General features: G+C 39.7%; 3 protein-coding genes and 1 long non-coding RNA gene across 13 annotated transcripts; 2 read left to right on the top strand and 2 right to left on the bottom strand.

Annotated features, from left to right (window-relative positions):
* Positions 1 to 929: 929 nt before the first annotated feature.
* Positions 930 to 46,143, bottom strand: PRTFDC1 (phosphoribosyl transferase domain containing 1). 5 transcript variants are annotated; one of them, XM_051802514.1, is made up of 9 exons: positions 45,713 to 46,141; positions 42,015 to 42,121; positions 38,643 to 38,826; positions 22,453 to 22,518; positions 6,874 to 6,891; positions 5,379 to 5,461; positions 4,922 to 4,968; positions 2,873 to 2,949; positions 931 to 2,224 (listed from the first exon to the last, which is right to left on the bottom strand). In XM_051802514.1, exons 1-9 carry the CDS (start codon positions 45,905 to 45,907, stop codon positions 2,177 to 2,179), a joined length of 825 nt encoding a protein of 274 aa, XP_051658474.1. In that variant the 5' UTR covers positions 45,908 to 46,141; the 3' UTR covers positions 931 to 2,176. The 5 variants fall into 5 exon arrangements, with proteins under 5 accessions (XP_051658475.1, XP_051658474.1, XP_051658476.1 ...); XM_051802515.1 differs by lacking the exon at positions 6,874 to 6,891 and having other exon boundaries at positions 930 to 2,224; positions 45,713 to 46,142; XM_051802516.1 differs by lacking the exon at positions 22,453 to 22,518 and having other exon boundaries at positions 45,713 to 46,142.
* An 8,853-nt stretch (positions 46,144 to 54,996) lies between these two features.
* On the bottom strand, positions 54,997 to 66,685 carry ENKUR (enkurin, TRPC channel interacting protein). 2 transcript variants are annotated; one of them, XM_051802519.1, is made up of 5 exons: positions 66,573 to 66,685; positions 62,216 to 62,361; positions 60,840 to 61,060; positions 58,891 to 59,037; positions 54,997 to 55,375 (listed from the first exon to the last, which is right to left on the bottom strand). In XM_051802519.1, exons 1-5 carry the CDS (start codon positions 66,668 to 66,670, stop codon positions 55,202 to 55,204), a joined length of 786 nt encoding a protein of 261 aa, XP_051658479.1. In that variant the 5' UTR covers positions 66,671 to 66,685; the 3' UTR covers positions 54,997 to 55,201. The 2 variants fall into 2 exon arrangements, with proteins under 2 accessions (XP_051658479.1, XP_051658480.1); XM_051802520.1 differs by lacking the exon at positions 66,573 to 66,685 and adding an exon at positions 66,427 to 66,545.
* Positions 66,686 to 66,730: 45 nt separating this feature from the next.
* On the top strand, positions 66,731 to 72,159 carry THNSL1 (threonine synthase like 1). Of its 4 annotated transcripts, none has more exons than XM_051802411.1 (3): positions 66,731 to 66,824; positions 68,414 to 68,501; positions 68,942 to 72,159. In XM_051802411.1, the coding sequence occupies exon 3, from the start codon at positions 68,999 to 69,001 to the stop codon at positions 71,219 to 71,221; it is 2,223 nt and encodes a 740-aa protein (XP_051658371.1). In that variant the 5' UTR covers positions 66,731 to 66,824; positions 68,414 to 68,501; positions 68,942 to 68,998; the 3' UTR covers positions 71,222 to 72,159. The 4 variants fall into 4 exon arrangements, with proteins under 4 accessions (XP_051658371.1, XP_051658373.1, XP_051658374.1 ...); XM_051802413.1 differs by having other exon boundaries at positions 68,945 to 72,159; XM_051802414.1 differs by having other exon boundaries at positions 66,748 to 66,824; positions 68,409 to 68,501; positions 68,945 to 72,159.
* Positions 72,160 to 81,017: 8,858 nt separating this feature from the next.
* Positions 81,018 to 89,927, top strand: LOC127477726 (uncharacterized). 2 transcript variants are annotated; one of them, XR_007907008.1, is made up of 4 exons: positions 81,018 to 84,100; positions 84,505 to 84,570; positions 85,782 to 85,948; positions 86,953 to 89,927. It is a non-coding gene; the product is annotated as an uncharacterized LOC127477726 (long non-coding RNA). The 2 variants fall into 2 exon arrangements; XR_007907007.1 differs by lacking the exon at positions 81,018 to 84,100 and having other exon boundaries at positions 84,119 to 84,570.
* The last annotated feature ends 37,205 nt before the right edge of the window (positions 89,928 to 127,132 follow it).

Here is a 127,132-nt window from a genome sequence, read left to right on the forward strand (position 1 = left end):
CAAAGAGTAATGTCGATGGCAGCTGAGACACCTGGACATGTTCAGACATATGAAGGTACAAAATTGAAATATCACATTAGAATAGAAAACTCCCTTTATTCACAGTAGAACTGCACATGCAAATTCACTAGTGAAATCTGTATGGTGCTTTTTCACAATGTTAAAAATATGATGACAGGAAGAAATGGTATTAATTTGAAGAAACATTCCAGTTCTTGTATTTTCTAGAAATCTGATCTTTTCTATTAATTATGTAGATTTTAATAATATCAGTCTTCCAATTAAACAATTTTAACACTGTCTGACTTATGTGCATCTAAAGTACTTCATATTTTCACAAAGTACTTCATATTTTCACACTAATTTTACACAAATTCACTTCCTACATTTTTGTGGTTATTGTTGCTGAAGACTGATCATTGTAGCAAGGCAAACTGGATTGTGACATTTTAAGAAGAGAGGAAAAAGAGGCAATAACCTAATGCATGTCCTGGACTAAACCTAAGCATGTCAGTTTACACAATGTGCCATTACTAAAAAATCCATAGAAGTCAGAAACATTAAAAAAAACTTTAACACTCTCATAAAAGAAAAAGAGATGATACTCTTCAGCAGCTTCTTCCAGGGGCTGTATGGGTATGCATTCTTCTCTAAAACAGAAGAAAGTTACTCTAAGGGAAAGCTTTTCAACAGAATTCTTCTATAATATAGGTTAAAGGAGTAGGTAAGAGAGGGCTAAAGCATTTCTCTAGCAATCACAATAATTCTTTGATCTTTTTTGTTCCTTTAACATCATGGATTTTATCAAATAACAATAGGTTATGAGTCACAGGATACATACATAAGGTATGTTTATATTACCAGTTAAATGCATATTTTTTAAAAGTTTTATGGGATGTGTGAAATATACTGAAACGGAAAAAAAAAACAACTGTGCAATGTAACAAGTGTTCTTAATGTTTCTTTATTAGTTTATAGCAGCTAATAACAATCTGCCTCTCACATTTCAGAGCAAAGCTACTGATACACAGCCCCTTATTTGCATTGGTTTCCCTCAGGAAGTTAAGAACAGTTACATTCAATATGGAATTACACATCTTGCAGTTAATGTAGTGTGTAAATTCACAAACTTCTTCAAACATGATGTATAAAGAAAGGAAGGAATCCCTAGAGTCTACAGCACTCATGCATTACCTGGTTTTCTATGTTTTCCTCTACATTTATTTTCTTTTTTTTCTATACAAGTCTTCTCCAGCATTGTCAGATCTCTATTCTCGAAGACAACAAAAGGTTACAAAAAGTCTCAACTTGGACATGCTACAAAAATCAAATCATAACTGAATAACTGTCTGACTAGAAGTAAACTTCTGCGCTTAATGAGGTTTAATTAAGAATTAAACCTCAGAGGATACTGTTAATTTTTATACTTGTTTGCGTCCTATAGGAGCAAGGGATACCACGCAGAAATTCAAACCTGCCTGGCATTGCTTTGTCTTGATTAAATTTCAGCACATTAAACAGGTTAGATCCATGGCTACATGACATACCAGAACCAGATATCTTCCAATTTCAGATCAACAGTGTATTGCAAGGGTTCATTTTGACCTACACTCTAATTCAGTGCATTCTGAGAGCTACAACTTTGTTTGGAAGAGGCATTAATGAACCACAACACAACAGAGCTTCAGCTGAAACTTCTGAATTGTGGAATTAAATCAAAATAATGCTTTCAATTTAGCAGCAGCATATCGGACCAAGACTAAAGGGATGATGAAGTCAGTAATATCCTCTAAAATAATCTTCATGGACAGAATGGCACTGTTGAACTATGTTATGCAATGCCATGAAGTACGTGAATTGTGACGGGTGGAATGATGGAGTGAACAAAAAGATGCATTCACAATGAGACCTGAGGCAGACAAGTTATTAGTCAAAAGGCATCTTATGTGATAATTTTAATACTTAAAAAAGGTAGTAACTTTAAAAGCCCTATACTTCACAGCTTAGATAAGAGCTCTCACTTCTGTAAATATTAATCAGTATCTCTAGAGTAAACCCCTTATTATACTGAGTTGAAAGACACACGAGTCGGTTGAATCCCTCTTCTGGGAGATGCTTGAGGGAGTGTAGTCAAATTCCTGCTTCACTCAAATATTCAGGTGTGGATGTCACTGCTTCAGACTCTGTATTTCGCTTTGCCATGATCGTTGATAACACATATATGCTGAAAAAAATAGAACAGTGATTGCAAAAGCATAGTTGGTTACATTATTGATTATAAATTAATTCTTCAGAAATACTTTGGCTTGGCCAATCTAGTGATCTTACAATTACTCTTTCCAGAGATCTGGAAATGAATTCTGATTTCACTTTCTAGCTACAGCAAGTTTTTCCACTTGGAATTCCCAGCTTTGAGGTCCCTCGTGGGAGTACCACAAGAAGCAAAGGCAAGGTTTGCACCTTTGTTCCATCCTCACCTCTCTGAGAAAAGGGGCAGGCAACACAGCATTCAGACAACCCGTCTGACCTGGGGCTGTTTCACTTCTACAGCTGTCTCTGCACATACTGGGAATGGTGGACCTGAGAAGTCCTAGGCTCACCTAAGATGGAATTATAGCAGAGGTATGACTTCTGCTCTTAGGGGGAAGAGATGGGAAGGAACTTTCTCAGTGCTGAGCAGGGACTCCTTTGTATTATTTGAGGCTTTGCAGGGAATTCTGCACTTACTCAAAGGATCCCAAATCCCAACCACGTCAAAGACATACCTCCTCAGAGCTGAAAGGAGGAGGTAAATGATGGGGTATTTATGGGAATAAATATGGGAAAAGTAAACCAGTGACTTTTTAAACAACTTTTTTTATAAGAAACTTACGTTTAGATCTCTGAAGTGCTCGTTGTAGTCTAAGGCATAACCTACCACAAATAAATCTGGAATTTCAAATCCGTAATCTGTGTTGAGACAAATAACAAACACCATCAATACAAGATCAGTGGCAATTATAAGCCCTTAATTCATGTGTTGGTTCTCAATGAGCAAACTCTACATATATGTAGTCACTTGAGGTTATGCTACTTTTGACTCTGAGACATCAAGGTCAGCAGCAGCCCCATAACCAGTTCCCAGTCATAGACTATTTGTGACAGGGATGTGCATAGTCAGGGGAGAGTAGGAGAGTTGTGCACAATTATCACTGGCACATTGTGGAAGGAAGCAAGAATCAGAGCTGGAAAATTCTGCTTGTGTTTGGAAGCTCTGTTGGTATATGTGTGTGATGGCAACTGTCCAGTATCACAGTAATGACACAAAAATGTATGATTTTAAACCAGAAGTAACTTTCAGAGATCTAGATATTGTTCTGCTGAGAATAGCAAAAACTATTTTGTGTATTATGCTACCAAAACATTTCAAATGCTTCTTAAATTAAAGCCCCAACCTTATGAAGATTCATGAACATGGTCAACAAAGTAAATGTATGCAGTGTAGATGAATTATACATGTCATACATCTGAAGCTAAGCACAGGCATGCATCTTTTTAACTGTGAAGGTCTGTGCAGTATCAGCACTATATACAACAAGTTAGACTCTTTCCAAATTGTTCACTAAGTAGCTAGAGAAAAACCCAATCTTAGAGACACAAAAATAGGTCCGCACAAAAAATTTTACAGCTATTCAAGTAAGGAATTTATTCAGTTGGGAAAAAATGGGGGTAATAGACACTTTGGAATTGTAAATTTGGGTGAGGAAATGAGACAGCACTATCAGTGATTTACAAAAAGATCTCTGATGCTTAATAAAATTCATCACAGTTTGAATAAACAAGGATCAAACCTGTTTCATTTTACAAGTTAAGTTAATACATGCTACCCTTCATGAAGTAATTTTATTGCATTTTTATATGTTTATCATCAGTGAATCCAGTCAAATATATACTTTAATTTACTGAATTAAATTCTGAATGTTAAAAATACCACTCCACTGTATAAAAAGTTGTACAACAAAATGTTTGGGTCATAGTTCGTACTACTGGGCCAGAACTTCAGGGCTATGCTCAACATTTAAGTAACTTTTGCTTCATGAAGTTTCCCTCTCTCCCACATCCCAATTCAAGACCCTTCATGCTGCCTCCTGGTACTCACCTGCCTACTCTCCTTTTACCCTCCTCTCCAACTCAGCTGACCAGAGCCTTCTTCAGTAGTAAATACTGGTTGGTCTCTTCTAGATGTCTCTATTCCTTCTGTATTTAGCCACATACCTCTTATTACATCATTTATTCTAAATAAGTCTAAAATTACAATAGGTTGGTATAGCTCCATTTATGCTTTCATCATAGTATAGTATAAGGACCAGTAATTCAGAGAGAAGTGGTGCTGGTATGACACGAACAGAGCAGCAGGAGGAAGTTTAAAAAGCCCAGTTTATCTTTTGCTTTTTGAGGGGTGGGATTTAATTATAATAACAGTAGTTAACCTTTAAAAAAATACTTTTCAAAAAATTAATTAGAAGTGTTACTCTGATTAAAAAAATGTAAAACTTGCAAATACCTATATAATAAAACATCTTTCATGTTCAGATGGAATCCTGCAGCTCCTCCAAAGAGATGCAATGAAGAAGGAAAAAGAAGAAATGCACGTTCTCTTCTATATAGTTTGTCAGAGACAGACGATAAAACACTCGCCTTTCATGGATAAAATAAAACCCTTCTAAATTTCCCTATAAAGTTAGTACTCCACAGAAAACATAAGGAGGCTAGGCTTTCCAAACCACAATTATACAAATCCTTCCATTGAATCCTGTAGTCCCATTGACAACTGATACTTTTCAATGCTTCTAGCAGTCCACAGAATGATATGAAAGGTAAGCGATAAGAGGAGTGGTAACTTCTTTTACTGTCATGTGCAGATTTTTACAACAACACTTACAATCTGGTCTGTACCCATCAGGCCGAGATGTTCTTTTCACCAACAAACTGTAATTAAAAATAAAATAAACTGTTTAAATCTAGATATGTCACTGAATAACATGCATAAAAACTCTTGCCTTTATCAAAAAACTTCTGAGCCATGTGAATCCCTGCTCTCGTTCTGCCTCCCTTCCTGACAACGTCCTGAGGGCAGGGAAGAGGTGGGTGTGTTCCCCTTCCAAGTCCATCAGTGCCAGCCTTGAAATGGCTAGAGGGTCATTGTCACTGCAGAACAATACAAAAGCATTTCCTCTCCTTTCCTCCACCCTCCCCTTAGTGACTCAAGCAGCTCCTCTGCACAGCTCCCCATGCAAGAGTGCAGCAGCGAATTAAAGCAGGATCTCAGAATGGGAACCTCCACTGAAAACAGGTTGGACTAGACTAATTAATTACTATTTTGTGATTGTTCTACTCACCTTGCCACTTTAATCATTTTTGGCTTGTATTTTTCTATAGTATTAAGCAGAACCTTCATGGTCCTTCCAGTTCCAACAATATCCTTAAAAATATGAAAAATAGAGCAAGTAAAACACAAAGAAAAGCTGAAAAGAGGAAATCTGGACAATGACTGAGCAGTTCCACCTTCTTATTTTGTGGAGATGATTTATTTTTCCCAGTGCATTGTAAGCCACATCCAAAAAAGGTTATAACTGACCTTACACTCCTCGAAGCAAGCACTTTCTATTCATAAAATAATCAGTTCAAGGACTGTCCACTTCCTCTTGAAAACAGCTATGTTGCAAGTATTTGGGATGTAACATGGGACTGGAGATGACTTTACTGGGGGCTGTAAGGATGCAGGGACTAGACTTTTCATATTAAGATCACAGTATGTCAACATGTCTCCATGTCAGGACTAAATCTACCCTATTTGTTGTTCTCTTAGTCCAGTACAAATGTGGTTTCTCCAGAGCTGCCGTACCCAACATCATCTCAATGAGATCAGTAGGTACCTGGCTACAAAACCGACCAGGACATGGAGAGCAGCTGTTGTTCCTGAGCTCTGTGGGTGTGGATTTTTCATTATCAACGCCTTGCCTCTGCTCCCCAGCTGTCTAATAGCATTAACAAAATTTTCTTTGGACATTTTTAATTTCTGTTACAGTAGCTAGAATTAACAAATATAGAGCTCCTGTCAGCTGTTCAGGTAACCAGCCATCCCTGTGGCTGATGACTTTTTTCCCACCCTTTGCTAAGAGAAGACATTCCAACATTATACAGTTCCTTCATTACACTCTCCAGCTTACATCCCACAGACTGGGTCTGAAATGCCAGGCAGATCCTGATCTGCTCTCTAACTGTACCAGTTGCTTATTCAACATTTTCAAAGAGAATCCCTTATATTAATTTGAAGCACCAATGAGGTGATACATTCTTTCCTCTACAACTGAACACTGTTGTTGACCCACAACAGCTCTGTGATGGGCAGTTCCCCAGGGGACACTGCTGGATGGAGAGTTGGATGCAGGAGCTGGGGATGGGACTGACACTCCCAACCAGCCTGTGAACAACCCTGAAGCTGTAAAGCATGTTCAGGGTTACTATTTCAAAGTCATGCACCTGAGAAGTGCAGGGCATCACTGCAGTTGATTCATTGTCCTCCAAGGAACAGAACAACTTGCAGAATATGAGCAGATGAAACCACAGAAAGAACAAATCAAATGATGCAGAAACAAAGACTTCTGGGTATCACAAGGCCGAGCACTAATTAGAGTGACAGCAATGCAGTTTGATCCCTCATGCAATTGCAAAAAGACTGAGAGGCCATTAAGCAAATCAACCCCTCTCCCTCTTCACCACCTCCCAGCTAAAGAAGTGTAACCACAGACAGGCTTTAGAAACTGAACACCCTGACATGACTCGACTGTGTGACTCTATCTAAGTAAAATATGACATAAGCACCAAGCTTACCTCCACAATTAGAACATTCTGGAAGAAACAAACAAGAAGTAATACAATTACACAATATTCACATACTAAAAGAAACAAATACTTGAAAAAGTGAAATGAAGACAGATTCATGTGCATATGTACAACACAGCAGGACACAAGGAGTTTCCTGTTTCATTTTTGTGCCCTGAAAAAGAGCCAGCCATAAGAGCAAGCCCTGCAGTCAGGGGCTACAACTTAATTCAGCTCTGTCTAGATTATCCTCTTTGTCCAAGAACGAATGTAGCTTTGGAAAATAAAATTAGATGGAAGAAATCCAAATGGAATGAGCTTCACTTCATTCCAGTGTCTCTAGCCATGTACTACAGTGTACCCTACAGTTCACTAAAATATTATTTCCAATGTTAATATGAGACTACAGCAATAATATTCTTTCTCTGAAATAGATGCTCTTCCTCCCTCCACCCACGCCCCAGCAACCTCACAGTAAAGGATTACAGGCTAGGTTGCACCACCCAATCTCACGCTGGGAAGCACCCTCTTTCTCTTCAAATACTGCTGCTGAAATTAGTATTATTTGAAGAGAAGGGGAGTGATCCAGCCAAGAGCAGTGATGTCAGGCTTTATGACAGCGTCATCACACAGGCTAATCTTTTTGATGAAATGGTTCATCACTGTTCCAGGAATCATAGTATCTAAGGAGACTTCTATTCTTCTATTAAAAGCAGTAATAAGACGCAATGTCCTTATTAGAAGAAATAAAAATGTATTTATTAGTAAGCATTATCATAGGCATGTTCAAAAGTTCTTACAATCTTGCATTAAGCTCTACTGTCTGAAGTGAAACCTGCAGTAGCAAGAAGAAAGTTATTTCACAAATACCTTTATCTATCTATCAATGTATACATCTTACACACGTGTTCACGCTCTATGTTCTGCAAAACCTCAAGACCAGTTTCGTATCCATGCGGTATTCACCAGACTAGCTTACACTCTGCTTCCTTTCTATCAACCTTGTTGGCTTTGCTACACCCATAACGTGGAGACTGTCTAACTTCCTTTTCCATCATAGAATCCCAAGGTTGAGAGTTCTGAGAAAGACTCAAACGCATGGAGGAGTGTGTGAAGGGAGCATGCTGACAAACAGCACACCTTTGACACTTTCATTAATTGATATGTAAATAATTTTTAACCTTCAAAAGAGAAATTATTAATATAGATTATCCATATTTATATTCACACTGCAGCTCCTCCTAACACTCACAGTGCTTGGTAGGGAGACACAGCATGCTTCATGCATCAACCACTGCAGAAACATGTTACCACACACTATTATACCTGGATGCTTCTGAAATGGTAAAACACATGGTAAAGGTGTGGAGGGAACTCCCAGTAGTGGTTGAGCAGATGTCAGCAATGGAGATATCACTAAAGAAAGCCACTAATTTAGACTGAGCTCTGCTGGAATGTGTATTAATCTTGGAGGGTGGCTCCTTTTTGGTGTTTTCATAACAGGTTTCACTGGTGGTTATCCTGCTTGGCACTCCTGACTTTCAACCTCTCAGCTGCTGACACAAACAACTCTGTATCTGAAACACCTAGTCCTGTGGAGGTAAAAAGTCAAAGGCCTCTTAACAACAAAAGTCCAAAGATGCCCTGCCTCTAGAAACTCCTTCAAGAAAGAAGTATGTCAGTCGTTTAGATAAGATGAAGAGACCAAAAACATGTTCAGGAGAAGCTTATGACAGGTGTGCAGGAACACATTTTCTTGAAGGAAGCCATTTGGATCCAAAAATGGTTTGGCTCTCATCTGGCTTCCTGGATGAAGTCATAACTAGGAAAAACAGTTCCAAAGACTAGATCAGGACACCTGGGTTTGGGGCATAAGCAAATCACCTGATTCAGTCAGTGGACACCTGAAGATTACATGTGGCAGTAATGGTCTAACCATCCCCAGGGAATCTGAGCAGCTGGTGGTGATATATGTAAATATTTATGTGTTTATATACACACACACACACACACACACACATATATGATATATATGATACAGGGAGAGAGCAGAAGAGTTGATAAGGAAAGAATCTCACCAGAACTAAAGATGGAAATGAACTCCTTCAGTACCAGGAAAGCAGTTCAGGATGACTGTGAGTTGCAAGGTAAGAGAGGCTGACCTTCCCTCAGCCTGACATCCTGACTCATTCTGTGCATCTCTTACTGCTCTTCACACTGCTGGCAAGAACTTTACTCCCAACAGAAAAGCACAGACCTTCTAGTGACAAGACCTATCCAGTAGCTATGGCACGAAATGGGACCCCAAATTTGACACAGCAGAGGGCTGCACAGTCCTGCCTTAGCAGTGTCAGGCTGCTCACTCCCGGAGCGAAGGGGAGCCACGAGCTCAGGGCAGTAACACAGCTGGCACTGCAGGGCCCTCACCAGCCCAGGCTCAGCCCACGGAGCCCCAGCGAGGAGAGCAGGCAGACCTGAGACTTGTTCAACCAAGAGTGGATATCATCAGGTGAGTTCATGGTGATGAGGCAGATGTGAGGCCAAGCTGGGATGTCAATCCCTGTTGGGATCAGGTCCAGTGAGAGTAACCATGATGAAACACAGCCCACTGAACTGCAGGCAGGTCCACAGCGATGAGACAAGTTTGATGAAGTCAGTCTACAAGTCAGAGTCTGGATCAATGTTTGCAGTAACATACAGGCATGGCTGCAGCTGAGCTGAAGGTCGACACCAACACAGCAGAGCTCAGGTCTGGTCCAGGGCTGAGCTGAACTGCGGATCCTGTGCCCACAGGTGTGGGTGGGGGCCCCAAGAGACACAGGTCATGGCCATTAAAGGCCTATTAGTGCACACGAGGCTGTGACAGACTGAAAGAAAAGCACAGTCCTGAGACATTTCATCGATTGACAAATGGGTTTCTTTGCTACCACTGTTGCTTCAGCTATTCTGTCAAGATCAGAAATAAGGATTCTCTTGATTGCTTGCAAGTGGTAATGACAAAATTGGACAGAATGAAGGGACAACAGCCTCCCTGGCCATGGAATTGGGATTAACCAATGGGGAGAAGCAGACCTTACTATTTAACTTGTGAGAAAAAAAAAATCATGGGGCTGAAGAGACCGTGAAAGTCATCAAGACTATTCTGTTGGTCCAAAGAATCAACTTTAAACTATCCCTCACAGATATCTGATTTACCTGTTCTAGAACATGATGAGGACTTCAGATCTTCCCCAGGCAATGTGTCTCAATGCCTCATTATCTAAGAACAAACGTACAGTTAGAAAACTTCTATTGATATTTGGCCTGAACTTGTTTTGCAGTGGACATAGAAAAAGCTTTATTTTCTTCTCTTTTTTTTTCTTCTATATTTGGAGAAAGACGTATTTCCCCAGTTTCATCTTCTTCAGATTAAATAACCCCTATTTATTCAACATCTTCTCACAAGTTATATTTCCTAGCTTTCTGATCACTCTTTTGTTCTCCTCTGGAACCTATCCAACTCGTCAGAATCCTTCTCCAGTTGTGGTGTCCCAAACCAGAAAGAAGCCTTTTCCAGTGCCGAGAGGAATAAAAGAACCATTTTGTATGCTTTACAAATAATCTTCCTTTCTATATATTCCAGTACAACAGTTACATCCTTTATAAAGATACACTGGTGTCTCATGTGCAACTTGTGATCCACCTATTGTCTCCAGTTCAGAACTGCTGCTGAGTCAGTCCTCCCTCACTTGCGTTTATGCAAAACATTACTTCTGTACAAACACAGAAGTTAGTGTTCATCTTTATTGTCATTACATGTCATTCTTTCAACCAAATTCTTAAAATAATTGCTTAAGATCTTAATATCTTGTAGTATTTTTCCAGGTAGTATTTTTCCAGGTAGTATGACTAGCAGCAAATGCTAATTCCATCTTTCAGTCAGGAACTAAATATTATACAGTCCCTGGAGAACATGCTTTAATGCACCTAGTCAGACAGTGAAGCATAATTAACTGTTTCTTAAGAACAGCTTTCCAAGCAGTTATACATCCATCTAATAGAAATTTAATCTTGTCTACGTTTCCTTATCACAAATGACTCATATGAAGGAAAGAGGATTAATGTGGATCCAGACATGCCTGAAGGGTTTGTCTGGCCACAAGAGTGATAGTCACCTGCACGTGACTTCAGCTGAAGTGTAAGATCTTGTATTTATTGCCTAACTTGAGAAGGAAGGATTTTGGTGGACCCTGAAATTGTCTGACCAACATTCCATTATTCCTGCCTCTTCTCCATAGAGTTAAGGAGTCCAATTGTTACAAATTATATACATTGGGAAATTTGGTCCTTTGAAAATACCAGTTGTCTGGGCCAGAAAACACAGATTTTTTTTTTTTATTAAGCACATTCTCATTACTTCCAAAAAACACCAATGAGGATTTTCAGTGCTATAGAGAAATCCTGTATGTAAGGACTTTGTAGTGGAAAAGCCACCACAAAACATTTAGATATGAAAACATTTTGTAACTACAAATAAGCAGGCATCCTAACTGTTCAGAGTGATACTTTAATCTCTGTTTTGATTATGCAGAGTTACTGAGTCTAAAGTCATCATACTTTTCAGTCATTAACTGCTGCTTATGACTGAAGGCATTCAAAGTGGTTTGCCATCCTCTGGTATCAGAAACCATCTCCCACAAAACAATGTGATGTTCTGGGAAACTGTATGGCTGCCTATCCCCTACCCTTCTACTGTTGAAGCAGGCTACTGATAGAATATTCCAGAAAAGCGATAGCATAGCAGAGCAGCAGAGGAACAAACTACAAACTGCAGAGAAATGTTCTGATACACAGTAACCAAGACTAGATAGTGGTGATGTCTACCTAAAACTGGTTGAAACACATTAGCTTATCCTTGATCAGATGAACAGCAGAGGATAAAAGAAGAATGCAATAGATACAACAGATCAGTACATCATCAGGAATGTCACCATCATGCTAAATGTAGAGCTGGCTGCATCCAGCATCTCCTGTGAAAGGTCAGTTACTTGAAAGACCTTATTCAGCTTCACTGAGAAATCCACCTGTGAGCTGGTGCACAGGAGACCAGTAAAACTCATCAGCTTGTGGTGCTACAGCAGTAAATGATAACTGGACAAATTATAGGAATCTAAAGGATGCTGAAGAAAAGACCTTTTCTCAAGTATTTGTGTTTGAAGCTCCTGTACCACATAGACTGAGACTTTTGTCCTTTCAGATATACCCGAGACAACTGCAAAGAAGGAAACCACATGAAAATAAAAGCAATCTGGTATTCTGGATTCTGTCTACTTTTGAAACTCAGAGAACAGGAAACAGGAACATTTACTGACATTTTGATTAGACCGAAGATGGCTTAATTTCTGAGTAGAGCCATTTGCACCAATACAATCTCTGAAGCACATCCAGAAATCTAAAAATGGTGCTCATATATCTTACACTGAGACACAGTACAGGTAGTTTTTTAAAATATGTCCTGGAAAGATTTCACATATAGTCCAAATAAAGAAGGGATGCTGGCTCAACTCTCAGAGAATGAAACACCTTCCTATCAAGCCACTGCAAAAGAATCATCAGCTTCCATTGTCAATGGATCAGAGGGAGGCTGGGAGCTGATAGATATGGATGACTGTGAATCATTCTGTGTTTACAGCTGTTTCTACCAGGTAGCTGGCAGGATATAGGTTGGTGCAATATAGGGTCATAGAATATCTCAAGCTGGAAGGGACTTGTAAGGATCAAGTCCAATTCCTGGCTCTTTGCAGGACTATCTAAAATTAAACCATATGACTAAGATCATTGACCAGATGCTTCTTGAGACCCTGATCCCTTCCCTGGGGAGCCTGTTTCAGTGGCCAGCCATCCTTTCAGTGAAGAACCTTTTCCTAATGTCCAACCTGAACCTCCCCAGTTATGGCTTCATTCCATTTCCTCATGTCCTATTGTGGGTCACCAGAGAGAGATCAGCACCTTCCCTGTCCAGTGCCCCCCTTGAGGAAGTTGTAGGCTCCCATGAGGGCACCACTCAGCCTTCTCTTCTCCAGGTTGAACGGACTAAGTGACCTCAGCTTCTCCTCGTAAGTATTGCCCTTGAGGCCTCCCACTAACTTGGTTGCCCTCCTCTGGACACTGAGAGTCTGAGGCCCTTCTTGCATGAAGGTGCCCCAAACTGCACACAGTGCTTGAGGTGAGGCTGCCCCAGTGCAGAGCAGAGCGGGACAATCCCATCCCTTGGCTGGCTGGTGATGCTTTGCCTGATGCCCCCAGGACAAGGTTGGCCCTCCTGGCAGCCAGGGCACTGCTGACTCATACTCAACTTGCCATGGATCAGGACCTCCAGGTCTCTTTCCATGGGACTGCTCTCGAGCCTCTCATCCCCCGGTCTGTACGTACAAAGAGGATTACCCTGCACCAGGTGGAAAATCTGGCACTTGCTCTTGTTAAATTTCATATGGTTGGTTTTTGCCCAGCTTTCCAGCCTATCCAGATCTCCCTATAAGGCCCCTCTATCCTTGAGGGAGTCCACAGCCCCTCCTGGATTAGCGTCCTTGGCCAACTTTCTTAAGGTACCCTCCATTTCAGAGTCCAGATCACTTATAAAAACATTACAGTGGCCCTAAAATTGTACTCTGTGGTTTTGAATGCAAGGAGTGCTGTGAAGTTTAAAATTCTCCAGTTTTGAGTGATCAGGGCACACAACTTGCAACTCTGCACATGAACATTTACACTGAGCAGAAATAATAATTGTGGTGTGAACTGGATCTACACAAAAATAAAATGCGTGCTTTCATATTCTTTTCTAGACAGTAGTAAAGATGGTTCATAGCAGCATGTCTTGGGACATCTTGAAAAAGTAGAGGGGGTTTGACACTACTAGTACTATGTAAAATGAAAATAATTTCTAATCCCTGCATTGCATGTGAATTTGTCTCTCATGCTAAAGAGACATATTTTCACTCTTATAATAAACCTCAATATCTCTTTGAATTTTAAAAGTTTTAATAATGGACTGGAAACCTGTAAAAATTGAAAATCTTTAGTTTACTGTCTTTTAAAGCCACACAAGCTTATACACAGCAAGGAAGTAGGTTGTTTTTACAGTACATGTAAGAAAACCCCTGACTTGTAATAAGCTGAAAAATACTCGGGCACTGAGTCAATACATTTCTATTGTTTATCTTCCCACAGGTCAGTAATAAATGGAATAATGTCAGCTAACAAGACCAAGCAGAATAATGAGAGCATGTATGCCTCCTGCCTGACAGTATTAAGTTCTATGGAAACTATTTTTCACCTTCCTGAAAAAAAGAATAACATTTTTTGTCCTAGATTTTGATTTTATGTTCCGTTCAGAAGACTAATTTGGAAGGAAAAATTGCTATGAAATAGCAGTACTTTGAAGTTAGCACTGAATAAGGGTTTGAGGGAAAAGCTGTCTTTGAATTAATATAAAATGTAACATTTTAACAAGGTAAAATGCTAAGTCGCAAATTTAGAAAGGGGCAGTATTTCCTTGAAAGCTGAAACTACACTTAAGTAATCAAACAAACAACTGTACTTAATGCAATACTACAGCTAAGAGGACAAACTCAGCCCTCACATGTATAACAAGACAATCAGGTAGGGTATTTTCTCCTTAAATGTTTCAGCATAAAATCAGTAGAATATCGTGCACACACTTTTTTTTTTTTTTAAGAACAGAAAGAGCTTAAGACCGAGAAAAGAAGAATGATTTGAGACCTGAAAAAACTACCTTACAGTGAAGTAAGGTTTGTAGCAGGAAGTAATAGCTTTTATTTAATTAACAGCCCATTTCCCAGTGGGAGAACATTTTTCACAAAAGAACTTTGACCTTTCAGCCCACAGCCTCAGAGAGACCACAAAATACCTTCAACAGCTGAGCCTGGGAACAAAAATTCAGAACTGCTGTATGCACTTGAAATCATGGACTGAATAAAATACTGGCTTTACAGCACATTATAATCCTCCACTGCAGCTGCCCTCCAACTCATTTATCAGTGTTCCACAGCTGATAATTTGCTCTCTTATTTTAGCTCAGAGGAATTCTTAACATTTTTATCTGCCCCTCTAGTCAGAGGGCAGGTGATTAAGTAGGGCAATCACTTTTCTTATCTCAAATTGTCTGATTACCACATTAGCTTAAAACCAAGAATTTCTCCCAATCTGTACTTAGCTTGAAGTTTGCTGATTTTGTTCAGACCAACAGAAGGATCTGTGTGCTTGAACTTTTGTTTCTTCCAACTGTATCTACTGCCTACTTTTCGTTTCCCGTTTTTAATTCCGCCTTCAAACCTTGTCTCATTTACATCCTACAGTACACTAGTACTGTACAGCAGGCTCTCAATGTATTAGTTTATCTAAAAGAAGCTTAAGTAATGAATGTGTGATAGGCAAATATGCAAACATATGGCAATATAAATTTGATAATGGCAAGCTGCTTAATCCAGTAGGCAAAGGTATTAAAAAAGGCAACAGCAAAAGATAAAAAACTGATTCAAATTCAGAAAAGAAAATTAGGTTCACCATTTCAACAGTGATGACAGTTGACTATCGCTAAAACATGCCTGATGTAGGGAGACTTCTCCATCAAGTCTGTAAATCAAAACTATTGGTAGTTCAAAAGAGACAATGTAGGTACAGTGAAGAAATGATCATTTCGGACCCTTCATTCTAATCACCCAGAAGTTCCAATAAAGTGCTTTTGGACCCTAGGATAAAGGAATCTCTTAAACAAAGCTCTGTTTGTGATCAGGCCAAATAACTGTACTGGGAAGTAAAAAAAAAAAAAAAAAAGAAAAAGAAAAAAAATTAACCTTAATGTGGCAAGACTGGCAGAAATTTTTAAGGAAGCAATTCAAAAAGACAGTTGTACCTAAGTCTTCTAAAGCTCACTGAAGGTAAGCAGGTAGCAATCTCAAAAAAAGAACTTTTTCGTGTGCTACTTAAATTTGAAACTCCTTTCTGGAGTGGGACTAAAGGTGTAACAGGAGGTACAAAGATTTGACACAAATGTGGATAACAGTTCTAGCACTGGGTGTATTCAAAATGAACCTGGATTTTGTAAGCTTCTATTCTTGCTGTGTTTCATACCTCCTTTCCCTAATAAAATTTCAGTTGTCTGCTGCAGAAGGCATGATACAAGCCTAGAGAGACCTTTCATCCTATCATCTGGTATGGTGATAATGCTGATCTTAAAAGTGGAGAAAATATATGGAAATTTGGACTGATGGAAATACTTTTATCGTCAAGTTCCCATTGATAGCTTGAGTTCATTCCTCTCTCCTTCTTGGATAGAACTATTCTTAAACTATTTGAGGGTACTTGTAACATATTGTTAGTTATACCAGCTTATAAAATATATATGAATACACAGTTGCTGGAAAAGGTGAGTTCTTTTATGCATCCAGTTTCATGAATGAAGGCATACTTGTAAAAAAAACCAAACCAAAACCACCACCACCCCCCCGCAAAAGATACATCTCCTTTTTACCTATGTCTATTTCTTTTATTTTTTTAGGGGGATGAGGCAGAAGGCTTCAGTACAGTGTATTTTCATTCCCTTGAGTTCAATTTCCATTCAGAAGTCTGCATTTTCAGTTAGATTACTTCTAAAGAAACCTTGTCATGTGTACTGCATATCAGCAGAAACACATAAATTGATGTGATTCTTCAAACTGAATTTTTAATGGATTATCAGTTTACTCATCACACCTGCAGCACTTGCTTTCTTAGCATTGTATTTGGCAAACCTCAGGTACTACTGGTTAAAGACATTTTATGACAACTTAAGCTAAGCTTGAAGCAGCAGTACCACAAAGCTCAAGAATGCTCATCAAACAAAGGTTAAACAATTGAGTTTCAGTGAAGAGGTCCAAAGGGAGCTATAAGAAATCATTTTATGGTATGCACACAGTAATGAAATCCACATATATTAACACTTCATCACAATGTTAGAAAATAATAAGAAAGACTTTTGAGAAATGAGACATCTGAATAGGAACTTTTTACGGGGTTCTAGAAAGGGTCATGTATGTCTGATTTTAATCTTTTAATCTTTTTCTAGAAAGGGTCATGTATGCCTGATTTTAATCTTTTCTGCTAGGCTTATCCACATCTTATGCCATTTCTTAAAGAACAGATATGGTATGTCAAAAATATTATTTTTTTGACACTTGGTTTTGCTTAGTGTCTGCTGCTGATGGCAGCAACTTGGTTGGTGTGTTGAGTCCACATATACAGACTCCAGCTACTTAAATTCTGTAAAACTGGTTCAGAATCTCGAAGAGTTAACAGAGTGGGGGACATAATGGAGGGCCTGATGCTTTGTTCTTAGAGAGCTTTGTGTCAAATGCTGTGCACACTCGTGTTCTGCCTGCAGCCATGCTCACAGCACTCCTTCTGTTGTGCATAAGTAGAACAAACTACCATAATTAATTTAAAGGTAATGCAGGAATGAATCACTGCCTTCATTTTCTGACTTGAAGGAAAAAATGCAATCTTCTGGACATGTGGAATTTGATGAGGATTTTCTGGGCAGAGGTGAAACAGAATTATGAACACGTATGATGTAGAAGCAGGTAGACAGTGGCTGAGCAGAGCCCATGTGAAAAATGGGATGGGAATGCTGGGAAGTCTTTTTTATACTTTTTCCTCCTCCAGAACAACAACAAAAGAAAATAATGATGAGCAGTAGAACAGATTACCTAAGAAGGAAGTGCAAAGAAATGTGTCTTTTGCTTTGGAAAAAGCAGATAAGGATGGCAACTGTCAGAAGAATAGACAGTATCAAATCTAATTAAGAAAAAATGCAGAACAACAGAAGTGACTAAAGATGGCAGTTCAGCAGAGGTGGAATGCTTCAAGACACATAAAATCAACTTCTGAAAAGATGAAAAAGGCAAGGCTGCATGTCTGATAGGAATACAGTAAGATGTTGAGGTGAGTGGGGGACATGATTATTGCAGAAGTATATAGTGGATTTTGTATACATTTACTGTCATAGAAACTGTCTCTCAGGTACATAATGTTCTAAATAATGCCATTATTTTTTCTGCAAATTTATGGGCATTATTCTGGAAAGGAATACAAATAGGAAGAGAAATCTCTACATTAGTTAAGACAGTGAATACTGAAGGAGAGAAAAATAAGTATAGAACCAAGAGAATTCTGAGAAACAAACTTGGAACAGTAAGTATGATATGTATTTTAATCTAGAGAATAAAACATTGTGTTACACAGCTGCCACACATGTTTTACTAAATACTGAAGTGCTAACATATTTAGGAGAATGCTAGAGAAACAGCTCTCAGAACTGTTGCTAGAGCCTATGACATGCAGAGAAAATGGTTCAGTAAAGTATGAAAGAAATGAGAGGCATAAGAAAAGAAAGTGAGATTGCATTATGTTCCTGGAACATGCTCTCAAATGAGAAGTGGAGTAAGAAAATGGTAGACAGTGGATAAATTGATTTAGGTGAGGCATATAGAGGAAGTCTGGAGATTTTATAGCACAAACCCTGCCAGAAGGAAGTGAGGAGTGCTGCATGGAGGATATCTTCTTCCTAGTGAAACTTCTTTTTAGTACAAGCTGACCAGTCATTTCAGGAAACCATCAGAGTGGTGATGGAGTGTTTAAACAAACACAATGAAGTGCAAAGAGAATACAGACATTTACTTTCTTTTTTCTTGATTGCTATTTATTACCTTCTACACTTCTCCAAAAATGTCAAACCACTGGCTATAAACAAGATTATGAACAAGAGGAATTCATAAAGAACATAAGCACTGACAGATGGAATATCAGAAATTCCCTGGCTCCAAAATTGTATTATATGAACTGTATAACTACTTTGTTTTAATTCAAGTTCTGATTAACCTAACAAATAATAATAATTAATTTTGTTCACATTTTATGTTATGCAAAAATAGTGACAATAACAAAAATATATGGATCTAATTTTGACATCAAATACATTATACAACTGTAAGAACTATTTAATTGCAAAATGATATAAACTCTAAATTTATGATTTTGCCTAACTTCTCTGTTGCAAGGAGACAAGTCAAAGTGGTATATAAGCTTTTTTGAAAGGTAACAGGACATATTTTACCTATGGAGTGATATACAGAATGATTCCTGTCAGTGATGACTTTGAATGACAGAACGTGCTCCAAAGCTCTTCAGACAAAAATATACACACATAAAAGTATAAAAGATAAATGGCAATGACACTCAAAACTCAGGTACAGCTGAATCTCCTGAAGTTTCTAGATGCTTTAAAATCTACTGTAAGTGTCACAAATACTTGAAAATATGTTAGGAATTTTTATAGTATTACACAATATAATTACAGTTTTGATAGGAAACAGGGTTATATTATTTGTTCTTTCACCACATCTTCATAAATTTTCATTGCCATCTTGCTTTGAAACAATTTTCTGGACAGTAATTATTTATCTCCCGTTTTCAAAATTTATTCATCTCCCCTTTTCAAAATTTATTCGTCTTTACAAACATTAATGATAAATTTTACCCAAATGAGCATTTCAGCTTTAAAGTAATTGAAAATTAAGGAGCTACTTAACTATGAAATCAAGTACTGAGAATTTTATGTTCATCACCTACATCATTAAAGGAGAGATTTTTAAATTATATTTTTTTCTGCATAGAAATGGTTACAAAGCATTAGAATGTTAAGCTATATCAGGACTCATTCTTCAAGTACCTTTATTAATGATTCATGCCATGGAAACTTCATTCTTGCCTCTGTGACCTTCTTTACAGAAGAATAATTTCAAACGGGATGATTTTCTTTAAGTAACAGTTTTAGCAGTTTGGGTCTGTGTGCTCTCTTCTATAATATTTCTCTTTTTCATGGTTTGCGTCATTATATATTTTTCCCAGGTTTATAATGTTTTTATAAACAAAAGCATATTGTAGAGAAGTACAGAGGAGATATTCTTCCTTCTGAAGAGCCATTATCCCTATCAGCCTCTTTTTAATTAGCTTTTAAAATTCTCTGCTTTTTTTAAGCTTTCTCAGAAAAAAACATTGTTATATACCAGCATGTTCACTCAGTAATCTTTTTTCCCAATAATTAGTAAAGCATGAATGTACCTTAGTTGTTCACTAAGATCATAGGCTAGCTGAAGTTCCAGGTATTATTACTTAATGAAGGGTACTTTAAGATCAAAATCTCAGAATCTTTTGACTGTAGGTTCCAAAATCGTCTACATTCATTCATGCTTTTGAACTTTACAGAAACTTAATGGAACTTACAATATTCCAAACTCATGCTGGTTTTTCTGAAAACACCTTCCATGATAGCAAATTAATGGAACTTAACCTGGTATATGACTTTTTCAATATAATTACAATATTTTCTTAATAAGTACTCCAAGCAGGCAGAAGCAGCACCCAGCTCACTCAATAGCAGGGAATTTGAATTCTATCAGTAAGTTTTTAACAAATTCACTCAGTGACTTTGGATGGTTCCTAAAGCCAGCAGATTTAAAAGCCAGCAGCTAAAGAGAGGCATTAAAAACACTTTAAGGAAAGATTTCCATGGCCTGTAGGAGGCTCTGAATCAGCCCACAAATGGCTGATTAGTAAAATGTGCTGAATACTTACACTAACTGCTGAAGTCAGCAACAGATGGAGGAGTTGGCATCCGTGCACGTAAGGCCACTCCTTCACAAATCCAACTTTAGACATGAAAGCATGAACATGTGAGCCTAAGCTTTGCATTCCAACTTTCCGATCAGTAAAACGAGTCCCAAGGAAACCCCATTCTCCCGTGTGATAGTGGAAGTGCTATTTCACTATTCACACATCGGCTGTGTCACAGACAGCCACGCTTACAAACCAGTGCCAGATGTGCCCTTTCAGCAAGTCTGCCTCCCTGGCAGTCCCAGCTCCCCCTTCCTGCTCTGCTTCAGCCTCCACACTCAGCTTCCAGCACTGGGCTCCCTTCCTGATCAGCAACCACCTTTGTTCCCCAACCAGCCCCTTCACACCTACCCAGCCTCCTTACCCAGCAATCTTAAACTATGCTGCTGTTCAGTCTTCTCCCCAAGTATTTTTTAGCCTCCCAACAGCCGAATTTTGTGTCCCATTCCATACCTGGGAACAGGAGAGCCATGCCAATGAGAAAAAGGTTCCCAGGATTTTCATTTTAGGAAAACGATTTACCTAATTTTGGACAAGAGCAGAACTAAATGGGATGAAACTTTGTTTCTCTCTCATGCACATGTGGACATACACAAATACACAAAAGTCCTGAAAAAAATAATGTCTTGCCCCAGAATTCAAATTACACTAGAAGTATTATGGATGGAAGAAATATTAATAACTGAAGCCATTAATCAGGAAAATTTGGGATTGGAAGGTGGGGAAGGGCAGCTGGGCCTGGAAGTTTAGAAAGCATTTGGACTACCTGAGTAAGAGAATTGTTAAGATGAATAGGTGCATTGCCAGTTCTGTAGGGAAACATATGCAAAATCATCACAGAAAAACAGGTAACTCCAGTGTTTGAATACTAGAAAGCAGCAAATTAATTCATATTTTCCAAGAACATGGTTAATGCTTTAGTGGTAATTTGGAAACAACACCCAGCAGGAGTATTTAGAAGTGTAAATTGAGTACACATGTATCACTAAAATATCCTGAGTCTAACAGCATTTTTTTCATTTAAGTTCTAATTGCATCAAAACCTATTTAATATTAATGAAAAAATTTAAAGTTTTTCTCTTCTTCTTCTTGTTTGCTACAGTACAACAAAATAAATGAGTTTGCTAGTGCTACATTTGAGTGCTTTGAAGAAACTGATATTATCTAGTACCAGCTAATAAAACAGTAACTGCACATACAGTATAAATAACAAGATAAGTATTATGTTGCCGTAATGCATAAGTAAAGACTCCATTTTCTGACCATTTTCCACACAGACCATTTGCCTAATGAAATCAGCCTTCCTTCCTCTTCAAAGTGCTGCTTTGTATTGCCACAGTTGGATGAAAATAGCCTTTTCACTGCCTGAAACCACTCTCTCTCATTACCACAACAGTCAAGCACAGTGCAGATTCAGTCATACAGCCAGCCTGATGTTGAAATAAAAAAATCCCATTTGACTCTCTGAGTGAAAGGTTCCACAATGGAATTTTGTGCACTAGGTAAAATGGTATTAAACCCATACGATGCATTCAACGGGGATATTCAATGTGCAGTTTGCTTGCGTGCACCCACTGAAGGCAACAAGGCTCCAAGACACAAACAAGCTCAGGGGAAACATTAAAGCACAAATTTAGCCCACAATCTCACTGGTGGTAAGTGTATAACTATTGGGGACTCCCTACATTAAGATGGAGGGGCTACATTCTGATCTTTTGGGGCATCTGCAATCTGAAACCAGTGGCATCACGGCAATTTAATACAGACTAATAAATACCTTTGATTCTAATATTAGTATCTGACAGTCCATGTGCAAAATTACAGACTTTCTCAAGTGTTTTTATGAATTTATTTTCTTTCTTAAATTTAAAATTAACAAACCTTCCCAGTCAGCTTTGAAAGATCATCTCCACCCATGATCTGCATATCTTGCATAGACTGATCATTCTGAAAGAAGAAAGATCAAACTTTGAAATTGGTTACAACTGTATAAAATAACAATACAAACATGTTAACTTTTTTCTTCAATCTTTCACAGTCTTGGTTACTTATATTTTCTAATGCTTGTTAATATTGGTGTACAACAAAACCACACTCTCACTTAGTCCTGTGGCTTCTATCATCTCCTGGTTGTATTCAAGCTAATATCAAGCTCTAGGGTTTAATGAATTAGAAAAAGTTGCATTTTTCTCTTTAAAATAATGGTCCCTTGCTTGCTATTTCTCAACATGTTAAGTGTTGTGTAACATATTTGTCCCTTTCACAACGGGAAGACAGGAGCATCTCAACACTTGACCAAACACCTGTAAGCACATTCTCTTTTTGAAACAGTCTTTAGAAACACATGCAAAATGTGCTTACATCTATCACTCACAGAGAGAACTCAGCTATTTTTGAAGGAATTAATTCTATTTTTTTCAAGGGAAAAAAGTTTTGCAAAATTTATCACTTGTTATTAAAAATAGTTTCAGTGTGCCTTATAGTTTCCAGGGCTTTGTTTTTGCAACTGACTCAAAGATAAAATTCTTGAAATCAAGTACATAAAATAGAATGCTACTAATCAGGTTGAACTACATGCAACAGAATAATATGCTTTGATTTGCCTATTAAAAAAGAAATTCTTAAAAAAACAGTAAAAATTCTTTTTTGATAGATTTGTTTTACAGACATTTCTAGTTGAAATTCATTCTGATGGGAAATTCTCAACCAGCTCTAGGTCAAATTCATTATCAGCAGAACACAAAGTTAATATCACATAAGGGAGACACACAGAAGCCCTACCTTTAAGGGAAGACAGAAGAGGCCCTAAAGAAGATGGCAAATTAAAAAATATACAGTCGTGGCCAGGCTATATGAACTTTTCAGAAAAAGCAAAAGCAAAAGTAAGTATAGTTAATGTGGGGGTTTTGCCAAATTGGTGCATGTGCTAATCTAATCTCCCTACCCATAGAAAGACCACGTTAGTCCAATTTCAATAATAGCTGCAGTACCACAATGTGACACTGTAGTTTATTGGTAAGACCACGAAGCTTCATCATTACACAATGATGTAAGCACAATACTTGAATACTTTGCCTTTATTTCATAAATCCAGTGCTCTGCAGTCAAATGTTTTTCCACAGATAAAGAGTGGGACATCAGGACTTTTAAGGCAGGTGAGGATCTACTGGACTAAGGGGTTTATAGCTCTTCTTCTTCCCCTCAAGAAACAGGATGAGCAGAGACAGCACCCTGGCACTGCCGTGCAGCACAGTCACACTGCAGGAAACCACACCTGCCCACACTCACAGCCCAGGTGGCAAAAATCCAGGGACTTCCAAGGCATCTTTGCAGCCACTGGATCAGAAGCAACCTGACAACCCCAGGAACAATTCGTAGTCCCCATGGGAATGGATTGCCTAAATTAATACAGCCTTCCTGAGTAGCTGAAAGTAAAGGTTGTAGAATTGCCCAGAACTGCACTGCAGTCCCACCAGAAGTCTCTCCCGCTTTTACTCAGATTCCACTCTCCAAAAACCTCTCACACCACAGCTTTGTAAAAGGTCCTAAGCAGTCACTGCCTTAAAAGACAGTTTTTAGACCTGCCTTCACTTTTTCTGCACCGGATCTGGGAGCTTTAGATAAATTTCAAGCTGCTCTGATCCGTTTCCTGGGAAACAGAGCTAGAGCAGCAATGAAGGTTACATCCCATACATTTTCTAATATAAATTTCAATATTTCTTTTACTTCCGTAAAGAAAAACGGAAAAAAACCACCCCCAAACAACAACAAAGCAATGAACTGATGGCTTCAGAAGATTATTTTAAAACTAAACAAAAAGTGTAGATTGAGAAGATTTAAAGTTCAGGCTTAAAAGCACAAGTTCTATGTTGTAAAGCAAGACAGGTCACTCTTCAAAAGTCAGGGATGTATTCAAGTCAAGACTATTATAAGACTATAAAAAGCAGATTGTTTCTAATATCTACCACAGCATGTGTAACCAAGGCACTGACAAAATATTTTTTCATTTCCAAATGAGAAAGTGTGGAATTTCATTACAACCAGCACACAAGAATTACTGAAGAGGCAGTTTGCCCCTAGTTGCTAGTTGAAAAAGAGAGAGGGAAAAAAAAGATAACAGTGAGGTGCAATGATTAATGAATTTATTTATTTTTAACTAAAAAAAAATATCTCTTTCAGCAGTTGTCACAGCAGCACTGTTTCCTCTGCACTTGGTATTTCTGGCTTCAGCTGAAAGGAAGATGCTGAAAAAGCATCTTCATTGCTGGCAAGCAGCTAAGCAAACACAAAAGCCATTGAGAGCAGGGGGATCACAGCATCCCATCAACCTCAGCGTTCACACATTGGCTGTCGTGACACAACTGCACAAAATAATGAAAATCCTCAGCTGAGTATTCACTGTGCCTAAAAACATACAGTTTTCTATATGGTTTCTATATGGTTTTTTTCTATATGCAGCTCAGAACCCTCCAACCAAGGTGTTTTCAAAAATTTAAAGAAATTCCTTGCATCACACTGTAGGCAATTCTCTTGCCAAAAAAAAAAACAAAACAGATAATTAATTTTAATGCCATTTGTAACTATCTGCATTCATCACTTAACTCATGTTGTAAAATACATACCTGTCAAACAGCAAGACTCAACACCACAGTGTCACATTACCATGATCATAATGTTCACATAGATAATTTGCACATTATGGTTGCCATAGGAACCTCCCAGTGCATTTTTCTGAGTTCTCAGTTTATAATCTCAAAATAACACTGCACTAAATGTTAAGTATAAAGTACAATGTATGTCAGGAAAGAAAAAAAACCTGTTTCATTCAGTACCAATTACTGTCAATTCAGAACTGTTTGTTTAATTTTCATGGTCTCAAGTCATTCAGAGCTTCTTTTTTCTTTAGGAATTGTTCCAAATGATTGAGTCTTTACAATTTCTTATAAATGCAGAAATATGAATTGAAGCTTCACTTTCTGTCACCCAGGGTTCCTCAAAACTTGCTTTCTAACATCCCTAAACCCTATCAATTAATTTTTTTTTGTGTTAAATGTTTGACACTAAATATATTGTCCCAGATAGAGATAGATCTAAATCACACTATGTTTTGGTTCATGCAGCACAAAATTTATTGCAGCTGTTTCTGACAAGACATGATGCATTGTATTGCATCCCTACACCTCATCCCAAGCTGTATTTAATCCTACATTTCTGATTTTTTTCTGTGCTTAATAAATCTGTATTTTCCAGGATAAATCTCAATTTCTTTGGTTGTATTTGCTGTGTTGTGCTTTTTCACCTGTTCATCTTTGTTTTATAATTTTATTTCATTCAGACCTTGTCCATATACATCTTCAGATCCTATGAATACTTGATGAATGAAAGCAAGAATGTTATTTCCACCTCCATTTTTCATGGCATACAAGGTAAAACCTTTGCTTTCTATGTAGATTCAAAGTATAGATATTTAAATTCCATCTATACTAAGTCATGTCTTTTGAACTGGGTGGGGCACAGGATTATTACATCTCTTATACATCTCCTGAGATCAACACTTGGACATAGTTCAAGTTACAAGTGAAATGAGTTGGGTGGTCTCAGGAAAATTCATTATAAACAGCATTGCTCATCTGAAAATTGCACCAAACTGTGAACATCTGTTACTCTTCTAAAGAAACAGAATCTGGAGTACATTAATACTGGGCCCACTGAAACAAAGATTCTTTAATCATGGCAAAAAAGTAGCTCTAACAGAACAGTTTAAATGCATAACTAAATTATGAATTATGGACACAAGGTTATTATTATGTATCTAATTACTACAGTCCGCAAAGTTTGTATGGAATTTCTTTAAAAAATGTGGTTACCTTTTTCTCTGAGAATTCATCAGGGAAGCTCATAACAAAGAAAGATGTGATCATCAGGCCTGCTCTGCTTTGCTTTCTACCCCTTGGGTGATACTGCAAATCCCCCAACCTGAGGATTCACATGAGGAAAGCTCTTTCACTTGGCACCATCATCCCATCTCCTACAAATGAGTTTTCCAGGAAGGTTACTTAAAAGCATCATATACTTGAATTAATACTATTTTGGGTTTCTTCTCTACAGAACAACAACAAAGAACAAGAGACCTCAAGGGTGCAGAACACGAGCTGTCAGTTTTCATGCCAGACAACTGGAAGGACTATCCAGGCTTAAGTAGCAACATTCAGAGGGCAACTCGTAAGTACTGTTAAGCTGGAGACTTGTGCAAATGTGTGGGAATGATATAGATCACTTCCCAGTAAAGACTGGAAAGTTTGCCTTCCCTTCCCCAGAATCACATGTATACCAAAGGGCAGACTGCAACCTCCAGGGTACACCCACATTCAAAATAGTCAAGTGCCAGGTCACTGATATGTTTTTCAGAGGTGCTTTGAACACCTTGCAAACAATCCAACAATGCTGAGCCAACTGGAAGTCAAATACAGTAAACTGGCATACACCCACTGCCAGGACATCCCCTTTCCCACAGGGACAGTAATGGCACATTTGCACTGAAGCACTGACAGCTTTGTGTATCTCTGTCAGCTTTAAAGATGCCTTCCTGAGCTGACCACACCACTGACTGTGCTGCACTGAGACAGCCCTACTGCTATTGCCAGGACAACCTACGACAGCAGATTTTAAACTGGTGTAGGTGTACATCTATCAGAGTTCTAGTTGCCACCATGTAAGACATACTTTACTTCTCTAGGGTTAGATCTACAATATAACTAATTTAAATATTCACTTATATTTTATTATTTTTCTTCCTTCTTGTTATTCCTTAACTAAAAGCTCCATCACTCAGGTTTCAAAGTGCTTCAAATGCAGCCTAGTCTATCCAGTTCCTGGGAAGGCCAGAGTTCTGCAATGAGGAAGTTGGCTTTGGACAGAGAAAGGCAAACAGTGAACTTACTGACAGCAAGGTACTCCTTATCAGCTGACTTGCAGGAACACCTGGGTATGTTTCTTCCCTACTGTAAAAGCAAGGCAGGTCATTCAGCTTAAACAATTCTCTAGGCAACAATGAGTTATTAAACTGAATAAATGGGATTGTTTGCAATCATCTGTTCAGACATTCAGTAATTTCTTGTGTACTAGGACTCCTGCATGCCTCCTCTGTATTTAATTCAAAGAAGGTAAGGTATCTTAAAAAAGGGCCAAACTGTCATAAATTGAAGCAGAATTCAAACCAGGTAACCTGGCTAATAAGGATTATAGACAATAAATTATTTTGTATTTTTATTTCTGGTTTAGCAATTCAGTTTTATGTAATTGCTTGGTATTGATTAAATGTGTTATTTTGTTTAAGAATAATGCAGTAAGATTGCAGCACCACATATAACCACATGGCACCAACAGCACCTGTAAGCTTGAACTGAAATCAAGAACATATGATACCAATTGTTTTGAACTGTACATATATCAGAAACACAATGTATCCTAAAAACTCAGGTTAATTTCCACAGAATGTAGTCTGAGATTTCCTTGTACTCTAACTTACTTTTATTCTGTAAAATAATCTTTAAAACATAGAAACAAAATCTGTGTATGTTCCAGGATGAGAAGAGGTACTAACAGTTTCACAGGGCTCTTCAGTCGTGTGAGGCAAAGTTCAGATCACATAATTTGTCTCCAGAGATGGGAGGCAAATAAACTTAAAACTTACAGATAAAAGAAAAATTTAGCAAGCATACCCTCCAGAATTGCCATAATCCTACTCAGGTACTCCTTTTGGACTGCCAGGAGGCATTGCTAAGAGTGTCCACATTTTGTGATAATAATGTAATATAAGCCCTCTTGGAATAGGAGATCTGGTTTGCTTTTCTTCCTCAGCTCCATAAGCCAAAGGGTGTAGGGAAAATCTTCCTCCTGTTACTATTCCCTGGTAATGCAAAAATCATAAAGGTCATCATGCATGCTATAGCCAACTATACCGGACCCAGCTGGGGAAACATCAGTTTGGATGCAAGTCCACAATAACTGGAGTATGTCTTTTACCCAATTATTGTTTAACATTAAGTGTACAAGCATTACTGCAGGGGAACTAGAAGTCATATTTCCCAGCTTCAACAGAGGGTCTCAGCATGCCAGCTGGGACACTACTAGATCCATATGTACTCTTACCCCAATTTTTTAACTGTGTTGTAAATTAATGATTAAAGTAAATGAACACTGTGAAAAATCATATAGTGAATTTGTAGCTCTGTACTGAAGCCCCATCCCCTCGGGCATTCTGCAAGCACAAGAGAAACAGCTTTCTCTAGACTAAGCATGAAGTACTAACCTTCTGACCCTGACTATCATTAGTTCCTAGGATTTGGTGATAAAAGGGAGATAGGAGAAGAACTTTGAAATTTGTCAAATAGCCACAGGCTGAGAAAACAGATAGGTGTAAGCAAATTCACAGAAGATGAGACTGATAAAAACCTCAAATGCTTAGTCCTTTCCAGCAATCTGGAGTCTAGTGTGTCATTGAACCTCACAACTCAGTAGCACTCTCCTTCATAACACTGTGTTTAGTCCCTTGGCTAGTGACAACTGGGAAACTTTTAATAGCACACATACTCTTTGTGAATTTTCTTGAAAGGTTATGTTATAGTATCTCTTCTTTATTTAAATATTCTAATTTCTGTCTATCAAATGAGGAGGGAAAAAAATTTTGTATCTCTCATGCAGATAAGCACTGCAGTAATAGAGGAGTTCCTGTTATTGCCATATTCCTTTAAAGTAACCTTTTTGGTTCATGCCTTACAGCCTCCTGGGGTGTGGCACTGCAGGAACATCACACATGCTACGATCTGTTTTAAGAAACAGCATTTAAGAGATGCCAGTAAAGGAGAGTCATGGAATTCCTTGAGAAAATTAGAACCCTCTGGCTTCTTTTAATTAATTTTGCCCCATTTCAGAACTTAATATAAAAAACCCACATACTAAATGGTATTACCAGCATCTAAATAAGTAATCAAGGTGCTATTTTTCCAATGCATAAAAATGTCACAGTACTTTCAAATGTATCAGATCTTACTTGAACAACAGGATTAGCAACCATTATGTTCTGGACCTCTCTTATATGTAAGATCCTATCTCCCCGTTACTGTAAAAGTCTGTGAAGCAGACTGAAAATACAGACTATAGTCTCTCCTAATGAGGACATAAAGTATTGCTGAAAATACCATAATTTAGTAGTAGCTTGTGTATTTTTGGTAGAACATGAAACAAAGTATTTTACTGAAACTAAACTTCGATTTTTTAGGCTTTGTAACAAACCACTGCTTTACAACAAATCCAGGGGAACTTTAGAATTTAATTCTTTGAAAAGATGACCTCTTGGATGCCATTAATGAAATCCCTTGATGCTTTGAATCTGTTCTAAAACTGACCGATTTTAAAAACATTCACAGTCTTAAATGTTAAGATGTTCCAGGAATCTGGGCTGCTTAAAAATACCAAAGATTTAAGCTCACCAAAAAGAATATTAAAAGCCTTAAGAAAAATGAACTTCTTCAGATCTAAAACTCCATTTATACACAGTAGCTATACCCTATGTAATATATTGTAATCCAAGACATTTATTTCAAATTGGAAGACATTTTTTCAAAAGAAAACATTACAGCTTGTTAGAAAAATGTGACCCTTGGGGAGCAAAATTTCTCAAAGAAGATTAGAAAATACCTCTGTGGAGTTTGCATTAGATCTGAAGTCCAGAAGGAGAGTGCGGCAACACAGGAAAACCAATTTTTTTTCAGTTAGAAAAAAATAATTCCACAGATAAAAATCATGTATCAGTATAAAGGAAGGTAATACCTAAGCAGGAAACAATAGAAAAAAAATTAAAAGTATTTTGACAAGGCAGGTAGTTACTTGCTTTAATATGCCTCACAAATGCCTTAAAACAATATTATGATATTGCTGGAGACCTGTAGGACAGCTCAGTACCACTGTGCCTTCACTGCCACATCTGTTCTCGTTCTGTCCCCATGGCAATCAGGCCACTTCCTACTCAGTTCTCCCCCGGCTGAGTTGTTTGGTTCCCCCAAATCTTTTATATGTGAGTCACTGAGACACTTACTCATACTTACAAAAAAAATTACTAAGAATTCAGATGGTGCTAACATATTTAAGTGATGTGTAGGTGTGTTATCTGATGCATACAGTTACAGAGATCATCCCTCTATGAGTTTTACATTACAGATAAACTTGATAAACTGACTGTATGATAGGTTTATTATGACCTTTCCTGAACTGTGCCCACAAATTAACACCTACTTACATTATTAGTAACACTCCAAGCCCCTAAGCAGTGTCCAACAGGAAAAGACTGTATGTTTTAATTAAAATAATTTAAATCAGAAAGACTTTCTTCCTCCTTATACTCAAGACAGCCTTGAGTGAGTGATGAATTAAAGCTCTCATATCTCACAACTTTGCCATCACGTTAAATGGAAGCTGTAGGTGCCTCGGAAGGAGAGCATATGCCTCCAGACCTAAGAAGTTTCACCACACTGATTTTTTAAGTTCACATTTTATTCCATATAGTATGGCCTTCTTCAGTTTATCTTAGAACACCATGAAAACTAGGTTGTTTCACAAAAATAACTAGGATTGAAACAGCCACGCTCCTGACACCTTTCAGAAGTATGTCTCAGATAAAGAAGAGGGTGAGTCTGAGGCTCGCGTACTTGGTAGCAAGGATCCCTTGGCTATGGACAGACTTCTTTTTCCAGCAAGAGCTGTGCTGAGTAAAGAAGTTACTGCCCACAGGCTGTCCCCAGCCCCTCCCTCTGGCAGGGGCTGCTGGCAGGCTGAGAGGCATGTGTGCATCTGGGTCACTAAAAATGAATCCAGCAAGCTCAAGCCGTTCAGATAGAAAGTCTCTCATAACTGGTCTCATCCAGGTTGAAACAGGTTAGGAAGTGCTCAGAACACCAGCTGAGCTGGCAAGTTGGGAGGGCACTGTTGGGAGGGCACTGCAGTCCCTGAGGAATGAACTGGAAATGGTAATTGTTCCAGCTGATGCAATCAGAGAAGAGACCCATCTGCAGTGTCTCAGTTTTTACACCAAGCCCTGAACCATCTGTACCTGATGTAGATTAATCTGGCAGGAGAGTTTATGAGAGTTTACTCTCAAACTGCCTAAACTATGCTGCTACTCTAATAACACCACGCACACTTCAACCCATGAGACTGCCATTCTCCTCATATTTTTGTAAATTTCTTTAAAGAGTTCATCAGCTTGCTACAAGAATAAGCTTTTGGGACAACCTCCACCACTAACACATTTTCAGCTATTTCTCTGAAAAGCTTTAGTGTCTCTGAGGCTAATATTTTGCAGTAAGACACTGCTGCATGTAGAAGTGGGGTTTTTTTGTTTCTTTCTTGAAAAACATTCTATTTTTAAACAAGTCTTACCACTTGGAAAATGAACATTTGGACACAGTTTGGAGAACTGTCAACTGTAGCATCTCCAAACATTCAAATCACAAAAAATATGGTCTGTTTCCACTGTTCCTCACCTTCTTAACCATCACAGGTCTTACTAAGTTTCAGAAAATAACTGAAGCATCAGACATACAGAAATACATCAATATCTGCTTAAGACTCTGGAGTATCTTTGGCTTGGAGCTGTAAAGGACCTTTTACTCACTCATTTTAGTAGGTTTGAGTATTTCCCAGAGCTTTCCTTCAAAAATATACTACTACTTTAGGATGAAAATTCCATTTTATCCATTCATAAACATGGAAAGTACACAAAGAAAAAATCCCTTTGGCAATTCTAGGAACAGATTTCTAGTCCCAAATCTCTTATCTTTAGCTTGCCCATAAGACACTTCTCTGGCAGCACCACTGACAATCTCAGAACAGCAACAACTTCAAGGTCTAGATCCTTTACACTGGTAGCTTCTGTGGACTAAGTTAATGTCATATTTTTGCTGCCCATTAGCATCTAAAAGTATATTGTTTTGCAAAATTCTCTGTACAGTTATTCACTGTCTACAGTGCTGACTGCAAGACATGCATCTGAAAAGCGTTAAGAGTATGTTTTAGGTTTTAAATGTCTAGTACATTTACAGCCTCGTTCCAAATCAAATAAATAATAAATTATTCGTTTCCAAATTAAACCACATTTTGCCTACACTGAAGTTATTTATCTGCATGTCAAATTGATAATTCACACATAATTTGGAGTTCAGTCCCATGAAATTATTGCAGAATTTGGCTTTAAAGTCGACAGGAATTAATTCAACCAGATAGGCTCCAATTTGTAAGTCTTCCATGCTACTCAGCACCAAGATGATGATCTGGTCATCAGCTAAACTGTGTACATGATGCAAAATAAAGGGAACTCACAACTTGCCAAGAGAAAACCTGTACGCAGAAAACTAATGAGGATTCTCTTTCATCTCAGGATGTACATTTTTCTCAGGAGATGATAAACTGTGTTTTCATGACACAGAAATGGGAATAAACAATCATTGTAACACTGATGTAGAGTCTGGGTATAGACATGAATCACTAAATGCAAGCAGGACACTTAGCTGTTTCTTTTGCGTTGTTAAATTAATAAAACCATTTTGAGGTTACTTTTTAGGGTCAGGATTTCAACATATTGTTTTCAGATGAAAAGTTCATACAGGTCTTAAAAAAATCAAGTTTCATACAGTAAAATTATGCTGAATAAGAACAGGTTATTATGCAATGTAGGAATGTACATTTTACACCACTCTCTGATTATAGTCTGATGCCTCATGCTGTTGTGCCTTTTAGGAATTAAGTATTTAGTAATGGTGTATGAGAAGGAAACCTATACGGCAGAAAAATAAATTTACCAAGCTTTCAACTTACTCATTATAAAATCCCTGTTTCCTTACTCCTACAGTAGAGAGATTAAGCAAAACTATTTACTGACATGGTTTCGTATAGCAAAAACATTCAGATTTCAACTAAACAATGCTTGTTTTGTTGCTTGTTTTCAGATTTTTGCAGCACTAATGGTCCTGTTTATGCCAAGACTAATAACCAACAGTTATAAATATGTTTCGAAGGACTGGAGGCTGAAGAGGAAACAGATCATATAAATGGATTTGTTTGTGAGCAGAATTCAATGCAACCATTGTGCATGGATTACAATTCAGAGGTCATATATTTACATTTTTTTTTATTAATTATGTTCTGGAAACCATAAATAATGTACTTATTTTAAAGAATTACACGAATTGACCAAATCCACATAATCCTCTAGAAGTTTCCTCCAAGTGACTAGCAAGCAACATTCATTTAAGTTCATACATATTTGGGGCATCTACCACCTCTCTGGGCAACCTGTTCCAGTGCCTTACCAAATTCATCATAAAAAGTTATTCTTTATATCTAGTTTAAACCTACCCTCTTTCAGTTTAAAGCCATTCTCTCTTGTCCTATCATTCCATGCCCACGTAAATGTCCCTCTCCACCTTTCTTGTAGGGCCCTTAGGTACTGGAAGACTGCTCCAAGGTCTCCCCAGAGCTGTGATCATCTTCATAGCCCTCCTCTGGATTTCCTCCAACAGATCCATGTCTTTCCTGTACTAAGGACTCCAGAGTTGGATGCAGTACTCCAGATGGGGTCCCAAAGTTATTCAAAAGAACAGAGTTTGTTATAACAATGTTATTTCAAAATAACAGAGATGGCTGGTCTTCTGCTACTTAAGTCCGCATGTATAACCAAAGACATCACAAAAGACTTCAGGAAAAGTATCAGTCTCATTCCCACTTCACCTCTCCATGGTTTTCAGTGAAAAAAGGTTATGCTACAAAGATTCACTTGCCCTTCCCCAAGATGTGAGCTTTACTATCACACTTACTTTATAAAATACAGTAATTAAGAGAATTTGATAGATATCTATGGATAACAATATGGGAATACTAAACATTTCACAAGAACAGGGAGCAATGCATGGTCTGCCTGTATGTCCTCTCTTCCACCAGTCCCCACCACCAGTTTCAACAACAACTCTTACAGTGATTCTTTCAATTTTTCGCTTCCATCATCTGTCCACTAAAGAAGCTTTAATTCACATGCATTTACTTACTCTTCTTTTGAGAGGTTGCTGAGAACTTCTCAAAAAGTCTACAGACTCTGTGTACTTCCTCTACTCCTTCACCTGATTTTTTCAGTTCCATCTCAAAACTGAGGTTTGACTTAAAGATCATATTTGGCATAGCCAAGGAACAGGATTAAGTGATATTGTTGCATCTCTTTGTAGGGGATTAGACTTGATAAGCCAGAATATCCTCCTCTGTCTCAAGCTGTAATTCAACCTTTACCTTTATCAACCTGTCCTAAATTGTCTCTTCCACACTGAGCAAAGAGAAGCTCTAATTATTGTTTATGAACAGGCTACTCTTCTGCTACAGTTCTCATAGTATCACAAATGTATTACAGAATTTCTGGATCCGTGTTTCTTACCTCTCCTGCTGGTGTCATATTCCCCTTAGATGACATTCCCAAACTCAACTTCTTCCTCTACTACTTTTCATCCTTGACTTCAACCTACCATGCTTCTGAAAATAATTTTTACTTCTTCTACCAATCTGAAACCCTCACTCCTTTTTAACTTCAGAACTCTGATTCCCCATGGAGGAACAATCACTGAGAAAAAATTCATTATGGTGAAAATTGAATATTGTAAATTTTATTTTTTATCCAGTTTTAAACTCAAAAATCTCTACAGTCAATTCCACTGCTCCTTGATATCTAAAAAGCTGCCAAATTCTATCAGTTCTTACGTCAGTGTTTCGGGAACACAACAGTTTCCCCTAAAACTTGGCATGCATCTTTCCATACATTCACCATATTTCACATGAGGACTATTCTAGTGCTTTTTTGTCTACTCACTATACTTCTTCCCTCACTGCTCTTGAGTTCATTCAAAACATGGTATGTTTTCTCTTCTCTGCCTCTTAAAACTCAGAACTGCTGCTCCTCATTCCATTTCCCATTACTGGATTTTATTTTCCTCTACATCTACTTCCTGAATCTTATCCTTAAGTCTACATGATGCTTCCTATCTGCTTACTTCTGAAGCCATATTTTCCAACTCCCACTTTGGTGCTTTCTTCTAATCTGCCTCTTGTAAAATACAGGAAAGTTTCTCACAAAAACGTTCAGGCACATATGACAATGTGCCTGACATATGACATATGCAATACTTTGCAAACCAGATAAGACCATCCTGGTTATGGAAGTACAACAAGTCACTCATTAATATCCAGAGAATCTAAAGGTACCTTGCTTGCCTTTTTTTTTTTTAATCAATTCATTTGCATGAAGAAGTCTAACAAAGAAGATACATGTCCAGGTTTCAGCTGCTTAATAAGAAAGCAGATCCTAACATACTAATTAAGTATAAATGCTAAAGTCTAAATTCTGGAATATTTTGACAAGTTTGAAAAACAAAGAGCCATATAAAGCTGGTCATATTTACAATCTCCTTTTCCTGTAATCATGTCTGTATGCAAAACATCAAAGTACAATATTTTTCACTGACACTTTGTAATTAAGATGTACTTTCACTGATGCCAAGATCTGACTTTGGGTCACAATTACAGCCCATTTTTGCTATATGATTAAACCAAGAAATCCCACTTTAAATTACAACCCCTAAAAATTAACTAACCTTTCAGTATTGAAGTTGGAATGAGACAATTTAAAAATCCCATGAATTTGAGCTGAAATTAGTTGCTGGATTTAAACAGCTGGAGGGGGGAAGGAAGACATATCTGAAGGAAGTATATTGAGAGTAGCAGGACTCCCTTTAGGAAAGAAACAGAGAACAGTTAGTAAAAGGAAGCAGGATAAATAATGTGAGAAGAACAGTGTCTATAAAATGAAAAAGGGATAAAAAGAGAGAGCAGTAATAAGTCTTACTAGAAAGTGGAACAGAAAAGGCAAAAGGAAGAAAAGGAGTGGAACTGGTGATGCTCCAAGTCTTCAAGCAGAGTCTTACCTCCAAAATTGTAATTATTGCCTCTGATTAAAGTGTAAAACACTGTGAGAGATATGTTAATACAGAACAAACTAACATAGGAGATTTGGGAGTTTCATATAAGGCTGGGATAAAGAGTCACTCAGACTAGTTACAGGGAGTTCCTCCAGTGTTCTGATCCCAGCTACGTTGACAAGGGAACATTCTCTAAAATCTGCAATTGCACAGGACACAACAATAACTCAAGATGCAAAGGATGGCAGGTAGTGGTACCAGTACTTTACTCAGCATTACATTTCTGCATATCTCATGGAACAAATCTACCAATCCTATTGTCATTTCAGACTTATACTGCAGTATCAATCAGCTTCTCAAGATCAGACACACATCAAGCACTGTTCCAAGCACTAAATTAGGAACATTTCAGACTCTAAATACATGACACCTGCTTGGAAGCATGTATAAGAAAAAAGGGTTTATTTTCTAAACACTAGATGCAAGCAATATTTCTGGGGAAGGCACTACCTTTCTGACAAAGCATGAGACTAAGATCTGAAACATGCACAGCCACTAAGTGCTAGGATCATCTAGGACTCAATATTGATAATATCATCCTTGCATAACAAAATTTGTATGCAGTTTAAGCTTGATATAACATACTTTTATTTCTTAAGCTAAAGATGTGAAGATTTCCACACTTCTGCAGTATACATCTCATGCCACTCATTGGTTATGAGTTAGTATGGTGAATAAGATTTGATTTGTCACCAAGGAAAGAAATTTTAAAAGCTGGGTATCTTCATACTGCAAAAGAGATAACCCTATAGGAAAAGGACAAGCATTATCTATATGCCAGATGCAAAATAAAGCCCCATTTAAGTACTTCCACATATTTGACAAGGAGTATTCCTGAAGTGCTATCATAATTACAAAAAAAAATTGATTATAATTTCCATGTCCCATTATGTGAGACAAACGTTATAATTTACTTTATTAATTAGTTCTGTAATACTGCTGAATACCTAGAAAATATATAATATTAGTATCGCACATGCTCTCCATAGACCTAACTAATTCTTGAAAGAGGAGCCCCGGGACCAAAGCCCAACCAAATGGCTAGAAAAGGCTCTCATTCACTTTTCTTCCATAAGGGAAAAAATTCAGACTGGATATGTGAAAGTTAGGAAAAGTTTATGGTCACCAGTGTCAGAGCAAAATGCCAACCAATGAACCTCTGCCTGTGGAAAGGATGTAGAGTTATTGTGGGAACTGGTGGACTCAGCAACTTGGATTTCTGCAAGACACTGTATTATCACTGCACTTATTTAGTGTACTTCCTCAGACATTTCTAGGACAACTTGCTTCTAGCAATGCTCCCTCACTATGGAATGTGCACTACAAGGTAGAATATAAATTTATAGCTTATAACAATAAGAAATGTGTAATTACAGGTTCTAAAAAAAAGGCTGGTCATCTCAGTATCATATCTTCACTGACACAAATGAATTATTGCATAATTTCCTCTGAAGATAACAGGAGGTCTTGATGCTTACTTCAACACTGGATTTGATTCAATGGCTTGTTTCATCTTCTTATAGAACACTATCATCATCTGCTGGTATATTTTGCTACTATGTAAACTGCATGTTATGAAGATGAAAGCATTTCATTTACTTAGCATTAAACATTTAGAAGAAGACATAGATTTATCATCTTGCAGTTATGCCAAACTATGTGGGGGTGGAAAATGAAGTAACATGAAATTAACTTGACAGAACAGCTGAGGATTCTGAGAACAAACAACATGCTGACATTTAACATGAAGGAAATTTGAATAATTTTCTGTCCAGAAGTAAAGACAGACTAAACAAAACAATCCAGCCCATATCCTCATTCATACTGTCCATAAAGCATAAGGGATTTGAACAAATATTTTTAAAGAAAACCTCACAAGTTTTTCAAACAAAAACATTTTTCACATAGTTTTTCTTATAACTGAAAGGGGGGATCTCAGATACAAAAGTCCACTATTTATTATTACCTTCTACCACAATCTACATAAAAAAGGTGTTGACTTACGTGGTAACTTTTCAGGCGAACAAAATCGACTTTCATGGAGATGAACCTTTCTGAATTTCTGCTAAGATTTTTAATGTGCTCCACAAGATCAGCACAGAACTTGTAGCCACCTTTGAGGACACAGAGAACCACAATATCATTGTCTCCAATGTCTTGCACAATATCTTTGGCCAGTCGTTCTGTCCTGGGCCAAAAAAAAAAATTATGGATAAAATAACATTAGATGCAGATGCTCTAAGTTCATGGTAGGCTTTCCATGTGTTTACAAACACTACAGTGAGTATAAAGCTTGACTGACACTCTGTTTCAGTGTCTTGACTTCACAGAATCACAGAATCATTTAGGTTGGAAAAGACTTCCAAAATTATCGAATTCAACCTTTGATCACCACCTTGTCCACTAGACCATGGCACTAAGTGCCACATCCAGTTGTTCTGTGAACACCTCTAGGGATGGTGACTCCACCATCTTCCCGGGCAGTCCATTCCAATGCTTGGCTGGGTTTGGATCCAGCTCACAGAAGGCAGTCAGAGAGCGATGGGTGCATGATGCAAAGCATGTGAATCAAACTGGTTAACCTTAAATGCACAAATTCCCCGGCTAAACAAAAGGGAGCAACCCACCTCAGCATAGGTCAGACTCATAAGCATTTCAGAGACTTTGGAGAAAAGAATGTGAGTTGGCCTTCCATTTTACCTCACAGGAAACATCAGTATAAAATATTCCTGAACAATCCCCTCACTTGTTATGTTAGTTGCTGCACAAGAACAACAAATTAAGCGAAAGACAGAGAAGAAAATTATTGGAAATATTTCACACTGATTGGCTTTGGAAGATGCTACCTCCACAATTTTAACAAATATATACACAAATACTAGAAAGCAATAGAGCATCAATCAAAAGCTTATAAAGAGTGTACATTATCACTATTTCATAGGATCACTACTTCATCCAACAAAAATGAAGAGTGCAAAGAGCTTCAGCGACTTGTTCAAGGTCACACACGTGCAAATAATTGAGCTTATGCTCCAATGAACTCGGAACTGCAGGGTTCCCAAACCTGTCTTCTCTGACAATTCTGCATTGCAAACACAATTTGGCAGATGATTGGAAATAAAAGATGCTCATTTCTGCCATAAAATGCTACATACATTTTCAAGATAAAAATAATAAATATGAATCTTACTAATAAGTATAAATAATAAATATTCACCCTAAGTAGCTTTGCTTTCTAAAGAACATCAAAGATGGCACTTCTAGACGTAAAACAGAGTACCAGGTAATTTCTAGATGTAAAGCAGGTATCAACAGAAAACTTAATGTCATTTGAAGTTTTGAGGAAAAACAGCTTAATGCACTATATTTCATAAACACTTAGGCTGGAAAATTCTTTGATAGCTCTCTAAATTAGATTAGCAGTTTCAATAAGAGTGAACTTCTTGACAGGAAGAAATTTATTAAATACTCCTAAAATTTATCCCATGTCTTTCATTATTACATTTTTAAGGTTTTGTTGATTTTTTCTTTCTCCACTGACTCTAATACGGAAATCAATTTGCCACTACATAAATGCATTGATTGAACTTTAGTGAAATCTATGCATGTACTGGAATAGAATAAGCTCTAAATTGAAGATAAAATACTAGTTATGAGCAAAGCTGTTACTTCATTTTCACATCTTTGTATTTGTAATGCTCTAGTAAATTCCATATAGCAGTAATTAGTAAGTTTTTGAGAAATAGAAGATATCATTACATCATCTTGTTTGATCTCAAATATATAATTACTTTTATTGTTGTAAGAATGAGAATTAGTAAAAGACTTTCACTTACTTTACTGAAGATTAACAGTCTTTTATCATCTTTTATCAAGTCTGAGAATCATGTGGAAAACCTCTCCTTAAGAAGAAACATTTCTCTGATGATTTTCATTTTTTATATTGTTCCTCAGATTGTTTGAGGAGATGAAATTTCCAAGTATTCCAAAGTTCACTTTGTATTTTAAAAGTGTATGAACTCCAGCACAGACAAAAATGTATTACTTTCAATTTCTAAATAAAAATATAGACCTTTTAAACTTATATTTAATAGCTACCAACTGACAAGAGAGTTTTTTCAAGGGCTGAACCTTCTTCCTACATGAAAATCTTGCCTGATCACAGTATATTCAGTTCTGTGTCCTTTTCCATTAGAATAGAATTAGCCTTTTTTTGCTGGAGTAAGAAGTGGAGCTAATTCTCCTGGAGTACAAAAACAACACTGGACTTCAATGCTTACTTCAAAGAAATTTACATTTAATTCTATGAGAGCTGAAGTTGCAACATATTTATTTTAAAAAAAGAGGAATTAAAATTCAGTTGACTTGAACCAAAAAAGATTAGAAATTCAACACAATGGTAACTGAACAGGCAATTAAAGAAAGCTTGTGTTCAAAAACAAATACAGGAGTAATAGCCATTCCTTATGATGGATGTTTACAATCTTCTTTCAAGGAATTCCAACTCCTTGTATTTGCAACCAGCTGCTGAAATGTGGCAGGTAGAAAGCTGCAGGCTGAAAATGTCCCATGAAATTCCATTTAGATATTCCCAATAAATACACTGCTGAAAATTACCATTACCATTTCCATTTTGTAACCTTTTCATAAGTTTTTTAACAGCACACCAAAATAGTAACTGAGCATGAGCACTGAGCTGACCTACCACAAATATCAAAGCACATTAAAATGCCTACACTGAGTGCACATGGGAACTGCCACAAAGTAAGGAATGAGGGATGATCAAACTTTCCCACTGACACACTCCAAACTTGACATCTGGACCCAAACAGTCCACAACACTTTTTAGTTATGGTGGATGGCAGAAGTCAATGTGCAGTCAGGAACCATCAGGTTAATTTGCATTAACAATTCGTGCCAGGGAGTTGCCAAAGTTGCACATAATGGAATGTAGTTTTTTCTCCTTTTTCTGTTTTTTAATTAAAAACACAGGATGGTTAGAGTGCAAGTGGGACATTCAGATATATATATATGCAAAGATTTTACTTGCCCTTTCACCTTCAGTTCAGCTGTCTTTTCACCTACATCCAAAGTCCATTTCTCTATATGATAAGAGTCTCTTTCTCTGTGGGACCCCCCGTCTCGTTCAATGCCCAAATCAGAAGTTAGGTGAAAGAAATTAGACAGGGAGTTGCAAAGGCAACTACAACCTTCAAACATTTTTTTACTTTTCAAATTAAATAGTTTTATAAATGCCAATATAGTATTTTAGAACAAATGTTACACATGCACTGTCTGTGGATGACAGCCCTTATAAGAAAAAGAATAATATTACTGACCAAAGAATTTATTTAGTAACATTCAAACTACACATACCTGTCAACAATAATGCCATGAGGTATGAGCACATATTCCAGATCTCCATAGTAGTGCTGAGGATAAGTGAACAAATCCAGACTGTATCCGGGCCAATTGTCTGAAATCTGAATATCAAATAGTACTGTTAAGGACACTTCATGGTGTCTGACATGATGTAACTGATATAAAATAAGCATTCTAGTACACTCTATTGGCTGAATTAATCATATGCCATATTTTCTTCCAGTTACAATTTACTATTTTGCTTTTCCTATTAATTATTTTGTTTCTCCCTATATCTCAGAAATCAAATGCTACAGTTTTTTCCCCACAGAATGTGAGAAATGTCACCTGAAATTACAAACAACTAGATAGAAAAAGGAAACATTTGATACTAAATTAGTGGCAAGAATGACTTTCTTACTACTTCAAACTCAGAATGCAAATATAAGATTGACAGTAAGAAGGGATTCTCCAGTGGGAGATTCAGATAGTGGGATCAAAAGTCATAAAATCCTACATTTTAATTGTACATTTCTAGTTTAGAGTTATTTAAAAGTCATACATGAATAAAGAAATAAGCATTATACAGATGAAACAACACATAGGGAGAATAAATTACGTGGTTTGTGGATGATATCTGTACAAATCAGTGGAAGACTGTACTTCTTGCCAGAGGTGAGGTCCTCAATTGATAAGTCATCAAAGATAAGTGATTACAAAATGTTTGCATCTCACCTCACTATCAGCTAGTCTTTAAATCCATACATTTACAGAAAAGAATATTTTACAGATTTAATATACATTGGTTTCATTGGTATCAGAACACAACAATTAGGAGATCTCACAGCATACAATGCCAGTAGAGATTAGGAAAGGCAAAACTCAGCCAACAGATGAAGGCTTCAGAAAGTGGTGAAAATGCAAAGTCACCAGCACAAAAACTAAACAAACTCCAACCATTTTCCCAATTCCTTGTAAATGACAAGACCTGCAGGTTCACAAGATTATCTTGAAATCATTACAAAGCTTTGCTTCAATATGGTTCAGGATAAAAAGTGACATCTACTAGGTTTTCTCTACAATCATATGCCTTAAGTCACATATTGTCTTTCTACAGCTTGGCTGCATGAATCTTGAGTAAAAGGAAAAATGGTGACAAACTTGCCTTTTGCAAAGTGCATGTCTTAATGGTATTTTTGCTACATACAGCCTTTAAAGGACCATCACTGAAACTAACCTCTGCTTATCATTTTATATAGTAGAGCAATAAGCTGTTTCTCACAAATATTTGGCTCACACAGTATATTTGATGTTGAGCTATTCTTGGACTCAGACACAGCCCTGCCTTATGCTGTACGGAAAGTGTTCTGTCTCAGGGAGTTTGGTTTCCCTGGGGACTTTTTTTGCATATTCATTGACAGCTACAGACACCTCGACTGTCGTGTTTTCTTAACTCTACCCAACAATTTCTGTATCAAAAAAAGTTATTCATTGGCAGCTACTGCTGAACGCTTGCCCACAAAAGGGCATGACTGGGAGATCACTGGAATCAATGAAAGCTTTTCCCCTGACTTGTACAAGCCTTGAAACTATACAAAAGAAAAAAAGTTACTTAGTTGTGTTCCCCATTTCCATAGAAACAGGAGATTATAAATATCCTCCTTGGCGAGGTTTTTAAATAGAGGGAAATCTTGCTCCAAAAACACTGCTGCAGAAATGCTGGGAAGCCCATTTTCCCCTCTACTTTTTCAGTACATAGGGATGGCTGAAACTTTTTAAGCTTTTTGTCGCCATGAAATGCCTGGAATGGTTTTGTTCATAAGCATTTTAATGTAAACTGAAACAATTTCAGATAACTTTAAATTGCCTAAGTATTATAAACACCCACCACAAAGCCCTGTCAGTGTTGCTTACTTCTGCATTCTCGTCCAATTGCATGTGTTTAGTGTGATGCAGAACACCAAACTAAATGGATGGAAATTGCTTCAGAATTCATACAAACCAATAGCTTTTACTTAGGTTACAATAAATTCTTTAATAAACAGGATCAGGATGAAATTTTGATTCTCCCATTTATCCTTCTGGTTCTCTTGCATAGAATAAACTGTATAACTTTTCAATACTATAGTTCTCACAAGTTCTTGCTGGTATTTGACAAATAAGATGAAATTCACATGTACTTTCAAATTAACTATTTTTTTTGATATAATAAGCCTATTTCATATTCTTCTTTCTTTTAAATGGGCTTTTACCAACAACAAGGCTTAGAAATTCTCATTTACCCTAAAGCTATTCACTGTGCTATGCTACAGGACAAGTTTCAAGTAATTGTAAATTCTTAAGACTATTCTGTCTGTGAATTAAAAAAAAGGGGAAATTTAATAGCTGAATTTAATAGCTAAACATGAAAACATATTAAAAATATAGATTGAACTCAACCTCTATTTAGTTCTGGCTTTAGCCCTTGAAAATATGAAGGAAACAACTCTAATTGTTTCATAAAAAGACTATTCAACTGGATAAGTAAATATATGTACTAAATCTATTGGAATACTTGCATGTAAAAAAAGTCGTATAGTGAAAGAAAGACCAACTTTTAAAGTTCAGGCTTGGTATGTTCAAATAGCATAGCAGATATTATTCAGTGGGTCTTTTTAAAGTGGATGTGAATGGATACAAGAAGGAATACAACTACATGGCAATACCCAGAAGTGTTCCCTTGAGGTGTAAGAGATAAGCTGGAGATACTCAATTGCAACAGCTTTGGAAGAACACCACTAATTTGCTGTCTGGTAAAGTGAGTACAGGTGATGTTTGAGCACTTCAAAGTGAGCATCAAGCAAAGTCCAGTTGTTGTAACTTAAATGATACAGGACTGGCCTTACTGTTGATCGGGGGGTTGAGCAGAAGAAATTAAATCAGTATCTTTGCAATATCCTCATGTTGCTTTGCTGATAAACACAATCATCCGCTTTAAGAATTTATTACAGGTGTCAGGAGAGGTGGTTGGTGTGTGGCAGTTTCAGACAGAGCTCAAACATGGAGAGGCTGGTCCTTAGGACTGTCTCTCAGGATGGACGGGACAGTGGCATGGACACATTGTGACACGGCTCTGGACCACGATCTGGGCAGCTGTCCTTTTAATTTCCTGCTAAAATCCCAATGCCACAATAAAATAAGAACATACCTAAGGTGGTGGCAGTGATGGCATTTCCTCCACGGGAGAATCTGGTTTGTCCCTCAGAATAAGGGGCACATTCATTCATTTTTTGCATCACTGATCCATCCCCACAGGCACTCCAAACACACTGCCAAAGTTCGGGCTATTTCCTATCCCAGCCTGCATTCAGGGAGCCCACAAATCCCCAGAGGCGCCTGAGCGTTCCGGTGGGAGCCAGGCACCTCGGGATCCCTGAGGATCCTCATCTCCGTTACTCGAGGAACCCGGTGAAGCACAGCCACGGCCACAGGAGCCGCTCGCGGTGATCCAGGACCGCATTCCACGGGGGCAGAAGCCACGAGCGCGGCGCAGCCCGGGCAGCCGAACACGGCCGTGCCCCTCCGGCAGCCGCAGCGGGGCCGGGGACTGCGGGAGTGGAGCTGGGTGAGGGGACGCGGCACAAGCAGGGGAAGGGAAGGGAAAGGAAGGGAAGCGCCGGGGGGACCGCGCAGGGCGGGGGCGAGGGCCGGGCCGGGCCCGGCTCCGCATTTACCACAACGCCGCGGCCTCCAGCGCCGCTCCCGCCCGGCCCCGCCATGTTCGTGCGCGCCGCCCGCCCGAGGGGCTGCGGGGCGGGGCCGCGGGAGCGCGGGTGGAGCGGAGCGGGAGCGGGAGCGGGGTCGGGGGCGGGAGCAGGTACAGGTGTAGGAGCGGAGAGTGAAGTGGAGCGGCTTGGGCAGGGCTGCATAAGAGGCCTGGGCTGGATAAGTGGGCGAGATTAAGCTGGTGTGGTTTAAACGGCCGTTTTAACAGGATTTTGATTATACTCTAGGGGAGGGAAAATGGGATGCCGGAAAGCAAATTTCCGGCAGTTCGATAATCACGCTTTCCATCCTCGCTGTGTGCTGAGATGCTGCTCCTTCCCCGCCGCTCTGTGCGTGCCGGAGCAGGCTGTGTCTTCCCGGTGCCTCCAGCCCACCCCCGCGGTGCCTGTGCTGTCTGTGGAGTGGGAGGAAAACACAGCAGGAACTAGGAACAACACAGCTTTCTGCCACCCCCCTTCCAATGCTGCTACAGTTATTATTAATATTTTGCTTTCACAGCCTCACAGATGAGAAGGAGCCTGTCTCTTTCTTCTCGCTTCTTTCTTCTTCTTCTGTCAAATATACAGCAAGAATTCTGCCATTCCTATACTAGAAATTATTAAAGGAAGTAAAAGTTGCTTTTAGGGGAGACTTGGGCATAATTAAACATGCCTAGGGGTATCTGAGGGACTCTTACCAACCAAGTAGGAAGACATTTCCATTTGGTACATTACTGTTCTACACTGTGATCATTGGCACTTGTAGGTCTCAGATGAATCCAAGGAACACTATGGGCACATCTACCCTCGGAGTTTGGTGTCCGAGATGGACTGGTTTTAAAGTGAATCCTTTCAGAGCACTTGCATTAGAACTGATAGGGCAATTAATAACTTAGGAATCTGGTGTTAAGAAGTCTTCTTTAAATTAATCACTGATTAATATCCGGCTAAGTACTAAAGCAATTGAAGGTTATCTTGTGATCAGTCCTTTCTTATATGAAGCCAAGTCTGTTTGCTTTTTGATGAATTAAGGAACTATTCTTGGAAGAACTATTGCTACAGTAGACAACACGCCTGAAAGAACAGAAGACCAGGTTTTGCAAAGTGACAGGGACCCCCTCCAGAATACACCTGCCTCAGAAGTGATGCCTGTGTATGAAGATTGAGGTGTGCTGGAAAAAAATAGTTCCTGTTCACAGTGCTTTAAAATAAACTTAATAAAAAGCAGTGAATTTGAACAGCATATAGAGACTTGTATAAATTTACATAAAGTAAATAAAAATATGTTTGTAAAATACATAGGAAATTTTCATAATGGACAAAATCCCTAAATAGATTTGCTTTTCAGTTACACATCAACATTTCATACAATTATTGAGAAAGTTCAATGTTTCATCTGAACTTTGGAATTAGATGTACCCACAATCACTTTTCAGTATTTGAAGATTCCTCTTCCTTGGAGGTGGGCAAGAACCCCTCCTGAAGCCTTCATTTGCCCAAAGGTAATGCAGTCTGATTCACTTACCACCATATTACTGAAAAAACTCTTGCATTAACAACACAGAGCTGGGCTCTGTAGATCTGAAGCTATTTGGATTACAGCTAGAAACATAGATCAATTCTGCCACTGCTGTTTGAGTACTGGTTTCTCCTACTTTTGGACTATTTGGGTTACTATTACAGAGTTTTCTGTATTTTTAAAATATTCTTTATCAGATCACTGCAATACAAGAGATTGTTCTAACTACACTACAGACAGAAGCTAAATGCTTTGAAAAACGTCGACATGAACAAGACAGTAAAAAAAAATTCCTCTGGCATTGTGCTGAAAAACTTAAGCAGGAAATGTTTGTTCTTCCCATCAAGGTTGAATGACTGCATTTTGTCAAGTCTTCATTTTGGTATTCTTCTCTTCCAGCAATTCTACAGGGCTTGCTTAAGAAGTGTAATGAAGTGTTGTAAATAATAGTAAGTAAATAGATAAATTTAGCTGGAGTACAGTCTGAAGGGTGGTGCTGCTATCAGCAGCCACCCGCCCAATCCACAAAGCTACTCTTCGCCATGTAACATTTTTTCATTGGCATAAAATGTAATAATTTTTTTTATCTTTTCTGCAAATGAGACAAATTCATGGATCTGTGAACTCACAGAATTAATAGGAACTAGAATTAATGAGTTTCTTTGTGCGTGACAGAAATGAGGCTGCTAAGGATTTTGCTATGGAGTTATGTGTACTTACTGAATGTTTACATTGGGTTTTTTACAGTATGAACTGTTGTAGAATGAATGAATTTACAGTAAATTTTCAAAACTTTTTTTAATTATGGCCAAAATATGATTATTGAAAACATGTTATTAGGGCCTTAAGTGTGAAAAAGCCTGTAAACATTCTGAAGAATGTTCTTATTATCTTTGTTTAGCTATTTGTTTATAAACTAAAATAGGAGGAAAAGAATAAACATTTCTAGACATGCAACCATGGGAAATGATCAAAGGGTAAAAGAACAAAGAAAATAAGGGTAGATGGTACTAACAAGTAGGTCTGGGTAGGTCTGGACACATGGAAGAAGTGCACACAGAGAAGCAGAGCAGGTTTAAGCCTTATATGCAAATCCCTTGTGAATGTGTTTATATCTTAGGCTTTTACAGAAAAAACTTTATAATTTCAATTACACATCTGTTCCTGTCTTAGCTTGTTACTGATAAAATTAGGACATGTCCCCCCTTTCACAACTCTAATGTAAAGAAATACTGAAAATAGAAGGTCAGGGGCAGGAATATATCAAGAAAGTAATATCAAGAAAAACATTATCATGGAGTTACCTGTAAGCAACCTTTGCAACTTCATTATGTATTCTCCTCACAAAGAGCTATAACAAACATTTGACAACTCGGTTTAATATGTAAACACCAAAACTAGACAAGAAAGGCATGAAAATCCAGAATATTTCAAGAAGTATGGCTTACCAATTGGCTTCAAGAGGTAGAAGCTTGCCAATTAGGGGATGAAGGAAGAGCTCTGATTCTGGTTCTGCCTGTTGCTGCAGCTGTTATGTGAACAGCAGAACTGTAAACAGTCTTATCAAGCATAAACCTGCATTTCTTGGTGGTTACAAGTTAAGTGACAACAACCCCTCCCCTCAGTTGTGGCAGAGAAAGACATTTTTTGATAAAATCGTCACTGAAGAGATTATAAAAAACAAAAGTCTAGCATATACAGTACTTTTAAGGCATGTTGAAAGCAATTCTGAATTGTTTTCACATCCATTTTTAATATATTCCAGAATTCTAAGTTCTTATGCATTACCTGAGGTAGTTACCCAGTCCATAGAGTGGCTGCTGGAGGCCCTGAAGTCAGCAGAACATATTTGATAGACAGCATTACAGACATCTGGGAGAACATGAAGCACTATTTCAAAACATTTTCCTACATTCAGAAACATAGGGAGGCTGTAGGAAAAACTGTCCCATTAGCAGGGCTAGGTAGCATCCTATGATGTGCAGCAGTATGGATGCTATACTTGCTCTGTGTGACTACTGTACTACAGCAGGTGACAGAGTGGCACTGCGAGCTGGAATCTGGCTCCTGTCCGCCTTCAATGTCAACAGAATTGCCTCCATTTTAGGGGAACTGGAAGGTTCAGCTTTGAAACAGTTGCAGCATCTAAGATCCACAAGGGAAGCTTGGATCATTTAGCTGTCAGAGTTAACCTGCACTGAGTCTGAGACTGACTTAGGCTTTGAGAATAAACTATGGTAACTTCAATACCAAGAAAATGGCTAAAAGCTGCCATTCAAGATGTTAGTCTGTTTTTTAAATTTTTATGCTCTTTAAATCACTGTTAGGCACTGCTCGACAGAACTCTGAGCTCTGACTGATTTAGTCTATGATAAACATCTTTAATACAAAACTACATTTTTGTTTGTTATTAATCTCACTGTGCCAAACTAGAGCAGCGAGACCTCCACTTTGCAATTTCCTGTCTCCTGAAGATACTCTTCCTGCTTTTCAGGTTCATATTATTAATATAGAGTTCTTTATAGCTGAAAGAAATGCAAACAGAAATTTCCTCCTGTCCTTTAATACTAGAATAAACTTTATATTCCTCATAATATTATGGAAGTATCTCCCCTAGCTAGCTATTTACAGATATTGACATTTGAATGATAAAGCATTATTTTCAAGGAATGCTGCTCACGTCATATCCTATGACAAATTCATCATGCATGATCATGAAAGCTAGTCAGGGAATTTTAACTATATAGACAGTCACACCAGTGTAATGAATTTAACTGTTAGCGATTGCTTTCTTTTTAAAGGAGGTTGTTCACTTGGCTTCATCTCTCCTTTTTCTGTTTTTATTAATTAAAACAAATTTGGGAAAGTCTGCCAAACAAAAGAATTCTGTGTGTCTTAAACAACTAAACAAGTAGCAGTTTAAGGGCTTTTTTCCCAGAATAGCTCAGTCATCTTTGATGTAATTTTGTATCCTTCACAGCTTGCCTAGAGTAAACAGTGCAGTCACAAAAACAGTCTGGTCCTGCAAGTTCTCCTGTGGTGTAGGGCAGTGAATGTTCATGGCTGGCCAGGCAACAGTTCTCTTGCTGCACAGAATGGCCTGCTCCCTGAGGGTGCTGGAATGCTGGATTTAGAGCATTTGCTAATTTTATTGTTTGTGTAAAAAATCATTCCTCCTGAGCAAACAGCAAATGTGGTTGTTTCTCCCTTGTGCAGTGCTTGGGGCCACATGTTGAACACTACTGGAGTTTCTTCCTTCAAAGAGAGAATTACTACATTGCCTCCTCAGCTTTAATATGGACCTCAAAGCAATATGGAAACAGTTCTAGAAGTACTTGTCCATCTTTAGAGCAGCTCTGGGAATTAGAGGATTGAGTCACCTGAATTTTCCATATGGGGGCTTTCACCTAGCAAGAGTAAATTAAACATCAATTTCAATAATTCTCAGTAACCAACAGCATTCAAACTCCTACATAGTGCTGTCTTGGCTTAAAGCATACTTCTAATTTTAGTCACACATATCCTGTATTTAAAACAGATGGGCTCAAATTGCAGAAGTCAGGAACCCCAAAAATGAGAAATGCAGTATTAATGGTTACCAGTGAAAAAGCCAGGTATGTCATTTACCATTGCATTTCAAAAACATTCTATGACAAAGGCATGAATAAATCATATTGCTCCAGGGAATAAGTTAAGTGCTTTAAATCTTCCTTCAGCTCCTACTTTCCAGTTGCTGAAACAAATGAGATGAGGGTTCTTGGAAAACAGATCCTTTTAGTAAACAACTTGAATCTGTTCCCTTTGTTTCATGGTCTTAATTCATCCCCAGATGATCATATTTATTATTACTATTATTATAAGCACACAGGAGCTCTACTTACAGACAAAAATATTATTGTGTCAGACACTAAGCAAAGAGAGAAAGAGATGATCCACATGACAGATAACTTACAATCTAAGCCTAAGACAAGAAAGAAAGGGCTACAGTGCCAGGGGAGTTCAAGGAAACTGCACAGGTCAGTGAGATAAACCCTAATCTCAGCTCACCAGCAGTTTAGCTGTTGTTAAATTCTGGTGGGAAATATTGCAAAGGACATTTGAGGAAAGATTTGAAGACAGAATTATTCCAGTGTGTGCATGCTTGCGTGAATTTCTCCATGCTGTGGAGTCAATGTGGAGGGAGGCGTGGAATAATGAATTAACACCACAGGCTAGTACTGTGACTGAACAGAAGTTCATTCTCGTAGCAGCATCAACAAGTCCAGCTGACATGCACATAGCCTGCTATTTGGCTATGTCTGCTTGTCTACAATCATTTGTTGGAGGTACAGTCTAGAAAAAAATTGGTTTCCATAACTTAGTGAAATGCCAGTCACATGTACATCACCACCCTTTAAACAGTAAATAAGAAAACACAAACAAGAAACAACTCACCTTGCATTTATACCATAATGCCACCGCTTAGCCTGGAGGGTAAAACACCTGAATTTACTCACATTTTATTTACATAACTTTGCATGACAAAAAGGAGCTGGAGGAAGATTGACACAGAATGAAAAAAAATACAATTTAGGCATTCAGTGGTCAAGTATTCATCACCACGTCAGATGTCCTTCATGGCAGAAATGGTTGCTCCTCCTTGGTCAGGCTCAATACACCTCTAGTTACTGGGGTGGACAATGCCAATCAGCTGCAGGGCTCAGCAGCTGCCTTCCTCAACTATGGGAAGTGTCAGACAACCTTAATAACAGGGTTTGCCACCTGTATCTCCTGTAATTATATTATTAATATTATAAGCATCCTAAAGCCGAGGATGAAAGTATTTACTAGGGCTAGCATTTATCTAGGACTATCATTAATCTGCATATATGTGAAATTTTCTTATCCAAAAGATGCCTACCTTCATTAGGGCTGAAATTGTTAGATATGACATTTTCCCTAAAGTGTACGCCAGTGAAAGGCCTAGATTTTTAGCTTTATGGCAGAGAAATCACAGCAGGAGTTTGTGGTACCAGTTTTCCACAAAGTGTACAAAGGGCCAGAACGTGCCCTCCTACAATAAAACCCACCTACAGAGACCAAGGAAAATGAATTCAGTGAGGCATTTCTCCCATATTATTTTTTTCCCCCAGAATTTTGTCCTTTCTGTTTTACGAGGGGAATGAGGTTATCCCTCTGAAAGGAAGATTCTGAGGAACTGTCCCAGACTTAGTCCCCAGGAATGCATGCAGAGCCCAGGAAGCCACCATGCCTTGAGACCAGCCACATGGAGCCCATATGCTCCTGCCAGACCTGATGCTTGCTTGAGGCCGCTCTATCGAAGCCATACAATCAGGAACTCCCTCTGTTTGTGATGATGCCATATCTGATCCCTTCCTTCCTGAATATAAATAGTTTCATTCTCGAGAACAGCCAGTGAGATATTTATCATAATTTCATGTTTTTATTTTTAGAAATTAGATACACAGTTTTGTCATGCACAACTTCCAACAGGAAATATTTTCAGCTTGTGGCAATGTAACTCTTACTGACCAATAGAGCATTCATGGCCTGTTTTGCATGTTTTTTGATGATTATCCAATATAAGACAGACAATTTAAAATTACCAGTTTGATAATTATGAAGGACTAGAAGCATTTCCTCTCATTACTTCACTGATTATCAGTAATTAACTACTGAATTTAGAGAATGTTCCAACTGGTAATGCTACTTCTTAGCCTATGGACAGACAGACTTGTTTCTGTTAATATTTAATAGCTTTTATGAAGGAACAATTCTATCAGAACAACTGAGTTTATTCACCTTCTTCATTTTGTTGTACCAATGGTACATACTAGTTGATTCATGAACATTACACTTTCAATTATTGGCATTTCCTTAACATATAAATACAGAGTTACATTATTTGGATTCTGTGAATTTATTTTATCAAACTTCCCAGAGGGAGCCAGAGGGTAGGGATGTTGTCCTTCTGTGTGTATTTTCAATGGTTTTCATTATAATATATTTTTGTCCATAATCAGAAGTGTTGGAAGGTCATATGGAATACACATCAAAAGGAGTTATAGCCTATCCATAGGGTGACAGAAGCTATTCACATGTCTCAAGAGAGGAACATCTCGTGTGCAGCAGAGTTACCTGCAAAGAACTATATGAGGCTTATGAAAAAAAACCCCACAGTACTGTTGAAAGACACTGGTAACAGCCCACTCAGCTACAGAAGGACACTGGCTTTAGTCTCTCCCTCTCCTGTTAAGCAGGAACACTTTTTGCATCTCTGCCCACTCACTTCCTAACTTCCCAATAATATATTAATATTCTTCTGACAATTTCAAAAAGAAGTCATTATTACTGGTGAATGATGCATGTTTCCAAGTGTGGCCTAGCTGCTTGTCCCAAATTTCAGGATAGGACACCACCTACTTTGCATTTCCATAAAGTTAGCACTGGTAATAAATGGAAGAACCAAATCCACATCCTAACCTAATTCAGGCAAATAGTCTATGAGTGACTAAAAGCTGAGAAGGAGGCAATGGGAATGCCTGCTGTTTTGGAGTCAAATCCTGTTTTATATTTTAAGCCAGAAGAAACAGCCTTGTTTGATTGTATTGCATTTCTTAAGAACAGCATCTTCACTAGGACATAATGTGACATGTTATTAAGTGCTAATAATTGGTGTGGTTTTGTTAAAATATACAGTGCAAGTAATTCTTTTGAGTAAAAAGTAAATTAAATTCATATTTTGCAAATCTGCAGCTTTCTTCCAGCTTATATCCTTTGAAAATGAACGATTTCTTAACAATAAGTTACAGAGAACAAAATACACATTCCTACTCACCCACACATTCCTAGTTCACGTCATAGACAGGTATAAAATGCACAAGAAATAGAGCCTGGAATCACTGTGAAGTCTTCCAAGCCATTCCCTCACAAATTTAGGAAAGGAATTTAATGTACGTGAAAATCTGGCGTTTCATAGTTAATTTCAGATTTTTTACTTCATCCTCTGCTGATCTCAGATACTATGATGTCACAACAGCTGCTGGTGTAGTGATTGATACTATACAGAAAAGGCTGAAAGGCTGAAAAAGGTCTTTTCTAACCCAAACAATACCTACAATTCTATGAAGAAAAGGTTAAGCAGTAGGAAAGAAAAACATTTTTTCCTTCTCTGCAAACAACTGCAATAGTGTGCTGATATAATTTCTGCCTAAGTCTTGACTCCAATGCTAGTATATTGCTTTCCTTCTAACAGCACACATATAATTTCAATCGAAACACATTTTTCTAATTTAGTTTTAGATTTACTACAGTATTACAGAACTCTTTACTCGTAAAAACACACAGCAAGCTACATGTGGTATCTGTATTGTGTGAAGTCTATGTTATTATAGGCTTCCACATTAAGAATTGGTTTTGGTAACAAAAAATGAGTACACAAAATATTTTACAGAAGCCAAGCTGCTTAGAAATACAATCACTCAAGCTTTTAAATAAAGCACAACAGCTCTTTAATATGTAGTCCAGAAGCAATCCCATCCTGAAGTTATATTTACCAAGCTGTCTTCAGCAGCCAATTATTTCCCTTTGTTTTGGCTATGCAAGGAAAGATGTGCTCCAAACATATGAAACAGGGTTTTATATTTTTTTTGTATTATGTTTATAGAAATCTTAGCAGCTAGTAAAAATTACAAAGAATAACAAATTCACGACTTACACTCAAAGTTTAGTTAAGAATTTTATTTCCAAACATTTTGTGAATTGTACAGATGGCAGCTATATGTAACAACTTTTTGAAGAAGCTACATACTTGTATTAGTTGAATATTAGCTTCTGAATAGTTGATGGTAACAGTTTCCTCTGAGAATTTAGGGAGGCGCTTCTTGGAGGTGTAGGGATAGAAAACAAGGAGGAAAGAGGCAATATCTGAACAACAGTCCTTACTCATTTGCAATGTAGACCCATTTGTGCTTCTCGAGTGCTTCTATGTCATGCTCCAGTTGTTTCAACTTCATTTCCACCTTTGCTTTATGCATCTTCTTGTACCTGGTGTCTGTTAGTACTGGAAGACACTGAAATTCACGATTTGTTTCCTCCCAGTTCTTTTTCAGCCCCTAATGCCATTACACGGAAAGGAAATATATGAGAAAAACTTAAAGTAAGAACAATATATACATAAATGACTTGACCTTTTTATTAATATTGCATTTGGTGTCACTACAATGTAAAAATAACAGATAAGTATATGAATAATGTGTCATCATAGTAATTGGACAAAATTAATTAAATCCTTAAGAGTTCAATACTTGGAACTCCAGCCAAAATTCAGCAGCAGTTTCAGGTCATCTCACCCCCAGCTTGATTTTCTGTAACTGAGACTTTTCTCAGACCATGGACACCAAAATAGTCCCACAATATTTTAGCTTCTGTAAACTACTCTGAAAAAATTCTAAAGAATTGCATTCCGTTTCTAATCTACATTTACAATAACACCTATAGGCAATTTATTTATCATTTGGACTAAAACCCCCAGCTGTCACTGACTCTATCAACAGTAATTTCAGTAAGTACTCAATGCTACCTTTTTTGAATGCTGCTGTGCCAAGAATTACCTTACTAGATAAAGCAAACTGCATCCTCCATATATAAAACTCTGAGACTAAAACCCTGCCTAAAAATAAATTAAAATGCTATAATCCAAAATTTACTCATAAACTTGGTAATTCAACACCAGAGACAAACTTTTATCCAGCAATATACGCTGAATGGAACCAAACTGTGGTAGAAAAATAAAATTTAAATCTTGTCTTTACATCCTCACAATTACTGCAACAAATGCTCTTACTTTCTCTCCTCAAAAGTATAATCAAAATCTGCACATCCCATCCACGCATACATGAGGATTTAGTAGAGTTTATTCAGTACATGAAATGTCCTTAGGAAAACTATATGGGTGAACTTAATAATCACACCCAACAAGCAACTGAGACAGCAATCAGTAAATAACACAATATAGCTGTCAATGAGAAAACACTTCAAAATGTATTTGGTTCTCAGTTCTGTCACCTTAAAGGATATCACAAAGTATCTTCAAAAATAAAGAAGTGAAGTTACTCTCTTGGGAACTAAAGTTTTCAGCTCTCTTCCATAAGTAAAACTGGATTCAGCCAGCACACTTATTGTATGGCACATTATGATTTCCAACCTCATGTCTTCTATTATTATTAAGCAGTTTTTTCTCACTGACTGGCTAATTGATGAAGATACTGAAGTTAAATTTAGAGAGTTTATTCTTAGTATAGATTTAGTTTTGAAGATTGTTGTTTCTATTTCAGAACTCGAGGGCTCTTGTGCTTAAAGGCTTGTCTGATTTTGTCAACTGTAGGAATTGATTTAACAGAAAAAAAATGAACTCTCTCTGCCAACACCAGGAAAAACATAATTCTTAATATGAACAAATAGTTTACGGATTCAAACCAGTGTATTTATTGCATGGCAATTCCTGCTTTTTGCATATTCATATTAAGCATCTAAGTGTTCATAAAAGTTATTCCAACAATCTTCATATAAAAATATCTACATAAATTTAAAAACCCTACCTCGACATGGGAAACATAGAGCAACAAGGATATTTATTTACTGTCTTGTAATGATACTTGTCTTTGCAATCCAAGGCTGTAAAGTACTTTAATAAAGCTTGTAAACTACCAGGCATCAGGTACAGTTTACAAATATATTATCATGAGTATCATCTTTACAAAAAACTTTCATAGAAGAGTGATTCGTGGCTTCTTTTAAATAATTCTTCTTTGTGTACATTAGTAAAAACTAGTTTGGAAATCACTGAAAAAATCAGTGAATTTTAAAATATTAGAGCATGCACTCATCACAATTTGCTCTATCCCTACAAAGTGGAGAGATCAAAAGCAGATCAAGACTCTCTCTATAAAAATCTCCTTCGCAGCAACTCCAACAGCAATGTAATATGCTGACCACTATTGCTATGGGCTAGATCACAAACTGAATATCCAACTCTCTCTCTATAAAATTCTAATACATGCTGGATCAGTGAGAAATATGTACTGCATTTATCAATATTCTCTTTTATTCTCATAAAATCCCAACCAAAGTAAGCATAATGGAGAGTTCAAAAAATGTTGGCACAAATTATTTCCCTTTGTTATTTTAAGGTCATGAGGCTTGACTGTGGTCTCAGGCATCTATTGCCACGTATTCTTTCAAATCAGATAGTGCACATGTGTTCACTAGCAATGTCAATTATTTTAAAAGACAGGAATTCCCATATGTCTACAGCTGAGCACTGGGTAGAAGCCACATACCCTGGGGATACTAATTCCTCCTGACAATATAACAGTATAAGTAAGCCCATGAAAGAGCAAATGTTTTGGAAAAACAAAAAAAGTACAAAATACTGAGTTAATAAAAGCAGTCTAAAAACTTTTAAATTAAAAAATATTTTAGTGCATTACTGTGTTTTAAAAATATAGAGCATAATTTTAATCAAACTAAATGCAGAACTGTGAGCAGCTGAACTCACATGCTTTTTTGCACATATTTTTGTTGCATAGTTAACTTGTTGGACTGTGAGCTTATCCCATGCCTTTCCCAACACAAAAATATCTTAATCTTCACCCTTGCTGTTCTGTTCTTTATTGCTCTCAGTGCAATACCCTCACCTCTCTTCCATACTCCTTCCCAGCTTCTACTGCTTGCTGTACAAGCAAGAGACACCATTGTGCTGGGCAATTCAGACCTTGCCAATTAACTGGTTCATCTTTGTGAGGGAGTTAGACACTGTTTTCTCTTTAGATATTCTGCTGGATTTTTTTTCTTGTGGGAATTCAGCATCTTGAAGCTGTCCATCCATCTACTAATTTGTTTCACGTGGATGCTAAGAGCAAGTTATTAAGGGACAAACTGATAAACAGATATCACAGTAATGTAGGCTTCGTTTTCATAGGAAATTTGGCTAAAAAGTGGTCAGCAAAAATTCCAGTTCAAGGGTGGGATATACTTTTAAAATGTCTCTTTTACACTCTATTTCTTTCATGGTATTCTTTCTCTTTAGAAAATCTTGTTCAATCAAAACTGTATGAAAGACAGTATCTAAAACAGCTTGACAAAATACAGATTTTTCTATCATTGTTCTACGACTATATTGCAATTTAATTCTGTTTTCTTTTTTTTTTTTTTTTTGCCACATTTTAAAGCATGACGTTATGTTTTAGTCAGTAAGGTCACAATGTCAAGATAGAAACTGCCAATAAAAGGGGCAATATTCTGTGCTGGGAAAAGAAACGTGTTTTTCCATGATTAACTCTCAGTAAATCCATATAGGTTATTTTCTGCACTTTGAAGTTTCACTGAAATTCCAAGTCATTAAGGGGGATAGGAATCAAACAGAATTGAAAACTGGATTAAAACTGCAGCTAGATCAGCTCCTTTCAGTTTTTTACAACTGTTCTACAGCTCCATCTAGTGAAAAAGTAGCTAATTCATCTGTCTCACTTAAAAAAATTCCAGTATACTTTTATTATTTTTATGGACTTACACTACCTTATTTAATCTTTTGTACATATTACTAATTACACTAAATCAAAATATGCACCTGCAGAAGACTTGTCTTTTCTTCATCAGATAGCTGTTTCAAGGCTCTCTTCTTGAGCTGCTCCACAACACTGGCCTCATATTCTTCCTCCTCTCTCTTAATTTCTTCATTTCTCTGTGTTACATATTTTGGTGTAACACCATAATCCTATAAGGGTAAGGAAGATGTTCCTTATATGTGCTTTTAAGAAGGAAACAAAGAGATACCTGTCATACATTGTATATTACATTTGCAAAAATAGCTTGAAATGACAATTTGTGCTGCTGAGCACTAAAATCTTAAATCACTGTGTTCTTAAAAGTATCAAACATGATTATCTTCGTAGCCTGAGTAAAATGTATAAACAATTCCCTTCAATTTCTTTTTACAACCTTGTCAGACAACAGAAAACAGAAGCTAAAACGTCTATTCATAAGAACTGATGGTTAAGTGAGGATTTTGAAATCTGTTAATGACAGCGAGCTATTTGACATTTTTACATGGTGTCAGATTCCACAATTGGAAACACATTCCTTAAGAGACTTTCTTTGAAAAGTTCTTCCTGTATCCTAATTTTTGTTGAATGTTGCATGTCACAGAAGAGTGAATAGTGTTCACACATACACAAAAATTGGACTAGTTAAGAAGGATAAACTATCCCATACTGGTTTTGACAGAGCTGTTTCTGTGAGAAAAAATACCTTCTGAATATCCCAGATGGTCTTGGGGAAACACATCTATTTTGCCTTAACTTTTGTAAAATGAAACTACAACTAAATGCTAAGTGATTCACAAATCTTCTAGTATTGGGTAGCACCACAATTAGCATTGTTTATATATATATTTAGCCATGCAAAGGTACTGTAAGGACTTCAGGTCCTTTTTTGCATCTTTTATGTCAGGAGCCGTGTCATATGTTATCTCTTTTTGCATAATTCTCTGTCATGAGTTACCTGAGCCAGACTCTTGATATATCTTGTTTTCTGAGTAGCAGAATGGACTGTTCCTGTGCTTGGAGGAGGTTGTCCTTAAAGGCATGTCAGTTCTCTTCAAGCTGCTTTGCTTTCCAGAGCTGTCTCACATGGGGTCCCACTTACCAGTCCCTTGAATAGGCTGCTGTTTGCTCTCCTGAAGTACCTGGTCTGTACACTACCACCTCCCTGAGGAGGAAGGGGCCTTGAACTACTGCATGGCCTGTGCAACCCAGACTATAAGTGATTATCATACCCCTGACCAATTTTTCTCATTTGTAAGTGGCAGAACCAGAAGAGCATAATCACTGGTTGGCTCATCCACCATTTGTGTTAGAAAGCTGTTGCTGACATGCTACAGGAACCTTTCTGGATTTCTTTCATCCCACTGTGTTGTCCTTTCAGCAGGTATCAAGGAACATAAAGTCTTCCATAAGCTGCACTGTGATCTGAAGATTTCCTCAGGTTGCTTAAAGGAATTTCATCCAGTTCCTCACCTTATTAGGTGTTCCATAACAGATACGCTTTTAACACTCGCTGGCCTTTCCTCTGATCCTGACCCATGAGCTCAACCAGCCTATTGACAATTCCATAGAAGAGCTCCATATATTTGAACAGCTTCTTCAGTCAAAGGGCAACCTTCCCCTTTTCTTCCCTGCCTGTCTTTCCTAAAGAGCCAACAGTCATTCATCACAGAATTCCACTTGTTTCCCCATTAGATCCTCCCCAGATTCCCAATACAACACATATGCTATTGCTTTAGCACCATCATTCTGCCAATTTTTTTGGCTGACACCACAACCAAATGAATGCAGAGCAAAGGCAAGGCACAATTCTAGTGTCAGTGACTTGTTCTTGATGAATTTAAAAGGTCCACCACAAACAGCAGTGGATTTAAACATCTCAAAAAGAACCATAAACATTTCACAGGAGAATGGAATAGTGAACCTAAAATATGCATTGCTAATAGTATTTCCACTATAACTTAATAAAACTTACCTTTTTTTTAATGTATTTTGGTACAAGTCCGGAAGGTTCAAGGAGATATTTATCTCCCTGTCTTGAATCAACACAAAAATGTCGAGGCTTTTTAGGTACCCCTCTGATAACGGCAAGTGCATTTCTACTTATAAAATTCTTTTTAATCCTAATAACTGGGCGATATGTCCTCCGTGGCACTGATAGTGCAGGCAATTTCTTACCATCCTGTTCTTTTTTTCCTGTGAATAGAGCATGTAAACATTCTCAGCAATAACCATGAGGAACTTTGCAACTTAATGTTATTACATTTTTCAAAATAAAATAACTATGTACAGAATTACACAGAAGTAGAACCCAACAGTATGTACAATGAAAGAATTGACTCTCAATGAACTGTGATGAAAATAACTATGCTTGTTTGGCCTAACAGAAGTTTTATAACTTAGGAAATACTATGTTGTTTCAGATAGGTTTTCTTTATAATATGTCACTCATTTCCTCTTAACTGCAGCAGTACAGGACTCTTTCCAAATGTAACTATAACTACTCTTAGTAGAGATGCTCGTTGTCAGGGCCCTTAAGTAATAACAGCCCCATCCAGTCTCAGCTGGGGCAGTCACCCCACACCCTTGGGCTCAGGAACCCCATTTCAGCTCAGCCTTGTGCTGTCAGTGCCTGGATGAACTGTCTCAGCCATGCCTGCCCCTAGTCCTAGTCCTGAAAATTATGTGGAATCAGTGGAGGGACCTGGCCTGTTACCCTATTTTGCCTGATGGTCACAGGGCCACTGACAGGACAGACTTTCCTCACCACCCTGCCCTGCCTTCCTGCCTCTGGCATGGTAGGACTGCAACCCCTTCCTGAGGTCTTTGCCCAGCCTGCATTGTGGTTGTCCTCAATGTTGGGCTCATCTCTCCTTAGGGAAGAGCCCTGCTCTTGTTGCTCCCCAACCGTTGTAAACAACGTCTCACAAACCTTCCAGAGAATATAGAAACTTCTCCATTTTAGTGTAATCCTTCCTCCAAGGCACCAACAGAAATTCAGTAGTCTCCTGAGTAGTCTCACTTTCAGTGAGCGATGAAAGACAATATTTCCCACCATATTTCCCACTAGACGTAACACTAATACATGGTCATTGTCAGAGATAATGATTTGATTCAAGCTGTCTGAGTTCATGTTCTTTTTTGACAAAAAAATAAGTGTAATGTCACAAGTGACAGAGCTCATTCCTACAACAGCTGGCTTCCTGATACTGACCCCATGAAGCAGTACTTTCTTGAGGTTTGTTTTTACAACCCAATAGCTTGCCAGAACTTCGTACTGTAGGACACACAGGCTTAACTCTCTATTTTAAAAAATACATTTAATTGCATGCATTTCCTGTCTACACTTACTTGGTGCTAGCTTGGGTTCCTTTGAATGTTTCTGCAGGAAATCACTTGGAGATGGCACTGCAACTTTTGCTGGCCCCATAGTTTTCCACTGAGATTTATTTTTCTCTGCTTCATGTTTCACAAATGCTCTTAATTTGGATATAAACCTTAGAGGTTAAAAAATAACCATAAAGAAGTTAAGAGTCAGAAAAAGTATTCAAAATACTTCTTAAAAGAATATACATTTTTTCTGTAGTTCATGGCAAAAGCCTAAGCTGGTTTTTTTTGTTCTCTCTCCCAAATAAAGGCCATCATTCACAAAACCTCCATGCTAAGGCTAAACCCAGTACTGCACTGACAAATGGGTTTTCTGGTTCTGAAGTTAGCTTGCTTCTTCCTTCTGCTTTTGTGTCTTTAAGGTCAATATTATCACACTTTGGGAAATGGCTCCCAAATATAAATACTGAACACAGACATTTTGAAACTCAACAAAACCTAAATTTTGGAAATAAACTGCTTTGAGTAGCAGTTGCATGAATTCATTCTGGCACATGGTGTGATTCTTGGGGTGTCCTGTGCAGGGCCAGGAGCTGGACTCGATGATCCTGATGGGTCCCTTCCAATTCAGCATATTCTGTGATTCTATGAGCCTGTGATTTATGCTTGAGAAAAGATGTCAAATACAGTTAAGAATTGGACAGAATGTCTTGGATCATAATTTTTTTTCTTATTACTGTCCACTGTATCACTGTCTCAATGTTCCTGTTGAACCATCTGTTACAGACAATTATGAGAGATTAGATGAGATGGGTCACTGCTCCAAAACAGCACAGCACACTGTATATTTCTTATATTGCACAGATCCAAACTACTATCCTGAACAATTGTAATCAGTGGTGGGCTTGGCACTGGAACAGCTTATGTGAAAATCAGACATGAAAAGCTGTATGCACATGGTATGCACACACTGCTGTTTTGGTCTAATGGTGCATATGGCACTGCTACTTCTGCTTTAATCAAAATCTGCAAAAGAAGCCAAATGCTGATCATTAGCTGATTAGCAACATCTTGCCTCTATCTGAAGGACTGAGCTGGCACAGATGTTTGCCTGAGGGAGCAGAACTCCTTGCTCCTGAAGCGAAGGCTACCTCACTGTACCTTCTAAAATCAGTCTATCTTTAGGAAACATGTCATAATAATTTATGGTAGACAAAAGCTGATGAAAATCTGCTCTTCTTTTACAGAAAAAAACTTGTTTATGAAAAAAAACTATACCACATTTTCAGGTAAGGAAACACCGCCCCTGTATATTTTACATATAACATATATAATATGTATATATTTTATAGAATTATGTTATACTGTTGTACGATACATTATTATATTATATATATATAGTTATATTTCTATATATTACATATAGTGCAACCTATTTTATGGAAATACTAAAACAAGAAGAAAGAAACCATGAAATGCTGGGCTAGTGAACATGTGTCATAATAGTAACACTGATGAAAGCTCTTGTAAAGGAGCTGCAAATGCCCAATGCATGTATTTGTACTTATGATCATAACATTAGAACATGTTAGAGGACTTGATTAAAAATGAGGAGTTGTTCTGTGTTTTGGAGATTTAGTCTCCAAAATCAGAAAGAGGATTATGTACATGAGAGTACACACAATTCCATAAATACTTCTAAATAAGGAATGAGGTTTTATTTAGTTTTTCTGTTAAATTCACAGCTAACAGCTACAGACGGGCACAAACCCATTAAACTGATAAATAATTACATTCCTCACCATTTGCTAGGAGTAGCATTGTAGGCATACAGGAGAAAAAGGCACTGACTTTATGAGTTTGACCTAGTGGGGTTAACAGAGACTTGGAATGAGAAAATGAATGAGAAGACCCTGAGTTTATTACATACTGCCATAAGGTAAAGATATCTTTTGTAGACAGCTATAGGCATTATTCTGGACAAAGTGATGTGGCAGTTGTTTCTTTTCAGTGACTTTTCAGGCCAAGGAAGTAGCTAAATATGTCACATACCAATATCATAGGATCAGAGAGGGTTGCAGGGAAGAAAACATGGTTATGGGAGACTTCAGAATCTAATCCTTCATCATTTGGCAAGGAGAAAAATGACAATACATCTATTAGAAGACAGAAGAAGTCTATACATTTTCCTTAAGTGTAACCTTGGGACACCAAAGTTAGGGAAAATGAGAATGCTTGCTGTGATTTCATGAGCAGTAACTCATCAGTTGAGAGTGAAATATATAAGATTTCATTTGAGAAAAGAAAGCAACAAAAAACCCACAAAACCCACAAAAGACTAGATTTTGTATGCATTAGTTTAAACTGGTCAAATTATGCTCTTTACAAGGTTTGACACTGTTGTTACCAGCTGGATATTTGTCACATTGTAAACCAAAGCAGGAAGTGGGGTGACAACAAAAGTTAATGAGATCAGAAGGGGATTCAGTCAGATTATATCCAAACCAAGATCCCCTTGCCTAAACTGAATCTGATGGTCATAGAGTATTCAAATCCCCAAATGGTATTAGGACAAGAATGGATTTAGTGTGTATGCTTTGCCATACTGTCCTTTCACCTTCCTCTGTCTGTCAAAAGTATCTACCTCCAAAAGTATGTCCATTCACAATGGAAGCAAACAAGCAAACAATCTATTTCTACACGGAGAAGATTAAGAACTAGGAATCTCACAAGTCTAAATCCTTTTACCTGAAAAGCGATAACTCTCTTTGTTCTAATGAGTATCACTGATACTTCTACTCATTTTAAAGCTGTTGAGTTATGACCTACATTAACCTTTTACTAAAGATGCTCGGTGTATGTACTGGGTTTGCGTGGCGAGGTTTTGATAGCAGGCGGGATACAGAGGTGGCTTCTGTGAGAACCTACTAGAAGTTTCTTCCATGTCTGGCAGAGCTGATGCCAGCCAGCTCCAGGACAGACCCACCACTGACCAAGGTCAGGTTAATCAGGAATGGTGGTAATGCCTCTGTGATAACGTATTGAAGAAGAAAAATATCCTGCTCCGATTTTGTTAGTAAGAAATTCAATTACTCTGCTGAATTTGTGTCTGGTTTGCCCTTGACAGTATTTGCTGAGTGATCTCTCCTGGTCCTTATCTCAACTCATGAACCCTTCATTATATTTTCACTCCCCTGTTCCAGTTGCGGAGAGGAGTGATAGGAGTGGCTTGGGTGGGTGCCTGGCACAACAGATAACTCTGTTACTACGGTGTAACAGTTTTCTCTTACGTTAATAGGGACTTCAAAAAAACCTAACACATTTGCTTAACTATTGGCAAAAGGCCTTTTCTATATTTTTAAGGTAAGAGGTGAGAAAGAGAAGCAAAAGAAACAATGTCAGAGGAAGAACAGAGTCAACCTGACACACAGAAAGTATGGAAGTGGGGCACCGAGAAAAATAAATTAAAAAAGCCAACTTTTCAGCTAATTACTGGGAAGTTGTTGTAAGTGCAAATAACAAAGACATCACGTGATTCCTCTGTGCATAAAGAGTGTTTGTAAATTATCAGTGAACAAGATGACACTGAAGACACTAAACGGAATCATCAGCTCATGGAGCAGGCTGTAAACCCTCAGATCACAGAACCACAGAGTCAACTGGGTTGGAAAAGACCTCTGAGATCATCGAGTCCAATCTGTGACTGAACACCACCATGCCAACTAGGCCATGGCACTAAGTGCCACATCCAGTCTTTCCTTAAACACCTATAGGGATGGGGACTCCATCACCTCCCTGGGCAGTCCATTCCAATGTCTAATCACCAAAAAATTTCTTCCTAATGTTCAGCCTAAACCTCCCTTGGTGCAGCTTAAGCCTATGCCCTCTCATCCTGTCACTTGTTACCCATGATTCAGGAGAAGAGGCCGACTCCCACCTGGCTACACCCTCCTTTCAGGCAGTTGTGGAGAGTGATAAAGTCCGCCCTGAGCCTCCTTTTCTCCAGGCTAAACACCCCCAGATCCCTCAGCTGCTCCTCACAGGACTTGTGCTCCAGCCCCTTCGGCAGCTTCACTGCCCTTCTCTGGACACGCTCCACACCTCAACGTCCTTCTGAGGAGCAATAACTATTCAAAAACTAGTCTGTTGGGGGTATTTTTTAACACCTCTTTAGATGCTTCTCCTTGACAGAACCAGCCTCCCTGCCTGCAAGTGGCTCTGTCACAACCACGTACCCGGCGGATTTGACGGGCTTCTCCGCCCGGGGCGGGGGGTCACAGGCACCGTCCTGGGCACTCTGCGTCGCCATCCTCCCGCCGCGGGACTCCAGGCGCGGGGAAGCGCCCGCCTCCCCGAGGAGACTGGGACACAGGGCTCCCACCTCTCCGCGGAGCTCCGGGCTCTGAGGGGTTGCGGGCGGGGCCGGGCTGGCTCCTGTTGTCCGTTACCAGGGAAACCGTTGCCGGGTAACGGCGCCATGACGGGGCGGAGCCGCTGCCGCCACCTGTCGGCGACGCATGCGCACTGAGCGACGGTGAAGTCAGAGGGGGCCGGGCGGTTCGGCTGCGCGTGCGCCGTTGGGGCGCGCGGTGGGCGCGCGCGGCACCTGTGGCAGCGGTCCCCGCCCCCGCCGGTACGTGCGCGCGCTGCGCTCAGGGAGCTGGGGGTTGAACCGGGCCGGGACAGGGAGGGATGGGACGGGCAGGATAGGACAGGACGGAACAGGACAGGAGAGGACAGGAGTGCCGCCGCCACTCCCGAGGGGAGATGGGAGCCCGGAGCTGCCGTGGCCGGCTGGGTGCGTGGGTGGGTGCGGTCCCCCCGGTCCCCTCCCTCCGCCCATCCACGCTTCGGCTCCCTCAGGGCGCGTCGAGCCGCTGAGGCGAGAGCCGGTGTAGGATCTTGGTCCAGGGCATCATCTGGTGTCTATCCCAGTAACACGGCCCGGTTTTCACTGGGGCTGTCGCCGGCAGTGGGTGACAGAATGGTGGGTCATTGCTGATGATGTGTGGGTGCTGCCCACGTCCAGGTGAAGGGTGGAGGTGTATTGCCAAAGCATAAAATTTCACTGGAGGTTTGAGTGTGAGCTCTGCTGCAACAAAACCACACCCTTCTGGCGTGGGGGTTCATATCTAAAGTTGGATGGCTAATTTTAGCTGGTTTTGCAGAGAAGTTTTGCCACTGGAACAAAACATTATCTCAAAGAAGCAGGTGGCATTCAATGGCTGTGGGCATCTGTGTACATGTGCTTTATGTGCGTGGGTGCAAGATGGGCTACACTGCAGTGGGTTGAAATGAGTAGCTGGATAAAGAATTCCCTGCAAGATTTTGCACCAGGTTAACTAAGCTGATTTCAAACAATACCTGTGGCCTAAATTCGTAGAGCAGCCCAGTTGTTACACCCAGCAGCTGGGTAGCACAAACCAAGTGACTGCAGCTGCAAGTGAATCTTTAGTGAAGCTGGACATGGCAGGCAGGACTGTGCTTGGTGTGGTTTGCACTCCCTTAGTTCACACATAATGCTTGAAGTGATTCTTAAGTTCAAGAAATAAAGTCACAAAAATACTGTCTCTACATTCTTGGGGGTTTTTGATCCCGAATGTAACTCTTTTACATCTGCAAGCTTAAAACAAAGATCTTTTTCTGTCCCTATTGTGAATATAGACGTACATAATGCACTAGAGTGCATTACTATTGCACTGCAGCTTTATATTCATACTGGATATTACACTTTGCAGTTTGTTTTTCCTTTTTAATGACTGTTACAAAAAACTTGTATTTACACAGAATGACTCACTAAGGATTGAGGAAAAAAAGTATATACAGTATGATATGCCCATCTTCGCTCTGTCTTGTAATTACAGCATATCCACCAGGTCACAGCACTGGATGCAGACACAGACTTACTGTTTGCAAGCTCATCTTTCACGCAGAATTGAGCAAATGCTCTTCCCACCCCTGCCTCAGTTTTAGGGAGATTTTGAGAGTCTTTCCCCCTTTGACCTCCCTAAACATCATGTGCTGCAATTAATGCTGATACTGGTGTTTATTTCTCTAAGCAAAAAAAGCACAATGTCAGGAGTTTCTTGCTTAAGCTTTTTTGGAAATCCATCTTTCTTAGTGACTTTTTTTGGAAGGTAGAGTGTCTTCATGATGTGTTCTCTCTTTTTCCCCCCCTTTTCTCTCCCCCCTCAAATTACACTCAATACAATTCCAGTATAGGAGTTCTTCACAAATCTCTTGCTCGGTTTGGCATCCCTTCAGAAGAGATTTGAATGCAACTCATTCAGCCTTGCTGTTGCACAACACTGTGAGTTATCTGTGTATTTAAGTGGGTCTTGCATTTGTTTTTTCAGCAAGAAAGTATAAAAAAATCAAAGTTAACTTGGGAGGTGGGACAAATGTATATTTTGTTAACATTTTGATTACAAGAAGGTAATCAAGTTAATCGTGATTTGTAAATGTGTAGTTAAAAGCAAGTCTAATAGAGGAAAAACTAATTGGTTTTGAATTTCTGTGAACAATATTATTTGCTAACAGTTGAATTTGTCAGTGGAAATGAGCTGGAACTATGCAGGAGAGCGAAATGAGTCTTCCTCTGAAAAATACCTCCCTGGCACTGATGAAGTCATAGCTGGATTTATGTTTGAAGTTTTGTTCTGAATTTTATGTCCTGTAGGTTTTTTTCCTAGATGTTTGCTGAAGGACTGGTTACTGGTTTTTTGTCTGTTTTTTTTTCTCTTTCTGAAGCAGTTAAGTGGATTGTCAAGTTGCCTTGGAAAAACCCCCACAATAACTCATCAGAAGATGTTTCACATTTTTCAGTATCGGCCTTTGAGACTAATAACCCAAAACAGTCTTTCTAGCATGTGTTTAAAACTGATGCTTTCAAGACCTGTTGCATTTGCACAGATATGGAAGTCATGGTTCTCAAACCATTCTCTTCTTGGAAACAAAAATATTATCTTGATGGGACCTCCAGGTGCTGGGAAAACAACGATTGGGAGAATAGTAGGCCAGAAACTAGATTGCCCTGTCATAGACATAGATGACGATGTCCTTGAAACATCCTGGAATATGAGTGTGTCAGAAAAACTGCAGGACGTTGGTTATGAGGAATTTCTAGAAGAGGAAGGAAAAGCGCTGTTGAATTTTTCAGCATCTGGAAGTGTCATTTCCCTTAGTGGGTCCAATCCAATGCATGCTGCTGGCATGCAGCACGTGAAGAAAAATGGAATAGTTGTGTATCTGGATGTGCCCACAACAGTCATTATGAGCAGGCTGAAATCAATGGCAGTGGATCGCATCGTGGGCCTGTCTGCTGGTAATTCTCTCAAGGACATACTTCAGTTTAGGAAGCCATTTTACAAAAGGTGGTACGACATCCGTGTTTTTTGTGGAGAGGATATTGCAGCAGAGGTTGTAGCAGAAAAGGTACTTGATGCTGTGAAGAGATACCAAGACTCAGAACTGGAAACTTTCATCTCAACTCGGTCTAGTAGGTCTGGAAGGAGTATGGAAAAAGACTCTCATAAGTATTTCAGTGACATTGTTATTCAGGGCTTAGCCCCTGATGGAGGACTCTTTGTTCCTGAGAGACGACTTCCACAATTCACTGCTGGAGAATGGCAAGGTCTGATAGGAGCAACTTACATTGAAAGAGCTGAGGTCATACTAGAAAGATGCATACATCCTGCTGATATTCCTGCTTCTAAACTGGCAGAAATTATTGGAACTGCTTATGGAGAAAACTTTAGTTGTTCTAAAGTTGCCCCAGTAAGGCATTTGGCAGGCAATCAGTTTCTTCTGGAGTTATTTCATGGACCAACAGCATCATTTAAAGATTTTGCATTACAGTTGATGCCACATCTATTTGCCTCCTGCATTCCCAGAAGCTGCAATTACTTGATTCTGGTCGCTACTTCTGGGGACACGGGGAGTGCTGTCCTAGATGGATTTAGTCGTCTCCATGACACTGACAAACGGAGAATTGCTGTGATGAATTTTTTTCCTGAGGATGGAGTAAGCCCAATTCAAAAATCTCAGATGATTGGCTGTCAGAAAGAAAATGCATGGTCAGTGGGTGTCAAATCTGATTTTGACTTTTGCCAGACAGCTATAAAGCAAATCTTTACTAATTCTGATTTTACCGGCTTTCTTACAGTAGAATATGGAACTGCTTTAGCTGCAGCAAACTCCATAAACTGGGCACGACTGCTTCCTCAGATAGTTTATCATGCTTCTGCATACCTTGATCTTGTTCATCAAGGTATTGTTCCTTTTGGAAGCCCTGTGGATATTTGCATTCCTACAGGAAACTTTGGCAACATATTAGCGGCTTTCTATGCTAAAATGATGGGAATTCCTATCAGAAAATGTATTTGTGCTTCCAATGAAAACAATGTTTTGACCGACTTCATAAGAACAGGTGTTTATGATTTGAGGGGAAGAAAATTAATTCCTACTTTTTCATCAGCAGTAGATATTTTGAAGTCCTCCAATCTTGAGCGATACTTGCACCTGATTGCTAATGAAGATGGACAACTGGTAACACAATTATTTAACCAGCTGGAAAATCAGGGCCACTTCCAGCTACGGAAAGATCTACTTGAAAAACTTCAGCAGGACTTAGTGGCTGGCTGGTGCTCTGAGGAGGACTGTCTAGCTGCCATTCACTCTGTGTACAGTACTACAGGATATATTTTGGATACGCACACAGCTGTTGCTAAAGTAGTTGCAGATCGATTGCAGGATAGAACTTGCCCAATTATTATTTCATCTACAGCTCATTATTCTAAGTTTGCACCTGCTATCTTGAGGGCCTTGAGGATTGCAGAAATAAACCAGAATCCATTAAGTCAGCTTCACTTGCTGAGTTCTTACAGCGCTCTGCCTCCAATCCACTGGGGCCTATTAGAGACCCTGAAAAAGACAGGGAATGGGGATCACCAGGTCTGTGCTGCTGATACGAGTGTGCTGATGCACCATATAGAAACCTTAATTCAAAATCATTTCATGAAAGTTTTTTGAGCAACTGATCCAATGTCCCCAGTGTCAGTTGCAATACCTTCTTAACAAGCTGCATGTTTTACTGAATCCATCATTCACCTGGGCTGTGTCCAGTCCACAGTACAACATCCACAGTTTTATACTCAGTTGTCAAGCTTTCAACAGTATTTGTAAGTAACATGTGTGAGATTTGTAGTGGTGGTGAAAGGCTGTGAATTGAGAATGTAAAAGACTAGAATATCTTTTTGAAAGTCAGACACAGTAGAGATGCCGGCACTACTGGCTTTCCTTGGCAGTGCTGTCTCCTTCAGAAGCCTGAAGTGTCCTCCATGGAAGGACACAGATAATGAAGTCTGACCTTTCTGAAACTAATAGCTCTGGTTTTGTTGCAACAATGATATGATCCTTTGGTCTGTGGGTGATTAATTAAACTTTAACTCATTTCACTTAGGGCACTGAAACATAATAAGATACTATAATAATGTTCATATGTTACTAATGAGAATGGATTTCACTACAAAGATTGAAGTGTAGTTGTATTGTTAATCCCTAAACCATTGAAGAACCATTGAATTTTGTGATATCTTTTTGTATAATGTTTTATTATGTATCATGAGGCCAGTGTTTATGTAAACAAATCTGGTCTTTTTGTTTTTCACACTTTTTTCTCCCAGATATTTTCCTGTGTCAAATAGAATACTTGATTCAATATTTTTAATATATTTGAGATGTGACTCTTCCTCCAGTGTGTTGTGGTCTCTCTCCTGTATGTTTTCTGTTTCGACTTTCAACTTTAGAATTCTTTTTTAATCCCATAGAAGAATCTGCTAGTAGTACCAGCGGTCTTCTTAAATAACAACCAGACCTTGCCTTTTATTTACATTTATTTTTTTGCATTATAAGTTTTATCTTTGACGTCATAGAGCTTTCTTGTTCTAATTACTTCTATTTTCCTATTTTCTTAAGTTAACACCCTTGATGTTCTGTTCGGTTCTTGCTTTGCATGAATTAGTGTAAGAAAGAAGCTTCCCAAATTGCTTGGCATCTCATCAAGGAAAGTGAAGGATGAATTCCAGTGTGATAGCATCAGAGGTATTCATTATGTAACCTAAAATAGATCTGTGTGGTTTTGCTAATGACAGGCTCTTTATTGTGTTTTTCTGAAGAAAAAAGATAGAGTAGGTTGTACTAGGAGATCATGTGGTTATGGAGAAATGTATTCTGGTACCTGGGGATATATTTGGCAATGACATAAAATGAACTACATTTCACACTAAGATATATGGCGAAATGATGTATTGGCTAGTTTTGAGTGGCACACAGTTACAGGTAAAGAGCTGTCCCTCATCAGATGGGAGGTCGACTTTCCCACCAAGATTCAAATAATCTGGTAATTGTTAACATTTTTTGCCTCTTCGATAGGCAACGTTTGCTGGATGTCAAGATTCACTTGGGACTTTGAACTGTTATCATATCTGACAGCTTCCTCTGTGTGCCTTCTTGCCACATTAGAGGCACCTTCTTGCCACATAAGAGGTGAAGAAGACACCACCTAGTAAACTATTTTAAAGAATTGTCATTTAAAGAATTTCTTCCAGCCTAAAGTAAAACACCCGAGCACTTTGCCACAGTGGCTGCATTATATAGTATAATTAAATGTAGCTGATAACGTAGGTGTAACACAATAGCTTTCTAAGTAATGCCATTCTTGGATACCTTTTTAGAACTTTGTAGTTCTTTTCTCTGCTCAATCCTCGTTCACTATTTCTGCAGTAACTTTGAAAAATAAGTTTTTGTTTTCACAGAATTGTGACCATCCCAAGTGGGAAGGGACCTCAAAACATCACCCAGTCCAACCTTTTGTGGGAAAGGGAGCCTAGATGAGATTATCTAGCACCCTGCCCAGGCACGTCTTAAAAACCTCCTGCAATAGGGCTCTTCCACATCCCTGTGGAGGTTGTTCCACTGATTGAGTGTCCTCACTGGGAAAAATTTTTTTCTTATATCAAGATGAACCTTCCTCTGGTGCAACTTCCCCTTTGTCTCCATGTGTCTCCTTGTGAAGAGAGAGCCTCTGTCCTCTTTCTAGCCACCACTGAAGTACTGGAAAGCTGATGAGGTGCCCCCTGAACCTCCTCCAGGTTGAAAAGACCTGACTCATTCAGCTTCCTCATGTGGCAGGGGAATTGTCATTTTCCAGACACAAGATGGGAAAGACCATAAATATGTAATTTTTTAAAAAAATCCAAGTTCTGTAAGAAAGAATTGCATAAGCATATTGCCAAAAAAGAAGCGTTGCTTGTGTCAGTGATAAGGCACATCCACCTTGTATTTCTGTATGTTTCAGTCTGATTCTTACAGTAGTTCCAAGTGGAAAAAAAATTTAATGCTTTCTCTAGATGTGCTCAGTACAAGACCAGAATTCTAAATCTTAAAAAACCCAAACAAATCCAAACCCAAACAAAGCCAACTGCCTGGACTGAATTACTGGAACAGGAATTGGTTTTAGCTTCAGAACTCAGTGGAGATCCTGCAGTAACTGGTTCCATGGGGCTTAATGCCATTTGACATCACAGGTCAATTTGTCATACGGTTACAATACTTTAAAAAAATGTCTTCAAAGAACAGCTTGTTTTCATAGAAAGTACCTGGAAGAGAAAGCTGAGGTTCTAAGATCAGACTAGAAGCCGACATCCTACCCTGAGATAACTCACTGTTAGATAAACCAGTCAGAACTAAACAATTTTGGCGTGACTCAATCAGTATTTCAAAGTTTATGGCAGTAACTCAAGCTTGAAGTAGAAAGTATTAGTAAAACTTCCAGTTGCTGTTTTCCTATTGCATGAGCCATTATAGCAGTTGATACAAATTGAATAAGTAAAAAAATGAGCAGTGGTACCTAGTTAAGGGTTTTCAATGTGGACTTAAGGTCTTTAAAGGCAGTGGTTAAAGAGCACATAAGGTATTAATACATTTCTCAGAATGTCTAAATGCTTTTACATTACAGTATTTGCTCATTTTCAACAAATAATTAATTTCAGTGAACTATTTTTGTGCGCCACATCTGCTTGTGAATCCTCTTAATGGACACTATAAAATGCTGCAGTAGTGTTGTGATCCTGGATATGCACCGTATTTGTGACCTGGTGCTGATGCTGTGTTCTGGCAGCTGTGATGTACAATCTCCTGGCTTGCCTTGTTCTGCTGGGCCTGGGGAAATAGAAGAGAAAAAATTTCCAGCGTACTCAGTATAGCTGGCTGTGGGGACATAGGATAGAGAGGGAAGCAACCCTCCTGTCTTCTCAGCCTGGATTTTCTTAGTGTTAACAATATACTGTGATTTGACAAACATTGTGCTGCTGTTACTGTCTTTCTTTCTCCCCCACTATCAGTATTATGAAATATTCAAAAGACATTAAAGAGTGGACACAAGTGACCTTTTTTGCCTTGTGTGTTCAGTGTGCAGACATTGTGCACAGTGAATGCTGTCATACAGTATTTTCTATTAACTTCTTAAGGCAAAAATGGTGTGCCAATGATACACAAGGGCAAATCCATATGGTGCTGGTTAGGAGGATTCCTTAAGCCATTTAGGCTTGCTGAATACACAGTTTGCTCCTGTTTGTCTAGCAATAGGATGTTTCAGTCTCAATCAATAAAAGCCGGGTTGACAGAGAGTGTGAGTGTGCATAGATACACATTGCCACTAGATACACGTTTCCATTAGCTTTGTTGACCTGGAGTAAAAGCATAGTTTTAGTTAAGCTGTTATTCATATGTATAGATAAATGTTTGCTGAACACTTGCTACTACATGAAAAACCTTAAGGATGAATGTAACAAATGTAAGGACAAACGTAATGTCTGTACTTACACTTTTTATTACAGGAATGTTTATGTGTAAAATACTGTTTTGCTTATACATGTACCAGCTGCTGATTACTTGCCTTTAGTTACAGCCCTTCTCAGGGTGACAAAGAGTGATGTGAGGTAAAGGGTGAATAGAGCACATAGGGACAACTTGAGAAGATAATTCTGTTTTCTTAGTATCTTACAATTCAAAAATAATTGCTATTTATGTTTTTGAGGCAATGGAATGTTTTAGCTGGTGGAACTCTGCAGGGAAGATTCTTGTTTTTTGTGCTGTCAACTTTGCTCTTCAAGGACATCAAGAACACACAATGCTATTAAGTATATCATATTTGGCATTCCTGAAATATGCATTACTTATTTGTATCCACCATATTTTTTTCCAAATAAAACTGCAGGATCCACACTGTAGCACTTTCTTTGTAAATATGTTTGTAAATCCTTATCAATCTGATATAAAGAAAATCCACTAAAAGAAGTGGGGTTTAGAGTTTGATATTCTTAACTCTTGAAAGATGTGTTTCATCCTGTGTTTCCTTGAAAGCTAGATGTGTAGTAACCGATGATCTTGTCATTCACTTTGCTCAGACCGAGATGGTTAGTGAGATAATTTGCATCATTCTGGAAGGAAAGTATGTATAGAAAAGAATCCCACACCAAAATAGCAAATGTTTAAACACTGTTTATGTTGCACACAGACATGCCTGGTGCTGCATGGAAAGCCTACTGTATTTTGAGGAATTAGTATGGAAAAGGAAATCTCTGACTCTTTAATCTTTCTTATTCACACTTAGTTCAGTAGAGACATGAGCTGGTTGTCTTAACAATTGTGGACCAACCTTCATTCAATTGGAATATTATTTCAGGATCATGGGCTTAAAAATCACTTGAATAGTTGAAACAGCGATGAGTAGTTAATGTCAGTGAATTAAAGTGAATGGCCAGTTGATTCTGAACATGTATTAGCAGCTTAAGGAGGATTTAAATGTTACTGTGTTTTTCCACAGGAGTTATAAGTGTACTCAGCATGCTTATCAGAACTGGGAAACATGCAGAGTATCACCCAAAAATGTAAAATTCATCATGACAATAATTGAGTCAAACTGGAAAGGAAAGATTGAACAGATTTGTTATGTGAGTTCACACAGGATTTGGCTCTTGACCACAAGTTTGTTAAGAACATAGGAGGAAATAAAGTAAAAGTAAAAAATCTACAGATGCCACAAAAATTAAATACTAAGGAACTGCTTAAAGAGAGTAAGATGAATTGCTTGGTTGGGAGCTGTAAGCAACTTGCATTTCACTGTGGCCTAAAATGAACCTGAGTTTCTACTAGCATGGAGGTTTGAGAACATACTTAGCAAGTAGAACAATTTGTGGTAGGAAATGCTGACTTTGAACAGTGTGTGGAGACAATGTACATTCTCAACTGAACATGAATTTTCAGCATGCCTTGCAGCCAAAAGGGCTGGTGAGATCCTGAGGTTTAGAAATGGGAATACTGTCAGGGAAGTAATATTGTTGACTATTTGACTCTGGTGTAACCTTTTGAAAGGATGCTATGCCCAATTCCAGGAGTCATAATTTTCAGTAGTGCTGGGAAGTTGGACAGAAAAGGCCATGAGAGCAATAAAAGGATTAAAAAAAAGCACTGGCATGAGAGTCTCAACAAACAGAATTTACTTAGTTTAGTGAAAGAATTAGCCTAGACAAACCATCTTTGGAGAAAAAAAAATATAATAAGGAACTGTTCCATCTAGCAGTGAAAGAGTGATCCAGCAATTCTAAGTAGAAGTTGGACGTGTTACAAGAAGGGATAAAGGTACATAACAGAACGGTAAAGATTTCCCTGTCTGGACATGTTAGATGATTTCATGAAAAAATGTGATTTGATAGAAAGAGGACCAATTCAGACAAGTCAGATCCATGTTACACAACAGGTCAAAGCAAATAATCACAAGTCACATTTGGCTGCCCCAGGAGTAACTTGTCTGCTGGCAGAATTTCACAGAGGTTTGAGAGCCAGAGATTGTGAACTCGTTTCAGTTCTGCTGTAGTGTGATCAGTACACAGAACAAGTTGTGTGCTAAATAGGCTACTGGATACGTTTAGCCTTGTTCTTTCTGTCTCTGGAGAATTGCAAATGGTCTACTAATGCACACTCTGACTTGACTCATGGCTATTAGGATATGGCTCATTAGTTTTAAATTTCATTATACAATAAGTCCTGTGATGGTTTGGGCTATATATACTTTCATTATGAAAATGAGGTGAACAGACACAGAAGGAAAGTGCCTGTGTAAATGTCAGCTTTATTGAATGTAGCTAACTATTATTTATTTTTCCAAGCTTTTAAAAGTTAGAGATCTTTTAAGGTTTATTAGATGCTCTTGGACCCCTTCTTTCCATTCTTGTTTACCTGACATTTCTCTGTGCTTTCACAAGCAAGTTGCAGTACAATGGCTATTTTCAATTCATTTTCAGCTCATAACAGGATCTATATAAGACAAAATGAAAAATCCAGTGTTTCCTTATTTGTAGTTAAACTCAACCTTTTATATACCAACCAAAGATGCCCCATAAAGCTTAGAGAAGTTAAAGTGTGCTCATAGGGTTCTGCTCTAGCAACATATTATGAGAAAAATGTATTTTCTATAAATTTTAGAATAATTCACTAAATTATATCTAAATAGAGTAAGCATTTAGTGGACTTTTTTACTAAGTACATGTGGCAATCTGATTCTGTTTAAAATGCTAATAAATGCATCCCATCTCTAATGAAACTAGTGCTCCCTGCATAATTAATTAGCATTTAATACAGATGAGGACAGGAAAGCCATATTCACAGTCATTTTTAACCAGAATAGTTAATAAAAGAATTCTTCACAGTTCTGAAAGGTCACACGTGAATAGCTCATTTCTGCAAAACGGGTATTTTTTTGCAAGTAAAAATTTTAGTGAAGTTTACCTGGAATCGTTGGTCCATACAGCTTTTATCCACAAGGTGGCATTCCTAACAGGAGTTTACAAGACATGGTAATTTCTTGCAGTTTTTGAAGAGCTCTAAGTGAAAGGCAGTCATAAGCATTTGTAATGTTATATGAGTTTTTTATGTTTTAATTTTTATAAAATGCAATTAACAGTAAGTCAGAAACATTAATGATAATTAGTTTAATACTGATTGATATGTGGAGTACCCAGAAATATGTGATGGTTCCAGGTCAGCAAAACAGCATATTAATTCATGGCATTATATGCTACTATGGACACTTTCCAATGGTAAATCCGGAATCAATTTTGCTTTAATAAAAGAATAGAAAATAATAAAAAAATCAATTATTTAAATCGAGAGCACAAATAATATCATGATCTTATATGCAAAACCCCAGTGTTTGGGGTTTTGGTTATGATGCAGCTTTTAGTGAATGCTGGGTTAAAGAAGAGCACATAACAGTATTCACAGGGGAGGATTTTTCATAGCTTAATGTTACAGTGACCAAGAAGCGTATTTTCAGATGCCTGTCATCCAGGTTGGTCACTGAGCCCACAGTGACCTGCTTTCTTTCAGGCTTTATATCTTTTTCACTTTCCTGTAATCTTTGCATGCTATATATATGTATAAAAAGAATACATTGCTCGTTATTCATTTTATACAAGCATGAAGGGAGTATAATACAACCTGCTAAACCAATACAAGTGTACTAGGTTTTATATAACAGAGACATGCATATTATGCTTTTCTCTCCCATGGGTAAGGTCCTGAGCTTACTTTTGCTTCTTTTGCTGACTCTGTAAGATCAGACCTGAGCTAAGTAATCATTTCTGTTTCCCTTTTAGCTAGTGCCCTAGTTGCATTTTGTTTGGAAAAAAAGCTATAACCTTAAGTTTATGCTTAAACTGGAATCCAGTGTAAACTGTGCATTTTTTTTTCCAAGTCTATTTCAAGTCAACAGAAAGGAATAGGATAGAGTAGTTGTTTATTTATTTGTTTGCCTTATTGTTTTGTGGTAGCAAAAATTCTGTGGTGTCTTTTCTAATGCATGTGTACATTTCCTGTTAATCCTTCTGCTCCATGTGCCGCCCCCCACTGATGCCAGAACCCTCTGGTTTTGCTTCCTATCATTTAACACAGCTGAGAGGTTGGAGTAGCAGCTACATCCACTGCTGACACTAATGACAGTCTTTGCTGAGAGACAGGGTACTACTTTGACATTAAGCAGATATTCTTTTTCCTAACATGCTGTTATACCTCTCTCATTTCTCAAAGATGGCTATGAAAAGCGGAATATGAATTCTTGTTCACTGAAAACAACTGTCAGTCAAAAAAACCCGACTTTCAGAATGATTGGGCAGGTAGAACTTACCTGCTGGATGAATCTGGCACAAGGACTGCAGAGACAAACCTGAGTTATTATTGTCTCATGATGACTACCAGTAAAATTTGAGGGCCTGAACATCTCCTATATACTGCAAATTTTAAAGAAATGTGGTGACAATGTCTATTTCAAGGGTGTGGAAATGGCTGGACAAAGAAAGTTATACATAATAATTAGGAAATGTTGATGAGGAAGTAAATAATTTGTGGCTGTTACCTTTCAAGTTACACATTAAATTTTCTTTGTAGTACTTAGATATAGGATTAGGTGAGTAGATGAGGACAAGGTTCCTCTGAGAAGAGCAACAAACCTGTCCTAGGGAGGAGGTTTAAAAATAGGGAAAACAAATGTACTGAGGAAAGGAACATTCTCTGCTTTGATGACTGCCATGTAGAAAGGGCTTGAAGTGAAGGATAGTCTGTAAACAGAACTATACACAGCTAAACAAGTGAACAGGTTAGTCAAGGTAATGGCAGGGTTCAGGGTCCCCCAAAAAGCCATAATGTGTAGGGTGCAATGGACACCACCAGTAGAAATCAGTGGTCTTGAGCATTGCTGATGTTGTTTCTGGGACATCTCATGATGTTGGATCAGATGGACGTGTACTCCAGCTCCCAGAAATGCAGGAAAGAGATTGCACTGAATTTGTCCTTTTGCCTGAGTTATATGACAGCAACTAAGAGTTCATATAACCAAGAGCTTGCAGGTAACACTGTCAGAAAAAAGGTCCGTACTGACTGCAGACAAATAATAGTCCTGATACTTTATGATGGATCTGCAAATTACTTTGTTAGTACAAAGCACGTCAGGGGCTAATTTGATGAGGTTTATTGTTTGCAAGAGGTGGATTATAAATGTTGGGAATTGCATCTTATGTAACTGCTGCTGGGTAGGCATAGGTATGAGTAAGTGTGAACTGGGAAAGGAAAATGATACTGGGAACTGTAACCACAAGTATTATCGCTTCCCATATGTAACAAACTTGTGCCTAGGGCAAGGAAGCACAATTACTGACAGAAGCTGTGTTTGTTCATGCAAGTGATTTTATTGCTCTAAGTGATTTATCACTGTGGATTATGTTTTTTGATGAAAGACTTTTCTGGAATAATTGTACTCAAAAGGAAATGAGTTGTTTAGCTTCAATAGACAACCAGGTCTGTCCATTGAAAATAAGTTACATTTTTAAAGTACTTTTATAAGGGTTTCTAATTGGTGGGATACAACGGGCCATTATGCAATATGAGGGTTTGCTTCCCCAAGTTAGTAGCATAATCTCTTTCTCTCTCTCTCTTTTACTTCCTCGGTCTCAGAAATCTAGAACTACACATTTTAGAAAATCATCGGATACTTAAATATTTCATACACTTCCAAATTATATGATTTCACTTCATCTATTATCAAAAGAATATGCTGGATTCTCTGAATTTATATTAGGTGCTGAAGATACATTGATGATTACTGAAAAACAGTCCTCATTTCCTTTACAAAAAGATGTTACATTTTCAAATTGCGCAGCACCTGAATTGCCAGAGTCTCTGTTCCTTGTGCTCCTGGATCACTGATGGTAAAGCTCTTACTTTCTTATGCATTTATATTGTTGTAAAAAGAAATAGTTATAAGTACAGGTACCTTCCTTCTCAGAGGCATCTGAATGCAAAACAGACACGGTTATCCACTGTGGTACTTTGGCCTGACACGGGAATTACTTTACTAAAGGCAAATCAAACCTAATACCCAGTCAACCCCTGCTCAAATGCAGAGTGGCAAAGCTGAGCCGGAAGATACCAAGTGAAAAGTGAACTTTCCAATGCTGTATAAAAGCCAGTTGAAAACTACTTCACAAACTACTAAGATCTCTGTAGTGCCCAATACCACAAATTGTTACTCATTTCCGCAAGGCACAGCTGACAGCTGACGGGGGAAATGAAGAAATATAAATTACTTTTCTTTTTAAATCTGTCCAAAATAACATTTGCCTTCTGTGAGCACTTAGCTACTTGTGCTAAGCCTTGGGGTGAAGAGTGAGTCTCCCACCTCCCAAAGTGGTGGCTCTTTTGTCAGTTCTGGGGCAGCAGAAGAATCATCTTCAGTGATGAGATTTTTTTTCCTTGTATTAATGCATGATCTGTTTCATAAATCAAATTACATATAAATGAAACAGCTTAAAAGTAATTGTGCAGCTGAGCAACTGATGAGTTATTGTGCCTTATGGCTGCTGTGGCTGTGTGGGTAAGCACGAAAAAGACAAAAATTGGTCTCTTTAACCTCCAGTGTCCCTTCTATCTCCCCTATGAGTTTCCTGTCACTTTAATTTAGGATGTATTTTGATCAACTTATGAAATCAATTATATGATACATTTGTCTCCAATTCCCCAGAAACAATTATCCAGTTCTGTGTTCCTAAATTCCCTCCTGTACGCTGCCTTACTATGCTTTTTTTTTTTGATAGCTGTAATAGATGTTGTTAGTGACAATGCTGTTTGTAGATCTGGTTTTAGAGGTGAGACAGAAGAATTAAGCAACATTTGGAGTGTCATTGAGTCCACCTTGGTAATTTTTTTTTGGTTTGCAAAGCAGATGTCTCTCTAATGCACTCAAATTCTTCACCGTCACCCATTGTCATAAAGTCATTTTAGCATAACTATTTTTTAATTCTCTAAGCCTTTTCATGGAATAATTTAAAATCAGTCTTTGTAGGATAAATTTAACTCTATATTACAACTCAAAATACCAGAATCATAAAATTTATAAAAAAATATTCTTGTGATAAGCATTTTGTAATTAATTTAATTAGGTTTCTTCCAGGCTGATACTTGGACTACAAATCGAGAGTTTTATTTCCCTTTTGGCCTCAGGTATCCTCTGAAATGTTCAGACTTAAGTTCTGTGAACTGTGTTGTCATTTTGTGTTGTGACGCTGTGTTGTCACTCTAATTCTGACAGCAGGATTTTACAAACTGCCATGAGTTCTGAAGAAAAGGAAAAGTGTATGTATGCAACAATTTTCAGTGGATCGGAAAACCAGGAGACATTATTTTGTTATTATAACTTGACCTAAGAGGAGAAGAGGTGCATATGTATGAGCATGCAGATATTTGATAAGTTGATATCTTTCCCAGAAAGCTTGAAAGTGGTGATTTTTGCAACATTTCAAATTGATTAGGGGATGTTGGGGTTTTTTTCCTACTCAGATTCATGAAGGAATGACACAAAAATTAAGAGCTATTTTTAAAATTGGACTTTGATATGTAGAAAGTAATAAAATGGGGGGAAAGTGGTAGCAAAAGTCAGATCCAGTGAATAGTGAGAAACTGGACACAATTCTGCCAAATGTCTGTGAATTGATGCCCAAGACTGAAATTCTGACACCTTAAACAGTTCTTTTAAACATGGCCATGACTAAAGCAGGTTGTTTCTAGCCTTAAAATCTTACTATAAAAGCAGAGCTGTGGTTTTCTTGAGAGATTTTTGTAAATTCTTGCTGCAGGGAGGCAAGGTAGCAGGGAAACAGCTTTTTAGGGGGAGCTGAGAGGGGTGGTTCTACTTTTTGTCCGGCAATAATTCTGATCTAAAGGAATAAGAAAGCATTGAAAATTTTATTTAAACCTCAGAAATTGTATTTAACATGGGGTGGGCATTTATAGTTTAGCAGTCTGTTTATCTGAAGCTGTATGACTTCTTCCTGACTGTGAAGGTTCCCAGGACATGTTGTTCAGTTTACTGTGTATTTTGAGAGACAGAAAACGTGAAAGAATTTATGTATATGCACATAAATATATATATATATTTAATGTATATATATATATATACACATTATATATATAATGTATATATAATGTACATGCATACAGACTGTATACATATTTCAGTTTATTGTGTGCACAGAATATCATGCTCTCACACTCAGGAACACAGCGTGGTCCACAGCCCAGGGCCCCAGCTGGCCTTGGCCTTTGGCTGGTTTTGTGCAGCACTGTTGCCTGACCTTGGCTCACTGTCACTGAGAAGGCTGTCACTGAGCTCTGAGAGTCTGTAAACTGAAACCGTGTAAGATAAGAAAAGTAAAAACAGGCAGAACTGAATGTGCTGAGCTGGGAAGACTGTCTTGGGGACTGGGGACAAACACTGACATGGAATCTATAAAACCTGAGGGAGAAATCAGAGACGTAGAAGATGGCATCTCTGCAACTATGAGGACTTGTACTGAAGTACTGGGGTATTTTGACATGACTGAAATGCTTTTCTTATCAAATATGAAGTCTGCAACACCAATAAAAAGTAACAGAAATCACCTCATATGCTTTTCTCTTCTCTCCCTCTCTCTCTTTTCCTTTTCCACATTTTTCCTGCGCTGATCCTCATCTCGTCAGCTCCCTCTGACCCATCTGAAATACGCTTCTCTGATCAGCCTCTGGTCAAAAGTGCCTCTTGATACCTTTTACTGCTCTGCTCTTGTTTCACTCCATGAAATCACGTGAATCACATAAACCCCCAAGGCGCACTTGGCACGTGGTACTGTTGTCTCCAGTGTCCACACTGGGATGGTGGTGTGGCCCTGGAGCGCTGCAGTGACCAGCCAGCCCTCTGCACTGCCACGCAGGTGCCCAGCTTGGCAGCGGGGCTGGAGGGGTGAGAACAACATTCCCAGCCCCAATGTGAGTATCTGGGGTTGGGGCAGGGACTAAGGGCCCGAGAGGCTTTGCACTTTACGCAGGCACCCAGGTGAAAAGAACTTTGTTTCTAAATCACAGCAGGCACTGGGGCTGCTAGGCCCTGGCAGAGGTTCCCCCTTGCTGTCAGAGCCAAAGCCGGCAGCTGTCTCCATAAGCACAGTATGTTTCATATATGGCAGACTCTCAGCTGCCTTCAGATCCCTCTGATTAAAGAAATCACCTTGTTCTGGGAGTGTCTAGTGTGCCATCTGGGACGTGCTCTGCAGCTCCTCAGACCAAACTGGAGAAGCTGTGTTTCCTTGTCTCTCATGTTTTTCATAACAGTCTCCTTCCTACCAGCACCATATTTCTTGTTGCCAGTCTTCTCATCTCATTTCTGCTACCAGGTGGTTAAGCAAGCAGAAGGACATTTGACAAAAGGGACTACCTGGACAATTTAAGCTGGACTGCAAGTATACATTGGTTCCATCCATTTTAATTTGGGGGGAGTTTGTGGTTGGTTGGGTTTGTTATTTCTTGATTGTTTTATTTGTGTTTTTTTAATAAATTAAGATGCAAACATAAAATGGTTGGCAGTTTAGCTGTCCTTGAAATGTCAGGTCTGAGAACCATATTTGGAATGAGATTTATCCATTTTGGCATATAGTGAAAGTTACAGTAAGAAATTATGTTAGTGCCAGGTCTCCAAAGCTACAAAGTGTGAACTAGATATAGACAAAAGGTGGAAAAATCTATCCCATGAACTAACCAGCCCCTTGATTAAATCACTCAGGAACCTGTACAAGTAGGATTTCATACAGAAGGAAGACATGAAGGTGCACAGGGAAAAAGACTTTCTAGTCACACTGTGAGCTCCTGCTCTGTAGCAGCTGCTGCTGCCCAAACTCCTCTAAGAAAACCAGTCTCTGCTGTAAGTTGATGGCAGAAATGTTGTTGCATTGTGTACAGTAGCATTTACTAAACAGGCAAGAGATACATTTTGGAAAGAGACTCTCAGCAGTCTATCAACTGGAAAATAAATTATCTTTTTCTGCAGCCCACTCCATTATACCCCACTGCCCTTAGTTGCCTCCTCTGAACTTGGATTCACTACATTTCCAGGCACATCTGGGCTTAGAGAACATATTATGTAGCACAAGGGAGAGCAGGTGGTCCTGTGCAGCCCTGTTTGTGTTCAGCCTAATCTGAGAGATTGGCTTTTGGAGGAGGGGCAGAGATCTGGGGGCATATATGCAATTCATCATCACTGTTTCCAGCTGAATGTGAGAAACTGCTACACCTGCTGCTCTGCTTCTGATGGGCTTTGAAATATAGGCAGGCTGAAGGACGTGTGAGTTTTTCTTTCATGATAACAAAAATAAGCACTTTGTTCTGGTATCTGTAAAGTTAAGGCAGTTTCCTACAAGCAGCGATAATTCAAGAGCAGTTTCTGGCTTGTGATTGACACATGAAAAGGAAGAGTATTTTTGGAAACGCTGGTTGATTTTATTATTAAAAAAAAAAAGGAAAGAAAATCACTGCTAATTTTCAGTTTGCTGAGTCTTTTAATACATAATTTCCAACTGAAACACATTGAATTATCAGACAGAAGAGAAGTAATTCATTGCTGCAAGATAAAACCATCAGTATAAAGTAACTGCTAGAAATCTTCATCGTGCCCTAGGAAGGAGTCCAGGTGCTTCTATGCCACAAGAAGTTTAAACAATGTTCAGCTGTGAACTAGGACCCAGAATAAGGATGCAAAGCAAGTGCCTGTTGACATATACAACCTGTCCCAGGGGAATGAGAGTGCATTAGAGGACTGGGAAGATCCCTACAACCAAACTGCAGGTATGGGTGCCCTGATGGGAAGCAGACCAAACATACAGTAGTTTGGAGGCTGTGTTGGAAGATACAAGCTGTAAATGCACTTTCTGTGTTTGCCAGACACTTTTAGAGAAAACTGGGAAGATTCAGTCCCAACTCATGAAAGATTTTTGCAAATCTGCAGATGCTAAGCCTGAGTTTGAGGTCCAGGAGAGGCCAAGTGCCACCTGTGTGGTTGTTGCTGCAGCAGTACTAATGCATCCTCCCCAGTGCAGAAATTGGGGAATTTTGCTGCCCTGCTGTGGGGAGCAGGTGGGTTCATGCAGGGTAAGTGCAGCACTACTGGTGCTGGCTGCCCCATCCCATCCTGGCCTCCTTCACCCTCTCCCCTTGCTGCAGTAGCACAGCTGCCTCGACCACTGTCCTTCCCTGCAGTGAGTAGTTTACCTGCACTACCAAGAGCCCTTAGGCTAATTTGGGGATTTAGGGAAGGCAATAAGAGGTATACTAACAGTGCATATAGATAAAGTAATACTTGATTTTTGAAAAAAATTTGAAATACAGTTTTCAAACGGTGTTTAAAAATGGATTCCAAGGAGAATCTGAACTTCCCTTGTAAATAATCAAAATTATAAGTTATCCATTGGAAATACAATCTGTAGCTTCATTGAAGTTCATTTATTTAAGCAGGCTGTGAATTATTCTGGTTTTTTTCATCACCTGACTATCTGGCTGACTCTGTGTAACATTAGCATCTACATCTGTATAATGGAAGTAATAGTACTATGCATCTTTGAAGACAACCCTGGAATTTCAGAATAAAGAGTTTATTTAAGTGCTGGATTTTACTTTGTGGAAACTCTGCAACCTGATTCATTTCAAGTGAATCTCTAAAGTGTTGTGGAGTCCAGTGGGAGCAAGATTGGATTACTGCAAAATGCAGGCTTGAAATCAATTATATATTTATTACCTTTAAAACAATTATCCATTACATTCCCTCTTAACCTTTTCATTATTGTTTTACACAGGGTAAAAGAGCTACTCCAAGAAGTGACTCTGTCCAAATGTGAACATGAACAGAACATCATGCTTTCCAAAGCAATTACAATTCTCATTCACTCTTTCCATCTCCCTCATGCTTGCTGTGTGTAATGAAGCTGAAAGACAACAAGGGACATGGTCACTGGAGATACTTGTCAAGCCTGTGACTGAAGCTACTGAAGTTCTCTACTGATATGCCACGGGAAAGCTTGGGTAAAGAAGTGCTACACTTCCAAAGTCAAACATTCAGTTACTAGGAAATAACCAATTCATATCTTCCAAGGCAGCCTTAGCTCAATTTTCCTATTTATGCACGTTATAATATAGTATTTAATTATGTCACCACAGATAAGTTATTCCTGAAATTTCCTCCTAATAACTTCTCTGAGCATTTGTGTATCTATGTAGCTCTTAGAGCTGGGCCTTTATTTCTCCCAGAAAGCACTGTATTAGAACCCAGTAGAGAGAGATTTGATCTAAACTCTTGATTTCCTAAAGTCTCAGAGGCAAAGTCAACCTGGCATGACAGCCCTTAGTGAGGAGAGCTGGGGGCTTGGCCCACAAAGTACAAAGTGGAGCCAAGTGTCTGTCTATCCCATCCACTTCTCCCTTACATTTTGCTAGAAGTACAGTGACCAAAGTGATGGCTCAGTGCCTCCCCAGCAATTCAGCCCCACCACTTGCTGATTAACCAAAAGCCCCTTGCCCAGTTGGAAGAGCCCATGCATGCTAACTGAGGATTGAAGATTTTATTTTGCTCTAGAGAAAGGAAAACTGCGGTGTGGTTTTAAATCCTTTCACAGAGGAAGAGTATAGAGCAGGTGGCCAAACATGCTAAGGAGGACTTTGGACTCAGGCTATGGCTGGTCTGAGACTGGGAGGTGTCAGGAAACACCTTGCAAAACACTGGGAGTAAGAGTGGACAGCAGCTCTGCAATTTTCATTTTCCTTTCGGCAGTAGCTAATTAGTCTCTGTGTAGGGAACAGGTTCCCAGTGAAAAGCAAAGCCCTGCACTGGCTGTTACCAGGCAATTATTCATTGCCATTCAAGCAATTATTGCTGCCTCTGGGACAGCAGCTACTTTCTACTTTGAGAAACACCGGAGACAACTTTCCATTAAGCAGTCACTCTTGTTTACAGGAAAATGCACAAATAAATAATAGAAATAATCTACCAAGGCAAAATTTGATCGCTTTGATTTTTAAGTGAAAAACCTAAGGGAAGACACTGATGTAGAAAACACTGAAGGTTTTTGGCTCTACCTGGGGAAAAATAAAACCTCTAAATTGTTGAAAGCCTTTTCTCTAAAAGATTTACCTTATGTTTTCAAAAATGATGATAACCTCTCCAAATAGGTAGAAAAATATCGGTAATCTCAAGTTTGTGGGGGAACAAAGAACTTGCATAGCTTTTCTTTCAAAGACTTAGTTGCTTTCAAGTGTTCCAGTTGCTGATTATTTCAATAGGAGAGTTTGAAAGGACGAATGTGTCTGTTTGATGCCAAGTGACACTCAAGATGATCCTTGCTGCATGCACTGGCTCAGGGTTGCTGAAGACCTGTGTTTGAAGCCACGTGAACAGCAGCAAGGTTGCACATTCAGTGCCACGCAGAGACATCTGCAGTTTAACGGGAATTTCTTTGTCTGGATATGAGCACTGTACATGCCCAGGTCTCCATTACGTTCGGTTTCGAGGTTTCTTGCAGGACACTGATTTATAAAAAGCTGGTTAGAAATAATGAACAGGATCAAATGGAAATGAACGGCGCAGCAGGGAGAGGATCTGTCCTTTTAACAAGCCATGGCAGTAACAGATGAAGCGAACTGGCCTTCCCTGGCTCTGCAGCTTGGCTGGGGAATTGCTCTCACAAGGGGGCCGAGCCCACAATAGCGTGGTAGCACAATCGCTCATGAAACTAGAAATGTTGCTCTCCTGGAGGGCTTACATGGCACATCGTTGTGCACAGCTGGGGAAATAAGGTGCGCATTTCTCATTCGATGGTGATAGTAGGCTTTTTCAGCAGCTTTGCCGACTTCCCACATCATACTTTCGTAGCCTAAAGCAGGTCAAAGCCGGGAAGACCGTGCAGCCTGTGCTCTGCTCGGGAGAGCAAAGACAGCTCTGATGCCGGCACCGCCCGGGGTGGGAGCGCTCCCGGCACGGGGGCCTGGGGACGGAGCAGCCGCGAGTCAGTCATTGAGAGATCGGCTGCGCTCGGGGGCACGCACTTCTCATTCCCAGTTTTCCGGGCAGAAAGGCTTCCCCAGCAGCCATCTGCCGGGCCCCGCTCCCAGCCCGCCTGGGGTGTAATGGCTCCTGGGGGAAGCATCTGACTCATTTACCCTGGGCTGATAACATATTGCAGATATTTTGCAGGCGGCAGCTGAGCTTTTTGATGCCTCCTGATGCCTTAAAGAGAGTTTTGTTCCTTTTGCCTCCAATGTACATGCCGGTTCCTCCATGGTGTTTTTGAGGGCAGAACCTGTCATCCCACAAGTTATTACTTGCTTCTGTACATCTGCCTCCTCTGAGAGAACTGAGGAACAAAATAGTTTTTTAAAGGGGCCCTATTTACTAAATAAGTTACTCTTTACCTAAGAGTGCATGACCTGCTGTAAGTGTTCATAAAACTTTGGGGTAATGCCTTAAAATCAGCTAAAATTACTTTATTGTTGATCTGTTCTATTCTACTACATTATTTTATTTTATTTTATTTTATTTGTATTCTTCAGCTTGCTCTTTTTACTCCCATGTAGCCCTTGTAAACACATGTTACTGTGAGTATATCAGGATCAAAGGAAAAAAGAAAGATACTCTATTGCTATCTCTTTTCATCTTCCCCTGAGGATGCTGTGATTTAGTTTCTAATCTGTAGGGCACTGTCATTGGGAACAGTGCCAAGTCCTTTTTTCATAGCATGTATGAGACTGAAATTGCTCATTAAAATTCTTTCCCACCTTAGTGCACAGTGTTTGCTGTGGGCTGCACTGTTGTTTGACTGTCTGTGTCAATACCGTCTGGCCTCTCAGCATCTCCGGCCTGGCAGGGCCTCATTATCCCTTTCTGACCCTGCCTTGGAATACTTGCAGGATTGTATTCGTGTGCCTTCCAAGTTTCAGCATCTTCCCTTTATAGATTTAATGGCCTCACCAGTTTTATCTGCTGCTGATTTTTCAGCTCATTTATCTTGGTTACATTTAGTTAATTGAGACTAATGTTTTGTTGAAAAATATCTCTCTTGGTCCCCAAGCTGAGCTTTTGAAGTGAATAGATTTGGGTAGAAATTTGCAAATGAGCTATTAATATCATCACTGCAAAGATACTCTCTTCACCATCGTACCCACATTGGCCTGGAGGGGATTGCTTTTCCTGACTGATAGTCAAACAGTTGCCAGCATCACTTTCTCCTTTCAATACAGCTGGGACTTTATGTCTGTAAGCCTAAACTACTGCTGAGTGCTATACTAGAGCCAGTCTTACTTCTGTTTTATATTAGTTTTTATCTCAAAAAAATGGAAAAATATATATTTTATCTCCAACTATTAATAATTAATTAATCTGAATTCTTATTTGACTCTTAGATTTAGGTATCATGAGATACCATCTGGGAGCAGGAGGCAGAAGTAGTTACACATGCTAAACCAAAACCCTTGCTCAGTAACATGTGAAACTGTGATGAGCTACTTCAGAGATCCCATCACTGCAACCATAGGGCACCTCCTCAAGTAACACAGCTCAGCAACAGGGAAGCACCTGATAGTCTTTTTAGAGTTAGTCTGTCCTCTTGCAGTTTTATCATGTTTGTCGGCCCGATGTTGCAAAGTGCATAAAGGTGCACCCATTTTTCTGTGTTAGGAGTAGTTCTCGGCATTCCTTCAAACAGGGTGAACCTGGGTTTGTCTTGACTCCAGGCTGGTGTGGCTGAGGATGCCTCTACTGCCTGCCTTTCCAGCTTGTCACTGTTACCCACAGGCACTCTCCAGCCACTGTGACACACACTGTGCCAGGTCCCTGTGGCCCAGGCACCACAAGGGTTGGTTGCTCAGCTGCTCTACAGCTGCAGCACTCTCTGTACAGCTGGAGAGATGCCATTTTTACCAGCTGAAGGTCTTCGTCAAGTGGCCACATCTTTCACAACTCCTGCCCATTTTTGTATCCTTAATGATGTGTGAGTGAATGATTAAAATTCTACTACTAAAAGTAGCTAGATGTTTGGAAAAAGTTTGATCTACATCCCACAGAAGGAAGAAAAATGTCATAATGTTTGGTCTTGCATTTGATTGAGAAACTGGTCAAACTCTCAGAGATACAGATCAAGTTGAAAAACAAATCTAATTTCCTAAAGTTGGAAGAAAACTTGAGAGACACCATCTTAAACCAACAAGTCATTTTATTAGGGGAGAACCAGGAGACAGAGCCAGTCCAGGAAAACAAGCTCTTCCAGGTGTCAGTCCATGACATCACAGCACTGCTGGGGCAAGCGGGAGTGGATACCTCAGGGAGGGACAAGCCTCTCCCTGGCTGGGAAGCAGAAGTGATGGCAGCATCCTGAGCAGGGGTGACAGATGGTATTTTTTCTGCAAAGTGGGGATGGGAATGTCCCACCACTGAATTCCTAGGCTGCACTTCAGTGGACTGCAGAGGGTAGTACCATGCCCGGAGACAGGCAGCCAAACAATCACAAGATCTAATTGCACCTTCAACTACCTCCTAGTCAGTGAAAGAAAGTTATGTGAGAGTGACCAGACTAGAAGTGAGTTTTCTGCTCCTTGTTCTTATTTCCTCAGCAAAGACACATTAGCTGACAAACTGTGAGGCATTTCTAGTACTTTTGTCATGACTTATTATCATGGCTGCTTTCTGCAGGATATTACCAGCCTCACAGGCCACTTAACATTTATAGCAGCTATCACCAAAATGAGTGCAATATGTCTTCAATCTCTTAGTCTCCTCCAGAATGGATGGGATGCAGAGAGCAGGGAAGGAGAGGGTGTTTCTCCTGGAGACCCTCATCTACTGCGGCAATTTAGCCTGTGCTAAAACTAATCATACAGGTTGTATCATTTAAAAGGAATACTCCCAGGTAGAAAGGTAAACACATGCTTCAGAGTAAGGCTAGGTTAAGGGGTGAATAAATATCACTGATACTCAGGGCCATTTAATGCAAAAATGTTAGTTGTGGTACAGAGGGCTTAGATTTGACAGGATAAAAAAGACCAGCCGGCATTTCTAGATCCCACAGCCAAGTTGATAACAGGTATTTTATTCTGTTATTATCCATGGATTATCATCTAGTGACATTAAATTGCTGATAATAATGCTAACCAGTGGCACAGGGTTCAGCAGGAGGGCATCCCAGAGACTACAGCAGGACTTGTGCTGAGTGGGGCAGTTAACATGACACATATGGGCACAGGTGGAAAGTCTTCAGGAAGGCAAAACATTTTTCTTTCCTTTTGGAAATTGCTTTCTCTGAAAACACTGCTTTGCCTTAAAGCCAAAAAATTTACTTCATGTTGCTAAGAGGATGTGCTGAATGAACAGGATACAATATTAATACTGAGAAAGCTCAGTGTCACTGCTCCCTGGTCTTGCCTTCACAGTCATGGAACAAAGCAATCCAATGAAAGAAGTTAAATCTCAATATTTCCATAAGGAACTTGTGTTCTGAAATAGATTTGCTTTTTGGTGCCCAAAATTAAACATCACAGATAATTTTTTAGAAATTGTTGATCAAATTCCAGCTCTGAACATAAAGGCTCCTGGCAATTCAGCCATGGTGAGTATGCACAGCTCTATCCATATTTAGGTATCTGAATGTGAGAACCCTGGCCATGATCTCCAAGCTGACTTCATGAAAGAACTCAGAGCTGCTGCAGCTCAGCTCATTCTTGCTATTTTCATGACCTTTTGTGCTCCATAGGTATATTTGTGATGACTGAAGGAAAACGGCCCTGTTTTATGGGAATCAAGGGAAGGAAATAGCATTTCTTGAATATGTTTTTGGTTTTGTTTTTTATTTTAAGTCTGAATAGAGCACTGAAGCTTTTGGCCTCCACAAGTTCAATGAAATGCTTAAATACTGAAACATTTTCACTCTTGGCTCATTACTTGGGGCTTTCAGCATTGTGTTTGAAAAGAAGCTATTTATGGGTTATCAAAAAACTGGGCTGGGAGAAAGGAATTTGAAGAATGTCCTTGAAGCTTAGCAGAACAGGAACAACAAAAACTTGTGCCAACCCTTAGTGCCTCTCCAGCCAGGCTACCTGCTGCCACAATGGGATCCTCCCCACAATGACATGGGGACACAGTTCAGGAATGCAGTCACTATATCCCTTTAAAGATAGCTCAGGTGCTGTTCTTGAAGGGAAAGGAGGTTTTGGTTGTGATGGATTCTACGTAGGACTCAAATGAATGGTATAAGGTGTCCCACAAGAGAAAAAAAAAGGCTTATCTAAACAGAGCCCTGACATTATTTCTTCATCCTGGGACAATATGCAGTTCTCTTTAAAGCATGTTAATGAAATATTTTATGAATCTCTTTTAAACACAGCATATTTTGTAGATGACAAGAAAAAGAAATCATAATAGAAAACTTGTTTCTCACCATAAACTTGAGCAATGAGCAGAAGGAAGGCTGCCTCAGCCACAGTGCAGGCTCGTATGCCTCATCCTGACCCTCTTCTGGCGCCTGCTCTCTTCCCCCATCAAGGCAATTTCATCAGGGAGACTCAGAAGATTTTGTCCTATCATCATGGACAGGAGAGCAAGGATACTCTGCCATTTGAGAGCTGGCTGCATGGACTCCTTGCAGAGCTTGTTAGCAAATCTCAGGGAAGCATCAAGCCTGCCTGGGGGTTGTCAGTGTCCTGCAGGGCCACAGGACAAGTCCAACAAACCACTTTCCCTGCCTGCTGATAGACAGGGGAAACATTGAGAAAGAGGAAATGCATCCATTGAAAGGGCAGTACTAGCCCACAAACTGGCATTCAGACAGGACATGCATAGAGTACATCTCAGTTAGAACGCTTCTACCCCCCAGACACTGAGGTTTAGCATTAAGCTCTCCAAGCTATTCACAGAGCAAATGCTTTGTTATTTTGCCAAAGAAAAGTGGCTGGCATCTGGAGGGGATGACAGTCTGGGCTATGGTTCAGCAGGGGATGTAACCTGACTGGCTGCTCTAGATCTCTGTTCTTCTCTGCCTTCAAGAACTTCTCTCTCTGCTCCCCCAGTAAATCGGCATTTCTAAACTTGCTTATCCTCAAGTGAGGCGTAAATCCCACACTGTATTACAAGTAAAAGCATCATCCTCATCAAAACCAAGTAAATTAGGTTCTCACTTCAGCACAGCAAACCAAACTCTGACTTAGACAGTTGGTATTCATGTTATCTTGGTGTTTTGTGGCTCAGGGGGAAACAGCTACTGTATTAAGCCACTTCTATTGAATCCAGTGTCTCATGCTTTAAAGATGCTCAGCAGTGCCTCAGGGGTGCACTTCCCACCTCAAAATCCTCTGTGTCCTGGATAATCACTGGTGGACAGCCAGGAAAAGCAGAAGCTGACGGTAGAAATCAGCTTTCAAACCCCTGAAGTCTTGCTGTAAAGCTGAGGAGATAACAGAGGACTATGTCAGGAGCTCTACTTATGCCATAATTCATCTACTAAAGAATAACAACAGAAAATCTTTCCCCAGTCTCCTGCCCGGCCAAAGCCTGATGCCATGGAAGGACTGTAAATCCAGCACCTGAATTCTGAGTTTGTTTTACCAGCAATGGCATTCTTTCCTGTCTGAGCAGGATGTGATGAGCTAGAAAAAGAATTTGAACTCCAACTGGCTTCCCATGAGCCAGGGAGATCACAGAATCATAGTATGGCTTGTCTTGGAAGGGACCCTATGGATCATCTAGTTCCAACCCTCCTGCTGTGGGCAGGGACACCTTCCACTAGACCAGGTTCCTCAGAGCTTCATCCAACCTGGCTTTGAACACTTCCAGGGATGGGGCACCTACAACTTCTCTGGGCAACCTGTTCTAGTGCCTCACAAACCTTACAGTCAAGAATTTCTTCCTAATATCTAATCTAAACCTACTCTCTTTCAGTTTGAAACCATTGTCCCTTGTCCTGTCACTACATGCCCTTGAAAAAAGTCTGTCTCCATCTTTCTTGTAGACTTCCTTCAGGTACTGGAGGGCCTCAATTAGGTCACCCCGAAGCCTTCTCTTCTCCAGGCTGAACAAACCCAAATCTCTCAACCTTTCCTTGTAGGAGAAATGCTCTATCCCTCTAATCATCTTTCTGGCCTCCTCTGGACTCGCTCCAACAAGTCAATGTCCTCCTGTGCTGGGGACCCCAGAGCTGGATGCAGCACTGCAGGTGGGGTTCCTCAGCTTCTGGCCACACTGCTTTTGATGCAGGGACATGTCTGGGAAATCCTGCAAGACTGAGGAAACAGGCAGGCTGTTACTTTAAGTGCATAAAAAGATCAGTGTCTGAAAGAACAGATCTCCTGACACTATAAGGATGACATTTGCTGTATGACATTACATGAATTTTAAGGTAATTAAGTGTGAGGTCTCTGCTTGGCTTTTACACTTCTACAGCAGTGAGGTATTTAAAAAATGTGTAGATGTGGCACTTAAGGACATGGTTTAGTTGTGAGTTTGGCATTGTTAGGGTTTAATGGTTGGACTTAATGATCTTAAAGGTCTTTTCCAACCTAAATGATTCCATGATTCTATGCTTGCTCAGGTTGCTCCTGTTGGGCAGGAGGGGCATTGCCAGGGTCTCCACTCTGCACTCACAGCTGACAACATTCATAAGCATTTCCCAGATTTCCTGCCTTAAACTAACCTGAATTTATCACCTGACAAACTCGGCAGTGAAGTCTAGTTTTTATCTGTCACAGAGCAGATGGCAGTGGAAATGAAGGTTCATTACTTTCTCTCCAGGACTGTGGTGCTCTCTATTTCCCCCACTGGTCACCGACCAACAGACTGGTTGCTCTGTCTTCATAGCTGACAAGGGCTGTTGCAGACACCATCTCATCACTGATTTGATCATATTGAGATGAGGGAGGATGTGGGTTTGAAACCTTGAACACCCTTCACTCTCTGCTCTGCTGTGCAGTGGCTGCTGTGCAATGTGGGCTCTTCAGTTGTCTCCTGGATGAAATGATCTCATTAGGTGATTGCAAAGAGCTGGATGGAGCAGAGCCACCTGCTTTCTCAGAAGGAGAGTGTCATCAGTTTTCCTGGAATTGATAAAGCACATGTGAAAGGGAAAACTGCATCGCCTGAAAACTTTAATTTAAAGATATAGCTCCAAGATTTCTTAGTTTGGAAAGCAGTTAAACAGACCATCCCTTTGCCTCCTTTCCTTCTCCCTCCAGCCCTTTACCAAGGATTTTTTTTTTGTCTCTCTTATACTTCTAACCATGTTTACTAGTCATCAATATTTTTATTCTAGTACAATAAGCCAATATGGATGCACAGGTATAAATCCCCATGGGGAAACCCCACTTCTGGAATCACAGGGTATTTTTGAATTTTAGTCCACAGTGATAAAATTAAGAAAAAATACCTTGATCCTGGAATAAGACCATGCCTAGAGGAGTATTACCAGCATGGCTGTAATGGTTTGCAGTGCCAGATCAGCATGTGCTGGTGCAACTCTTCTACCAAAAAGAGCTGCTGCATGATTAGAACTACTGCTCCTGGGAGTCCAGGAAGGCAAATTCCTGTGCCTGCCTGTGGAGTGGCATGGGTGCAGCACCTGAGAAGAGCAGACTGGGCATCCACATTCCTGTCTGTCCATGTGCTGCACAGAAGCACCATTTCTGAGAACAGATGGAGGCTTGGGACTGGATTGCCTCTGGTAAGAAAGACGATAGCTTTGATGCGGATTTTTCTAATGGGAGTATCTACTGCCTCCAAAAGCGGGGTAATGTTAGCAGCTCATTTCATACAGGTCATAACCTAGCTACCTAATCTGCCTTGAAATGGTGGCCTGCCCAGTTTTGTGTTTCAGTACTGTTCCCCAATCCTCCTTCTGTCCTGTTTAACAAGCAGTATTAGTGCTGTAACTGAAGCTACCAGTGGTGGGGTGTCTTGTTATCTTTTTAATAAACACCATGGACTATTTGCTCAGCTTACAACTGACATTTTTTCATCACAATCCTTTTAAATATAACCTATATTCTGGAAAGCCAGGCTGGCTTTCTGCTGTGTGTGCACATCAGTAGATGAAAGGTAGAAGGCAGCATTCAGTTTTCCAGACGATGCAAAGGGCAGACAGACTCTGCTGCTCTCCTCTTTTGCTACTGCCTTTGTGGGGTTAGCAGATCAAATTTTTTGGATAGGAGATGTAGCTGGGTAAAGCAGGAGAGAGCATGAGAGTGCAGAATGAAAGTGCCATTCCATGAGGATTTTTATCTTAATAGAATGTTTAAAATCACAGTTCGTTTAATCCTTTATATTGCTTTCTCTCAAAAGCTGAAGAGTTGCTACATAGATTATGGAAAACACATTCTCACAAGATGTGTTTCTAAGACATTCTCAGAGCTATTAGAGAAAAATACCCTTTTCTCACAGCATCACAAGTTTAGTCTACTGTCTTCTCCTGTGATCTTGAGAATGGTTACTATTTAATTATTGATATTTACAACATGGCAGTACTTAAATGTGGCTGCCATTCTGCAGGTAATCCTTATATGCCTACATTCAGTTAGGAAAATATTTGTATTATGATGAGTCACAGGAACTGATTTAAAATGCTGCATGTAAACATCTGCGTGACCGCTATCTGCAGCCTGAAATTCTTGGCGTAAGCAGCGGGCGCTGACTGAAGTCTGCGGGGTTTAATCCGGCTGTTGTTTCCCTTTGCTGACACGCGGGGAACGGTGAGCTTGCTCCTGTCTCTCCTTGTTCGGCAGTGGATCTTGTTCTCCTTGTTCCTGGATCAGTGCAGTGGGAGAGCTGAGGCCCCTCGGTAGCACGCCTGCAGCTGTACCATCCTGCTTCCTTCACTTGATGCTTGTTACACGAACCCTCTTTGCTTCTGGGCCTTTAGATTTCAGCATCGCTTCCCTGAGGGATTTGCTTGCAGAAAGCTCTCTGCAGTGACAGGAAAAGCACTGCTTTCCTCCTGACAGGCATCCCCAGCCCCGGCCTTTGCTGCTGGGATTTCTCCAGATGCTCAAATCTCCTCTATTATGTGCATCAGCAGTAGAGCTGGGGAACAACAGCTGAAGGCACAGAGGGGCTAAGAAGTGCAGCTGTGTTGCTGTATGGAGCACACCTTTGGGGAAACATCAGAGACAGCAGCTCAGATCCTGTCTCTCTTCATTATCAGGCTGCAGGCAGCAGGACCTGAGGTGAGGATGCTTTTGCCTTCCCTTTTGCCAAAAGCATGCTGGCTCTGGCTGCTGACAGCCAATATTCCTCCAGTTGAGCCCTGCCCATCCAACCGGATGGTAGGTTTAATTTTTAGCAAAAATGTGACCAAGGCACCCATTAAAACATTCTCAAATTAGGACTCAGCAGGCTGGGTGGTCTCTCTACCAGGCAGGTTAGTCATGCCAGGGTTTTACACTGGTGGATGGATGGGGATCCGTTCTCTGAAAGTGCCAGGGGTACCATTGCAGGGTGGTTCACTCTCTTGTAGAAGTGGGCTCTCATGCAGAGCCTGGTGACCTCTGCCAATCTGCTGCTCTGGGGACCGACTGACAAGGATTTATTGATTCACCTAGGGCCACCAGCTTTCTCAGCTGGGCACCACTCCCAGGGAAATGATATTTTCCTCAATCAGACTTGACTAATTTTACGACTTTGAAAATGGCACTTCCAAAAAAGAGGAGTCTGCTGAGTGAGTTATTAGTCATCCTTATCTAGGAGGGAAGTGATGGCTGCTGTAACAGCTTATCTCTGCAGCACCATGTTCTCTGGAGAGGGGTCTGCAGGGATATCAGGTGTGGGGAGTAGCCAGCCACCTTCCTTCAAGGAGAACAGAGGGCAGAACAATTTGTTTCTAAAGGGTTACCTCTGCACTCTGCAAATCATGGCTTTGTTTTTAAAGCTGTTTATTTTTAACAGGTTGTAACTAATAACCCCCCCTGTATTTTTTCTACTGATGTCTGACACAGATGGTTTTTTGGAGTTTTTTTGGAAATAGATGAAGCTCAGTGTTTCCCCTGATGGATGACCCAGCTCTGTGTCTGAAAGAGTTTTGTAGCAGTCTTCGAATGTCTGGCTGGGGATATTCTTGCTCTGCAAAAGCGTGATCCTCTCTGTTTGCGGGCACGACAGAGCCCATGACATTTTGAAGAATGCCATGGTTGAATTCACTTTGGTATGCCCTCTGATATCCTTTTAATATGGTTTCTCACATACTTTCCAAACTTGACTGTGTTGTGGCTCCTTTTGTGTGGTTATGAGGAAGTCTCCAGGGTGCACGTTGAACATGTTATGTGTTACACAGTCCATTGTTGGGAAATGGCTAGGGCAGTACCAAACCGGTCTTGTCCTAAATGGAAATATGAAAACATGAAAACATCACTGTGTCTTCTCTTTTTAATCCTCATATGTCTTGAGGAAGAAGAAAACAGCCTTGCTCCAAAGCTGTCTTAGCTTATACCCCCTTGTTCTCTGCCTCCGACCGCAGCCCCAAGGAACCCCCCAAGAACACAGCCCACCACGGCCATTCAGCGTAACTGGTAGATGCCTTCAATCAAAGTTTTGGGTTTTGTCTGTGGTTCAGAGGCTCATTCATTGGCATTTCCTATCAATTAGCAAAATACTTGTTCTCCAGAAAAGCTGGTAGTGATCTGCCTGTCCTAAGTAACTGAATTGCTGCCAAACTGTCTATCCTGCTCCTCCTTTGCATAATGCACTCAGATACAGTGCCTGTGTAATACAGCAGCATTGTCTAGGAAATGACACTTGGCTTTTGCCTTGACAGGGGTTTGACAGTACCTCACCACCTTTCCCATTATTTTTCCATTACAAGTTTTGTCCGTAATGAGGCTGAGAATAGAGACTGCTTTGCTCTTATCACAGAGATTGTCACAAATATATTGTCCCCAGCTTCTTGGAAGGACCCGTCAGCACCCAGTTTACTGATTAGATCCTGAGACTCTAATCAGCAAATTCCTCTGGTGCAGCAGGAAGATGTGTCTCTGGCTTCTGCAGGTTGAAGAGCTGATCTGTTGTTTTCATTAGCTGTGCTATCCACACAGGCATTAATGGCTCAGGTTTTGCTCCTTATCTGTGACCTTCAGTCCTGTTTGTTAGGACACTTGTGTGATAAAAGAGTGCACCTCCCAGGTTCCTAGCATGGTTTGTTTTTCATGAGACATGTATTTGCATACCAAATACATAGTTTTACTTGCAAAAATAAAAATAATTTTAAATTTAGTATCTGTCTTGTTTTTAAAACATTTCAAGCAAACTGTATCAAAGAGTATCCATGATTTCTGTTTCAGAAATTTTCTGTTTTCTTTTTCCATCAGCAGAATTGACCTCATCTGGGCACACAGAGAGGATGATGTCATTGTCAGGGGGTGAGACTAACACAAGGTTCCTAAGACTGTTAACCTATATGTTCATTTTCCACTGAAAGAAAACCAGAAAAAAAGCATCAAAACATTTTAGAAATCAGATTATCTAATCCAATCCCATCAAGCCCGTCATTATGAGAAAGACATTGAGGTGCTGGAGCGTGTCCAGAGTATGACAACAAAGCTGATGAAGAGACTGGAGCCCAAGTGTGATGAGGAGCAGCTGAGGGAGCTGGAGTTGTTTATCCTGTAGAAAAAGAGGCTCAGAGGGACCTTACCACTCTCTACAGCTGCTGAAAGGAGGTTGTAGCAAGTTGGGGATCAGTCTCTTCTCCCAAGTAACGAGCAATACAAGAAAAAACAGCCTCAAGTTGTTTCACGTGAGATTTAGACTGAATATTAGGAAAAATTTCTTCACTAAAAGGGTTGTCAAGCATTGTAACAGGCTGCCCAAGAAGGCTGTGGAGTCACCTTCTCTGGACATATTTAAATGATGTGTAGATATGGCACTTAGAGACATGGTTTAGTCGTGAGTTAGGCAGTGCTGGGTTAATGGTTGGACTTTATGAACTTAAAGGTCTTTTCCAATCTAAATGATTCTGTGATTCTGTGGAAAGTCTTCTAATTCAGAATACACCACCTACTTATTGAAGGTTCTATAGAGGTTTTAATTTTCTATACATTACAAAAGGTTGTGAATAACTGATGATGTAAAAAATTTTGCTTCAGCATGTACTTCTGGTTACAGTCATATGTGAAAGGGCTCACAGCTTCTGTTATGGCTTATAAAACAAGACAAAATATCTAATAGAAAATTTAGATTCTCTTTTCTCAGAATTTAGTTAGGTTAAGAAGTTGCTTTAAAAATACCTTTTTAGTTTATACACATATAAATTTAGAGATATTTCCCTTTTAATGATAGACCAGATATGTGTCATCATGGTGACAGCTAGCTAAGTCCCCTGGCTGATACAATACTGTTTGTCAAACAAATGGCAAGGAGAGCAGGTTGCAGTAGTCTCTCCGCCAACAAAACGCCTCCTGCCAGCGCCGTAGGTGGCTGATGGACAGCTCCTTCCAAACTGGGACAGTTATATAATAATAACTCCACTCTGTGTCAGTGATGCTAATGTATGCAAATATTGCTATAATGAATCCAATTAGATTTCTCTATATACAGAAATATGCCAGACTACCTGTATCTAATATCACCAAAAGGGGAGAGAATAGGACTTGAGCATTGAAGAGATCACGCCTGCCTCTGCTACTGGAGCTGCTCTGCACAGAACTGGGGTGCTGGTACACTGCAAAACTCCCAGCTCCTGACCAGTCCTGGCAGCTGCTGCAGCTGCCTGGAAAATAGAGCACTGCAGCTGAGGGGACTGAACTGCCCTTGCTCACTTTACTGGGCAGCAGTGGGTTCAGAGGTACAGTTGGCCAAGGCCAACGGAGAAACAGAGACCTGCAGAGCCTGAGAACCTGCTTTATATTTTCAGGAGCTCACACTCACTTCTATGACAGAATCATAGGAGAGCCCTTGTTGGAAGCAGCCTTGAAAGATCATCTGGTCCAGCCTTTTGTGGGGAAAGGAGCCTGCTATCTAGCACCCTGAGACTAGCTCACCTTGAAATCCTCCAGAGATGGAGACTCTACCATATCCTTAGGAAGGTTGTTCCACTGTAAAAAATATCTTTATTCTAGTAAGGTTAGGTTATTGCTTTCTCTAGTGTTTATGGCAAATCTCTGTCACTTGTTCTGAATATTTTCAGCATATTTCCTAAGCTTGATAGTGAACAGACTCTCCTGTGCAAGGAGGCTGGAGGGGAAGCTGCTGGCTCAGTAGTCATGAATGAGACACTTCCAGACATCATGAAAGAGAGGGTGTTATTTATTAAAGAAATTTTACTTTAGGGCCTTCTGAATATTCATTATGTGCTGGTTCCTGCCGATCAATGTTTCTGTTGTCTCAATTAATCAACTGATCTTGTGAACAGTTTTAATCAACTCCAACTTTGCCAGGAACTAGCCCCACTTCAACTGAAGGAAATGTGACTATCAGCAGCTGATGGGACACTCAGCTGCCCATTGGGTCTGGAAGCTGGATGCTTGGTGTGGTATATAGGCAGACTCTGGGAGAAGGAGAGACCTATTTTTTGAGGCTCTACATTGTATAACACTCTTCATATAACCCAACCAAAGTGGTTTGTAATCAAGCAAGATGGTAAGATGGTTCATGCCAGTGTGACAGACCTCACGAGCGAGAGAGGGGAGATCTCGAAAGACAACAAAAGAAAAAAGGTAAAATCCCTGGAGGCTGTTGCCATGAGCAGTGACTGTGGACAAGGCAGTGGCACCATGAGCATGGCAACACACAGGTGGCCATTGCTAACAGGTGGGGAAAATCTTCTGCTTGAATTTTTAGGTCATGCAGTGAAAAGTGGGTAAACACTGCATAGGCTTCATTTAGCTATATTTATACCACTGGCCTTGATCCCCAGGGGGCATATTGACTTAAGATCACAAGATTTTCTATGAAATATATTTGTATTCCTTTTTGTTTGTGGATTCACCCAATTCATATGCTTAAGTTTTTCCCCTGCAACAACAAGGACGACAGCTGCAACCACCATGCCTGTCTGAGTTTGTCCAACTGTTCAAAATTCAGTGAACTTGTGGACAGTGCTTCAGAGAGACGGGACATGCAGCTGCAGCCCTCTGGGCAAGGCAACTGGCTCAGATGTGGCAGTTGGTGAGCTATGGCCATGCTGTGCCACGCAACTGCAGACAGGCCAAAGCAGTATTGGGGGACTTGGCTTAATGCAGCATGTGCTCCTTTAAATGGGTGCTACAGCAGTGGTTCACATCAAACTCCTGCTCCCCATCCTCCTAACACAGACATCAGGCTTCATCTAAGAGATGTACCAGTTTCCTTGCTCAAATGGAGCACAACATAAATGGGATCAAGTTGCCCAGGTCCAAGCTGCACCGAGCTGCTGAAAATACTCGCTTTGATATCCATAGGTGCAGGAGTTTCTGCAGCACTTCCCAGGGGATGCTGGAGCAGTGCCCCTGTAGTCCTGTACCCACTGGAGGTTTGCACCTCATCCAGTAGTCCTCTTGCAGCATCTGGTGTTGATGCTGACCTGATGGCCGTGTTTAACAATGAGATTTGCCTTCTTTGCACTGGCAGGGCAGCTCCAGCCTGGTTTCCACCTGGTCTGGCTGCAGGTTTGCAGGAGACAAACTCTCCATCTCACCCATCTCATGGCATACCTCTTCCCAGAAGAGCATCTATTAGGTGCTTTAGTTTGTCTTGCAGGGTCAATGGAAATGCATACCTGTCTGCCAGGTACCAGCCAAGGAGGTGAAGCGGCCTCCTTTCATCACAGTGAGTATCAAATGCCCCTTCCAGGGCTGACTCCACTACCAGCCACTGGTGACAGTGAGTGCTGGTCACCATTAGCACTGCTCACCCATCAGCACAGGCAGCTGTGCTGGAGCCTGCCATAAAGCCTTTTTTAGGACAGAACTCCCTCTGCCTTCCTGCCTTCAGCCTAGCTCTGGTGTTTAGGTGCAGCTGGTGATCACCCCTTATGCAATCCAGTTGTTTCCCTATACATTGCAGCATACATTCTTTTATTACTTTTCATATTCCCACAATGCATTTTTCTAATGGCTTAATTGTATTATCCATATGCTAAGCAGGTGCTAAGTGGGATCCCACTGTAAGCAGCTGTTGACCTGTAAACCTGAGATGAAAGGAAGAAAGCCTAGGAATGCCCTCCATAGAAATGGTGCGCTCACTGTTCTGGATGGAAAAGATGCTAAAGCAAAATAATTTCTGTAAGGCTTCGGTCCTAAATTTCTGATAACAGGCTCAGGAGTGGGAATTATAGCTCTGAGCCCTGCCTTCAAGATCACTCACTGATAAGGGGGTCGACTCTTTGGCAGGGGAGGAATCTTGCCTGAATTTACCTGAGATCTAAGGAAGCTCCCAAGCCATCTGCAGACAGAAATCTTACCTTGAACACAAGCTGAGATATGGATTGAGTTCTTCCTTTAGTAGCTTATCTCTAATATGAAATTATCTGTCTTTTTAAGGCCAGCACATATACCTCCTTGCTGTTTGCAGTCCAGCTTCTTTCTGTTAATCTAGCATATTGGATGTTACAGTTTACCACTCACATCTGACACTCTTTGCCTCTAATGCTTTCCTGTGACTTTATTTCCTATTAACCTAAATTAGCACGATTGAAGTCAGGCTGAGGCTTGTGATATCATTCAGTAACATTCTTTTATCTCTCTTGCTTTAAGCTACTTCTAGATTACTTACTACAATTTGACATACCAAGGCCCACAATAATATTGAAATCTATTGAACACTTCAGATTCTCATGCTGTGTGTCTTCTAGTACCACATGTAGCCATTTCCTGGTTTGTGTGTCCTGCTCAATGCTCATGTACCACAGTTGTGTCGCCTCAAACTCTGTCAGTTCTTCGAGGGATCACAGACAGGCACAACAACTAATGGAGCACCTGCCACATGCCCAAGAACGCTGCTACTTTGGTTGTACAGATCCAGGGATAAGGCTTCACAGTTTTAGGGCTTTGGGGTATCACTTTTTGCCTGTCTTGTAACCCTTGATCAAGACCACTAGATGTTTCCAGTCATCACAGGGGGGACCTGTTGAGTAGATTCTAGCTGGTTTTATTTACCCGGCTGCCTTCTCTGCTGAAGAAGGTTCCCATTTGAGTAGGAAGCACATAACCTTTGGCAAATCTTGGAATTTGCCTTTTGTCATTAGTGTTGGCGTCTGCTCCCCAGAAGGACTGGAAAAACAGTGGCAAGAAAAGCAGATTAACCTCACAAAATGAAGTTTGCAACTTAATATGTAGTTGTCATTGCATACTGAGAGTTCGTAATAGAATTGTTTAATTGGGATTTATGAATTGCTGATAGACAGATTTCCATAACTATTCCAATTACCATCAATGACTGACGAAGATACACAGGCAGTTGGTATAAAAATCCATCTTATATCGCTTTTATCAGGCTTGACTATACAATTCTCTCCATTTTCCACCGAAAATCAATAAAAATATTAGCTGTCGCATCAGGGGCCATCACAGTGTCACTAATATGACTTCTTTGCAGGGCCAAAACATTGGCTGGTCTATTTTTTTCTTTCACAGGCACCATCTAGGGATCTAGAAATATCAGAGATGAGTGAATTGTTCAAATTACATTTGGAAGATTTCTTCAAAAGAAGAACAGCCTGCTTTATGAAGACATGGGCTAATCTTCTAGGGACTGTTCTGCAGCTCAGCATCTGTTTTCATGCAGAAATAATTTCCTATCTAGAGTCTGGCATTGCAATTCTCTTGAGCTTTTCCAAGGAAATTGATTATAAGTACATTAATTTTCCTATTTTATCTATTGAATATCCACTCAGCTCCATTAGCTAAGCCTTCTTACAAACTAAAAAAGACCAAAACAAGCCTTTTTTCTCTGTGCCCAACTGTGCTGTGCAGGGAAGCCTCCAGGTAGGACTGTGCATCCTGAACTTTTCAATCATTCATATTCCATGAAGGGTAATTGCCTCCTTCCAGGCCCCAGTGCTGCAGAAGCACCATGTCCTGCCACTGATCTTCTTTGCCCTGGTCCATGGTGTCTGTCCTTGGAGAACATTGCTATGCAGAGGTAGCTGAACCTGCAGCAGCTTGATATTGCCTGCTCTTACTGTCAGCAGGATTTGACTTAATTTTAGTGGTGTGCTGGGAGTGATCAGTGAAGGGCCTGCTCTATGCAGGACTGACCTGCCATGGCTTCACTTGCCATCACTTCTCCAGCCTGACCTGGACGTGACTCAGGGTCACTCTGATCTGACTCAGAGAGCTGAGAGATTTTGTGTGGAGACAAGAAGATAACAAAGACAAGTAGCTGAGAAGGAAACTATTTTCTGGGAGGAACTGTGATTAATTAAATTCTGATTTAAGAATAAAATCAAAAAGAAATTACGATCGTTTTGAAAAGGCTCTTTTTCATGATGATACTGCAGTTTTAAACTTGGGTGATTTCGAAGCTCTCAAGAAGGCTGCGCTGGGGCTACCAAAGGGTGTTGCAATGAATGGCTGTGCTGGGAGGGCCAGTCATGTCCTCACAAAGGTCATCTTGCTTCTGAGTGTCACCAACACCTAGGGGGAAACAGGGGGCTCAGTCCCCACCTGGTCCTGAACACTTGGTTGGAAAGGTCAGTGTTGAAAGAGTTACAATAAAAAAAAAATCACATATTATTGTCAGTTTTTAAAAATGCTTCTGCCCTTCTTGGAGAGCAGACAGCAGGCAGAGGATGCAGCAGGCCCTTGGCCAAGGTCATCCAGCAAAACATCCTGAGAGGAGACTGGAATAGAGGAATTATGCCTCACTACCTTGGTCTGATCCCCGCAAGTACTCTCAACCTTCACAGGGATGGAGACCTCAAACTACACCAACTCTTCGAATTTCCCTGACACAATGATCCTCCCCACCACCAACATATTTTAACTCCAAGTGCTCAAATGTTTTTTTATTTTCCTGTTCCTTTATGTGCAGGTAGCACCGCAGTGCAGGGTGGTTTTTATTGTGTTTATCTGACACCATTTGATCCGTGTAAGTTTGTTTTATATTCCTTAAGTAAAACACTGCTCCATTCCAAGGCCAGAGCAGCTTTTTGCCATTTATCACCTTGCTCTTTTATAAACAGACTCTGTGTTAGTGATAAGTTGAGTGGGATCAGCACAGAAGAAACATCTATTTTCATGAGAGATGAATCTGATATCCTTCTATACAGAGTCATTGGAAAACCCAGGAGTCCTTGTGCCAGTGCAGAGATGTGTTGTGTGCACATTTAATCTCCAAATGCTTCCACCTGGTGCTTCTCTCAGTGATGATGATGCTTCTGACCTACCCATGAGTCTGCAAACTGCCAGAGCTGCTAAATAACTGCTGTGTTTTTCACCCCATGCAGGTGGATATCTGTGGTGACCAAAATATTTCCTAGGACTATAAGGCTATGCTATGTTTTTGCATCTGTGAGGCAAGGGCAAAGGTTTCAAGACGACTCTGCCTGTTGACTAGGAAGGCTCCCTGAGTCGCTCCCTCTTCCTCTTCCCCAGGAGCTCATAAGCAGAAATTACATGAAATCTAGAGATTTCTTAGGTGAACAAATACCAGGAACATCTCACTTTCCTGTTTGCCTCTCCAGCTGCTGTCCATAACCATCCTTTTAAGAGATATGGACTCTGCAGAAGAGTCTTTGTGTGCATGACTTCTCCAAGGGCAGCAGAGCTGGAGGAGACTGAAACTCCCTGGAGGGGGGTATGGAGAAGCAGGACATATGTGTGGCCATCCCATGGCTGCACTGATCTTCTTATTGCTATGCAGATGCTGTGGGATACCGGTGGTGGCCTTGTTTGCCTTGTTCCTGTCCTGTCCTTGGGAAGAAAAGAGACAAGCCCTGTTTAACTGGAGCAGGAGGAAGGGACAGGATGTTGCGAAGGGAAACTCGCTGACGGGAGTGTACCGAACAGGAGTAACCAGAGAAGAAAGTCATTATGGTTTACAGTTTACAGACCAGGCAGTAATTTGTAAAGCATCTGTATATCCTTCAGTGCCAAGATGCCAGGCAAATGGGACACCCAGTCAAGATGGCAATTAGGAAGGCAAGACACGTAGTTTTGGTAATCTCATTTAATAACAATAACAACCCCCATTTCATCCTAAGAGCTCTGAGGCTAATCCTGCTGTTTTATTTCTGAGCATTCTTGAGTGTGACTTTTAAAATCTCTTTGACTAATTCACTGCCTTCTATTTTGGGAAAGCCTTGAGAGGTGCTGCTAATGAAGACAAATGAAGGAAAAGGAACTTGACCCCAGAGTATGAAATTTTTCTCATTAACTTGAGCTTCCAATTGGCTGATTGATAGTATTTGGATGTAGATGGGGTAATTAATGACAGGAAATAATACAGCAGGATATGAGTTGTGCAGAATGCACTTCAGTAGATCTACCTTTTATTATGTCTCATTTTATTTATATGCATTGTATTCGTTATGCCACTGCCTGATGTAGTTACCACCTTCACTCAGAATTTCCTTAACTCAATTGTTTTCTTCATTCTTTTATGCCATTTCAGGATATTTTTGTTTATGCTTCTGTATGTAACAATTTCCTAGTCTGTTTTTAGTAGCATGAGGATGCATTTTCATGGCCATACGGAACATTTCAGCATGATAACACTTCTTACAATAGGAATTGCCATTGAGATGAACTATACTTCCTTCCTACTTCACTGGAAAGGCTATTGGGATCGCCAGTAAATTAATGGTCACAAATGTCCTATGTACTCTCACATTATTTCTCTGTCCCAGAAGGAAATTAGATAAATATGAAATTTTTTACATTTTTGGGGTGGGTGGAGGGTGAAAGGCTATGTCAGAATTTTTTTTTTTAATGTCATATCCTCCTGGAAGGAAATTGTCTTATGGTTTGAACCAAAGGATCTTAAACAAGTAAGATATCACTGTGCTTTTGATTTAGCTTCTTGACGTGTGAACAATATATATCACCAAAGGAAAAGATGAGCTTAAAATACTAAGTGATGTGAAATGACCCTGGAAAGGTTCTGTAAGTGTTTATGCATGTGAATAATTTTACACGAACTTACTGGTGTGATAAGAGAGTATATCCAAGAAAAGTTATTGACCTGAATATTTGTTTGAAGGATCAGGCTGTTGTTAAGAATATTTTTACCCAGGTTTCTCAAAAAAATTATGTTTTTTTGTTTGTCTGTCCACCCATCTTTTGCCACCTCAAAATCTTTTGAACCCTTTGACATAAACTGGTACTTACACTTGAGGTCATACAGTGAAACCTTTTACATAATGTGTAGCTCATAAAATAAAGACACTTGAACGAAAATAACAATCTTTTATTCAAGATGCAAAGCAACAGATGGAAGAAAGTGCCAGGACAGATTAAGAACCTGAAATTAAGAATTAATGCCTATGTAAGTGGAGCTGGTACGGTCATAGGCACAGACTCCTGGGAGGCAGACAAAATGGGAGTTACAGTTTGGGACTACACAGCAATTGTCTGTGGGTACCTCTCTAGATCAAGCGGCTTGAGACTGCTTATCTGTGAGTTAAAGAGGGGAAAATGACCTCACAGTCCTGCAAGGAAGAACATTCGGATGAGCAATTATCAGACAATAGCTGACGCTCTGGAATTTCCTCTAGTAACAATAACTTGATTGCTCGCATATTCTCATGGGCATTAAAAAGAGAGGCGGGGAGAATCAGGTACTCCATCAACTTCAGTAGTCTTCATGATTTTATCTAGAATATGTTGAGATAAAAAATTGGAAGTGATGTTATGGAGTTGCACTCCTACTGAGGGTGACTGTGTTGTGACGGTGTTGCTTTTAGATTACAAAAGTATCTTTCTCCAACCCCAGACTGCTCTATCCTGTTCATTTCAAACATGAACATCTGACTGTCCATGAATGATGAGCATCCTCCCTGAAATAAAACTGAGACTTTTACTCCCGAAGACACCTGGTGTTGTCTGCAGGGTCTTTGCTGCATACAGAGTGATACATGCTCATCAGTGTCTTGTGCCTGGACATGGCATTCACTTGTTATTTTGGATCACTACACGGAGAAAATAGTGCATGGTTTGTATTTCACCCCAGGGCTGTCTACATTCCTCACTTTTTATAAATGAAACACATTAGAAAGAAAAATCTCTCTTTAAAATGGCTTCATTTATTGGAACATGCTTGGAATAATTCAGGTATAGACTCAGGGACCTTTAAGCGATCTTATTCTTTAATCTGCTTCAAAGAGCTATTAACACCTTTAAAGTTCGTAATAAAATACCCTAATAATGAATATTACTTTATGTGGGCTATTTTTATGAGATAATAACAATTTGAAGTGAAAGTTCATCTTGCTGTAAACACGTAATATAACCAGCAGAAAAAAAAGCTCTCACCCTCTCCAGTGAGAACTGCAGAAAGGAAAAAGCAGGCTTCTATCATTCAGAATTTACTGAAAACATAATGAATGTTTATTTGAAATGAGAGGAATGGCCGGCCAGCTGGCAGCCTTCTGAAAGTCTGTGTGTCTCCTCTCAGCAGATGGTGCACACAGAACCCAAACACAAAGCCTCCTCCTTTTGTCAGAGGTGCTTTAAAACTGTGCTTCAAGGCAGAACTCTGGCCTGCTGTGCAGCCACCGCTGCTACTTTGAGGGGACTACTGAGGGTAGGAAGCATTTTAAGATGGGTAAGAGACCATTTACTGTAAAACATTTTATTGTTTTCCAGTTGAAATAAGCCTAGAGTTGATCTTTTTGTCCCAGCACTGAAAAAAACCAAAACCAAAAATAATAATCCCTCTGGTAGTATTACACCGACTTTGTTGTTGCTTCCAGTCTCTTGCTCTGCTCAAGCACCCATCTTTGCCCTTCCCTGCAACCACTCTGCCATGATCTGCCCACACTCATTCTCTGTAACTCAAATTCATCCCATCTCCTTTGAATCAGAATTTTTCTTTTACTTTTCTCCACTTCTTCTCTAATGATTATTTATGAAGTAAATTATGCACATTGCAACTTATATGAAAATAATAAATGTTTTGGGATAATTACTGTGATAAACTGCCTTGGTAATAAGCCCCGAAATTTGAAGGGATTATTCTGAAACATTTCACCGTATAGGTGCAACAACCTGGGAGCAAGAAGTGCCCATGACTAATCATTGATCTCATTAGCTAATCCAACTATAGATGTAAAGACTATTGTCTGTGGCATTTCTGACTTTTTGTCAGAAATCGTAAAACAGTCGTTGTTAATTGGTCGCTTTGAAGGGTGGGATTAGCTGGCTTCCAGTTTTTCTGGTGAGAAAATACCTGTTATCAATCTGACCTTATCACTCACCAGAAGTCGTTGTCCTCCCACGGCACCTGAGCCGGCACAGGACAGACAGTGATTTCCCCAGCACCGAAGCCACGGCTCTGCCACTGGCACAGCGCTCACTTTCAAAACGGGAGGAGGTAACGGAGCTCCCCCTAATGTTGTTTCTATATCCTACATCTCCCGCGCTGCCGCTCCCGCTCCCTGGCGGGGCGGGGACCGGGTGGGCGCTGCTCTGGGTGCCCGCTCTGCCCGCAGAGCCCTCGCGTCTCTCGGGAGGGATGCTCGGGGTACTGCGCCTGGACAAAGAGCCTTTGTTAGCCCATCCCAAACGTGTTCGCTGCTTCCACTCCTAAGACTGGGCCACATTAATCATAGAATCATAGAGTGGTTTGGGTTGGAAGGGACCTAGTCCAAACCCTCTGCCATAGGCAGGGACACCTTCAACTAAGTCAGGTTTCTCAGAGCCCCATCCAACTTGACCTGGAGCATTTCCAGGGATGGGGCATCCACCACATCTCTGAGCAATTAATTACTAATTAATTGATCAATTAATGATTATTCTTGCTGTTAAGCCTCCTAGGAAAAGCTTTTTGTAGCTAAGCAGGTTGCTTACTCTAAAAAAGGAACAAAGTGAAAACTAAATTTCTAGCCTATCTTTAAGGATTAAAGACAAATTCCACTCACTGACATGTCAGAGAATTGTCCTTTACTGCTGCAGGTCCCAGGATATTGGCTCTGGTAGAATTATTCAGTTGCTCTGTTAGTCGCTAAATACAGCTTTATGTAACAGTTCTTCATCAGCCTTGAGGATCTCAGGAATGATGGCTGGGTTTATTATAACCACAGATCCCCATAGCAGATCCTGGGAATATGTAGTAAAGGGAGCCTTTTCCCCCCCTTCTTTTCAAACCTGCTGCCACAAGAAGAAATGAAAAGTGTTGCTGTTTGTGGAGAGTAAAATCTACCGCATTTTATACATAGCCAAGCATCTCATTGCTTAAGCCCAGTGAGGAGCTCTGAAGCACACAAGCCTTTCACAGACAATATTACGAAATATCAGTAGGTAAGGGGTGTCATCTGGAATATTCCTGTTTCCATTCAGAGGTCCAGAAGCCTGCAAAAGTCTGGAAGCTGTATATAGCACAGGTGCATTTAAGAAATTAGTGTGAGTTGGAGGGGGTGGCATTGTGGGTTAGATAAATGATCTGAGTTAGGCTGCCTGCTGGCTGAGCTTGAGCTGAAATATTGTCATGTGGTGCAAAATATTGCAGAGACTTTACGAAAAGATGTAAAGAAATGGCTCAGAACAGGAGCCCTATACAACAGATAGGGCTACACAGCCCCACATAGGTAAAGGTAGCTGGAATAGGCACAAGGAGAAAAAAATACACATACCCTGTCTGTGTTCTGACCTTGGCACCACACCTGAATACCCTCAGAAATGGTGTAAACAGGGCAGGTAACAGCATCTAAAGCCTGAAGCATTGCCTAGTGCCCATCACTCAGGCATAGTGCATTGGCAGAAACCAAGAGATGAAATAAAATTGCTTGGGGAACTGCAGGTCAATGTGTCAGCTTTGGCTGGCTGTTGGCAGGATGATACACATTTGAGAATGGATGTTGTCAGGCCTGTTTACTGCAATCCACCTACCAGGACAAAGCGTTCCCAGCTGTTGAAAGAGCACAACAAATTCTGGATGCTAATCTTAGCATTAATGGATTGATTGAATACAGAATCATAGAATCATTTAGGTTGGAAAAGACCTCTAAGATCACCAAGTCCAATCATTAACCCAACAGTGCCAAACTCACCACTAAACCATGTCCCTAAGTGCCTCATCTATACAATTTTAAACACCTTCAGGGGTGGTTACTTAACCACTTCCCTTGGCAGCCTGTTCCAGTGTTTGACAGCCTTTAGGTGAAGAAATTTTTTCCTCGTATCCAATACATAAACCTCCTTTGGAACAACTTAAGGCTGTTTCTTCTTCTCCTATTGCTTGTTACTTGGGAGAAGAGACCAACCCTCACCTGGCTACAATCTCCTTTCAGGCAGTTGTAGAGAGTGATAAGGTCACCCTGAGCCCCCTTTGCTCCAGGCTAAACAACCCCAGCTCCCTCAGCTGCTTCTCATCAGACTTGTGCTTCAGACCTTTCACCAGCTTTGTTGCCCTTCTCTGGACACAATCCAGCACCTCAATGTCTTTCTTGTAATGAGGAGCCTGAAAAACCCAAATTACACACAGGAACAATCACTGCCCTGGTTCTGCTGGCCACACTATTTCTGATATAGGCTATTGGCCTTCTTGGCTACCTGGGTACTCTGCTGGCTCATGTTCAGGGGCTGTCAACCAGCAACTCCAGATCTTTTTCAACTAGGCAGCCTTCCAGCCACTCTTCCCCAAGCCTGGAGCGCAGCAGGGGGTTGTTGTGCACTTAGTGCAGGATCCAGCACTTTGGCGTTTTGAACCTTGTATCATTGGCCTTGGGCCATTGATACAGCCTGTCTGGATCCCTCTGCAGAGCCCTCCTGCCTTCTGGAAGATCAACCCTCCCACCTAACTTGGTGTGTCTGTAAACTGACTGAGGGTGCCCTTGATCCCCTCATCCAAATGATTGATAAAGATATTAAACAGAACTGGCCCCAACACTGAGCCCCAGGGAACACCACTGGTGACCACCAGCTGGCTGTAACTCAATTCACAAACACTCTGGGCCTGGCCATCCATCCAGTTTTTTACCCATCGAACAGAGCATCCAGCCAAGCCATGAGCAGCCAGTTTCTGCAGGAGAATGTTGGAAACTGTGTCAAAGGCTTTGCTAAAGTTCAGGTAGACACATTCACAGCCTATGTAAGGATATTTGAAGCATTGAAAGAAAGGGAACAGACAAGATTTAGAAAGACTTATTTAACTTTTTATGACTTAGGAGCAAAACCTAAACCAAAACCAGAGACAAAGGAATCTTGAGTGCAAGAAGTGATGTTGTTTATTCTCTTGGATTTACCTACCATACAAGTGGTGTCTCAGTATTTCTAGTTTTCCCAGATTAATGTCTAAACTAATTTTAAGAAGTAGAAGAGACTCTCTGGTGAGATTTGTAATAAACATAAGTGCAAAACTTTACATTGTGACTTTACCACACCATGTGTGTCTGTGCATATCTGTGGACAGACACCCACCTCTGATAGGTCTTGTCTATCACTCAGAGCAAATTCTCACCATTCATTTTACTGTTGTGGTAAAATGCAACAGTATGCCCCTTTAGGGCATCCCCATTTTCTACAGTATTGTTAGGAGCCATGAAGTTATTGTAGGGAATTTACAGGTTTAGCATTAGTTGCAACCTTTATCACAAGAAAAAGTTGTACAGGAGTCTCAGAAAAAACTACTGTAGGCAGCCAGCATCTCATTAGAGAAAAAACTCTGGCAAAGTGTGGAATTTTTAAGGAGAAGTTTGAGCACTTTGCCCTGAGAATAGATGCAAAAGGTGTGAATAAAACAAGGGGCAAAATAACTGCTATAAAATCTTTTCTTGCAAGCATTACACCAGGGATCCCAGATATTACTTTTCCCTACACTTTTATTTTTCATCTGACAGAGTTTTTTCAATGTGATCTAATGCTGCAAATTCTGAAAGGTCACTGGTTGTGGGTGGATTTATATCCTTCTGTTATTTCAAATAGAAATATAGCACTGAACTTTGTATGTTTGGCCCTTTATATGTCTTCAGGAAATTCTGGAAATCAAATACTGATGGATAACAAAAACCCTGTAGTTAACCCCTGCTATTTTAGGGATCAAGAAAACTGCTAGTGAAAATGAGATGAGCTTCTTAGAAGAAAAATCTTGCTGACTAGAGGCATTGATGGTGAAACCAAGGGTACCCTCAGCCCAAAGACACTGCTAAAAGGACTAAAAGCAGCATACCCTGTGCTGCAAGGGTGAGAGAGAGTGAAGTAAGTACATGCTACATGATATCAGAATTTTTTCAAATGCTTCTATATGTATTAACAAGCATTCACACTTATGTTTAGATCATATATAAACCACAGACCGGAGCCCTGAGACTTCCTCTCCAATACAGAAGAATGTAAGTGTAACATCTACTGGGGAATGAGCAGACCAACGGAGAGGCAAATGCTTCTCTTCAGTAAAACAGGGTTAGTGTGCTGGTATGTGTAGTCTGGCAGGGAGAGACATCCTGAGGGACTTGGGGAGAGAGCACGAGAATGGTCAGAGCTCTAGAAAACATGACCCAAGAAAAAAAGATTGAAATCCCTGTGGTACCTCAATCCAGAGAAGGGACAACTGAAGGTAGATATGTGCAAAATATAAATGGTACCTGCAAAGAGGAAGGAGTGAATATTTCACCACATCCACTGTGTTGGCAGAAGAAAAATAGCCTGACATTGCAACAGGAATAAGAGAGGACAGGGAACAAAGTTACTGGGGCAGGTGTCAGGTTGCTTGGGAAGGCTGTGGAAACTCCAGCAGTAAGGAATTTTGAGAAATTTTTTAATCCTAGAACAAGAAACATGCTTTCAGGTGCATTTTAGTGGCAAAAGTGAGTGACTGAAAACAGCAGGGCAAGGTTTCAGGGAATTGACAATTTTCAAAACGGACAGAAAAAGAGATAACCTGAGTGCCAAAACCTCTGGGCTAGACAAAATTGATTGGCACTAAACCCAAGGATGAATAAGAATTCTTAGGGCATAAATCTTTTTCCAGTGCTCTAACTCACCAGGATCTAGAGGGCTGTGTGCTGATTTTAATGGTCTTTGCAATTTGGTATTCTCTAATGTTGAAAGAAAACTTCCTATGAAACAGAACTGGCTAACAGGGCTCTTCTGCCTCTGGGATAAAAGGCAAGGGAGACACAGTACAGAGAAGATTAAAAATGATGTGGGGAAAGCCATGAAAGGCACCAGGAAACACAGCTGAAGACAAGACTATGCAAATGCAAACCAGATATAAAATGAAAAGCTGGGTCACAAAAGATGACAAGTGCTGCATAGAGATTAATAGTTGCTGCAAAAATTGAGAGTGGTCATCACCTCTAAAAAAGAAAATGGGGAAAAAAAGAATAAAAACCCCAAAAGCTTGCAAAGCTGCAGAGGGAATAGCAGGGTGCTGGTGAATTCTAAAAATGTGGGAAATGAAAATGAAATAGCATGGAAAGAAAGTCAAGGGAGAAGATAACCAGAGAAAAGGGAATGAGAGAGCAATGGAAGAACTAGGAGATTTAAAACCTTTACTATCATATATAACCACTTCCCAATAAAAAGTACCATTACCAGGGTGTTGCCACTAGAATCAACAGCAAAAAAGGAGAAGGGAGATAGCAAAGATGGAAGAGCACCAGGGATTTACAGACACTTTGAAGGGGAGAGTGTTTAGATGACAAGAAATGGAAGATGGTAAGAGGTGGTCTACAGGCAAAACTGAATGCAGGAAAGGGATCAAAGAGGCAACAGCCCAGGGCTGGCTGCAAGTGAGAATGCAGAGCAGGGGGGAGGAGAGAGAGGCAGAGAGCTAGAGAAAGCAGGCTGGTTTAGAGAGGTATATCTGAGTTTGAAATGGCTGAATCTATGGAGTGAAAATAGGAAAGAAAAGAGCAAAGTCAGATGAGAGTTGTAGGCTATGTCTCATACTGTGATCCCTCAGGGGCTGAGTGGCCCAGTGCAGATTGCACCTATAGGACTAAATGCTTTCAGACCACTGAACAGGGTGCCTGTGTCAGAAAGCCTGTTGGAAATGTTCCCAGGTTGGCATTAATGCCTGAACACTGCCATGCAAGTGGTGCTGGGCAAGGCCAGCAGCCTCCAAGGGTCCACACTACCTGCTGCTCAGGACTGTGCCCTCGCTCCTTCTGTCACAGATGACCTACACGGGGGCCAAAAATTCAGGAGATGGGGAAGATTAAGGATCTATGGAGGGTTCTCTACCACTGCTACTGACGACACAAATTTTGGTGTCGTCATCAAAAATAAGGTGGCTCAAAACAGAGAACATTAAGCAGCTGAGTGGGATCATGAGTTAAAATCCTGTTCAGGTAAATACAGCATCATCATGCCGCTGCCAGAAACAAAGGTAATCATTTCAGCTGACAGGAAGATGTAGAATTGAGTCCAACTGGCATAAATGTAAAATGTATGCATAATGCATATTCCTGCAGTAGCAAAAATGAAAATAGACTTGGTATCATTCCACTTTGATAAATATGAAGCTTATCTTCTGTTTGCAATAGGAATTTATCAAGTCTGATGGCCTAGAGCAAAGTGAGAGGTGAACATCTGCAGCGTAGTGAACAGCAGTGGAAAGCACAGCAGAGGTGGCTGGCAGATACACACCTTTGTGGAGCTCACAGAGTGGAGAAAAAAATAAGGGTTCTGCAAGCTTCAAAACAGAGTGTGTGCCCTGGAGCTGAGCTGACTCAACCCTTACCTCTCAGCATTGCTCTCTTTGCTGAAGCTGACAGGCCATAGTCCTGGACATAACTGGAATTCTGAAAGAGGTCTTTCACCCTCCTCATCCCCCTGCTCCTTCCCAGCTGTGTGAGCAAACTGCATCTTCCTCTTCTCGTCGTTGCAAATGCTGGCTCAGCTAAGCAAGAGTCTCTCAGGGTTAAAAATGTAGATGGGATAAGGGGGTCGGAGTGGAAAAGGAACATGGTTAGGACAATGTCATACGGTTCAAAGCATGGGGATGTATGTGTGTGTACACATAATTGAATACACAAGAGTGTAATGGAAGAGACAAAAGCAGAGAACTTAACTAGTATTGGAAGATCAGAACTATTAAACAGAACATAAAGGTAAGAGAAGGAAAGGGAATTTTTCCCCAGTTTTGGACTATTTTTGCAGCATTTGATAGTTTAATAGATCTCCCCAGTGTGTTTGGTATGTGGCATTTCACTAGTACAAAAGCATTGTCATTCACGGCAAAGAAAAAGGCAATAGGAGACACCTCTGCAGCACTGTTTCCAGACACTAAGCCTGCAACTGTATCACATTGTATGGTGTTACCTCCCTATTTAAGAGTGCCTGGTTTTTGGGCAGACCTTGGTGAACCCCTGCCATGAGTACTTGATTTTGTGCTTGTGTCCAGCGTGGGGCTGCTGGGATATACAATCCTAAAAGACGGGTCCCATGGGAGGTGGAAGGGTAACCCTGACACTGGGACACTGAGAGCTGCAGAGAGGGGTTATGATGGACTTTAGGCAGATGATGTGAATTTTACCCAAGAGGTATATCAAAATGACAAGAAAAAGTTCTTCATTTGGGCAGAGGTAGGGAAAGGAGAATCCTACTGCCTGGAATCGCAGAGATGGTGGGACCTGGGCCAGCTGCTGGCTGCTGAGTTTTCCATTTTTGTGTAGCATAAGCTGCAGTACTGTGCAGGCTCTGAAGGAGCACTTCTTTTCTCTTCTCATCTTTAATGGCTTTAATGGAGCCCTAAAGCCAGCTTGTCTTCATTCTTCAGTCTTTATTTGTTGTGATTGTTTCTATACGGACCTTGTGGAGACTTAAGAGCCAAAGTTATAGAATGCTTTTTTCTAAAGTCAGGAGGAAAGCTATTACAGCTGACTTTAGCTTTAGGGAAAGAATGAAATCACCAAATATCGCAGCTGACTTTTATAGGGAAATGTTTCTACACAAACTAATTGAGCATGTTTAATTTTTAAAAAAAAGCATTGAACCCCCTAAAGTACAATATTTCTGTTTTAAATAAAATTACAGAAAGTCAAATGGAACGACTGGAAGAGGGAAAAATTATCTAGTCTCATATTTGATTTCCCTGACTGCTTCTTGTTGGCTCACTGAGCACATTCACTTTTTCATCAAAATGGTCACCAGAATTTTGTTCTGCTCTGTTTGTTGCAAGCATCACAGACACCGCAGATCTTAGGAAAAATCTATTCTCCCTCTTTCTCTCAATGTGTTAAACTTCCATCTTGTAAAATGAACTAACCTTGCAATTTGGTATTAAAATAAACCTCTATACAAGTCATTTTTACAGCAGGAACAAAATTTAAGCAATGAATGCTGATACGCCCACACAAATACACATACATGCACACACTCCCACACACAGCCATCCAAAGTGAAGACTCAGTTCCAGCCTCTGTATAAATTTGATCTGAGTTGTGCTCATTTCAGATGTGGAAATCTGTAGGTTTTGTGGAAAATGCCTTAGAACACTGTGCAGGGCAGTGATAACACATTTGCAGAAGGGCAGTATAAATAGCAGATCTGAGATAAGATGGCTGATAAGTTCTGGCTTATCAAACAGAAGATGCCTTTCCTGTTTGTGAAAAAGAACGGATGATTTACATATCTTTTAACATAATTCTTTGAGATCTGTGAGGAAAAAAAGTAAAATGCTGTGAATTGCCCAAGTCTAGAGAGTCCAAGTCTCACTTTACAAAATGATTTTTAACTAAAACATTGTGATTCAAAAGAATCACTGGCACATAGGCTGCTTACACTTTCTCAAATTATTAGCTGTAAATGATTGATTCTGAGAGCAAAGCTGAAGGTTATGTATCTTCTAATCACAGCAGGATAAAATCAGAAGATGTTCTCTTGCAAGTAAGTGAAAAAACCAAATTGACCTGAATTGTCCTCAGACAGCAGAATTATATGTGAAGGGAGCTCACCTTCCACAGATCCTGTCCAGAAGCATGGGATGGATTCTCCCTCCTCTCAATGTATTAAACTTCCATTTTGTACTTGAGCTGTCTATTATCCAGCTGCTGTTTCAATCTATGTAACACACACTAAGGGAGGACAGAGTGAGGGACTTAGGATTTACAGTGTCAAAAGCTACATTATCTATATCATCCACTCTCTGTCATTAAATTTTTGCAAGGGACAACATCATTGCAGTGCAAAACTTGATGATGTCTCTCTGTGGCCAGTGTAGACTAAAATACTGACTCTGGCAAAATCTGTGAGTGGTTTACTATTGATTGCAGTTTAGATAGATCTTAGCCTTTGCATTTATTTGAAAATGAAGGTGGAGTTTACATAGACCAACTGAAAAGGAAAAGTAGATTTTGAATAGGGAAGGAACACTAACAACAGTGCACTTGCAAAAATATGTCCTTGGATTATCTTACTACCACCAGTCATTGTATTTTTACCTCTCTGAAAGCTGTCACTTGTGTTTGAATGAATTACCTGGGGCTGGCTGGTTTCTCTTACAGCTACTGAAAGTCTATTTTATATGAAAAACTGCATGTCATTATGTAGGTTACCCAGAATCAGTGAATTTACTGTATCTCAGTGAAGGAGAAGGAAACTTATGCTGTTATGTCTATGAAAGCTGGCAGATTGCCTTTTACACCAGGTAGAGCAGCATAGGAGACAGGATTGCAAGTCCTCTTGCAAGTCCTGTTACTTATATTTTGCTACAGACACAGTGGCCCACTACTTACACTGTTGGAAAAGGACACACTTGATGTGATTTCCTTGCCTTTAGTCTTTTGGTGCAGCTGAGTTGGGAGAGACACTGGTTTAACAAGTGACCTAGCTCATAATTCTCTTTCTGGAGCATGGTGGGGATCAAGAAGCATATTGATTCTCAGGAGAGATGGTGCCTACATTTAGCCTACACTGGCAAAAGAGAGACACCATCAAGTCCTTCACTGGACTGATGCTGTCCATTGCAATCATTTAATGTAAGAGAGTGAAAGCTATGGATAACATAGCTCTTGACAGTGTAAGTCCCAAGTCTTCCACTCTGTCCTCCCTTGATGCATGTTACAGAGATTGAAACAACAGCTGGATAGCACTGGAGACACCTCAAGTACACCCACGCCACACTGCTGGATAGAAGTTGTGCAAAATAGGCACCCTTCACAAATTATGATTTGTATTAAACAAGCATCAACAGTCTGTTATCTGAAAACTGAATATGACCAAATATGTCTGTGAAGCTATAACTTAAGATGTAAGCTTTGTTTTTATTTTACTATTTGAATTGCCTTAGAAAAGGAATTGAGAAAAACAATGCAAAAACTGAACCATTGACTATAATATGTCTTAGGGAGAGGAATTGCAGAATGAGGTTAGGTGCAGAAAGCCAGTCATCCTTCCTTTCTATTGCTGCCAAGTTTGATGGGTTTTGTTTTTGTTTTTTCTTTTTTTTTCCCTTTTCTTCTTTTTTCCCTCATGGGAAATCATAACTCATTCTAGAGAAGGTAAATTGAAATGTTCCTCTGAAATAGCTTTCCTCTTGACAATAATGGCTGAATTCTCCCTCTATCTCATCAGCATTAGCTTCCCATCTTCACTGAAGCCAACAATTTGTAGAACTGGTGGGGAACAAGCACTTTCTCCCCAGTGTCATCCTTGCTCAGTTGAACCATAGATTCAAGTGTCTCCAATTTTACAGAAAGGTACAGAAATTCCCTTCTTCTCTTGAGCTGACATTCATTTTGAAGATAATTCTAGGGGAATGCTGGATTGGCTGAAGAGATTTCTTCATCTATAGGGATTTTTTGCTGAGTTCAAAGAGCAAAAGCTCCTAGCCCCATGAGACCCCTTCACCATTTTTATGCCTGATGTAGCTCTGTACATCATTATTCACCACAGGTCCTTGTGACCAGTGATCCACTTCAGGAAATACAAATGCCACAGTGGCAAATAAAGGGCATCAGTGATGACAACCTCAGTGGAGACATGAAAGTGTATTTGTCAGTCTGCTCCTACCCATCATCTGCCTTATTTCTTCATGTCATGCCTCTTTCTTCAACGCCAGAGGACTCCCAAGTCTGGATCAACCTTACAGAGTTCCCACCCCAACACTGCTGGGGCAAATGACTGTGTAATCTTGTCTGCTGTCCCTGTTTTATAGGGTCTGTACAACTGATGATTTTCCCCAAAGGTTATCCAGCCATGTACCCTCTTGTCAATTAAAACTGCTTTTGTAAATCAAAATCATGGGTGTTTTGGAGCCTTGTAGATATGACAAGAGGCTGTATCATTATTTGCTTTTTCTCACTGTACTAACTCCGGCACTTTACCTTTCTCCTCCAGAGCGCAGTCTGGCTGACCTATAGTCAAGCAGAGCCTCTCTTTTTACAAGTTATTAAAAAAGAGACAGAAAAAATGAAATTTTCTTGGCTCCACTTTCTCTTTCCCTTTCTAATATTGTTGGCATCACCCCCTCATTCACTGTTAACTGGAGTCTAAGCATCTGTCATGTCTCACCTCTGGCTTTGCTGTTGAATGTGGAATGTTGCAGAAGGCCAGTAATAGAGAGAAGGTAGTCTGTTTTTCTTGGGTAAATCTTATTTTTTCCAAGAAGAAAAATAAAAAGTAGCATTTTAACAGAGAGTTTATTTTGAATATTTTATCAGCATGAAGACAAGGGCTGCCTCAAACCTCGAGGTCCACGATCAGTAGCTTCTGCTATTTGCTTCTTGTTTCAAGTGGACAACTCTGCATCAAATAGCAAAGCTGTTAAAAGACCCACTTAAGAACACAGCATAAAGCAACCATTTCCAAACAGAACTTATTTTGAGATTATGATTTAACTCTCAATTAATTCAAATTATTCCTCCCTTTGAAGTTTATTTTCATTAGCTGACATCTGCAAATTCTTAGAACAAAATGTAAGAGGATGTAGGTTTTTGTAACATTTTAATGGGAATTCTGGATTCTGCTTTCTGTATGTGAAGCGAGTGGGCAAATACTTATCTATATAAATTCATAGCATTTCATTGGCTTCAGTAAAGATATGCTAATCTACATCAGATGACAATTTGCTCTATTTTATGTAACTGAGAGTAAATGAAAGATGATTTTAGTCTTGAACTGTATTTGTAAAAAAAGTCATTGGTAGAATAATTGGGAGGGAGAATATTGCATCTAGACATATAGTTAAATTCAAAGTAGTTACCATGCCATCATATTGTGGGTTACACCTTCAAAAGTTAAAAAAAATGCTTACAATGCCCTAAAGCATTGTAATTACAAATCCCCAAAGCAGCAAGGAGAAAAACAACAGATAGCATTTTACTGCTGTACAGACTGGATGAGGATAGGAGGGTAAGGCTACAGCAGAATAGTGTGCATTCATGATTTATTGCTTGATAACAAAATTATTTTTCGTAGGATATTGTTGGAAATACTATGAATGTTATTCTTGTCATAAGAGAACCCATAAGATAAACTCATCTTGCCTGTGCTCTTCTCTAGCAGATTATTCTTTGCTGATATTTCTGAAGGATGTATATTCAGTTGTTAAAAAGCACCATATTAATTAGGATGCTCATTGTAATCAACTAATTCATTACTGAAACCAAGGTGCTCATAGGAAACTTAGCTACTTAATATAACATGTCCTGGTTGAGATTTATTTTTCCTGATGCTTATAATGATTTTTAAACTTTACTTTTCAGGTGACTCCTCCTCTATCTTTCCTGCTCCATTCTGACCCTGACAAGCTGATGGACTGCTGTTGGGCTGTCTTCTCAAAGTTGTGGGTTTGAAGCTCTTGTTGAGAAGGGCCTCCATAGAAATGTTCTAGGCTCTGACTAATTATCTGAAGGTGAGCACTCCTACCACCTCTGCCTGTGCTTTAGCAAACATCCATTCATCTCTACCCAAATGCATGACTTAGGTGACTAAGGACAAGAGATATTTTTACTCTTTGAATGAATACTGCAGCTAAAACAGATTAACAGGGGAGTGAGCACTCCTCCACGTGTATCACTTCTCACCCAGGGACAGCTGAGGGTCTGCGCTCAGCTGCTCATTCTGCTGCAGGGACTGGAGATTCATGTTGGCTTTTAGGCTTCATAACATAGGGCCTGAAACACTACTATCTCCTTCTGGGTACAGCACTGAGTCTTCTACCATTATTAAGGGTGTTGCCCACTTGATGTCCTTATTTAGCATGTCATTTATATTGGAAATTAAGGGGAAGTGGGATTTACTCTATAAAGGCAGCTCAGGTACTATGCTAGTCATTTATGCCATTTGCTGCACTCTGTCTTTATTGCCACAGACATTTCTGGTTTACCTTTGTTTTATTTTCAAATAAAGAAATACATGGAAACCAGCTCAGAGATCTGACTACTTTTGGTATGTGTCCTGATCTGCAGTTCTGCTCTCCTTAATGCAAGTGTATTACACTGTGTGTCCTTGCCACAGAGGCTGAAGGCACCACCAGCTCTCAGTATATGTGTGCGATGTTTCCAAACATTCAAATCCTGTCCTTAAAGTACAAGCAGAATTGACTGCATTTGTATTGTATATGGACTATATTTGAACCTGAACTTTGGCATCCCCTTATCTTTTCCTAACTGTGAATAAGCTAACAAAGCTTTTAAACAGCGTTTATTTAAAATGTAGAGTCTGCATCTGCGTATTAGATACATCTGCATATCAGATACAAGTTCTCCATAAACAACCAAGAGTCAAAGTCATCAATATGTTTTCTGACAGACCATTTTCTCCTAATTTAAAATAACATTTTCTGTTGGAGATAATATGAGATTTTTTCAAACAGATACTATCACTTGCTATTCCAAGTGTTTGGGAGGAAGATTCTAAAATTGGAAAAAAATCATGCTGTGTATTTTCAGAAAAAGAGATAAAAGAGATTATAAAGAAACTAATGAAAAAGATATCACTAGAATATTTACAAAAGAATTATTAAACTCTTTTTAGTAATCACCTAGAAATAATAAATTTATTAAAATTAGCCAGTGTAGGATTGTCAATAAAACTCCATGTGAAACCAACTGAATTTTCTTCTTTGGCACATAACTGACCTCATGGACAGTGATGAAGCAGTAGATATGCTGTATGTCTCTATCAGCAGCATCCACTATATACTTATCTTGAGGTTCTCATCAGTAAGCTAAGGAAATATTGTGTAGGTGGGTCATGAGTGGGATTACCTCTGAAGTAATTCTCAAAAAGTAAGTATCAGTTGTGTACTCTCAAGCCAGGAGGATGTTTCAAGTAGATTTCTGAAAAGTTCTGATCTCAGATGACTTCTATTAAATAGGTTAATAAATGGGTTTGATAAGGAAATAAAAGGTCATAACATTAGGAAATGACTACAAGAAACAAGGAGATAGTTAAAAGCATTTTGAAAATGGAATAGGAATCAAAGATAATCTTGAAAAATCAGAGATGGTCTAAAATCAGTAAGGTAAAATTCAGCAAAGGTAAGTGCACAGTACTACCCAGAGGTAGCAGAGCTCAAATCCTCAAATAAAAATAGATAATGAATAACTGGGAAGCAATATGTTTTGAAAGGTTATGAGGATTACTCAGCATTACAGGCTTGAGTAGTGGTCAATACTGTGGTGAAGGTGAAAAAGCAGGCAGACCTCAATGTAGGATGTGTTAACAGAGAGTTTTAAACAGCCTGCAGAAGATGCATAGCAGGAGGTCTTGTCGGTGACACCTAGAGAAACAGGCTCTAACAGAATGGATAGTCAAGAAGACAACAGCAGGGCCAACAACAGTTTTAGAAAGCAAAGCATAGCCCGTTAAGAAATTTGGTTAATTTAGCCTGGATAAAGAAAAAAAGGAGTAAGCCAAAGTGGTCTTTTGCAGACAGTAGTTTATAGTGACTGTGCTTTGGGAAGGCGGCAAAGAAAGAAAAGAAAGCAAAGAAGACTTTGAGTATATTACAGGACTCCCTCACCCCACACTTGGTGCTAAGGTGGTGAAACCAGGAAGAAGGTAGTTAGGGGGGCTGTGGAGTGTACCTGGATGGAAGTTCTCTGAGAGAAGGCATGCAAACTCCTGCCAGAGATAGTCATGCTGTACATGAGCCTGCTGCAGTGCAGGAATGCTCTACTGGATAACTTCTGTCAGATTCCTTCAGTCCCAATGTTTTTAAGAAAATATCCAGTGGGTTGGAATTTCTCACTACAAGTGAACATTAACTGGCAGGTAAACCTTTTCTGCTTCTTCCATCCACTTCCAACTACGACCTTTAGTACTCTGCATTTTGACTATTTAATATTTCTTTTTTTTTCCCCTGAAATATTTAGGTGGTGGTTTTAATTCATTTGTGAGAGGAAACAAGAGAACTAACTGCTTTCCAGTGGATTTGTGTTCACTATTTCTCCCGTATTCTGCTGCAATAAACAAAGGATTTCTCCCAGCACCCCCCGTGCACTCTTTGCATAGTTTATTAAAGCCTCATGGCACTGTGTTCACTATCAACAGTACTTCCCACTCCCCTTGTCCTTTTGAGTTTCACTCCACCAGCCCCCTTGGCTGTTCCCTGGCTGTTGGATAGGGAGGCTGCCCTGTATGCTCCAGCTGTTTTGGGGTATATTTATGCTTACTGGCCAATATGAGAGCCAAATGAAAGACTAGAGAGACCATTTAATTGTTGAATTCACTCTGAAGCTTTTCCCTCAGCACACAAATGAACATGGGTTGCTTTCTTTGATCCATCTGTGAGTTTCACAACACTTGTAGACGCTTGTAGACTGCTGTCAAACTTACCTGAAATGAACTAATGGGACCAGAAATTACTGGCAGACAGAAAGGCCTCATCAGACAGACAAAAATATCACTGCAAGAACATTATTCGTTTAAGTAATCAAGCTAAAAGTAAAAGTATTTTATTTTGAGAATACTTTATTTTTCATGTGTTTTTAAATAGCATAA

The sequence above is a fragment of the Manacus candei genome, unplaced genomic scaffold, assembly GCF_025592945.1.
Source record: "Manacus candei isolate 608988 ecotype Guabito, Panama unplaced genomic scaffold, ASM2559294v1 h1tg000056l, whole genome shotgun sequence".
Taxonomy (NCBI): Eukaryota; Metazoa; Chordata; class Aves; order Passeriformes; family Pipridae; genus Manacus; species Manacus candei.

What these genes read in the sequence shown, in the direction of transcription:
- PRTFDC1 (XM_051802514.1), bottom strand. Translation starts at nt 45,907, where the DNA reads ATGCAGCCCTGCCCAAGCCGCTCCACTTCACTCTCCGCTCCTACACCT. An exon ending in CTGGAGGCCGCGGCGTTGTG is followed by an intron (nt 42,122 to 45,712) that starts GTAAATGCGGAG and finishes TTTGATATTCAG; the next exon opens with ATTTCAGACAATTGGCCCGG. An exon ending in TGATGGGTACAGACCAGATT is followed by an intron (nt 2,950 to 4,921) that starts GTAAGTGTTGTT and finishes GTCTCAACACAG; the next exon opens with ATTACGGATTTGAAATTCCA.
- ENKUR (XM_051802519.1), bottom strand. Translation starts at nt 66,670, where the DNA reads ATGGCGCCGTTACCCGGCAACGGTTTCCCTGGTAACGGACAACAGGAG. An exon ending in GCCCGGAGCTCCGCGGAGAG is followed by an intron (nt 62,362 to 66,572) that starts GTGGGAGCCCTG and finishes TTAACCTCTAAG; the next exon opens with GTTTATATCCAAATTAAGAG. An exon ending in AAAAGACAAGTCTTCTGCAG is followed by an intron (nt 55,376 to 58,890) that starts GTGCATATTTTG and finishes TAATGGCATTAG; the next exon opens with GGGCTGAAAAAGAACTGGGA.
- THNSL1 (XM_051802411.1), top strand. Translation starts at nt 68,999, where the DNA reads ATGTTTCACATTTTTCAGTATCGGCCTTTGAGACTAATAACCCAAAAC.